This window comes from Malus sylvestris, chromosome 1 (genome assembly GCF_916048215.2).
Source record: "Malus sylvestris chromosome 1, drMalSylv7.2, whole genome shotgun sequence".
In the NCBI taxonomy this organism is placed as follows: domain Eukaryota; kingdom Viridiplantae; phylum Streptophyta; class Magnoliopsida; order Rosales; family Rosaceae; genus Malus; species Malus sylvestris.
Genome location: NC_062260.1, coordinates 18,654,816 through 18,793,148, shown reverse-complemented (window position 1 = coordinate 18,793,148; position 138,333 = coordinate 18,654,816). Strand labels below are relative to the sequence as shown.

General features: G+C 38.5%; 6 protein-coding genes, 1 long non-coding RNA gene and 2 pseudogenes across 11 annotated transcripts; 5 read left to right on the top strand and 4 right to left on the bottom strand.

Moving 5' to 3' along the window:
- Window positions 1-52,524: 52,524 nt before the first annotated feature.
- LOC126622595 (receptor kinase-like protein Xa21) lies at window positions 52,525-81,400 on the bottom strand. Its single transcript, XM_050291371.1, has 4 exons — window positions 80,577-81,400; window positions 53,902-54,164; window positions 53,175-53,781; window positions 52,525-53,077 (listed from the first exon to the last, which is right to left on the bottom strand). The coding sequence occupies exons 1-4, from the start codon at window positions 81,097-81,099 to the stop codon at window positions 52,677-52,679; spliced, it is 1,794 nt and encodes a 597-aa protein (XP_050147328.1). The 5' UTR covers window positions 81,100-81,400; the 3' UTR covers window positions 52,525-52,676.
- On the bottom strand, window positions 62,989-97,219 carry LOC126622562 (pentatricopeptide repeat-containing protein At4g01570-like). Of its 4 annotated transcripts, none has more exons than XM_050291350.1 (2): window positions 82,877-85,357; window positions 62,989-63,109 (listed from the first exon to the last, which is right to left on the bottom strand). In XM_050291350.1, exon 1 carries the CDS (start codon window positions 85,296-85,298, stop codon window positions 82,920-82,922), a length of 2,379 nt encoding a protein of 792 aa, XP_050147307.1. In that variant the 5' UTR covers window positions 85,299-85,357; the 3' UTR covers window positions 62,989-63,109; window positions 82,877-82,919. The 4 variants fall into 4 exon arrangements, with proteins under 4 accessions (XP_050147307.1, XP_050147311.1, XP_050147318.1 ...); XM_050291354.1 differs by lacking the exon at window positions 62,989-63,109 and adding an exon at window positions 97,082-97,219 and having other exon boundaries at window positions 82,512-85,178; XM_050291361.1 differs by lacking the exon at window positions 62,989-63,109 and having other exon boundaries at window positions 82,512-84,265; window positions 84,899-85,356.
- LOC126622644 (WAT1-related protein At3g30340-like) lies at window positions 89,422-93,937 on the top strand. Its single transcript, XM_050291405.1, has 6 exons — window positions 89,422-89,627; window positions 89,795-89,857; window positions 90,269-90,385; window positions 91,771-92,197; window positions 93,435-93,586; window positions 93,695-93,937. The coding sequence occupies exons 1-6, from the start codon at window positions 89,446-89,448 to the stop codon at window positions 93,852-93,854; spliced, it is 1,101 nt and encodes a 366-aa protein (XP_050147362.1). The 5' UTR covers window positions 89,422-89,445; the 3' UTR covers window positions 93,855-93,937.
- A 569-nt stretch (window positions 97,220-97,788) lies between the features above and the next one.
- On the top strand, window positions 97,789-109,859 carry LOC126614236 (WAT1-related protein At3g30340-like; annotated as a pseudogene).
- A 1,455-nt stretch (window positions 109,860-111,314) lies between these two features.
- On the top strand, window positions 111,315-114,392 carry LOC126622655 (uncharacterized). Its single transcript, XM_050291411.1, has 11 exons — window positions 111,315-111,673; window positions 111,785-111,865; window positions 111,998-112,093; window positions 112,209-112,292; window positions 112,395-112,464; window positions 112,644-112,726; window positions 112,987-113,066; window positions 113,294-113,392; window positions 113,503-113,611; window positions 113,928-114,017; window positions 114,154-114,392. Exons 1-11 carry the CDS (start codon window positions 111,452-111,454, stop codon window positions 114,190-114,192), a joined length of 1,053 nt encoding a protein of 350 aa, XP_050147368.1. The 5' UTR covers window positions 111,315-111,451; the 3' UTR covers window positions 114,193-114,392.
- Window positions 114,378-114,966, bottom strand: LOC126614228 (uncharacterized; annotated as a pseudogene).
- A 7,022-nt stretch (window positions 114,967-121,988) lies between these two features.
- Window positions 121,989-125,290, bottom strand: LOC126624301 (uncharacterized). Of its 2 annotated transcripts, XR_007624059.1 has the most exons (4): window positions 125,107-125,285; window positions 124,286-124,863; window positions 122,334-122,441; window positions 121,989-122,172 (listed from the first exon to the last, which is right to left on the bottom strand). It is a non-coding gene; the product is annotated as an uncharacterized LOC126624301 (long non-coding RNA). The 2 variants fall into 2 exon arrangements; XR_007624048.1 differs by lacking the exons at window positions 121,989-122,172; window positions 122,334-122,441 and having other exon boundaries at window positions 124,132-124,863; window positions 125,107-125,290.
- Window positions 125,291-125,705: 415 nt separating this feature from the next.
- Window positions 125,706-129,692, top strand: LOC126618132 (uncharacterized calcium-binding protein At1g02270-like). Its single transcript, XM_050286228.1, has 11 exons — window positions 125,706-126,032; window positions 126,172-126,366; window positions 126,622-126,726; window positions 126,922-127,027; window positions 127,536-127,756; window positions 127,868-127,944; window positions 128,187-128,295; window positions 128,416-128,541; window positions 128,751-128,861; window positions 128,937-129,044; window positions 129,172-129,692. Exons 1-11 carry the CDS (start codon window positions 126,030-126,032, stop codon window positions 129,397-129,399), a joined length of 1,389 nt encoding a protein of 462 aa, XP_050142185.1. The 5' UTR covers window positions 125,706-126,029; the 3' UTR covers window positions 129,400-129,692.
- A 2,565-nt stretch (window positions 129,693-132,257) lies between these two features.
- Window positions 132,258-135,940, top strand: LOC126618047 (protein NTM1-like 9). The gene is made up of 6 exons (XM_050286133.1): window positions 132,258-132,712; window positions 133,322-133,590; window positions 134,102-134,245; window positions 134,344-134,721; window positions 134,891-135,319; window positions 135,415-135,940. Exons 1-6 carry the CDS (start codon window positions 132,517-132,519, stop codon window positions 135,706-135,708), a joined length of 1,710 nt encoding a protein of 569 aa, XP_050142090.1. The 5' UTR covers window positions 132,258-132,516; the 3' UTR covers window positions 135,709-135,940.
- Window positions 135,941-138,333: the final 2,393 nt, after the last annotated feature.

The following is a 138,333-nucleotide window of genomic DNA, read 5'->3' as shown; positions in this document are numbered from 1 at the left end:
GACTCACAAGACTCAAAGCAAACTTAAAATACTCAAAACAGCTTAAAACAACTAAATAAACTTAAACTAAACACTAGGAATGACTTTGGACGAAAATTGACCTTTACTTGAATCAAAACATTTAAAAACACAAATTAAAACAGATTCTAGCTAATTAGACACTCTAAAGTAAAGGGGGATTAAGTTTTGGACGAAGTTGAAACAAACAAACAAACAAGTATGAAAAACTAGACAAATTGTAAAACAAATTTGAGAAATAAGATGATGGATGGGATAGCTAGAGGTTTTTTCTCCACACATGACATGTATGCAAATAACTTAATTTCCAGTTACTACTTCATTGAATTATCAATGACAATGCTCCAAATTAACCGTGACATCACTAATTAACTCTCAGATTTTCCTTGTTTTATTGGATTAGATGACATCATTCGACAACCCAAAACATTCTTCAAAAGTTCCCTACATGACATCATAATAGAGATACAATCAAAGATCATTACGTTTAATGAAAATCATAAGCATTGACAAAGCACTTGCAACTATGACATCATGTCACTCATGCTAGGAATTGAACTTAACGCGATCGTTTATAAGCGACCTTCACTACATGTGAATATAAGTTTGTAACGATTATGTGAAACTTCCTTATATTCTAGCAACGGATTTCTGCATGCCAATTAAGTGTCGACCCTTAATTAACAAATACAAATAAGTTATCAATCAAATAGTTAAGCCAATTGCATTCACGATTCAAGAGTTCATAACTGGAATTTATCAAATTATATTGCACACATAATCATGGCTTTGAAATCACCCCTAGCCAAGAGGGGTTTAGCCACTCATATTTACAACAAAACGAAAGGAAATGAATTTAAACATTAGAAACAAAAGAAAGAAAACACCTAAACGCTCCAACGATCCAAGTTGGACAGCAAGCACGTCCAAGCACTTTCCTTCCCTTCCTTTGCTACGACACAAGGTGTTGGTGAGTGTTTGAAGGTTTGTTTGTATGGAGGAATGGATGTAAAGATGAATGGATGTGTTTGGATGAAGGTTGTGTTGAAATGGGAATGAATGATCTAACAAAGTATGAACTCTATTTATGTTACACACACTTCCTTTTATAGAGGAAGTGCAAGGCAAAGCATGGGTAAAATGGAGTGGTGTGTAAATGATTGAAAGGTGAAAGTGAAGTAATGATGCAAAGCATGGGTAAAATGGAATGGTGTTGAAATGATTGAAAGGTGAAAGTGAAGTACCTAATGGAATGGTGTTGAAATGATTGAAAGGTGAAAGTGAAGTAATGATGCAAAGCATGGGTAAAATGGAGTGGTGTTGAAATGATTCAAAGGTGAAAGTGAAGTAATGATGCAAAGCTTGGGAAAATGGAGTGGTGTTGAAATGATTGAAAGGTGAAAGTGAAGTAATGATGCAAAGCATGGGTAAAATGGAATGGTGTTGAAATGATTCAAAGGTGAAAGTGTATTGATGATTGATGCAAGAATTAAACATGGATGGAGTGCATGGCAAAGGTTTGTTATGGTACAATGTGAAACCTTCAATGTTGCTGGAACTTAGGGACATTTAGGATTTAGGAAAGATCAAACCAAAATAGGAAACCTTGGCTTAATTTTCCTACTTCAAGTAGGAATCCTCATCTTTAGGTCTTCAATTTCGTCCATTCCTTTAGTTCCAAGCATGTGATATTTATTCCAAGCCCAAAATTGCTCCAAAAGGCTCCAAAATGCACATTTTTGCATACTTTGTCCTTAGAACCTGAAATTGCACAAAAATGACTTTAAACACTAAAACAACTAAGGAATAACAACATAAATGCATGAGAACAAGCTAACTCAGTCGCATAAATATGCTCCTATCAGTCACTAGTGTGGATAAGTATGTAAATGGATAGAGACAGGGAAGTAAACACAAGATGTACGTGGTTCACCCAGATTGGCTACGTCCACGGAGTAGAGGAGTTCACATTAATTGTGAAGGGTTTACATAAGTATATAGGTTCAAGCTCTCCTTTTGTGAGTACTAGTGAATGATTTAGTACAAATGACATTCGGAAATATTGTGAGAGAATGATCTCTATTTATAGAAGAGAGTTTCTAGTTTCATTCTGACATTGACATGTGTCGTGTTGTGATTGGCTTCTGATGTGGACACGTGTCACGCTATAATTGGCTTCTGATGTTGACACGTGTCATGCTGTGATTGGCCTCCTGGTTGGAGGGAAACTCTTCTGGGTCCTTGACGGTATAACGTTGACCGGTGCTCAGTAGCTTCAGGATTGGTCAAGTATGGTACAAACAGTGCTCCCCTAAGTTCCCGAGTGAGGGAAGCTCATCGGTTAGGGACTTGCAAGATCCAAGCCATTGAGTAATCACGAAACTTCTAAGTACCGAAGTGTGGTATGATTTTCAGTTACCTTATCTGTCTCATATGTAGATATGACATCTTCTCTGGAAGTACTTTTCCTCTATCCAGAGGTGGTATCTTTAACCGATGAAGATGCACAAGGTAATGTATCAATTTCACTTGAAGCTTACTTGTAGTTTCGGGCTTGGTCAAGTGCGATACAAAACCCTATAGTAGGAGTCCCCCAAGTTGCCAAGCTAGGAGATTTGCCGAAATAGGTAACAGACAAGGTAAGCAATCAGACTTCCAAGCAAGCAACCTGGATCGGAGGTTCGACTTCGGCTTCCGGTTGATTGTTTTCCTTCTCCTTATGTCGTAAACAACAACAAGGATAAGGAGAAGCAAATGGAGAAGAGATGATATGAGATACTTTTGCTTTTTGAAGAATTAACTTTCCACAGGTTTATTCTTGAACTGGGTTGGAAGGTTTTCTGGCTTCCTCCAGAGAATAAGGCCGACTCAAGAATTTGAGGGTTAAAACAATTCCATCAAATCAAGAGTGCGTTCGACCTTGATGATATGGGATACTTTTGCTGTTGACGAAGTAATAGATGAATCAGCACGTGTTCTGTTGCGCTTGTCTCCACATGCTTCCTTATATCCTTCTCACTTGCCCTATCTTCTCCTCAGGCAGATGTGGTATCTTTTCTGGAAGCATAAGATGTTAAAGATGAGTACTCGAGAGCAATGTCAGGTAAGTAATCAGGCAAAGGGTTCCAGGCAGTCAATTCCTGATTGGAAGCTTGATTCCAAGTGCTTACTGATTGCTTTATTTCTCCTTGTCTTATAGGTAAGAACAAGGGTAAATGAAAAGACAGGGAAAAAACATGATATGAGATACTCTTGCTTTTGACCCTGATGATATAAGATACTCTTGCTCTGGTGTGGTTGGTTTGCATAGGTATTATTGGGGGGGGGCGGAAGAAAGTTGAGTATTTCGAGAGACTTCGTTAGAAGTGTTCTCTCAGATATGAGGAAGGGTTGAACATTTTTGCAGGCCTGCCTATCCGTGGAGGATGGAGGTCGACATATATAGAAGTCTCCCTGACAATAAGTAGTAATGCTATTCCTTTACCCTTCTTGGTCGTAGTACTGTAGTGGGAGCTGCAAGTTTCACGTGTTTTAACTTTGTCAGAGCACTTAGAAAAAGTGGTATGTGGTATCTGGAAAGCTGATGTTGCGTGTGAAGATTGCAGACAAGCTTTATCCAAGGAAATCTGGCTGTCAAAGTTCGGAGAGCGATGCTTCTTCGGTTTTCGAACAAGCAATCCTGTCGGGGATCTGGCTCTCGAGATTCGGAGAACGATTCCTCTTCAAGTTTTGAAAAAGTAATCCTATTGGGAGTCTGGCTCTTAAGATTCGGAGAGCGGTGCCTCTTCGATTTTTAAGAAAGTAATCCTGTTGGGAGTCTGGCTCTCGAGATTCGATGGGTGGTGCCTTTTTTATTTTTGAGCCAGTAATCCTGTTGGGAGTCTGGCTTTTGAGATTCGAAGAGCGGTGCCTCTTTGATTTTTGAGCAAGCAATCTTGTTGAGAGTGTTTTCTCGAATGTGAGTAAAGGTTGGACATTTTTGCCAGTCTACCTTGCCACGGAGCATGGAGGTTGACACACATAGGGACTTTTCAGTTATCAAGTAGTGGTGTTGTTCCTTTACCCTTGTGGGTAATAGTAGGGTAGCTGAATCTTCAAAATTTATGTGTCTAAATTTTGTCAGAAATCTTTGGCAAAGTTATCTGTGGTACCCGAGGAGTTTATGTTACGTGTGGAGAGCGGTGCCTCTTCAAAATCCGAAGAGTGGTGCCTCTTTGATTTTTGAACCAACGGCCCTATTACCCTTTCTTTTATAAGGGCACCAATTGTGTGCAAGAAGTACATTCAGAGAGTTATTGCTTGTAGGAATTTCCCCCTTATTTTTGTACTTAAGAGATTTATTGCACCTCATTTCTCCTTCATCATTTCTGAGAGTGTTTGGCCCATCTGATCGTCGTTTTGACTTGAACTTGAAGAGGCAGCCATGTCTTCTCAAGACAACATATGGCGCCCATCATTCTTATCCTCTACTAGTCCTCTTACCATTTGGGACTCTGTGATGAAGAATGTTATGACCACTGCAGTGGTGGCCAGGAACATTCTCATTCCTAAAGATAACAGACTACTTTCCAAATGGTTTGATAAGTTGGCTGTTAAGGATTTTCTGGCTCTCAGTGTTCAGTGTGCAGGTTCTGTGTCTAATATGACCCAACGCCTATTTGCTCGAACCCGCAAAGTTGAATCATTGGCGGCTGAAGTGATAAGTCTCAAACATGAGATTAGAGGGCTCAAGCATGAGAATAAACAGTTGCACAGGCTCGCACATGACTATGCTACAAACATGAAGAGAAAGCTTGACCAGGTGCAGGAATCTGATGGTCAGATTTTACTTGATCATCAGAGGTTTGTGGGTTTGTTCCAAAGGCATTTATTGGCTTCGTCTTCTGGGGCTGTACCGCGTAATAAAGCTCCAAATGGCCAACCTTTCGTGCCTCCTTCTTCTGGGGTTCTACCCAGTACTGAGGCTCCGAATGATTACCCTCCGGTACCTACTCTTTGTAGGGCTCTGCCGACTGTTGAGACTTCTCATGAGCAACCTTTGTGAAGGCTCCCTCTTGTTTGTTTATTTTGATTCATGTATATGTACATATTTGTAATTTATCAGAGATATCAATAAACAATCTTTGCTTCATTTCAACGTATTATGTTAAATATACCAAGGCCTTCTTCACTAAGTTCTTTGAATTTTTTTCTTTTGTTGAAGCTTGTATGTTGAAGCTTTGAGAGTGAAGCATGTATGTTGAGGTAGTGCTCCCTTAATTTCCCAAGTGAGGAAAACTTCTCGGTTGGAGACTTGAAAAATCCAAGTCACTGAGTGGTCGTGAGACTTCTGAGTATCAAGGTGCAGTAGCATATGGTAGGAGTCCCCTAAGTCTCCGGTCGAGGGAGTTGACGAATGAGGCATTTCCTTTCTAAGTGGTAGCCCAAAACTCCTTCTTCATATATATTTGTTATGAAAGTTGTTAGGCCCAAAGAAGAGGAGGCCTAAGCAATTTTGTTTTCGAATTTTTTTTTTCTTTCGAATTTTTGAATTTACGAATTTCTGAAAAATATATATATATATATTTTAAAGCTTTGTAGGTGAAGCTTTGGTGTTGAAGCTTTGTAGGTGAAGCTTTAAGGTTGAAGCTTTGTTGGGTACCATGAATTGATTTTGCTTCACACTATCTTGATCAAGATAGTGTGAAGCTTTTGTAGGTGAAGCTTTTGTGTTGAAGCTTTGTGGGTGAAGCTTTTGTGGGTGAAGCTTTTGTGGTGGGTGAAGCTTTTGTTGGTGAAGCTTTTATGGGTGAAGCTTTTATAGGTGAAACTTTTGTGGGTGAAGCTTTTGTGGTGGGGGAAGCTTTTATGGGTGAAGCTTTTGTAGTGGGTGAAGCTTTTGTAGTGGGGGAAGCTTTTGTGGGTGATGCTTTTGTTGGTGAAGCTTTTATGGGTGAAGCTTTTATAGGTGAAGCTTTTGTGGGTGAAGCTTTTGTTGGTGAAGCTTTTATGGGTGAAGCTTTTGTAGGTGAAGCTATTGTGGGTGAAACTTTTGTGGGTGAAGCTTTGGAGTTAAAGCTTTCTAGGTAAAGCTTTGGAGTTGAAGCTTTTGCTGGGTACCATAAATTGATTTTGCTTCACACTATCTTAATCAAGATAGTGTGAAGCTTTTGAGAATTTGTAGTTGTCCTCCATTGATGAAGCTTTTGTAAGTGAAGCTTTGAAGTTGAAGCTTTTGTTGGGTACCATGAATTAATTTTGCTTCACACTATCTTGATCAAGATAGTGTGAAGCTTTTGAGAATTTGTAGTTGTCTTCCACTGATGAAGCTTTTGTTGGTGAAGTTTTTGTGGTGAAGCTTTGTTGGGTACCATGAATTGATTTTGCTTCACACTATCTTGATCAAAATAATGTGAAGCTTTTGAGAATTTGTAGTTGTCCTCCATTGATGAAGCTTTGTTAAATTTCCCTTTTCTTTTTTTTGGGAAACTAGAAATTTGAAAATGTGGGAGAGACAACATATACAAATTTTGCTTCCACACTGTTGAGCAAGAGATTGTGATGCAAGCCACACCTTATAGTAGTCGAAGGTTTGGATGAACCATATAAATTGAATTTACTTCGAACAGTTTTGAATTTGCTTCGAAGGTTTGAGAATTGTAGTTGCCCTCCATTAATGAAGCTTTTGTTGGCACCATAAATTGGTTTTGCTTCACATTGTCTTGATCAAGAATGTGTAAAGTTTTTTAGAATTGTGGTTGCCCTCCATTGATGAAGCTTTTGTTGGCACCATAAATTGGTTTTGCTTCACATTGTCTTGATCAAGAGTGTGTGAAGTTTTTGAGAATTGTGGTTGCCTTCCATTGATGAAGCTCTTGTTGGCACTAGGGATGGGCAACGGTTATGGCGGGCGGATAAATACGGTTATTTACCCATAACCGTTTATGCTCAAACCCGCATAACCGTTTACCCGTTGGGTAATTGCCTAAACGGTTATACCCATATTCATAACCGTTTATAAACGATTAACCATACCCATAACCGCATACCCATTTAACCGTAACCGTTTAATACCCGTTTACCCATTTACCCTTTTTAACCCATTTATCCTTTTTTTTTTTTTACCATAATCCCTTTTTCACCCATCTACATGTTTTTTAACAACTTGAAAATTAAAAAAAAAAATTGTCATAGTATTAATCCCTGCAAGGATTTTCTAGCTTCTGCTTGTTGTTTGCCTTGTGTTGGCTTTCTGTTTGGTTGGCTTCTTAGCCTAGGTTCTGTTGTTCCAGTTTTCCAAAAAAAAAAAAAAAAAAAAAATAGAAAGATGCAGTATTCAAATTGAAGAGAGGTGATTGTTGGGTTAATAACCCAACTTCCCATCCCCTGTCAAACAGCCCCGTATGTGTTTGTGTGTGTGTATACATACATATATATATATATATATATATATATATATATATATATTCCCATCCCCTGTCAAACAGCCCGTATGTGTGTGTCTATATATATATATATATATATTTTTTTTTTTTTTAAATATTCAACATTACATATATAAAATAAACGGGTAAACGGTTACCCGTTTATAACCGCAGTTAATACCCATAACCACCCATTCAAATTTCACGGGTAAACGGTTATACCCATAATCGTTTAATTATCTAAACAGTTACCCATAACCGTAATCGTGAAGTTTAAATGGACGGGTAACCGCGGTTATCCATAACCGTGGGTATTTTCCCCATCCTTAGTTGGCACCATAAATTGGTTTTGCTTCACATTGTCTTGATCAAGAATGTGTGAAGCTTTTGAAAATTGTGGTTGCCCTCCATTGATGAAGCTCTTGTTGGCACCATAAATTGGTTTTGCTTCACACTGTCTTGATCAAGAGTGTGTGAAGCTTTTGAGAATTGTGGTTGCCCTCCATTGATGAGCCTCTTGTTGGCACCATAAATTGGTTTTGCTTCACACTGTCTTGACCAAGAGTGTGTGAAGCTTTTGAGAATTGTGGTTGCCCTCCTTTGATGAAGCTTTTGTTGGCACCATAAATTGGTTTTGCTTCACACTGTCTTGATCAAGAGTGTGTGAAGCTTTTGAGAATTGTGGTTGCCCTCCATTGATGAAGTTCTTGTTGGCACCATAAATTGGTTTTGCTTCACACTGTCTTGATCAAGAGTGTGTTAAGCTTTTGAGAATTATGGTTGCCCTCCATTGATGAAACTTTTGTTGGCACCATAAATTGGTTTTGCTTCACACTGTCTTGAACAAGAGTGTGTGAAGCTTTTGAGAATTGTGGTTGCCTCCATTGATGAAGCTCTTGTTGGCACCATAAATTGGTTTTGCTTCACACTGTCTTGATCAAGAATGTGAAGCTTTCTACCAGTTGTAGTGTTTGCATTGTTACAGAGGGGAAATGTCTGAAGCAGATGCAAGAGGGTTGAATAGCTTGATCTTCGTATGCCATGCATTGAAGTTGTTGTTGGCTTGCAATAAGACTTTGTTGGTGACTATAATTCTTGTTGGGCATAAGTGCTCCCCTAGTTAAGTTGTTAAGCTTGAGGGTTTTTTATTATTTGTGAATGCTAGGAGTTCACATGTACAAGTTGTACCACTCGTCTTCTGGTAGGTGGAATGAATGGTGAGTTGCTTTCATCACTTGGTTAGTGGTACGAAGGTGAGTTCCTTCATCACCTGGTTTGTGACATGAGTGGCAAGTTGCCAAATGATATTAGAGTACGAATTGTACATTTCATCACCTCGTTGGTGGAATGAAGGAGAGTACGAGTTATACATTTCATCACCTGGTTGGTGGCACGAAGATGAGTTCCTTCTTCACCTGGTTTGTGGCATGAGTGGCAAGTTGCCAAATGATATTAGAATACGGGTTGTATAGTTCATCACCTGGTTGGTGGCATGTAGAAGAGTACGGGTTGTACATTTTATCACCTGGTTGGTGGCATGAAGATGAGTTCCTTCTTCACCTGGTTGGTGGCATGAGTGGCAAGTTGCCAAATGATATTAGAGTACGGGTTGTACATTTAATCACCTGGTTGGTGGCATGAAAGAGAGTATGGGTTGTACATTTCATCACTTGGTTGGTGGCATGAAGATGAGTTTCTTCTTAGCATTTCATCACCTGGTTGGTGAGAATAAGAGCAAGGTGTCGAGGCATATTATAGCAAGTGTCGAAGACACAAAGTATGTTGAACCATTTCGAAGCACAATTGGCTTATGTATGGATGTGTTGGAATGCATGATGTTTATGTATGAATGTATTGGAATGTATAATGTTTATGTATGAATGTGTTGGAATGTATAATGTTTATATTGATTGATATCAGTGATGTTTATGAATGTTTTGCTATGCATGAAGGGATCCATGCTTTTGATATGTGAACCATGTTGGTTGTAACACTTAGTATCACATACTTTGTGTCAAAGTACGCATGTTGAAGCTCTGAGTGGGAGTATAAGAGTAGGTCAGCGTAGACCAAATGTTTCAATGCTAGGAATGCAAAAGACTCATAAGAAGTTGTTTGAATTCTCTCTTCTTTAAATATTTACTGAATGGCTTGTGTGACAAAAGATCTCAGGCGGTTGAGAGTCGAAACATTTGTAATGTGTATGCCTTCTTATAATAGCATTTCCTGTAGTACCTAGTCCTCCACTTTGAAAGAGTGAGGCTTGGCCCCATAGTCATAATAGTCGACGATATGTTCACCCTTGGTTGTTTTGATACGAACTTTTATCCCTCTTGTTATGATGGGCTTGCTGAGAGTAAAAATCCTTCCCCTTACCAAAAGACAGATACGTTTGGTGACTTAGCGAGTAGCTAAATAAGGAAGAAGATGATGCAATGGGTGTCTGAATGGCCAATATCTTCTCACTTGGTAGAACTTGACTTCCACTTCCCATTTGTTGATAGGGGTTAACCATATGGGGGTTCCCTTGGTATATCCTTACTTCAGCGGAGGCGTGGTTGAAAGCCTGTGCCATTACCTTAGAGTAAGTCTTCCAAGTGTTGGCTTTGATCATGTACTTGAAGAAACAATCACGTAGGCCTATCGTGAAGGCCTTGAGGGCGGTATTGTCATCTACTTTCGTGCAACGAGAATACTTATGGCTGAAGCGACCGGCATACTCTCGTAGTGACTTGTTCGGCTTCTGGCGAATAGTGTACAAGTCATCTGCAGAATGCAAGTGATCGGTATGAAAGATGTGTTGAGAGACAAACAGTTTCCTCAATTCCTCAAATGAGTCTACTATCTCAAGTGGAAGACGGCAATACCAGTTTAGAGCTCCGCCAGAGAAGGTGGAGGGGAAGAGAAGACATCGCTCTTCGTCGGTGTGCATCCAATATGCCATGGTGGACTCAAAGAGGTTAAGGTGTTCAATTGGGTCCTCCCTTCCAGTATAGAGTTGTAAACCAAGCTTTTGTTTTATCTTTGCTTAAAGGGGGTGTCGAGGATCCTTCTTGTGAGAGGGCCAGGCCTGGGTTGGTTCCAGTCAGGTATCTCGGCCTGACGCTCGGCCTTCAACTTGTTTACTTATTCAAAGAGCTGTAGGACAAGGGGGTTATGAGTGGAGTCATATACAACTGGAATTTTCTTTCGTAAGTCTCTATCGCCTCTTGGAAGTATGAAAGTTTAAGCAAGGGCGTGCGGTTTTTTCTTGGACTCGCCGTACTGATTTCTAGGGCAAATCTGTCGGAATACCTCAAAGTCCCCCGTACCTTCATGTTCCTATAGGACCTGTCGTTCCTTCCCTAGATTGACAGCTGGCCTGGGTTGTGGGAGGGGACCGAGTCTTTCAGAAACCCTTGGGTCATTGATCTTCGAGCATATGTGGAGGGGATTCTCTCGACGTTACTTTAAGAAGTCTCGGCAGTCACGATAAACAACTTTCGATCCTTCCAACCCTTCTGCTAGGAGGTGTATTCATCCACTTCTTCTACTTCGGGTCGAAGCATCTGGGTTGAGAGAAGTCTCATGTTGATCAATGTTTTGATGATTAGCTCGCTCCACATCAGGGATACCCATGTCTAAGGGAGGTGACCCTCCGTGTTGGGGGGCACCCAGATGATGGTTGATGTTCACAGGGGCAACGAGCTCGCATGTTTAAGTACACCTAGTTTCGTGGAGCGTCTCAAAGAGCTTCTCATACTGCTCCTGGAGGACCTCATTCTTCATTGCTATCTTGTTGTTCTGACCTTCTAGCTCATCGACTTTAGCTTGAAGAACAACCCTCATTCCTTCATTCTTTTGTTGCTTCGCGCTAGGTGCAGGAGGGGTGCCATTTTGTATGCTGTGGCTTCCTTCGCTTCCCATGTTGGAGAGGATGCCTGGTCAAAAGAGAATGTACGAATGGTGGAAACCAGCTTGGCAAAGCTGAAGAGAGTGGGAATAAGTGTCGTTCCCACATACGACGCCAAATGTTGATGCACAAAATCAGTGAGGACTTTGGTACAACAGAAAGTGTTAAGTTTGTGACCTTCACTAGATTGCTCTGGTCATTAGTGTGGATAAGTATGTAAATGGATAGAGACAGGGAAGCAAACACAAGATGTACGTGGTTCACCCAGATTGGCTACGTCCACGGAGTAGAGGAGTTCTCATTAATTATGAAGGTTTTACACAAGTACACAGGTTCAAGCTCTCCTTTTGTGAGTACTAGTGAATGATTTAGTACAAATGACATTCGGAAATATTGTGAGAGAATGATCTCTATTTATGGAAGAGAGTTTCTAGTTTTATTCTGACATTGACACGTGTCGTGTTATGATGGGCTTTTGATGTTGACACGTGTCGCGCTATGATTGGCTTCTGATGTCGACACGTGTCACGCTGTGATTGGCCTCTTGGTTGGAGGGAAACTCTTCTGGGTCCTTGAAGGTATAACGTTGACCAGTGCTCAGTAGCTTTGTGATTGGTCAAGTATGGTACAAACATTATACATACTTTGAATTATTAATCACTCTCTTTAAACTGTCTTTATATCTTAATACTTAGCTACCATTAGAATGTTTAGATAAGTAATCGGATTCAATTCAGTAGAAATGCCACTGGAGGATTGAATATTGCTTCTTGTGATTGATAGTTGCAAGTTCACAAAGGGCGAATGCCACGTCTTAGGGGTTGCATGATTTTTCAAAGGGTTTTCACAAAACGTAATGAGTTATGCATGTTTATATTTGATTTGAATTCCACAGACGAATTGCATGTTTGATATACGTTTAGCTTGAATGCCACAAGTAGAATATGCATAAGGAAAACCTAACTTTCAAAGTTGCATGTGTAATTCATAAGTAATTGGTAAAACTACCTAAGATTGTTAAGGTGATGGCGGAACTCTAATGTCCTTTTATCATTATTTTCTAAGATTGTTCTCTTTCAAATTGGTTTCTTTAATGGTTTTAATTTAAAATTCGTTTATAATATTCTAGATCATATAATGAACATTTTCGAAACTTTGTTTTAAATAGTTAATTAAGAATTAGTTTAAATACAAATTATTCAATCAATTCCTATGAAAACGACCTTGCTTGAGCAGCTATACTATGATAACTTTGTACTTTTGCAAGTATTTTTAAAGATTTTTATCCTTATTTTTACAGATAGTAAAAATCCTATCAAGTAAACAAATCAAACAAAAACAATATACATAATTAAACAAACAGGAATGTGTGAGGTTAAAGAAATTGCAAAATATATAGAGACTACTGATAACGAGAGCATTAATGTAATTCCTAGACTAAGAAAGTTGACTAGCGTAGACCTAGGATGGATCCCAACGTCTACCATAATCCTGAAAGTTTTCTTCGCCCTCCTTCTCACGGCAAAATTTGCATACCAGTGGGGCATGGATTTGTCGGGAAATCGTCTTTATTTTGATAGTATGATGTGTTATATTGTTACGTACGATGTCAAATTAGACCAATGATGGTATGCATTCTTTCTTTGATATGTGGTCCAAATTGATAGTATAGAAAAGTAAACATTTTCTCTGCATTGACTTAGTATGACGTGTTATATTGTCATATACGTTATCAAACTAGACCAATGATTTTATGCACTCTTTCTATGATATGTGGTCCAAATTGATAATATAGAAAAGTAATCATTTTCTCTGCATTGACTTGACCTATGATACTATTGGTTGAAGGATTATTAGTTTTTATTTATGTTGTGCTTTTGACTAAGTTGAATCGAGATTCAGTTTACAATCTCATCAGAACACAAACAACAATTAAATAGAATAAAATAAACAAAAAATAAAAATAACGACAAATTTACGAGGTTAAAAGGTTAGGATGTACATGAATGGTCGAGATTAAAAGGTTAGGTAAGATTAGGAGAAGAGCCGAATCTGCTGGAAAATAGTATCAAAAGAAGTTTGCAGTTTTTTTTTTTTTTTTTTTAATGAAAGGTAGAATCGAAAGAAAGAATGAGGCAAGAACTATATTTTAAGGATTCATAGCTATAATTCATTTTATTGAGAGATTTGTAGTTATTTGGATAGTTTACGACCAGGCTATAGACCAGAAGCATTGTAATTGTACTTGGGTTGGGTTAGAAAACTGGGAAGATAAACAAAGCGAGAATCCAAGACAGGATGCATTAACATAAAAGAAGAAAACTAATATGCAGTAGTAACATTATCATTCAAATGAAAATAATATACATGATTAAAGACTATTGTGAGGTATATTGTAAATATAGGGAGATGATTCACTCTTTATTTCCAGCTGATGAGTCAATTTCATATTATATATTTGATCCTATTCTTAGTATATTTTGATTAATATTTTGGAAGAATTTTGATACTTTGAATTGTATTTTTCAACATAGGACTTTCGATTTCCTCTGGAGCAAAACAGGACCAAATGGACGAATTTTGGAGTAATTTTAGTTGGAGGACGTTCGTGAGTCATTTAGCTTGATTGTATCAAAATTTGGGATTTTTCCACCAAGTGGTTATTTTCTGGCAATAAAATAAAGGAGTGATGCGCATTGCTGAAATAGTGACGTTTTGGGCTTGAATTGCATTTTTGGAGCCCAAGATGACCTTGAATGGTTTCGTGGCTTTCTAGAGATGTGTTCGGAACGTCCTGATCTTTAAAACAAGCTATTTTGGGCCGGATTTGGAGGAGATTTGTGGCTAAAACGTGGCTGTACAGTTTCTGTGCAGATTCTCCTTAGCTAGGACTCTATTTTCTAAGTTATTTTATTTTATTATTTAGTTGTCTAATTGGAGAAAAAAAAAAGACTAAGGTTTGTACGATGGCTAGAGGGGTTTAAAAAGGTTTGGCCGTTCCTAGTTTTGTTTTTACGCTTTCTTTTATGCAACTTTGGAGACAGAGAGAATTGTTAGGTTCTTAGAGATTTTCTACTTTAAGGTGTTTTCAATCATTTTCTTAATAATATTTTCTATGATTTCAATTATGAATATGCGTAATTAATTCCTTTTGCTAGGGCGAAGCCTTGAGCCTTAGCATGAATATGTGATTTTTATTTAATTGTTTATGATTGATTGCATGCATACTTTGAATTATTAATCACCGAGATTAAAACTATCTAATTGTCTTAATGCCTGATCACCATTAGGATATTTAGAAAAGTAATTTGATGCAATTTTGGTTGGAAGGTTCCCTGAAATTGACGCTGGTTTCTTATGATTAATAATTGTAATTTCACTTAGGATGAACACCAATTCTTAAGGGTTGCATAGTTTTTCAAAGGGTTTTCATAAAACATAATGAGTCTTTCATGTTCAGACTTAATCCGAACTTCCGAACGAGTTGCATGTTAGATATACGTTTTATGTTGGAGGTTCCAAGTAGAATATGAATTAGGAAAATCTAACCTTCAAAGTGACATGTGTAGATCATAGGTAATTGATACAAGTTCATAGGATTGCTAGGTGATGGTGGATCCTTAGTGCTTTCTTAATTTGATTTCTCCAAAACTATTTCCTTTTCTTTCAGTTTTAATATTGCAGATTAGTTTATTTTTATTAATTAAATTCGTTTTTAATTTAAATAGGTTATAAAATCAATCATCTCAATTTCTACTTTACAATAATTAATTGGAATTTGATTTGTTTCGAATTATTTAATAATCTTTGTAGAGAACGACCTTGCGAGATCCGTTTATATTACAATAACCTTGCCATTCTTGCAAGTATTATAGGAGTTTTTAGTCCGTTGTGTGTAGTAAAATCCCTATCACTAGCCATTAAATTGAATAAATCAAACAAAAACAATATACATAATTAAACAAACAGGAATGTATGAGGTTAAAGAAATTGCAAAATATATAGACTACTGACAACGAAAGCATTAATGTAATTCCTAGACTAAGAGAGTTGACTCGCGTAGACCTAAGATGGATCCCAACGTCTACCATAATCCTAAAAGTTTTCTTCACCCTCTTTCTCACGGCAGAATTTGCCTACCGGTGGGGCATGGTTTTGTCTGAAATCGTCTTCATTTAGATAGCATAGTATGATGTGTTATATTATCACGTGCGTAGTCAAACTAGACCAATGATAGCATGCACTCTTTCTTGGTCCAAATTGATAGTATAGAAAAGTAATCATTTTCTCTGCATTGACTTGACCTATGATACTATTGGTTGAAGGATTATTAGTTTTTATCCAAGATTCAGTTTACAACCTCATCAGAACATAAACCACAGTTAAACAGAATAAAATAAACAAAAAGTAAAGACAACAACAAATTAACAAGGTTTGGGAAAATCCTGTCTGCATCCCCGGAGATAATGCTCTTTACTATGAGAGTAATAACAAGTGCAAGATAGTAATAACAAGTGCAAGATACACCTGAGTTAAATCAACATAACCCAAAACCGAAACCTTTGTACACCTGCAGTATTTCCCTAGAGGTCACCCTACCCTAAGAGATACCACTCTTTTCTCTCTGATTTTCTCTCCTTTGTGGTCACCTCCGGAAGTTTACCAAATGCACAAATATTGCATCTAGTTGCATGCATACACCAGCAACCAATTAACCTGACGCCAACAACTAAGGCCAATTGATCTTTAGTTCACACACCAAATTCAAACCCTTTGATGTACCTAGCCTACAACATGCAACCCTTTTCTTCATTTTCCATTTAACGCATAGAAGATAAAGCATCCACAATTGCATGCAACCCAAAGTCAAGACCTGCTACCAACTTTGCTTGTGGCAGTTATGTCTTCTCTTGAATGAAGACTTCCACGCCACAACCGAAAGCAAATACACGGTCTTCAATTGTTGTCAACACCTGACCCATAAGTAATCACAACAATTAAGTCTATAGAAATGAATTTGTTTTGGCATAAAAACTCTCCTTCAGCTTTCACTGTCCTATTTGGGATAAAATCTACGATACACACACTATTAGTTTTGTATCTATTCTAGTTTTGTATCTATTCAAGTTTTCCTTTTGAAGAAGAAATTGATAAGATACAAATTATGAAATCTTGACATGCAAATCGGATACTCGTTCCAGATTTTGATAACACATGCAGCAAGTACAATCATAAATTCACCTTACGCCAAATGCATCTAAGTATAACTCAACTGTACCACGTAATAAAGTGGATTGAAGTCAGTCAGACATGTTATCAACTATACTGTTTTTATGATCACCCAAATCTTTAGAACTTCGACTTCCACAAAAGGAAACAAGATAATTACGTACATGCTAATATTTAACAGTATACTTATTCTAATCCAATATTTTATCTGCTCGAAGCTTGTTTCTGCTCCGACACATCTCAGCCATAACATCAACGATGTCCGACCTTTAACGATTGGATTTGTAAGACAGTTTAACAATTTTTTTAGAAACTTACTATTCTTGCTAGATGCTCAAATATTATGTTTTGGCAAAATAGCCAAAATGGTCTCTGAGATTTGCATAACACATCACTTTGGTCCTTGAGATTTCAAATCAATAGAAGTGGTCCCTGAGATTGTCCACCATCCATCATTTTGGTCCTTCCGTTAAAAACTCCGTTCAGTGTCATGGAGCTCTTGGCCGGAAGTTTGGGCAATTTTCAAAGCTTCGTAACTCAATCATTTCTTAACCAAATTCGACCCATAATATATCAAAATGAAGATAGGAAAGTGTAGAATAAGATTATACCTATTTGGAAGACCAATGGTTGCTGGAGATGGCCGGAAAATAGCCTCAAAGTTGATTGGCTCGAGTGAAAACTCGAAAACTCGCCGGAAACTGGGTAAACTTTAAACGTTCATAACTTCTTCAATACTCAACGAAATCAAGTGATTCAAAAACGAAAATCATACTTAACGACAAGAGGAAGAGAATGGTACCTTTTTTGATGGCTAACTCATAGTGGTTTGGCCAGAAAATGGCTTGAAAGTGGTTGTCTTGGTCTCGAGTTAGCCACTTTCGAGCCGTTTTCAGGCCAAACCACGGCGATTTAGCCATAAAAAAAAAAAAGGTACCATTCTCTTCTTCGCGTCGAGAAGTATGATTTTAATTTTTTAATCACTTGATTTGGTTAGGTATTGAAGAAGTTATGAACGTTTAAAGTTTCCCCAGTTTCCGGCTTGTTTTCGAGTTTTCCCTCAGACCTGTCAACTTTGAGGCTATTTTCCGGCCATCTCCGGCAACCATTGGGCTTGCAAATAGGTATAATCTTATTCTACACTTCCTATCTTCATTTTGATATATTATGGGTCGAATTTGGTTAAGAAAAGCTTTGAAAATTGACCAAACTTCCGGCCAAGAGCTCTAGGACACTTAACGGAGTTTTTAACGGAATGACCAAAATGATGGATGGTGGACAATATCAGGGACCACTTCTATTGATTTGAAATCTCAGGGACTAAAGTGATGTGTTATGCAAATCTCAGGGACCATTTTGGCGATTTAGCCTTATGTCTTCTACTTTTCTACTTTCCCTTTTTCTGTGTTTTTCCTTCATGTAGTGGGCTGATTACTTGAAACTATGATATTGATGATACAGTACGGTCTACAAATGTATGTTTCTTAGAGCAACTCCAGCGTTGCAAAGGCCCCCTAGGGCAAGTCACTATTGAATAGCCTCCAGTGAACAGTAACTGCCTTTGATGAACAGTAATTGCCTTTTGTATCTTTACCCTTAAATTGAATAGCCATGGCAATAGGCAATAAAATATTAGTATTTTTTATTTTATAAAATAATAAAAAAATTATTTGTAATTTCGGATATGATTTTTAATCGATTTCGTTGTACCACGTGTCATTAAATAAGAATTTACATCCCAAAGTATTTGAGAAAATATAAAATTATGGTGTAAGTTGGATGATAATGATAACATATTTATAGAAAAATTAAATCAGTTTTTTTTTTTAATTTTTAATTTTTTAAATTTTTAATTAATTTTTTTTACATTTTTTTTAATTTTTTTAATTTTTATTAATTTTATATTATGGCTGATGTCACCTTGACATCAACCATTCATTACTTGGGCCTCAGGCTTTCGAGCGATGGATTCCCACCTGGCCTGTCCACTGGGCCTCCTTTCTGGGGCAATTGGGTGATTGGAATCGCTAGTCCATCGGGCTAAAGAGCACACTGGACTTGCTCTTATAGCTGTCCATATATTGCAAGCAAAGTTTGACTTCATTCGTTCTCATTCGTTCTTAGGTATTACAACGTCTTTTTAATTGCTTTGTGTCGAAACTATTCATGCATGTTGAGACTAATACATTCAACGCCCGTAGCAAAGCACGGGTACATTTTCTAATAAGAACTATTGTGAGGTAAATCATAAATATAGGGACATGATTTACTCTCTATTTTTAGTCATTAGATTAAATAAATCAAACGAAAACAACATACATGATAAAACAAACAGTGGGGCAAAGAAATAAAGGTAAATCGCAAAGCTAAGATGGATCCCGACATCTATCATAATCCTTAAAGTTTTCTTCACCCTATTTCTCATGGCAGAATTTGCATACCAGTAGGGCATGGATTTGTCGGGAAATAGTCTTTATTTAGATAAATTGATGTATTATATTGTAACGACTCGTCCTAAAAAATTACGGTTTTTATAATTTTAAAACATGAAATTACAAAAATGCCTTTCGAGGCAAATGCATTGACTTTGGTTGACCACCTTGTCATGTCACGTAAGATTCGTTTTCTTGGTGTATCCTCATAGTACTCGTCGCTACGAATGCGTGGGCGCAAACGGAAAATTTGGAGTTATAACTAAGGAGTTATTAATGAACGAAGTCGAGAACAAAATGGTCAATTGATCATTTTTTGAAAGGCTCGAGATTATTAGAGCAAAATCTGGGAAGCCACATGTGTGGCCAAGATTGAAGGAAATGAGAGAAATGGACGGTAGAGATGGAAAAGAAATGAGAGAAAAGGAAGGAACAGGACCAATGAGAAGGAGAGAAGTGAAGAATGAACCAATGGGGGAGGAGAGAAATGAGAGGAAATGAGAGAGAGGGGATGCACCAGATCACCCTTGAACTGGTTAACCCCTAGCCAACTTGCGCGACCTAGTTTTGACTCAAAGCTATATCCGACGATTTTCCGGTGATTTTCACCAATTCACCACCTGGAAACTTGACACCGGCCCTCCCTCTTCAATTTCCACCCATGATTGGCGGGTTTTTGGCCTTAGTTTCTTGAATAACCCGCACAGTGGCGCCAAGGGTGTCATGGTGGCGATCCATCATTCCTAAAGCAAACTCCATCGACCACCACCATGGGTCGACTCCTCTTGAACCCAAGAACAAATCCCAAGCCTTGGTTGGTGCAGCGGAGCACCGGAGAAGTTGAATCAAAGGCCACTCTTTTTAGGGGTTTCGGTGGAACAAATTGGAGCTTTTTAGGCCAAATTGGCCTTAGTCACATGTATGAAAGTTGTTCCTTTCATTGAGATCTTCATTCCTATAAAATTTGGGAATTTTTGGAATTGTTCGATTTTTCGGCGAATCGGGGCTGCCGGCCACCACATGTGGCAGCGCGTAGAGGAAAACCTAATGTCCCTCCTTAGGTTTCTCGACGTGCGGAATCCGAATCCACCATCTGTTTTCCCAAGTTCTAATGTTTTAGTAGAGTTTTACTAAAAGGTCTGTAATTGTGTTTAGGCGAGTTGGCAGGAAGCGACGTCATCCTCCCTAGATCGAGCGGCTCTCGGGCAGTAAAATATGTTAGAGGACCCCTTCTTAACTAGATATTTTTATAGATTATTTACCTAGCATGCATTTCATATTTCATGCATTGAATATGCTTTATATTATGTTTTTCGGATTTCTATAATTATGATTTATCGAAATTATGTGTTACTAAGGAGTATGAATTATTGGATTTGCATATATTGATTTCTATGGTTTTCGAATATAATTTAAATTACCGATTTACAAATATGGTGGATATACTGATATGGATTTATTATAATTATGATGATGGTTTGAAGTATAAAGTTATATGATTTTATGAAATGATGCTTTGAGCATTTGAACTCTAAGATTTAATATGAGTTTTTGAGACATATTTTTGGTACTTACCTAGTGGGTTACCATACGGCACATCCGCATACCACGGGTATAAATGTCTATAGCCATAGGACACAAATGATGGAGGAGTGAGTTAAGATATATTATACCCCCAGCTTCACAGTCGAAAGCGGTGTTGGACAGCTTCACTAGCCACGACTAGTGTCGGTGTGGATGTTATGCTATTGGATTCAACTTCACCTACGGGTGATGGACAAGTTATTCATCTTCACCTTCTGGTGATGCATAGGTACTGCCTTCGGGCGACTATGATACCCCTAGTTGAGTACTTCACTAATGAGATTTACGGATTTGCCTTCGGGCGACGTTTTCAGCATTATTGAGCATGGTTTTACTCGAACATGTTTTATGAAGGTTTTGAGTGGCATGCCAGGGTTTTTTTATTTATTTATTTTTATTTTTATAAAACCTATATGTAGTATTACATATGTTTTCAAAACAGGGGGTTAGTATGTTCAGAAAGAAAATGGTTTTCCCATTACTAGTATTATTATTATAAACTTTGGTCCACTCACATTTTCTATTTTTGTGCCCCCTCGGGAGGTAGGATCAAGGCACAAGATCTTGGCATCAGGACATTTCAACATAGGTATCCTTGAGTCTTCTCAGTACATGTATCATTCCCTTGTTCGTATCTTTTATTAGTAATTCTTTCATATTATTCTTAGTTAGTTGTATGCTCTGAACACGATCATGCTTTTGCTTAATCTTGCTAATTACATATCTTTTATTGGTAAACATGTTCAAAATGGCTTCGTCACCCTTGAATGTTGGCCAGCACGTGCCTACCCTAACATATGGGAATATCGGGGTTGGGGCGTGTCAGTTTGGTATTAGAGCATGGTTTGTTCAGAGCATACTTAGGATCTTCTCCTATTCTATTAGTGTGTTGGCCTTGATATCATTTAGATGTCACGGCTTTTGTTTATTAATGTCTTTTGGCATAGTTGAGCAATCTTCATTTTTCCTAAATAGTCACATCCAATTTGAAATATAAGAAATCTGTGTCGGGATTGTGCCAAGTTAGACGTAATTGATTGAAGAATGACTTTCATCATCGGACCGCTACTCTACGACATGCGTTTCGTTGGAATGGCAGGCAAAGGCATACCCGTTGGGAGATCATTTCTGACAACCGCATTTCGTATAGGAGGAAAATTAAGGAAACACCGTTTGTTAGCAATGTTAGCAGGTATCCGTGGGGCAGACTGAACTAGTTTCCTAAAACTTGTTTGTTTCCGCTGAGGGAATTTGTGTGCACCCAGGAAAATCTTCTTGGTGTTTGTCTTATTCATAACATCCTTGTTTACTCCGACCACGAGATTAGTTATTAGACAGCTACAACCAGCTTTATACAAATTCCTCAAATGTCAACCTTGCTTGGACTTCGTACCTTTCTTATGAGGCGTGAGCATAACATAAGTTATTCTTACCAAATCCAAGGTTGCAACAGTTGGAAATCGATGATTCTCTTGAGTGTCATGAAACTCGAAATACCATTGGTTTTGTTGACTTTTATCGACAGTTGTCATCAATTCTTTGACCATAGCCCAAACCCTCATCTTCGGTTAGGAAACAAATCAATTTTGTTCGAGATGTTGCCTCATTACCATTGTTCTTATACTCTTTGTTGCCATCACCAAGTTTTGAATCTTATGGTGATGTCTTGCTGAATGGATAGTGGTGCACTAATACAACATAATCGGGTGACGCTTTCACTTTCGATGGTTAGGACCTCATGATATGAACTGTCTTATTTGCGACCTTGGGTCACCTGCTACCACCCTAGCTTGAAAATCCAATGACACCTCTCTATGGAGAAATGTGTCAAATCACTGTTAACCTCACACACTTCTTAGTTTTTGTCATTTGAAAGGAACTAAATCACTGACAACAACGATGGTTAAGATATGTCAATGTCTATGATTGCACTATCGTGTACCATTCCGATTAGGTCATTGTGGTTACTAAAGATCGCAAGAGAAAAAAACATTGGTGCGAATGCTCTTTAATCAGTTATATTTTCACTTTATCTGGAACCCTCGAGTACTTGTGTTGACGTTATTTCTTGATTATCAAGAAACCTTGTCTGCTCATTCTCAAATTCGACCTTTCTACCTTTGGCATGAGATGACAAAGGAATTGGTTAGTCATTTGACATAATCCTTCATTTTTGAAATTGTTAGATTCTTTGATGTTTTGGTTGCATCGGCTCTATTCGTAACCTTAGTTTCAGCTCTTGGCATTAAAAGATATCTTAGTTCGTCTTGAGTCACTCTTGTATTCTTCTTATCATTTATGAAGAATACAAACCGTCCAGGAGGACCACTCAGATGTTGAAGTTTTTAGTTGAGATCATCAATCCTTGAATCACCCAATCAGCATCCTATCAAGCAAATCTTCACCATTGGTGATTTATTATTCCTTGGCTACCGTGGTGACGAATCATTGTAAATTTTTTATCGAGGGAAAAATCTATGTCTCCATTCATCAGTTTTCTTTAGACTATTGTTCAAGCAGTTGTAGCGTTTGATCATGTCAATTACTCTTACATAATCAAGTAAAGCAGTTATACGTGTTCAAGCTTCGAAAGTGTATATTCAATGCAGATATCTTGTACTAGTTTTGATGAACTTGTTTTGACTCTTAAATTCTTGAGTGTTCTTTTAGCCCTCTCAACATGGTTTTTTGCTCAATCAGTGAGGAATTCACGATAGATCGACTCGGCGGATGCATGCGCCAATTTCATATCGATGCTAGCAGGAACCATTGGAATGTAATCTTCTCTTGAGTTTACCATAATTACCAAGAAGAATTCCAAGCGACTTTGAGGATTGAATAATATTTCAGCATGGTATTGGTGAAGGTATGAATGTAGGTTTTGAGCTTGACGATTGTGGCGTAAATTTCTATATAGGGCTCAAGACTGCAACTATCATTCGATGGATGTCGTCAGAGATATGGTTTCTCTAATTCAAACTTTCAGATTTTGTACCCCTTGATTTGGAACGCAACCTTAGTGGATGGTCATGAAGGAAATGCTTTACGATATATGTTCGTCTCTATGCATCTTTCTGCTACTTTACTCCAGGATCTTATTGTTGTGGGAACGTGGACGTCGAAACACTTCTAACAACTGGATTGGTGCGCTCTGGGATAGTACAACATTGCGATCGAGGCATAAATCGGACAACGTAGGCATATTTGCACATGAGGAGCAAAACGATATTTTGGCATCCTCGGGAACTTCTCACTAGCTTATTGAGACAACAATGAGTTATTGGCATTACTAGTTGCAGACTGTAATATTGACGGCTTATTTGTTGGGTTCGCTAAGCAAGTGAGCAAGTCAGTTCATCCACAATAGTAGTTGTTAATTAATGATGGTTTGGACTCGACTCGTGACACACATGCTCATTCTCGAAGTTCATGACACAACAAATGCTTGGCAAGGTCCATTTTCATTTTGGGTTTGACTTTTGGTGCAAATTATTTTCCTACTACATTATTTTAATTAAATAGATATTTTTGCCATTACAAATTTTGGAAGAGTTATTTCCACTTTTCATTTTAAACTTAGTATCAGTATTTGAATCGTACATTTTGATATATCTATTTTTGTCATCATCTTACACTTACATATTTTTGATTTTATGTTATTACATAATTATATGTATTCTCAAATTTTTATTTTTATACAAGCATATTACTATACTTTATTATCAAGGAAGGAAGAATGTATGAGCTTGGAGGCATGAAAGAGGAATAATTGTAATCCGATCGTAACAGAATGACATTCCCTTTTATACATATGCTCTAACTCGATTTCTTCCTTGTATATGTATTTATATACATATTTTCTCCCTATTTTTGAGTATTTTGCATTTAATAAATTATTTTAAAATTTCAAGGACGAAATTTTCTTAAGGGGGGATAGACTGTAACGACCCGTCCCAAAAAATTACGGTTTTTATAATTTTAAAACATGAAATTACGAAAATGCCTTTCGAGGCAAATGATTTGACTTTTGTTGACCGCCTTGTTGTGTCACGTTCCGTTTTCTTGGCGTATCTTCATATTACTCGTGGTTACGAATACGTGGACACAAACAAAATAATGAAGGAGTTATTAACAAACGAAGTCGAGGACAAAATGGTCAATTAATCATTTTCTGGAAGGCTCCAGATTGTTGGAGCAAAATCTGGAAAGCCACGTGTGTGGTCAAGATTGAAGGAAATTAGAGAAATGGATGGTGGAGATGGAAAAGAAAGGAGAGAAAAGGGAGGAACCAGACCAATGAGAATGAGAGAAAGAGGAATGAACCAATGGGGGAGGAGAGAAATTAGGGGAAATGAGAGAGGGGATGCACCGAATCACCCTTGAACCAGTTACCCTCCAGCCAACCCGGACAACCCGAAGCTATATCAGGTAATTTTCCATAGTTTTTCCAGTGGTTTTTTGTTGTTTTTCCAGTGATTTTCACCGATTCACCACTTGGAAACTTGACACCGGTCTTCCCTCTTCAATTTCCACCCATGATTGACGGGGTTTTGGCACTAGTTTCGTGAAGAACCCGCACGATGGCGCCAATGGTGTCATGGCAGTGATCAGCCATTCCTGAAGCAAACTCCGTCGACCACCACCATGGGTTGATTCCTCTTGAACCCAAGAACAAATCCCAAGCCTTAGTTGGTGCGGCGGAGCACCGGAGAAGTCAAATCGAAGGCCACCATTTTTAGGGATTCTGGCGGGTTCTAGACGAATTGGAGCTTTTCTTGGCCAAATTAGCCTTAGTCACAGGTATGAAAGTTGTTCCTCTCATTGAGGTCTTCATTCCTGTAAAATTTGGAAATTTTTGGAGTTGTTCAAATTTTCAACGAGTAGAGGCAGCCAGCCAGCACATGCGACGGCGCGTAGGAGAAAACCCAAGGTCCCTCCTTAGGTTTCTCGACGTGCCGAATCCGAATCCACCATCTGTTTTCCCAAATTCTAATGTTTTAGTAGAGTTTTACTAAAAGGTCCATAATTGTGTTTAGGCACTTTGGTGGGAAGCAACGTCATCCTCACTAGATCGAGCGGTTCTTGGGCAATAAAATATGTGAGTGGACCCTTTCTTAACTATATATTTCTATAGATTGTTAACCTAGCATGCATTTCATATTTCATGCATTGAATATGCTTTATATTATGTTTTCCAGATTTCTATAATTATAATTTATCGAAATTACGTTTTAATAAAGAGTATGAATTATTGGATTTGCATATATTGATTTCTATGGTTTTCGAATATAATTTATATTACAGATTTACAAATATGGTGGATTTACAGATATGGATTTATTATGATTATGATGATGGTTTGAACTAGAAAAATATATGATTTTATGAGATGATGCTTTGAGCATTTGAACTTCGAGATTTAATGAGTTTTTGAGACATGTTTTTGGTACTTACCTAGTGGGTTATCATATGGCACATCCACACACCACGGGTATACAGTCGAAAAAGGTGTCGGATAGCTTCACTAGCCAAGGCTAGTGTCAATGTGGATGTTATTGTAGACATCGAAATTTCGGTAAAATAAATGTTGATCAATAATTAAAATTTCAATGTTTATGTGTCACATAAATTTTACACATAGCATGTGACTAAAGGAAAAATCAAAATAAATCGGAAAAGTCATCAAACAGGACACGTGTCAACACCTGGCAGAAATGATTTATTTCATCTAATTATTTAAATCCAAAAAAATCAAGTCTTGGAATTCTATAAATAGGAGGCCAAGGCATTCATTTTGGGACACCAATTCATAACCAATTCACCTCATACCACAACCTTGAAGCTTTGAAACTCAAAAGCTCCCAAGCAAATCTTGAAGGATCAAGAGAGCTCTCTTCGTTCTTCGTCAAATCCTCATTCAAAATCAAGCCCCAACGGCCCTTGAAGAACTTCCGCTGATTCAAGATCAAGCCCCGACGGCCCTTGAAGAAAATGTCCATCGTTCATCATTTGTTCATCCCTAGATCAAGCCCTGACGACCCTTTGGATCCACGACGTCAACAAATCTGCACAACTGTTTATCCCAAGATCAAGCCCCGACGGCCCTTTGGACCAACAACATCAAATCCACCCATTTCAAAGATAGAATCAGAGGCTAAATTTGTAGAAGAGATTGTAACCCCTAAATCATCAATACAAATATTATTTTGTACACGTGTTTCTTGTCTCGTTCATCGCAGGAATTTCCGTGTTTACAAATTTGGCATGCCCAGTGGGACCATCTCTACCTCTCATCTCTATCTTTGAATCCGCAAAAAGCACAAATGGCATCAAAGAAGGCTCAAGTTGTTCTCGCAGCCAATGCAAGGAACAAGAGCGTCATCACCGCATGCGGTGTCACTTCGGGTATCATAACTCGAAACAAAGCAAGAGCTCTTTCTGCCGCATCTTCCACCCATGCATCAACTCCGCCGAATGAACAAGAGCACCTGAGGCACGAACCCGTGATCACCCTAGCCTCGCTAAGGGCGCCAAGGAAGGAAAGCCCAATGAAGTACTCTGGTTGCATGCTTTCTGATGCCGACTCAAGCGGTAACTCAGCCATGCAAGTCATGACTACTGGAGCGACTTCAATCGATGAACAGCTGGCTCATATGAATGAAGCGATCGCAAGGCTAACACTGATTGTGGAAGAAACGGACCAGCAAATCGCCGCACTAGTAAACCAACTAGACGTAAAGCTCGACGTGAAAATCGGGCAAAGGGATGATTCAGTAAAGAAGGAAAACGACGAGGATAAAGAGACTCCGGTGGAGAAAATCGATGTGAAGCCGGAGCCAGGCCAAGCAGCGGCACTCATGGGATATCTTTCTATCCAACAGCTGCAAGAGATGATCGCCAACACCATCAAGGCGCAGTACGAAGGGAGCTCACATACCTCATCGTTCTACTCAAAGCCTTACTCCAAGAAGATTGATGCCCTAAAGATGCCAAGGGGTTATCAACCACCAAAGTTCATACAGTTTGATGGAAAAGGAAACCCGAAGCAACATGTCGCACATTTCGTCGAAACCTGCAACAATGCAGGGACGGAAGGAGATTACCTCGCCAAGCAGTTTGTGCGCTCGTTAAAAGGAAACGCCTTTGAGTGGTACACAGACCTGGAGCCCGAATCCATCAACAGCTGGGAACAGTTGGAAAGGGAATTCCTCAACAGCTTCTACAGCACCCGTCGCACCGTGAGCATGCTAGAGCTGACAAGCATGAAGCAATGGAGGGATGAGCCAGTCGTGGACTACATCAACCGATGGTGCAATCTGAGCCTCGACTGCAAGGACAGGCTCTTGGAGTTCTCTTCGATTGAGATGTGCATCCAAGGCATGCAATGGGGGTTACACTATATCCTTCAAGGCATCAAACCACGGACATTTGAAGAGTTAGCCACCCATGCCCACGACATGGAGCTAAGTATTGCCCATCACGGGAAGAAAAAGCCGATCACCGACTTCAAGAAGGATAAGGTGTTCTCCCCAAATGTAGACAAGACTGGGAAGAAATCCCCTAAGGAAGTGTTCACCGTCAGCACTGCGCCCTTAAGACCGCATCCACGCCTATCAAGATCTCATCCAAAACCAAAACAAAGGAGATAAAGAAAAGTGAGCCTCCTCGCACCCAAGAAAGGTACAAAAGCACCTTGAGGGAATTGGAGCATAAGGTATACCCTTTTCCTGACTCAGACATGGATGCAATGTTAGACGACTTGCTAGAAAAGAAGGTAATCGAGCTACCCGAATGCAAGCGGCCTGAAGAAATGAATCGCATAAACGATCCTAAATACTGCAAGTACCATCGAATCGTGAGCCATCCTGTGGGTAAATGTTTCGTCCTTAAAGAGCTCATCATGAAGCTAGCACAACAAGGGCGAATCGAGCTCAACCTCGAAGACATGGCCGCGACACATACTACTACAATTGCATTTGGATCTTTCGATCCCGTGCCTCTCCAAGCAGCACCTGACCATTCCTATCAATGCTCAAGTTACAGTATACCTTATGCGCAACCATCACCGGGGGCAAACGAACAAGATGCACATGCCGATGATGAAGAAGGATGAACATTGGTGACCTACAAAAAAACAAGGAAACCAAAACCACAAGCCATAAGACAAAAGGTGGAACATGTGAGAAAGCACCGTCGCTGCAACAGTCGGAAGCCCAAAAGAAACGTAAAAGTTGATAAGCCAATGTATGCTGGGGAACCTATGAAGCAAGAGCCACGCATTCCTATCTCATTGCATGAGTACTTCCCGAATGACTTCTTCCAACAGTGCACTATCGCTGCATGCCACATGGTCGAAGTAGAAATAGAAGAACCTTCAAAAGGCAAAGATATCACCACTGAGGGAGAAAAAATTCTCACGTTCGAAGAAGGTCTGCCAACACACTTTAGCATTGAGGAAGCGTTACGATTACCAAAGAAGATGCGAATAGCATTAGCAGCGGTCTTGGAAAGTCCCAATGACCACGAAATGCAAGAAAGCAAGAATGAAGGCTTCAAGCTTCGGCCACATGAATATGCCACATGCTGTGCCATCGAGGACACAATCCATTTCACCGACGAAGACTTGCTGTTAGGATCCAAGCCTCACAACCGTCCTCTCTTCGTCTCTGGGTACGTAAGGGAGCACAAAGTCAACCGCATGCTTGTGAATGGTGGATCAACTATAAACATCATGCCAAAGTCAACAATGACTACAATCGGCATCAAGGCGGATGAACTGTCCTTAAGTCGTCTACTAATCCAAGGTTTTAATGAAGGAGGACAAAAGGCGATGGGCATGATCCGAGTGGAGATGACTATTGGTGAGCTCAAGTCAAGCACGATATTCCACGTGATTGATGCAAGAACTTCTTACGGTTTGCTCTTAGGAAGGCTTTGGATCCATGCAAATGGAATAGTACCGTCCACCCTTCACCAATGCTTGAAATTCTACCGAGAATGAGTGAAGGTGATTTATAGCGACACCAAACCATTCATCGAAGCCGAATCACATTTCACAGACGCCAAGTTCTACATGGATGAAGACATGGTGCTCGAAGCTCTTCCAAAAGAGATCAAATCCACGGGTAAAGCAACACCTAAAAAGCAGGAGTGGCAAGCCATGCCCAAGAAGCAAGAAGAAGAAGCCATGTCATCTTCAAGCAAGAACGATGATGAGCTTGCTAAACCTGCAACAACCAAAGGGAGTAGGACGCCTTCAAATGTACTAAACACACCCGTTTTCCGATACATCCCGATGTCAAGAAGAAAGAATGGTCAATCCCCATTCGAAACCGAAGCAAGCAAAGTCGATGCACAACGGTACATGGATAATGTAAAGTTGCTCAAAACGAATGCAGTGTTACCTCTGACATAGCTAAGCAACGCTAAGGTTGCAAGATTACCATAAGGCTTCGTAAAAGCTCTACCAAAAGGGGTGGAACCAAGCTTTCTCCCAACCAAGAGGACCGAAGAAGGTTTTGATCCAAACGCCTACAAACTCATGTCAAAAGCTGGGTACGACTTCGCTTCTTCTTCGAATCTTGGAAAAAAGGTTTCAAACACCGTCAACAATAAAGAACATGACCTCACTGAGACTTAAAAGAAGTTGAAGAAGCATGGTTACGGAATTAACAACAATAAAGCTGGACTTGGCTTCACACCAAATGCACCCGTGAAGATTTCAAGCAAAGCGAAAAATGCTAGCACTCAACACATTAGTGTGAGCATTGAACAAGATCAAGATGAGCCTAAATCCGCCCCTCAAACGCCAATCTTCGATAGGATGAAACGTTCAAGACCTAGAACGTCAGCCCTTGATCACATTGGTGGTCAAAACCGAACCTCCGTCTTCAAGAGGCTTAACAGGCCAACATCCCGAAGCTCTATTTTTGAAAGGTTGTCAAAACCTAATAAGCAAAGCAACACGGCTAGCTCTCCTCCTCGTCAGTCAGCTTTGGAAAGACTTGAAGACAACATGAAGCTTTCTGGAAATAGGGAAACAACGTCAAAGGAAGAAAAGCTCGACATGCTAGCAGAAAAAGGGGATATTAGAAGCTCAATTCCTTCAAGGATGAAGCGTCAAGCAATCTTGGAGGTTGACGCAAATGGACCACTGATAGTAAGAAGGCGCACCATCATCCATACTGGACAATCTGCATACCAACAAACCTAAGAGGACGACACTAAAGAGGAAGTCCAAGATGTCTTCCACATCACGATCCAAGAAGGCAAAAAAGACGAGACCCCTGAAAAAGATGTCACTGTTGCACCACCACAACTTGAGGATGGGGGGCAAGCCACGGTTGATGATCTCAAGGAGCTCAACTTGGGCACAAAAGATGAGCAAAAACCTATCTTTGTAAGTGCACTGCTAAGAGCAGACGAGATAGAGGAGTACTACCGACTGCTATCAGAGTACAAAGACGTCTTTGCCTGGACTTACAAAGAAATGCTCGGCCTTGACCCTGTCATTGCTGTGCATCATCTTACAGTCAAGCCTGGAACACGACCAATAAAGCAAACTCAAATGCGCTATCGATTCGAGCTCATTCCACAAATCGAGGCAGAGATTGACAAGCTAATCGAAGCAGGATTCATTCGAAAGGTGCAATACCCCAAGTGGATCTCCAACATCGTCATCGTCTTTAAGAAATCTGGACAAATACGTGTTTGCGTAGACTTCCGAGACCTCAACGATGCTTGTCCGAAGGACGACTTCCCCTTGCCAATCATCGAAATCATGGTAGACGCAACCACTGGCCACGAGGCACTATCATTCATGGATGGCTCTTCTGGATACAATCAAATTCGTATGGCTCTCGAAGACGAGGAACTAACAGCATTCCGCACTCCAAAAGGTATCTACTGTTACAAGGTGATGCCCTTTGGTCTAAAGAACGCTGGAGCTACATATCAACGAGCAATGCAGAAAATCTTCAATGACATGCTACACAAGAACGTAGAATGTTATGTGGACGATGTGGTGGTCAAAACAAAGAAAAGATCAGATCACTTGAAGGATTTGCGAGTAGTGTTCGAAAGGCTGCGAAAATACAACCTCAAGATGAACCCGTTAAAATGTACGTTTGGCGTCACCTCAGGAAAGTTCCTCGGCTTCATTGTCAAGCACCGTGGTATTGAAGTGGACCAATCAAAAATCAAGGCCATTCAAAGCATGCCTAAGCCAAGAAACCTGCAAGAGCTGAAAAGTCTACAAGGACGGCTTGCCTTCATCAGACGCTTCATCTCTAACCTTGCAGGGCGTTGTCAACCGTTCAGCCAACTCATGAAGAAGGATGTTCCGTTTGTATGGGACGAAGCATGCCACAATGCTTTTGAAAGCATAAAAAAGTATTTGTCAAGTCCACCTGTCTTGGGGGCGCCTGTGCCCGGGAAACCACTCATATTGTACATCCCCGCTCAGCAAAGTTCAGTTGGAGCACTCTTGTCGCAAGAGAATGAATCCCAGAAAGAATGAGCGCTTTACTACCTCAGCCAAACCCTCACCGGCGTCGAGTTGAACTACTCCCCAATAGAAAAGATGTGCCTTGCCTTGGTGTTCGCCATCCAGAAACTCAGGCATTACATGCATGCTTACACCATCCACTTGGTTGCAAAAGCTGACCCGGTCAAATACGTCATGTCCAAACCCGTCTTGACAGGGCGACTCGCTAAATGGGCGCTGCTTCTTAACCAATATGAGATCATCTACATCCCAGCTAAAGACGTAAAGGGACAAGCGCTGGCAGACTTTCTTGCCGATCACCCAATCCCAGCTGATTGGAAAATCTCAGACGACTTGCCTGACAAGGAAGTGTTCTACATCGACATCTTCCCGACATGGACGATGTTCTTCGACGGATCTGCACGAGCAGACGGAGCAGGGGCAGAAGTAGTATTCATGTCACCGCAAAGGCATATATTACCTTATTCCTTTCAACTAAGCAAATTATGCTCCAACAATGTCGCTGAGTACCAAGCACTAATCATCGGACTCCAAATGGCGATCAATATGGGAATCATAGCCCTTGAGATATTTGGCGACTCCAAGCTCATAATCAATCAACTCTTAACTGAATATGAGGTGAGGAAAGATGATCTCATCCCATACTTTCGGCTGGCAACTCAACTGTTACAAGAGTTTGAGACTGAGAGCATGTGCCAAGAAAAGAAAATCAAATGGCAGACGCTCTTGCCAACCTAGCCTTAAGCATGACATTAGGAGAAGATGAAGCTGCAGACGTGCCAGTCTGCCAAAGATGGGTGATCCCCTTCGTCACTGAAATGCTACTAGATGATACAAATGCCATCTTAGTACTTCCAGTCGATGTTGAAGAGTGGAGACAACCGCTGATCTATTATTTAGAGCATGGAAAACTTCCAGATGATCCTAAACACCACTCCGAAATACGTCGACGAGCACCTCGCTTCCTCTATTACAAAGAAACACTCTACCGACGCTCTTTCGAATGAGTACTTCTGAGATGCCTAGGTGAGGAAGAAGTTAATCAAGCCATGGAAGAAGCACACTCAGACGTATGCGGAGCGCATCAATCTGGACCAAAGCTACATTTCCAGCTCAAAAGAAGGGGTTACTACTGGCCAAGCATGGTGAATGACTGCCTGGAACATGCCAAAAGGTGCCAAGCCTGCCAATTCCACGCCAACTTCATACACCAACCACCTGAGCCATTACACCCTACAGTTGCTTCATGGCCATTCGATGCATGGGGATTGGACGTCGTAGGACCAATTACTCCGAAATCATCCGTAGGAGAAGCTTACATCCTAGCTGCAACATATTACTTCTCCAAATGGGCTGAAGCCATACCCCTAAGGGAAGTAAAGAAGGAAACTGTCATCCGTTTCATCAAAGAGCACATCATCCACCGATATGGGGTGCCTCGCTACATCATCACTGACAACAGAAAGTAATTCTCCAACCGACTCGTGGATGAGCTATGTGAGAAATACAAGTTCAAGCAGCACAAGTCTTCCATGTATCATGCCTCGGCCAACGGTCTTGCAGAAGCATTCAACAAAACATTATGCAATCTCTTAAAGAAGGTAATCGGTCGAACAAAGAGAGACTGGCATGAAAGAATAAGTGAAGCACTTTGGGCATATCGGACGACACATAGGACTCCTACCCAAGCTACGCCTTATTCTCTTGTATATGGCGTGGAAGCTGTTCTACCGCTCGAAAGTCAAATCCCCTCACTGAGAATGGCTATACAAGAAGGCTTGACTGAGAAGGAGAATGCAAAGTTGCGCCTTCAAGAGTTGGAAGCACTCGATGAAAGAAGGCTCGAAACTCAACAACACTTGGAATGCTACCAAGCACGGCTATCCAAGGCATTCAACAAGAAGGTCCGCCCAAGGTCTTTCCAAACTGGAGATCTCGTCCTCGCATTGCGTAGGCCTATCATCACAACTCATAAGACGAAAAGCAATTTCACATCAAAGTGGGATGGACCATACGTAATACAAGAGGTTTACACCAACGGCGCCTACTTAATCATGGCAGAAGACAGCTTGAAGATTGGCCCTATCAATGGAAGATTCTTGAAGCGCTACTACCCCTAAAAGGCGACAACCAAAGCTCCTAGCCCGCAAGAGCATAAACTGTGTACGGTAAAATCATCAGAAAAAAAAATGCATTTGAACTACGTTATGACTTGATCTCTCCTCAACAGAGGGTACGTAGGCAACTTGAAACGTCAAAACTTCAAGTACAGTCACACCATCTAAAAAAAAAAACACTTTAAAGAATGAAGAGCAAATTCAAGAATGTAAATACTTTATTTCTTTGAAAGAATGAGTCGGCTTCAAAAGCCATATTACAAAAAAAAAAAAAAGATACTACTTGAAAACTACGTCCCCAAAACTACGAAGACGATCTTCAAGCAAGCTTTCCAAAGTCTACAAAGTCTCTGCCTCAGTGGGAGACAAGATGGGCAACTCCATAGTCATGCATTTCTCTCGTTCTAGGCGTGAAATCTCCTCCTGGTATTGAGAAAGTGTAGTTCCTTGCTCCGCGAGAACACTTTCAAGTTGCGATGCTTTGATTACCAACTGCTCTCTCTCTCTCGCCAACGTATCTAGACGCACCTGGACATAAGATAAAGAAGTCTCTGTAACTTGATAATCTCCCGAAGCAGCTTGCTGAGAAGACTGGACTTGAGCCAGTGATGAGTTTATCATTGCTAGCTGATGAGCTCTAACATCTGGACTCAACTTCTCCAAGGAAATGGCACGCAAGGAAGAATACTCAGTCGAGGCGGCCATAAGCTCGGCAATCTTGATCTTCAAGGATGAAGAGTCAATGTTAAGGTTGTCAATAACAGAAACAAGCTTCGACAAATCCTCATTAAGCAACATAAGGTCTTCTAACGGGCACTTAGAAATCCTATCCTCTATATGGCTCTTGACATCCATTGCCGCACTAAGACTGATGCGATGGATGACTTGCTCAGTACCGCTAAGGTTCGGCCCTTTGATAGGAGCATATTTATGTGACTTAATTAGCTTGTTTCCTTGCATTTACGTAGCTGGTACTTAGTAATTTTAGTTTTTTTAAGCTATTTTCGTGCAATTTCAGGTTTTAAGGACAAAGTATGCATACATGTGCATTTTAGAGCCTTTTGGAGCAGTTTTGGGCATGGAATGGATAGTTTATGCTTGGAGCAAGGTGGATGGACGAAATTGAAGATCAAAGGAGGCTAGGAATGAATATTGAAATAAAGAAATGAAAATGAAGAACAAAGAGTTCATAATTGGAAACCAAAGTTTCTATTCTTGGAGGTTTCCATTCTTGAAAGTTTCTATTCTTGGCTTGGAAGTTTCCTAATCCTTCCTCACCTATGTTCCAGCCACAAAAGGGTTTCAAAGCATGTTAGGTTGCCTAATTACATGTTTCTAGAAGTCCTAGAACTTACCCTAGATATTGCCGCATCATCCCTTTAATTTTTAGTTCTTTGTTGCACAAGACACAACCTTTCTTTCCTATTTTCTACACCTAAACCACATTCCTGTTTTGTTCCATCCCTTGCTGCACAAGGGAGAGATTCTCCTTCCTATTTTATGTCCTAAAACGTATTTCCTTTTCCCTAAAACCCTATGCCGCACCCTACATCTATTCTTACCTATTTTGTGCCTCAAAACACATTCCTAAATCTGTCCTACAAATTCTGCCGAATTTCCCTTTCCTTTTCTCTTTAATTCCTGCACCTTTCTTGCCTATTTTCTGACCCAAAATCACATTCCTTTTCCTACATAAATCCTTCCCTAAAACCACTTCAAATTCGTAGCCCTTCCTTCCCCTATAAATAAAGGCCCTTGCGGACCATTCTAAGCACTCCACCCTTAACCATAACTAACCTGTATCCATCCACCACCACAAATCACCACAAAAACCTTCACCCATCCCTTGTGCCGCAACAAAGAAGGAAGGAGACCCTTGGACGTGCTTGCCATTCAAGACGTTGGATTGTTGGAGCGTTTCTAGGTGTTTTCATTCTTTGTTTTCAATGTCTAAATTTATGTATCTTTGTTTTGCGTTTATGAGGAACTAAGCCCTTTTTGGCTAGGGGGTTATTCGATACCATGATTATGCTTGCAAGATGAATTGATTACGTCTAATTGTTATTTCATGAATTGTGAATGCAATTTGCTTAACCGTTTGATTGATGACTTATTTTTGTGTGTTAATTAAGGTGGCCAACTTAGTTTTCATGCAGGAATTTGAAGCTAAAACATAAGGAAGTTTCACCTAATAGTTACAACTTTATGTTTGCAAGTAGTGGAGGTCGCTTATAAACGATCGTGTTAAGTGAATTCTTGGCAAACGTTTCATGCTTTTCATAGTAACAATTGCCTCGTCAATGCTTATAGTTTTCATGAAGCTTAATGATCTTTGATTGTATCTTTATTGTGCTTTTCACGTAAGGAACTTTTAGAGAATGTTTTGAGTTGTTGCATGTGCATTCCCATCCAATTCAGTAACGTAAGGAAGACTTGAAGGTTAAAAAAGTGCTATCACAGTTAACCTAGGGCATTGAGATTCATAGTTTATTGAAAGAAGCAATTGGAAATCAATTTGAATGCAAGTGTTTCATGTGTGGAGAAGATCCCCCTAGTTACCCCATATCCCATCAATTTACTTAACTTTGTCTAAAAATCTGTTTACTTTGTTCTTGTTTTGTTTTATTTATTTTCGTCCAAAATCAACACCATCTTATTTCTTTGAGTCATATTAACTAGAACTTGTCTTAGAATATGTTTTTAGGTGTTTTAGGTCATTAGAAAACCAAAATTCGTCCAAGTTGTGTTAGAGTCGCAAAACTGGCCAGAAAATGGTTTTTAGGCAGTTTTGAGTGTTTGTTTGCTGTTTTGAGTCTTTTGGTTTGTTTTAATGTTTTAGAGTTTAGTTTTGCATTCTTTGAGTCTAGCTTAGTATTTTAAACTTTGTTTTACAGATTTGAGTCAGTTTAGAGTGTTTTAGCAATCCCTCCTAATCCCCGGTTTAAGAACGATCCCTACTTATCCATACTACAATTGTCAACAAGAGGGTTAATTTTTGTGTTTAGTTATTTTACGCATCAAATTTTGGCGCCGTTGCCGGGGATTAGCAACTTTGCTAATCCCTTGGTTCTTTTCTTTTTGTTTAGTTTGTTTCTGTTTTAGTTTCTGACTTAGTTTTGTTTTCCTTGTTTTGTGTTACTTTTGATATTTGATTTAGTTCTCTTTCTTTGATTTTAGGTACTAGAGAAGTAAGACATGGATTTTTCCTAGCATTCAAGCTCAATTAGCAAATCTTACTTCTCAATTGTCACAGATTGCCGAAATGACCACAATGCAAAGTGTCCCTACATTTGGTGCGTTTTATAGGCAAGGATATCAAGCCAATCAATGTCCACAAAGAGATTGGAGTGATCATTCAACTTCTATGTGGTGGAAATCTCAACGAGCTCAAAACGAAGGATATTGGCAGCCATACGAGGAGTTCTATTCAAGACCTATGCAATATGCTCAATCAAACTCTGGTTCGTCAATAGATTATAATCAAATTCTTAATGAATTAAATTCTTTGGTGCAAGGCTCACAAAATCAAGCCAAGGAGGCTCAACAAGATGCATATTGGCAGCCATATGAGGAGTTCTACACCACACCTATGCAGCCACCACAACCTCCCCCACAACAATTCCAGTCAAGTTCAAGTATGTCCATGGATAATGATCAAATTTTTCAATTACTAACCTCTTTGGTGCAGGACCAACAAAATCAAGACAAAAGAGTGGATAACTTGAAGAATCAAATGGGAGAGATTATGGAGTTCATGGCGCAAATTCAAGAGCAAAGTGAACTCTCCAACTCAACCATTGAAAATTCGAAGGATAATTTTGAAATCCATGATGCTATCACTTTGGAAAGTGGCATGGAGGTTGGAACAAGCCCAAAAACGTCCAAACAAATCCAAGGGGAGGATGAACAGCTGCTGTTCGAAGAAGAAGAGGATGACAAGGCCACGGCAAGGGAAGAACCACCTTTGCCGCAGCCTCCCAATGCTCCACCACTGTCCAATACAGGTAAGTTGGGTCCAATTTTCGTTAATTCTAACCCTATTCCACCCAATGTCCCTTTTCCTCGCAGGTTTTTTATTCCCAAGCAAGAAGAGAGTGAAAAAGACATTGTGGAAGCTCTTCCCAAGGTGCAAAATGATATTCCAATTCTTGGTGCAACAAAGCAAGTTCTAGATTGTGTTGAATTGTTCAAAGGACTTTGTACACCAAGAAGAATGATTCAAGAGAAAGTAGTGGTTGGAGAATATCAAGAATTCATCAAAGATGACGTATTTGAAACAACAAAGCCCAAAGAATTTGAGTTTGATGACACGGGACAAATCACAACCATCGTAGTAAATCTGGCCAAATTCAAAGTCCTTGAAACTTTAAAAGAAGTGGTGTTCGTCATTGAGTTCTTTACGGAGAGAAAAAGTAAGTCATCTACTCCAATTTCCATTACATTTTATACTTACATGTTGTTAATGATTCAGGCATCCACTCTCAAATTTAAACCATTGCCGGATCATTTCAAGTATCACCTTCCATTCAAGGATCAATTCCATGCCGTGGCACCTAGGGAAGCTTAAAGAGCAGTATCGTCAACTTAGGAACGATGAAACTTTCACTCCACTTCCAGATTTGCGTTCCTAAACCCTTCTCTTTGTTGTTGTTTCTAATCTGCCCTGTTTAGTTATTTAAGTTGCTGTTTGTTGGTTTCTTTGTGTTTTGTGTAACTTTATGCTTGAAACATTGAGGACAATGTTTGATTTAAGTGTGGGGGGGGGGGGTAACTAAGTGTTTTTGATGCAAATTCGTGGGATTTTATCACCCATTACTTATAGACTTGTTCCTTGCTGTTTTTAAGTGTTTTTAAGCAGTTTTGGTGTGTTTTAGTGTGTTTTGACTTACAAATCCGAAAATCACAAAAACAATTTGAAAAATTGTTTTAAAAAACCCAAAAAGAGTTGTTTTCAAGTTGTTTTTATGTGTGTGTTTGTGTCTTAGGGTATCTTCCAACACAATGATGAGGATTTGGTTTGTAATTACATGGCTGTTAAAGAGAGTTATAAAAATGGATGAAAGTTTGATTTACTCTTTGTTCATGCTTGGTTGTGGTTATAACTTATGAATTCACATGCAATCTTAAAGAAAAAAAATTAGTTTTTGTAACATGCTTGAAGGAAGGAACTCGAATTAACGCTACAACCTTGTGAGACTTGAGCCTAAACGTTTATTTGGAGAGTTATAATCTGTGCATTATTGTTTTCTAAGTCGTTGCATGATCTCATTATTCCTTGCTTGGTTGCTACTTAGAAGGCGTTTCATCACTTAGTTCCAAATGCTAGAACTCATGCCCATTTCATTCAAAGCATGTTATTGATTTGCATAACACATATTCAAGATAAAGTTGTGTAGTGACCACCACCATAACCAAAAAGCCGTGAATCCCCTATGTCATTATGTTTTGTAGGTTTTAACCCCATTGAGCCTTGTTTAGCCTTTTCTTTGTTAACCCACATTACCCTCACCTAGCCTAGATTAGGACCATCCTTACCCTTGTTCTTAAAGCATAGTAAAGCATGATTTAAATTGAATTCCTTTTGATTAATGTTTGGCAGAAAATAAGTGTGGGGGAAGTGTTTATTTTTATGTGGATTTGTGTGCCATAGGCACGGGTAGAAAAAAAAAAATTCGTGGAAAATATAAAGAAAAAAAGAAAAGTTGTGAAAAGAGTAAAAAGAGTTGAAAGATGTGAAAAAGAGTTCTAAAGTAGTGTTTGTTGAAGAAAGGGTCCAAAAAGTTGTATTTGACCCTAAGTGTTGCTTAAATCTTCCCTTTGTGTTCAAAGTTAATTTCTGCATTCTAAAGTGAATTCTAAGTCTCAATTTCATTACTTTGCTTGCTAATGCTTTAAAAATGTTTGTTTTCCCTATCTTTTCTTTGTTAACCAATACCCCAAGCCCCGTTACAACCCTTAACTTCTATCTTGAGTGTTATGTGTTTCAATTTGTGGAGTTTGAATTTGGTATGAGCATATGGTGTCACTGGTTCTCGCATCTAAATAGTAGCATTCCATTCATGAGATCATATCTAAACATGCTTATTAACTCCAGAAATTGCGTTCTTTGTTATACATATATGTGAGCATTCGTTTTCATATCTACATCAATCTTCTCACATATAACTAGTATAGGGTGTGTAGTTAGAAAATCTGAGTGAAAATTGAGTGCATACCCTGTAAGGAATTGAGCGAATTCTCTAAGGCATGTTACTACATTCAAAACATCGTTTTGATTGGTTAATTGTGAACTAATAAGTGGTGACTATGATTAAGCATGTGCTCAAGTGTAAAGATGACTCAAATCTATGGGGATGATGATCTTTAACATGTCATATGCATTGGAAATCCCTAAGACAATTGTTGGAAGGTCTAGGTTGTGTTTTGTTTTGTTTTGTTTTATTCGAGGACTAGCAAAAGCTAAGTGTGGGGGAATTTGATAGGAGCATATTTATGCGACTTAATTAGCTTGTTTCCTTGCATTTACGTTGCTAGTACTTAGTAATTTTAGTTTTTTTTAAGCTATTTTCGTGCAATTTCAGGTTTTAAGGACAAAGTATGCATACATGTGCATTTTGGAGCCTTTTGGAGCAGTTTTGGGCATGGAATGGATAGCTTATGCTTGGAGCAAGGTGGATGGACGAAATTGAAGATCAAAGGAGGCTAGGAATGAATAATGAAATGAAGAAATGAAAATGAAGAACAAAGAGTTCATAATTGGAAACCAAAGTTTCTATTCTTGGAGGTTTCCATTCTTGAAAGTTTCTATTCTTGGCTTGGAAGTTTCCTAATCCTTCCTCACCTATGTTCCAGCCACAAAAGGGTTTCAAAGCATGTTAGGTTGCCTAATTACATGTTTCTAGAAGTCCTAGAACTTACCCTAGATATTGCCGCACCATCCCTTTAATTTCTAGTTCTTTGTTGCACAAGACACAACCTTTCTTTCCTATTTTCTACACCTAAACCACATTCCTGTTTTGTTCCATCCCTTGCTGCACAAGGGAGAGATTCTCCTTCCTATTTTATGTCCTAAAACATATTTCCTTTTCCCTAAAACCCTATGCCGCACCCTACATCTATTCTTACCTATTTTGTGCCTCAAAACACATTCCTAAATCTGTCCTACAAATTCTGCCGAATTTCCCTTTCCTTTTCTCTTTAATTCCTGCACCTTTCTTGCCTATTTTTTGACCCAAAATCACATTCCTTTTCCTACATAAATCCTTCCCTAAAACCACTTCAAATTCGTAGCCATTCCTTCCCCTATAAATAAAGGCCCTTGCTGACCATTCTAAGCACTCCACCCTTCACCATAACCAACCTATAACCATCCACCACCACAAATCACCACAAAAACCTTCACCCATCCCTTGTGCCGCAACAAAGAAGGAAGGAGACCCTTGGACGTGCTTGCCATTCAAGACGTTGGATTGTTGGAGCGTTTCTAGGTGTTTTCATTCTTTGTTTTCAATGTCTAAATTTATGTATCTTTGTTTTGCGTTTATGAGGAACTAAGCCCTTTTTGGCTAGGGGGTTATTCGATACCATGATTATGCTTGCAAGATGAATTGATTACGTCTAATTATTATTTCATGAATTGTGAATGCAATTTGCTTAACCGTTTGATTGATGACTTATTTTTGTGTGTTAATTAAGGTGGCCAACTTAGTTTTCATGCAGGAATTTGAAGCTAAAACATAAGGAAGTTTCACCTAATAGTTACAACTTTATGTTTGCAAGTAGTGGAGGTCGCTTATAAACGATCGTGTTAAGTGAATTCTTGGCAAACGTTTCATGCTTTTCATAGTAACAATTGCCTCGTCAATGCTTATAGTTTTCATGAAGCTTAATGATCTTTGATTGTATCTTTATTGTGCTTTTCACGTAAGGAACTTTTAGAGAATGTTTTGAGTTGTTGCATGTGCATTCCCATCCAATTCAATAACGTAAGGAAGACTTGAAGGTTAAAAAAGTGCTATCACAGTTAACCTAGGGCATTGAGATTCATAGTTTATTGAAAGAAGCAATTGGAAATCAATTTGAATGCAAGTGTTTCATGTGTGGAGAAGATCCCCCTAGTTACCCCATATCCCATCAATTTACTTAACTTTGTCTAAAAATCTGTTTACTTTGTTCTTGTTTTGTTTTATTTATTTTCGTCCAAAATCAACACCATCTTATTTCTTTGAGTCATATTAACTAGAACTTGTCTTAGAATATGTTTTTAGGTGTTTTAGGTCATTAGAAAACCAAAATTCGTCCAAGTTGTGTTAGAGTCCCAAAACTGGCCAGAAAGTGGTTTTTAGGCAGTTTTGAGTGTTTGTTTGCTGTTTTGAGTCTTTTGGTTTGTTTTAATGTTTTAGAGTTTAGTTTTGCATTCTTTGAGTCTAGCTTAGTATTTTAAACTTTGTTTTACAGATTTGAGTCAGTTTAGAGTGTTTTAGCAATCCCTCCTAATCCCCGGTTTAAGAACGATCCCTACTTATCCATACTACAATTGTCAACAAGAGGGTTAATTTTTGTGTTTAGTTATTTTACACATCACCCTCTCAAAGAGATTTCAGAGCTAGCTGGCAAAGGTGTTGGACGCATGACGGGTTCTTGCATACCTTCACCTACACATGGCAAACTTGGGAAGTTCGGCGGATTTGAAACAAGCTCTGCACCAGGCGGATCCCCGATCTCCCTGTCTGTAGGTAGTTTGCCCGTAAATAGCATCTCCGTATAGGAATAAACATCTGTAGTTGCCAAATCAAAAGAACAAGAAGGCCCAACCTAAAGAAGACAAAGAAAGATGTTAGAAACGAAAGCAAAATAATGAAAGCATAAGAAATCACGAGAGGGAATGAAGTACATACATCTCTCTCAAATGGCACACAGTCATCGAGTAGAGGAGGTCTAAACACTTCTTTCTTCTTATGACGAAAATTGACATCGCTGTCAACCTTAGCATCCTTAAGAGGTCGCTTGTTTGAAACTTGTTGACATTGTTGCAAAATAAATCCATCTTCGTGTGAGTCAACTTCATCTCCCGCCTCTTCAGAAGCATCCGGATGTCGATGAGACAAGCATGGGCGTTGAGGAGCTAAAGTTACAGGTCTATCTTGTAAGGGAGCCGCACTGGTGCAATCAAGAGCTACCGCTTGCATAGGAACCACATGACAGCCCTCTCTCGACATATCATTGCCCGAGTAAGAAGAATTGGTACCACTTGCCATCCCCAAGTTCTTATAATATACCTTTGACCACCAACGAGCATAAACACGGGTCACTGGATTGCTCTTGAACTCGTCCTTGGCTGGCAGCGTGATAACAGCATTTGTACGTGCACGGGTACAAGACTCCCAATGCATATACACGGCTTGCAAAGATGTTGATTGGTTCTTTTCCTTCAGCTTGCCTGGCAAGTTTTGGACAAAACCAAATTGCCTGCTGAAACGGTGAGGACTATATGGCCGAACAATGCACCGGTCTTCTTGCGGTAAAGAAACAAACCCCGAACGAAGACTTATAAGATAAGACAAGTCTGACGAGTGAAGATGTGAATTGTCTACGATGCCTCGCCGCGCCGAGCCAACTCTCGCTAAGGGGTCCATCCTCAAACCTTCACAACTTTCAAATAGCGCTCGTGCCTGCAAATCATCAAGGCTTTTCGCGGAGAGAACACCAGAATACTTCGTCATCAAATGCCCCATCTTGGCTGCAGTCGATGAAGAATGCCTTCACTTGTCTAGAGTCGTCAAAGAAAAGTGAGTGCCAAAATATTCACCCAACCAACCATACACATAGTGGTAAGGAAGCACCGCAGCACGATCTTCAGTGCTTGCCGAGTTCGAAACAATGCTCAAACCATTGTAAATGTTGGCTAAAACCGGAATAGCAAGGCTAAAAGACTCACCTGCAGCCATCTTGCTAGCAATTTTGAAAACTCCAGGACGAACTAAGTTGACGTCGCCTGTCGGGAAAACAAACTTACAAAGCCAACAAGCTAAAAAAACAGCTAGGTAAGACTCATCCACATGCTCTGATACTATGCCAAGATCCTCAAACGCTCTCAACTCATCAGAAGAACGACGCCTGGTTGAGCCAATAACACCGGACGGGTCTGAGTCTCTATTTGGCCTAGTGGTCTTGTTACAACAACTTTTCTTCGAAGACCTCTTATACCTCATGGCCTCCCAGTATCAAAATCGGATCCATGAGGAAATCCTCACGCCTGATTTACCTTGAGCATCCTGGAAAAGCTTGTGATACGCCCAAAACAAATAGCGGCAACTCGCAGGTAATCCTCGTTATTGCAAAGAGAAAGTTCCTCCGCGCTGGGAATGACCTCGTCATAAAACTTACCATGGATCGGCAAGCCTCCTATCCTGTGAAGATCCCACAGTGAAATTGACATCTCCCCTTGCGCCGTGTGAAGTGTGTTGGCCCCTGGACACCAATGCTCAAAGAACGCTCGAAGGACGGAAGGATGACAATCATAACTAAACAAAAATGCGTACACAGCATGGTAAAGGCCCACTTTAGTAAGCACATCTTTAGATCGGCTTAAGACATCTTCAAGCCATTCCCAATAAAGCTCATCAAAGATGGCTTCTCCAGTAGTCGACATGGTACCATTCCAAGCCATGGCTCCGCTGCGAATGTGATCACCAAGAAGCTTAAACAAGGTCGGGTGATGGTCACGAGCATGGTGCGAATTATTCAAAATAAGAACCCTCAATGTGCACGCCTTTTTCTTCGTAATTGGTTGAACAGTGTCTACCACCTCCCAAGATACTTCAGAAGACCATGACTTAATATGCATGGAATTGTCTTTCCCGGGAAAAGCAAGCGCCTTAGGACCAGTTAGAGGCGGGTAAAGCTTCAACGTTGTTCCCTCATCTTGTGAATCGCCTTCCTTTGCAAGAATGGTGATGGTGTTGTTCCTAAAACATTTGAAAAATACCATGACCACAAATCAGCCACAAAACTTGAGCAGCACGACAAAGATGGTAGTTACAGGATGGTCCTTCAAGGCACGTTACAGTGGCAAAAGAAACAAAAATGCTACACAATCGCACTACGCAAACTCGCAGCGATTACGCAAGCAGTATCTCGCACCACACGACAGCGCGCCACCGAGGGAAAACTGTGGTTAAAAGGCACTACACAGCGAAACCTCGTTGCAGTCTTTTACACAAACACACCCACGACCTGCTACCACGGCTCTAAAAGCTTTGCGAAGATCCTGGCGTCAAGCTCTGCCTTCTCAAGATTAAAAAAAATAAAAAAAAAATTCCTGACATTACCAACAAAGAAATCCATCAATGGGGACACACACATTGTACGTTATATATATATAGACATATGTGTGCATGGTTTGGTGATGGGACAAGTGCACAAAATGGAGATGGTGACAAGACGATCAACCTCCACATATATATATAAGGACGCAAATGGTGATGGTGATGGGACAAATATATATATACATATATGCATGGCTCAAAAGATGGAAATGGTATGCACGGCTCAAAAGACATATATATATATATATATATATATATATATACACACACACATGTGACTCACCAAGTAAAAGGAGCATGAAGGAATTGCAAAGGGCAAAGCACATTATATTACATGTATATATGTATGCACGGTGATAAAGCAAACTGCAACGGTGATAAAGCAAACTGCAACAACGATAAAGCAAACTACAACAGCAGCCTTCCATATATATATATATATATATATATATACACACACACATATATATACTCAAGTGACTCACCAAGTAAAAGCAGCAGCGCAGGATTGCTGGACAATGGTGCAGTGGTGATGCAAGGCAACAAGCAACGCAGTGGCTGAAGCTGTGTAATGAGTGTACAAGCAAATGAGCAATCCCACATATATATATATATATATATATATATAAAGGTCCCAGCAGAAGCAAATGAAATGCGGTGGCTATTCAAAACGCAGGTCCATGACTGTGCAAACTGTGCAAATGACCACCCGTGCCTGGAAAAGAAAAACCAAAATGAGAGGTGATATGATGGTGCATTGGGAAAATATGATTGTGTACAAAAAAGAAAGTGCCAAGTGCATTGGGAAAATATGATCGTGTGGGAAAATATGATTGTGTACAAAAAAGAAAGTGCCAAGTGCATTGGGAAAATATGATTGTGTACAAAAAAGAAAGTGCCAAGTGCATTGGGAAAATATGATCGTGTGGGAAAATATGATTGTGTACAAAAAAGAAAGTGCCAAGTGCATTGGGAAAATATGATTGTGTACAAAAAAGAAAGTGCCAAGTGCATTGGGGAAATATGATTGGGAAATATGATTGTGTACAAAAAAGAAAGTGCCAAGTGCATTGGGGAAATATGATTGTGTACAAAAAAAGAAAGTGCCAAGCGCATTGGGAAAATACGATTGTGTACAAAAAAGAAAGTGCCAAAAAAAAAATGCAAAGTGCCAGCTACCCTAAATGGTTCATTGGGAAAATATGATTATGTATAAAAAGAAAGTGCCAACTAAAAAGAGTGACAGCTACTGTTAAGTTAAAAAAAAAAAAAAAAGAAGGAAGTAACGCATTTTAGTCAGATATAAATTTTATTTGTATTTAGCACAACATACTAAATAAAATAAAGCATGTCCATTGATATCTCTAAAAAAATTACAAGTGCGTAAAAAAAAAAAAAGTCAAATCAAATTTACAGGAAGGGATTTTCAAGGATGATCAGGTGGCGCCTCATCACTCGGCGGAGCTCCAGAAAGACGAAGCACCAGAGATTGATTATCCGGAGCTTCAACACTTGGTGAAGCGCCAGAGGATGAAGGCAGAAGTTGCCGCTGGAGTAACGCCACAAACCTCTGATGATCACTCTGAATTCGAACTTCGGACTCCTGCAGCTGGTCAAGCTTCCTCTTCATGCTTGTTGAGTAATTAGTTGCTAGCATGTGCAACTCTTTATTCTCGTGCCTAAGCACCCTGACCTCTTGCCGAAGACTGGCCACCTCAGCCATCAACGACTCAACCTGACGAGATCGAGCAAGAAGGCGTTGGCCTATGTTTGAAACTGAACCTGCACATCAGACGCTGTACGCTAGAGAGTCCTGAACAGCCAGCTCGTCGGACCGCCTGGAAAGTATCCTAGTGTCTCTAGGAGTGAGAAGATTTCTGGCCACCACCGAAGCGGTTGTATCGTTCATCATCATAGAATCCCCAACTGTAAGAGGACCATTGGGAGATACGAAGGACGGCTGCCAAATGTTGTTTGAAGAAGATATGTCATTATCTTCCCCGACATTCAAGTTAAGACGACGGTCAGAAGGGCAAGACATTCTCGAAGGTGTGAAGAAAAAGAAGAGGTCGGACAAATCAAGTTCTTAGAAGTGCAAGTAGGGAGCTTCTACAGGTGGAAAATTCAAGTGTGCTTTGGAATGTGATGCGTGCCTCTCTTTTAAAATCAGCACTCGACGAAGCTTCAGAAATCGAAGAGGCAAGCTCAGAGATCGAAGAGACGTCTGCTTTCTCAAAAGCTGGGCTGCTCAGAAACCACGGGCCGATCTCAGATATCGAAGAAGTGCCAGTCTTTTTCAGCCTCGTCAGCACCTATCACATGCACACTCAGCTTTGCGAAAGTCACGGATAATTTGTCAAAGCGCCGATCTCAGATATCGAAGAGGCGCCAGTCTTTTTCAGCCTCGTTAGCACCTGTCACATGCACACTTAGCTTTGCGGAAATTACGGGCAATTTGTCGAAGATTTCTGATGAAGAAGAAAGCGCGTGGAGCCATACTGATCAATCACTCAATGGTTGCCAACACGAGTGAAAGAATAGTACCTTTACAGGTATTAAAAAACTTCCTATAACTGTCCACATTCACCGTCCATAACAAGGCAGACTTGCAAAAATGCCCAACCCTTCCTCATTTCCGAGAGTACACTCTCAGCAGAGCCTCTCGAAATACCCAATTTTCTTCCTCTCCTGGAGTACCTCTGCAAACAAATGACACTAAAGCAAAAGTATCTCACATCACCAGGGTAGAAAGCAAGAGTATCTCATATCATGCTTTCTCCCTGTCCTTTCCTTTGTCCTTGTTCTTACCTGCAAAGACAAGGATAAAGAAAGCAATATGTCGGAACCTCCACTCAAACTCCGGGCAAGGAACCGACTACCGGGAACCTTTGCCTGGTTGCTTACCTGGCTTTGCTCTTAAGTACTCGTCTTTAGTTGCTGATGTACTTCCGAAAAAGATGCCATATTTGCCCGGAGAACAGATAAGGCAAGTGAAAATGATACCTTGAAGCATGTGGAAACAACGTGCTGATTTCCTTCAAGATCAAGTCTCCCCTTCCTTGCACAATCAACCAACCCAGCAGAATGAGTCTAAGTTGAATCCAAGAGCTCAAGAAGTTTCAACAAACATATTGGCGGCACCATCGTCGAAGAACAAAGCTTCGATGTGCAACGCTGTCAAATAGCCACCACTTCTTCGAAAGCAAGAGTATTTCATATCATGCTTTCTCCCTATTCTTTTCTTTGTCCTTGTTTTTACCTGCGGGACAAAGAGAAAGAAAGCAATCAGACAGCACTTGGTATCAAATTTCCGATCTGGAACCAACTGCTTGGAACCCTTCCCTGATTGCTTACCTAGCACTGCTCTCGAAGTACCCATTGTTTCAACATCTTATGCTTCTAGAGAAAATACCACATCTGCCTGAAGAACAGATAAGGCAAGGGAAAATGATACATTGAAGCATGTAGAGACAAGCATAACAAAACACGAGTCGATTCATCCGTTACTTTTTCAAAATCAAAAGTATCTCATATCATTAGGGTTGCAATCACTCTAGGTTTGGTGGACCTGTTTCGACCCTCAAATTCTTGGGTCGACCCGCTAGACGTTGTGAGCTACACGTGCCGATTTACCACCCTTGAATCAAATCCTTAAAGATTAAGTCACCAACTGGAAGAAGCGCCCATCACTCTTGAAGATCATACCGTTGACCAAACTGCTCAGGGTTCATATGAAAATGCTGCGAACTTCCTTGATCTTTCAAAGCAGGCATGTCCTGAAACTGCTCGTGGTCATGTTTAAGTTCGAGATCAAGCCTTGACAGCCTTTAAAGAAATTACAAGTCCGATTCAAGATCAAGTGTCCATCACCCTTGAATCAAATCCAGCTCAAGATTAAGTCTGTGGAAAGTCCCTTGGAGGAAACCAGAAAACCCTCCAACCCAGTTCAAGAATAAGCTGTGGAAAGTCAACAATTGGAGGAAACCAGAAAATCCTCCAACCCAATTCAAGAATAAGCCTGTGGAAAGTCAACAATTGGAGGAAACTAGAAAATCCTCCGAACCAGTTCAAGATCAAAGCTGTGGAAAGTCAATAAGCGCAACAAAATACGTGTCGATTCACCCATTACCAAAGCAAAAGATCATCTACCACATGAAGCTCCTTGTGGTCCAATTTCAACCTTCAAGATCAAGCCTCAACGGCCTTTGAAGAAATTTCAAATAAAGTTCAAGATCAAGCCCTAACGGCCCTTGAAGAAATCACCAACCCAGTTCAAGATCAAGTCTCAACGGCCCTTGGATCAACATCTGCAGTCAGGGACTTCAAAACGCATCTTCTACACGTGACAAGCACATGTATACGACGCTCCTTGAAGTGGGGGCATTTGTAGACATCGAAATTTCGGTAAAATAAATGTTGATCAATAATTAAAATTTCAATGTTTATGTGTCACATAAATTTTACACATAGCATGTGACTAAACGAAAAATCAAAATAAATAGGAAAAGTCATCAAACAGGACACGTGTCAACACCTGGCAAAAATGATTTATTTCATCTAATTATTTAAATCCAAAAAATCAAGTTTTGGAATTCTATAAATAGGAGGCCAAGGCATTCATTTTGGGACACCAATTTATAACCAATTCACCTCATACCACAACCTTGAAACTTTGAAACTCAAAAGCTCCCAAGCAAATCCCGAAGGATCAAGAGAGCTCTCTTCGTTCTTCGTCAAATCCTCATTCAAAATCAAGCCCCAACGGCCCTAGAAGAACTTCCGCTGATTCAAGATCAAGCCCCGACGGCCCTTGAAGAAAGTGTCCATCGTTCATCATTCGTTCATCCCAAGATCAAGCCCCGACGGCCTTTTTGATCCACGACGTCAACAAATCTGCACAACTATTTATCCCAAGATCAAGCCCTGACGGCCCTTTGGACCAACAACATCAAATCCACCCATTGCAAAGATAGAATCAGAGGCTAAATTTGTAGAAGAGATTGTAACCCCTAAATCATCAATACAAATATTATTTTGTACACGTGTTTCTTGTCTCGTTCATCGCAGGAATTTCCGTGTTTACAGTTATGCTATTTGATTCAGCTTCATCTACGGGTGATGGACAGGTTATTCAGCTTCACCATCGGGTGATGGACAAGTACTGCCTTCAGACGACTATAATACCCCTAGTTGAGTACCTCATTGATGAGATTTACGAATTTGCCTTCGAGCAACATTTTCAATATTATTGAGCATGGTTTTACACGAACATGTTTTACGAAGGTTTTGCATGGCATGCTAGGGTTTTTTCTTATTATAAAACCTATATGTAGTATTATATGTGTTTTCAAAATAGGGGGTTAGTATGTTCATAAAGAAGATGGTTTTCTCATTACTAGTATTATTATTATAAACTTTGGTCCACTCACCTTTTCTGTTTTTACGCCCCCTCAGTATTTAGGATCGAGGCACATGATCCCAGCGTCAGGACATTTCGACATAGGTATCCTCGAGTCTTCTCAGTTCAGGTCTCATTCCATTGTTCGTATCTTTTATTAGTAATTCTTTTATATTATTCTTAGTTAGTTGTATGCTCTGAACACGATCCTGCTTTGGCTTTATCTTGCTAATTACATATCTTTTATTGGTAAGCATGTTTAGAACGGCTTCGTCATCCTTGGGTTTCGGCCAGTATGTGCCTACCTTGGTATGTGGGAATATCGCGGTTGGGGCGTGTCATATATTGTCATGTACATTGTCAACTAAGACCAATGATAGTGTGCACTCTTTCTTTAATATGTGGGTCCAAATCATAGTATAGAAATGTATTCATTTTCTCTACATTGACTTGACCTATGATAGTATCGGTTGAAGGATTATTAGTTTTTATCATGTTGTGTGTTTGTCTATGCTGAACCGAGATTCAAATTACAACCTCACCAAAATACAAACCATAGTTGAACATAATAAAATAAACAAGAAATAAAGACACCGAAAAAATTTACAAGTTTCGATAAAATCTTGCCTACGTCCCTAGGTAGATATTGCTCTTCACTATGAGAATAATAACAAGTACAAGATATACTTGAGTTAAATCAACATAAATCAAAACCGAAACCCTTGTACACCATCTCACAGTATTTCCCAAGAGCTCACCCAACCCCAAGATGCCACTCGTTTCTCTTTGATTTTCTCTCTTTGTGTTCACCTTCAGATGCTTACCAAATGCACAAATATTGCATCTAGTTACATGCATACACCAGTAACCCATTAAACTGACACCAACAACTAAGACCAATTGGTCTTTAGTTCACACGCCAAATTCAAACCCTTTGTTGTACCTAGCCTATAGCGTGCAATCCTTTTTTATATTTTCCATTTAATGCATAGAAGATAAAGCATCCACAATTGCATGCAACCCAACGGCAAGACCTGCTTCCAACTTTGCTTGTGGCAGTCATCATGTCTTTCTCTTGAATGAAGACTTCCACGCCACAACCGAAAACAAACACATGGTCTTCAATTGTTGCAAACACATGACCCATAATTAATCACAACAACTAAGTCTATACAAATGAATTTGTTTTGGCATAAAAACTCTCTTCCAGCTTTCACTGTCCTGTTCGGGATAAAATCTACAAAATGCACACTATTAGTTTTGTATCTAGTTCTAATTTCAAATGCGGAAGTAATAAACTACAAGGCAAAGGAACATAGAAAAGACCTTATGGGAGTCAAGACCGAATGGGTTTGCTCTAGAACAAAATACCCTTATGGGTTTCCCTTTGAATCTAATCCTAATGCTCTGATATTTCATGGATAAAAAAGACCTTGCGGGAGTCAAGACCGAATGGGTTTGCTCTAGAACATACAAGTTTTCCATTTAAAAAAAGAAATCGATAAGATACAAGTTACGAAATCTTGACATGCGAATCTAATACTCGTTCCAGATTCTGATAATATATACTACAAGAAGTATGAGCTTGAATTCACCCTACGCCAAATGCATTTAAGTATAACTCAATGGTACGAAATAGTAAATGGACTGAAGTCTGTCAGACAAGTTATCAACTATACTGTTTTTATTGAAGCAAATCTAAGAACTTCGACTTCCACATAAGGAAACAAGATTATTACGTACATGCTAATACTTAACAGTATGCTTATTCTAATCCAACATTTTATCTGCTCGAAGTTTGTTTCTGATCCGACACATCTCAGCCATAGCATCAGTGATGTCCAACCTTTCCCCAGGCATGTCTGCAGAGCATGCAACACCAACTCCTAAGATTGAAACCAAGCTCTCTTCAACTTTCATGCGAATCCTTGTGCTAGCCTCAGTTAGATGCTGGTTTCCACTCATCTCCCCTTCCCCTTTTTCTTGAATAAGAACCGGATCCACAATATCTAACACCTGCTCAGGCAGAGCTGCCTTGACAAAGTTGTAAAGATTTGAAGATCCTCCGAACATGTCACCGGTTGGCCTTTTTCCTGTAAACATTTCCAGCAGGAGAATGCCGTAACTATACACGTCACCTTGTGGCCACACTTCATGCCCCATACCATACTCTACATTTGTGCAAATGTTTTTATTTTAATACATAAAAAAAATCTGAATGATAGATGAATACTGAAAAAAAGGGAAAAGAAAGTGAGTACGTTTTACCTGGAGGAGTATAACCGATTGTTCCTTTAACTCCGATGGAGCTTGACTGATTACCAAAACCATCTTCAAGAGTTCTTGGAAGGAATCTCGCCAACCCAAAGTCACCTACATGTCCAATCATATCATTGTCGAGAAGAACATTGCTGGGTTTGAGGTCACAATGAACTATTGGCACATGACACTGATGATGGAGATAATCCAATGCCATTGCAACATCTATCGCAATGTTCAACCTCTGCGAAAAAGTTAAGCTCCTTGGCCTCTGATTCGTATCAATACTTGTCTGAGCTGGATGCAACCATTCTTCTAAGCTCCCATTCACCATGAACTCGTAAATTAAGGCCTTGAAATCAGAACCACGATAGTCAAATCCGGAGCATGCAGAAAGTACCTTCACAAGGTTACGGTGTCTAATATTTTTCAAAGCCTCACACTCAGCAATGAAACTTTTGGCAGCTCCGTGTCGATCGAGGTTGAGTACCTTGATAGCAATTGTTGTTTCACATTGATCAAGTAATCCTTTATAAACTGACCCAAAACTTCCCATACCAATCAAATTGGCAGAAGAGAATCCATCAGTAGCTTTAAGAAGATTTTGGTAAGACACCTTAGGAAATTTTTCAGAATCACTCGAAGGATCCTCCTTTTTTTTCCTCCGGAAGCAACAAAGGTACAAAACGGCAAATGAAAAAAAGGCTCCAGAAAGCCCACAAAGGAGAGAGATTACCAGTTTCAAGGTTAGGCTCAACCCCCTTTTGCTGGAATGTCGAAATTCGCATTTTGGCAATTGAAACTCTGGTATGCCCCCACAAAGCTTTGTATTCCCTTGGACTGATGTGGCAGTTGCATTCCGAAAAATACCTTCCATTGGTACCATGCCCTCTAAATTGTTATAAGACAGATTCAAAGATTGCAGAAATGGAAAATTCTCCAAGAATTTTGGAATTGTCCCTGACAAGTTATTGCGAGCGAGAGATAAGGTTTCAATACCTCTTAGTGAACTCAACTCTGATGGAATTGTCCCTTGGAAGAAGTTTTCTTGCAAGTAAAGAAACTGTATGGTTTTACAACTTCCAAGACTTGCAGGAATTTCACCAGACAACAGGTTTCCAGAAACATCAAAATGCTCTAGATTTATCAGTTGTCCGACTTCCATGGGAAGAAAGCCAGTCAAATGGTTTCGAGAAAAATCCAAATGAACATATGAAGACTGACGAATTAATTTTGGGGGTATGATACCAATGAAATTGTTACCACCAAGAGTTAAGTTCAACAAATTGGGACACTGAGATAAAGTTGAAGGGATGGTGCCCTGAAGGTTGTTATCCTCGAGATGCAGATCAGCTAATCGACTTAAATTTCCAAAAGATGATGGAACATTCCCAGAGAGCAAGTTGTTTTGCATATATACTTCGTATAATTTGGGAAGCCTTCCTATTTCAGGGGGGATGAGACCTGAAAACTGGTTGCCAGACAGCGATAAGCCTTCCAGGTTATGCAGATTTTCCATCGCATTCGGGATACTACCAAACAAACTATTATAGTCTGCAGTGAAAATTACAAGTGAAGAAGACAGGTTGGATAAGCATTGAGGCAACGTGCCCCCAAAGTTGTTTGAATCAATTTGCAAGTATTGTAAACCAGTGGCATTAGTCAAATCACAAAGAAAGCTCAAATCATCACCAATTCCCCCACTTCGGAGATGGTTCGAAACAATATCAAACCACCCAAGCTTGTGTAAATTTTTCAAAGAGGGGACTCCTCCATGCAGTTGGTTTCCGCCTATTTGTAGCGTAGACAGATTTGAGGCATTAGATATTGAAACAGGTATAGTTCCACTAAATTGGTTATGATCGATGGCAAAAATTTGGAGTCTTGGACAGGAATTGCCCAAGTTTGAAGGAAAAGTGCCTCGGAGGTTGTAATTAGATCCCACAGCAAAGGTTTCAAGAGAAGAGACATTGAAAATTGAGGGAGGGATCATACCAGACAAGTAATTTACATCCAATCCAAGAAAATAAAAATTGGTCAGTCGACCAAAGATATCTGGAATACTGCCACTTAAACTATTAGAAACTGCACCAAATGCTTCAAGAGATGATATGTTGCTAAAAGAGTAAGGGATACTTCCTGTATGGTGGTTGTGTTCAATAATGAATTCTATTAGCTTTGACAAGGTGCCAAGCTCTTTAGGGATACTACCTTCTAACAAATTGTTGTCAAGATATATGTAGTTGAGTTCAGAGCAACCTGATAAATTAGCGGGAATTTCTCCACTCAGTGAGTTATTATACAATGCCAAAAGTTGCAGCCTGCGCAGACGGCCAATTTCTGGAGGGATTTCATGGCTGAAGCTGTTGTTTGAGAGAGTAAACACTCTGAGGAAACTCAAATTTCCAACATGTGGCGGTATGGAGCCTCCAAGCTTCAAGGACCTCAGCCTCAATATTGTGATCCTCTTGTGGCGGTGACCACAGGTAACACCGTGCCATTGGCAAAAATGGATTGTTTCGTTCCACGAACTCATGACTCCAAAAGGGTCTGTAGTTATCCTAGCCTTGAATTCAAGCAAGGCTAGTTTATCTGTCTCGTTTGATCCGGCGAGGGCCAAACTAAGACATGAGTTAAGAACAATCGCATGCATGCACAAATATGGGAAGAAGAGAAGTGGTGAAATGAACTTGTAATTCCCCATGGTATCAGTTTTGTGTGAAACTTGGTTTGGGTTAGCTGCGGTAGTCTAGCAGCTTGAGCAGAACCCAATTTATAAGAATTCTTGAGACCTAAATATAGGGAGGCGATTCACCCTTTACTTATAGCCATTATATTGAATAAATCAAACGAAAACAGTATATATGATTAAACATGATGCGTATGATGCTAAAAAGAGTGCCTAAATATATATAGACTACTGGCTAAGAAAGCATTAATCGAATTCCTAGACTAAAAGAGTTGACTAGTGTAGAGCTAAGATGGATCTCAAATCTATCATTATCCCAACATTTTTCTTCGCCCACTTTCTCACGGCAGAATATTGCATATTAGTGGGGCATAGTTTCATAGGAAAGTCGTCTTTATTTAGATGGTCTGACATTTTATGTCACGTATGCTCTCTTTCATTGATAGTAGTTCAATAAAACAGTACTTGTCTATTCATTCTTTTCAAATGAATTTGTCTTGGCATAAGAACTCTCTTTCAGCTTTCGTCGTGGTGAAAAACGAATCTGGTTTCTCTCCATATCTACTCTATCCTAATCTTTACCTATTCTTATACTAAGATCAAGCCAACTAAGGAACATACAAGTTTTCCTTTCTAAAAAGAAATCAATAAGAGACAAAATTATCGAAATCTTACATGAGAATCTGATATGCGTTCCAGATTCTGATAACATATACTGCAGGAAGTACAAGCTTGAATTCACCCTGTGCCAAATTCGTTTTGCTTTTGGATTCCAATTACTACAATTTTTCCATGTTCCGAGCGTAAGCAAAAACAGAATGAAGCGGGATTGAAGAAACCTAACTATCGTATGGAGAACCTAATAGCAACATCGCTTAAGAGTTCCAATGGCTGCACTATGCCCGGTTTTTACCTCTTTTCCCTTCTTAATTTCAGAGTTTGTCAGCCCAAATATTTGCTTTTAAGAGTAAAAAAATTTATAAACTACTATGAAGTAACCACAGGATGTACATAAATGGTTGAGATTAAAAGGTTAGGTAAGATTAGGAGAAAAGCCGAATCTGCTGGAAAATAGTATCAAAACAAGTTTGCAGTTTTTGTGTACGCATTTAAGTTTCCAGTCTGCTACATAGTTCTGCTATTACACGGAAAGTTCTCACAATTTCAGTTCAAAATATTTCTGCTTTTACTTCATGTTTAATTTTTTTTTTTTTTAATAAAAGGTAGAATCGAAAGAGAGAATGAGGCAAGAAACATCTGTTAGGGATTCTTAGCTATAATTCATTTTATTGAGAGACTTCTAGTTATCTAGATAGTTTATGACGAAGCATTGTAGTTTTAATTGGGTTGGGTTAGAAAACTGATAAGGAAACGAAGCTAGAATCCAAGGCACGTTCTTCTTAATGGAAATAGTGAAAGCAGGATGCATTAACATAAAAGAAGAAAACTAATACGCAGTAGTAACATTATCATTCAAATTTTTGCATAAATCACTACCAGAATCAAATAATCTACCTTCTAGCTTAACAAAGCTCAATTATATTTCTGAGTTTTGGAAGAAAAACAAATATTGAGTTACGTTACATTCTAACCGTTTAGTAGGTACTGACCTGGAGTTTCACCTCTAGAAATGACCTAAGCTGAGCATGACATGATTATAGGTCGAAAAGGCACCTCAACACACGACTACACTTTTGGCCTTCAAATTTTCATTTAGCATTTATGAGCCAAAAGTCATAGCAGGTTGAACTACAGTTGAATTGAAGTGTACAATTCTTATCAAGGTCAGTCATCCTTATTGCGCACCATGGATGCCTTCTGGTACCTCATTTTCTCAATCTCCTTGCCCAGAAAATCTAAAGTCGTGTCAATAACATGGTTCGGGGTGCAGCCTGATTTGAGCATCATTATCAAAAACATATATTAGTGTTTGATTTTCTGGTAGATTCAATGGAACAGTAAAATGCACACACACACAGAGAGCAGAGCTTTCTTCAAGATTTCAGTGTATTCAACTTGTTCTTAAGCAAAGAGCTCAACAAGCATGATTTAACGTTGGAGGAGTAAGAAACAACTTTACTCTCTCACAACATTACAAGTCCATCACAACCATTCATTTCTAAGTCATCATGTAAGATGCTTGCACATGTCATGAGCTATGACTCATTCTAATCTAATCTAATCTAAATACCAATTGGAATATGATCCAAAGGTTTACATTAGATCCTACACTTTGTTATAATGAAACTACCACAGCAAATACATTTATACTCCAATACTCCCTTCTAAATGTTTTGCTGATTTCACACCAAGAGCAGTTCTCAAGTATTCGAATCGATCCTTAGGAAGAGCCTTGGTAAAGATGTCTGCCAATTGCTCCTCTGTGCTGCAATAATGCAGTTCAATTGTCCCGTCTTGAATGGCATCTCTTATGAAATGATACCTCCGATTAATATGCCTGGTTTTATGATGAAACACTGGATTCTTAGACATGGCTATGGCAGAAGTGTTGTCACACAACAGAGGTGTAGCCTCCACTTGCTCTTCTCCAAAATCAGATAAAACAAACCTCAACCACATTGCTTGTGTTGTAGCTTCTGCAGCACTTACATACTCGGCCTCTGCAGTAGATAAAGCCACACTGCATTGTTTAACAGAAGCCCAAGAAAACACTCCTGAACCTAAACTAAATGCATAGCCTGAGGTGCTCTTCATGTCATCCAAGCTTCCTGCCCAATCACTATCACAGTAGCCTATCAACACAGCAGTTTTTCCTTTCACATATTCGATTCCAAAATCCAATGTGCCTTGCACATATCTCAAGACTCTTTTAGCTGTCCCCATGTGTTTCCTAGTGGGTTTGTGCATGAACCTTGCCAGCAAACATGATGCATACATTAGATCAGGTCTAGTAGCTGTCAGGTATAACAGACTACCAACCACTGTCCTGTACAAACTTTCATCAGCATCCTCACTTCCATCTTCCTTAGATAACTTGTCATCAACTACAAGTGGTGTTTTTACTGCTTTACATTCTTTCAATCCAAATTTCTCAAGTAGTGACTTGGCATATTTCTTCTGATGAATAAATATACTCTTATCTGTTTGAATTATGCCCAGACCAAGGAAGTGATGTAACAATCCCAGATCTGACATCTCATATTGCTTCATCATATCCTTCTTAAATTCTTGAATCATTTCATCAGAATTCCCTGTGTAGATAATGTCATCTACATACAGAGATACAATAAGCACACCTGCATCACTGAACTTTGTATACAAAGTAGCTTCACTTTGACTTTTCTCAAAACCAGATCGATTGAAATAATTGTCTATCTCATCATACTAAGCTATGGGAGCTTGTTTCAGACCGTATAAAGCCTTTTTCAACTTGTAGACCTTATCTTCTTGTCCTTGAACTTCAAATCCCTGTGGTTGATCCACATATACTTCCTCATGCAGTGTACCATTTAGGAATGCAGACTTAACATCCAATTGAAACAACTTCCATTCCTTTTGAGCTGCTAATGCAATTAGAGTTCTAATGGTGTCAAGCCTTGCCACAGGTGCAAAGGTCTCGTTGAAGTCCACTCCGGGCTTTTGAGAATAACCCTTAGCCACTAGCCGTGCCTTGTTCTTCTGCACTGAACCATCCAGATTAAGTTTTGTTTTGTAAACCCATTTTACACCAATTACAGGTTTATCAAATGGCCTTTTGACCAACTCCCATGTGTCATTCTTTTCGATCATCTCAATCTCTGTGGACATAGCTTTTCTCCAAGCCTCATCTCCTGATGCTTCTTCAAAACATTCAGGTTCTATCACACAGAAATTGCACCTTTCATAAACTTCATTTAAGCTTCTGAACCTTAATGGAGTATGATCATACATTTGTGAACTGGTATGATCCATTTTCTCTTCTTGTCTTGAAGAAGAAGCAATAACTTGCTCATGTTGTTCCTGTAGTAATTCTGTGCATTCAAATACTGCATCATCTTCAACAGTTTCAGCCTCATTCTCTTTGCTTCCATCAACATCACTTGGAACTGAGATGGACATAGTCTTCTTATTACCAGATTTCCAATCCCAACAAGAGTTCTCATCAAAGATTACATCTCTAGAAATAACAACCTTGTTAGTTTTAGGATTGAACAACCTGTAACCCTTTTCACACGTTCCATAGCCAAGGAATATGCACATTACACTTGTTGCATCCAGTTTCTGCCTTATCTGTGATGGAACCTGTGCATAACATAAGGATCCAAACACTTTTAAGTGTTTTACTCCAGGCTTTCTTCCACTGTAAGCTTCAAATGGAGTCTTCTTATGCAACACCTTGGTAGGACATCTATTGAGAATGTAGACTGCAGTGTTAACTGCTTCTGCCCAAAATTCAAATGGAATCCCTTTCTCCAACATCATGCATTTAGCCATTTCTACAATGGTCCTATTTCTTCTCTCAGCAACACCATTCTGTTGAGGAGAATAGGCCACTGTGAGTTGTCTTTCTAGGCCAAGATCCTCACAATACTGAGAGAATTCCAGAGAAGTATACTCCCATCCCCTGTCACTCCTTAATTTCTTCACTTTGAATCCACTTTGTAATTCAACAGTTGCCTTGAACCTTTTAAATATGCCAAATGCTTCAGACTTGTTTCTCAGAAAATAGACCCATCCCATTCTGGTACAATCGTCTGTGAAAGTGATGAAATACTTGTTTCCAGCTTTGGTAAGTGTTTGCATTGGTCCACATATATCAGTATGTATTAACTCCAATGGTAGTGCAGCTCTCCAATTTGTTTCTTTAGGAAAAGCATCTCTAGAATGCTTTCCAATAGCACATCCCTCACATACTGTGAAATTCATTCTGAGCTCAGGTAAACCAGTCACCATGTCCTGCTCTTGAAGTTGCATGAGAGCTTTCATATTTAGATGCCCGAGTCTTCTATGCCATATCTCAGCTGCTTGTTTAACACCTGCCCTCATAGCCATTTGTATTCCTGGTTGCAACTTCAAAGGAAAGCTTCGATTTCCCTTCATAGGAATTTTAACAACCAGATTAGAGCATGTAAAGTCTTCATAAATTCTGACTTCAATTCCCCCAAACACAAGATAATATCCATGCTCCATCATTTGTCCCACGCTCAATAGATTCTCCTTTAAACCAGGTACTAACATGATCTCCTTGATGTACCGTTTGCCTTGATTAGTTGCAACCATTAACTCTCCTTTTCCAACTACATTAACCAACTCCCCTGTGCCCATCTCAACTTTGGCAATAACACTTCTATCAATGTTCTCCAGTAAATCTTCTCTTCCTGTCATGTGATTACTGCAGCCACTATCAACATACCAAACATCTTCTCCCTTCTTCACTGCAGCAGCCATACACACATAGAACATGGTTGGATTGTTCTCCACTTGTTTGACATAATTGGCCTGTTGAGTAACCTTCTTTGACCTGCAATCCTTAACAAAATGCCCTGGCTTATCACAGTTATGGCACCTTGGTTTTCCCTTAAACCAACACTCTCCAAAATGAAGTTTATCACAGTACTTACAAGCATTCTTGACATTATCAGAAGGTCCAGTAAATTTTCCTTGATGATGCACAGATTTGTTATCCCATTTCTTACTCTTTGTCTGCCAGTTCTTTGTGGGTTTAAAACTTTGATTGCCATTGTAATTGTTCTTCCTGGGAGCTATACTTAAACTAGCAAAGGCTTTTTCAGTACTATTTTCAGAGTGTCTCTCAATTCTTTGCTCAAACCCTTTTAGAGTGGCAACTACATCCTGCACATCAACTGTCTCCAAATCCCGTGTATTCTCAATCACAGCTACAATACTATCATAGGATCTAGGAAGACTAATCAATAATTTCTGCACTATTCTTTGATTTCCAATACTCTCACCATAACTTTTCATTTGCGTAATGAGATCAAACAAACGCACAAGATACACAGAAAATAATTCATGTTCACCCATTCGTGTATATTCAAAATCACGTCTTAAGCTTTGAAGTTTCACAGATCTCACCTGTTTATCTCCAATAAACTCTTGCTTCAGTATATCCCAGGCCTCTTTTGCTGTTTCCAGAATAGCGATTCGTGGGAAAATTTCATCGGACACAGAACCTTGAATAATCCCGAGAGCCTTAGCATCCTTGATCATGTTCTCCTTCAGCCGCTTTAGCTCAGCAGCAGTGAGTTCTTCGTCTTCTTTCTTCACTGGAGGATTATACCCCATTTCAACCATATCCCACAGATCGTGAGATCTGAAAATAGTCTTCATCTTTATCTGCCAGAAATCAAAGTTTTCCCCATTGAAAATCGGTGCTCGAAGATCAGCACCACTCGATCCAGCCATATTAGACTTGTTATCGAGTTACCCAGTGATTTTCAGATTGTTCTTCAATCGCAGCAAACTCGATTCTCTGTCGAGTTCCTTAGCTGCAACCCTTGTCACAGATTCACGCCCAAATTGAGATCCAACCTGGCTCTGAGGCCATATTAGTGTTTGATTTTCTGGTAGATTCAATGGAACAGTAAAATGCACACACACACAGAGAGCAGAGCTTTCTTCAAGATTTCAGTGTATTCAACTTGTTCTTAAGCAAAGAGCTCAACAAGCATGATTTAACGTTGGAGGAGTAAGAAACAACTTTACTCTCTCACAACATTACAAGTCCATCACAACCATTCATTTCTAAGTCATCATGTAAGATGCTTGCACATGTCATGAGCTATGACTCATTCTAATCTAATCTAATCTAAATACCAATTGGAATATGATCCAAAGGTTTACATTAGATCCTACACTTTGTTATAATGAAACTACCACAGCAAATACATTTATACTCCAATACTTTGCTATGAACTTCAATAAGTGTATTAAAAGTGACAACATCAGCATTTATTCCACTACTCTTCATCTGCTCAAAGAGCTTGTTTACTTCATCAATCCTGCTAGCCTTCCCTAGTGCATTAATCAAATTTGCATAAATCACTACCAGAATCAAATAATCTACCTTCTAGCTTAACAAAGCTCAATTATATTTCTGAGTTTTGGAAGAAAAACAAATATTGAGTTACGTTACATTCTAACCGTTTAGTAGGTACTGACCTGGAGTTTCACCTCTAGAAATGACCTAAGCTGAGCATGACATGATTATAGGTCGAAAAGGCACCTCAACACACGACTACACTTTTGGCCTTCAAATTTTCATTTAACATTTATGAGCCAAAAGTCATAGCAGGTTGAACTACAGTTGAATTGAAGTGTACAATTCTTATCAAGGTCAGTCATCCTTATTGCGCACCATGGATGCCTTCTGGTACCTCATTTTCTCAATCTCCTTGCCCAGAAAATCTAAAGTCGTGTCAATAACATGGTTCGGGGTGCAGCCTGATTTGAGCATCATTATCAAAAGCATATATGCATCTTTTAGCCGACCTGCTTTGCTATGAACTTCAATAAGTGTATTAAAAGTGACAACATCAGCATTTATTCCACTACTCTTCATCTGCTCAAAGAGCTTGTTTACTTCATCAATCCTGCTAGCCTTCCCTAGTGCATTAATCAAGGTGTTGTACATAACCACTTCAAGATAACCACCCTGCTTACTTTCCTGGATCTCCCATGTATCTGGAAACGATACTGATTGCTTGAGCTATGTCGGGACCTTTACATACCATTGCATACATAAGGCAGCCCACGACATTAGCATAAGGCACCTTCTCTATTACTTGTTGCTTTTCCTCGGACTTAGGACACTGTTGCCCACTTAACCTGAAGTGAGTCGCCAAAAGAGTTGAAACTACCTTTGCTTCTTACATGTTGAACTTCTCAAGAACCTTATGAATATACTTGGCTTGTGATATCCAGATCCTTCCAGCGATCCTATCTTTCTGAATTTCCATGCCAAGGATCTTTTGCGTAGCACCTAGATCCTTCATGTCAAACTCCTCGCTCAACATCTTATTCAAATCTTGAATTCTAGACTTGTCTTAACAAGTAATTAGCATGTCATCCACATATAGCAATAGCAATATGATCATCCCATCTTGGAACACATGATAGTAAATGCAACAGTCATATAAACATCTTCTAAAATTGATTTTCAGCATGAAGGAATCAAACCTCTTGTACCACTGCCTTGGAAACTGTTTCAGGCCATACAAGGACTTCCTTAACTGACATACTAGGTTATCTTTCCCAAATTCAACAAACCCTTCTGGTTGAGCCATGAAAATCGTCTCCTCTAGTTCCCCATGAAGAAACGTTGTCTTCACATCCATTTGCTCAATCTTCATGTCATGTTGAGCTGTCATTGCTAAAAGCAATTTGATAGAAGTATGCTTGACTGCAGGTGAAAAGATCTCATCATAATCCACCCCTTCCTTTTGTGAGTACCCACTTAGCCACGAGCCTTGCTTTGAATCTCACGTCATCTTGTTCATGCAGTCCTTCATTTTTCCTAAATACCCATTTGCATCCAACTAGCTTTCTGTCTTTGGGCTTAGGAACCAATTCCCAAACAAAGTTCTTGTAAAGAGACTCCATTTCTTATGTCATAGCACTTATCCAACTATCTTGCTCATCACTTGCTATAGCTTCTCGATAAGTTGTCGGATCTCCTTGACTAATGTTAAGAGCATAATTAACTTTGTCTTGGTCAAACCCAAACCTGTCCAGTTTCTTCTTGTTTCGATTAGGTTTGTCTAGTGCTATGCATCTCTAGAATGCAAGTGGATTGTTGGTTGGAGTTCGAACCTTTTGGGATGTCTGGCGGATTAGAGTGCCTTCAATATGCCATGTTTCTTACTCCACCTGATTCCTAACTGGTGAACAATGCTGATGCTCTTTTTCTTCCTCAAAACCATCAGATTCGGCCTCTTGCTCGATTTGCTCCACCTGAGCTTCTTCTTCATTTGAACTGATTAACAGAATCTTTGTTGCTTCAATTTCAGCATCATCATTCTTCTCCCTACTACTCTCGACTTTATTAAGAGGCATGGTTGTCTCATCAAAGACAACATCGGCAGACAACCTTTTTCCTGTTGTTGATATCCCAAAGCCTAAAACCCTTAACTTCTTTCTTAAAACCTAAGAATATGCAATGTGTAGACTTCAGTTTGAGCTTGGACCATTCATCACTTGGAATATGTGCATAAGCACTACAGCCGAACACCCTGAGCTTGGAATAGTCCACTAGCTTCTCAGACCATACCTCTTATGCACTCTTAAAACCGAGAATTGTAGATGGTGATATGTTAATCAAATAACTTGCATGATTAACAACCTCTGCCCAAAAACTATCAGGCAATCCTGCATGAAATCGCATGCTCCTCTCTCCCACTTTGACGAGCCAAAAAACCTAACAGATTTTTCATTTTTTAAATCAACTAAAAAGAGCAAAAATTAAAATGAAATTAAAAAAAGTGAACCTGGTAGTCGTCGCCGCCACCGCCGATGAGGAGATTGAGGGGATTGATTTTAGTTTATCAGTTGAAAAGCTGGCTTTCTTCTTTCTTCTTCCCATTCAAGTTCTATTATGTGTCTTCTTGTTCCTTCAAAACACTACCAATAGTTCCAACCACTTGCCATTAGATCATAATCCAAATAATAACATAAAAGTCATAGGGAGCTGGAAAAAAACAAAAAAAATTCTATCACATCAAGTTCAAGTCTTCACTTACCACAAACTATTGTGTGCAAACTGGGCATTCATGTGGCTTCCCTTTCTCCAGCCAAAACCAAGCAACATCATGCTTATCCTTTGCTATTAAAATACAACAACAAAAAAACATCAAAATGATAGGAAATTAAAAAAGTGCAGTTAAAAACATGTAAAAGCATTATTACAAAAAAGATGTGTTTAGTCAAACACCTGGTCATGATCATATCCAGTTTTCCCTCTAGTAGATAAGTTCGGTCAAAATTTGAAAACGTCCAGTTTTCCTGTATCTTATCCCCATTGATGGAAACACCCGGTAACAAAACACCCAAATATTACCTCCCACCTACCATGCAATGCATAATACAATCAGTATCCTATAAATACCAAAAAAATGCCTACGAATAACCATATCGGCATTCAAATTCCAGCAAGAAACACAATCGAAAAACAGAAATTTTTCAGAGACCAAGTCTTCCACCTAACATGCAAATTACATAGAAAGAAATTTGATTTCAGAAAAAGTGAAAAGGCTTACACAAATAGAAAAACGTATTTGAGAGGTGGTCATGGCGCCTGCATTCAACCAAAGACAGTTCAAACAGGAATTAAACAGCCAAATTATGGGTATATTCAAGACTCTTTAAAGTACTACAAATATTTTCAAGATACATTTAACTTGTACCAATTTTAAAAGATAGGTACTCATTGGCACAATATCTTGCCAATATGGCAAAATATATCATGCAACAATTGGTATGCAATCAAAACCCAACTTTGAACTTCAAAACCCAAAATATCTCACTATAATCCACTCCAACTCTCTCAAATTTCACTATAAATCCATTACCACTCTCACCCGATTCTTACAAACAAATTACACTCAATTTTGATACAGAACCAGACAAAGAAAACCAAGCACAAATCTTGAGGCGAAATGGGACACAGATCGTTTACAGAGCAGGAGGTTATGAGAACACATAATCAAAGCTTAAAGTTGTTTTTCAAAGCTAGTTATAGAATACTGTAGTGTAATCAACTCCTCTGTATATGGCATCAAAAAAGGATTTTTCCTGCATACTGTCATTTAAATAATAAAAGTGGCAACTTTCTGCTTCCCAAGTAATTTCTTTTTCGGTACAAAGGAATTAACATCCTAAGACATGGATGATTGTGCTTGGTTAAAAACTCTCATCCTTTGCTTCTTTAAAGCTCAAAACTTTCACATCCAATCGATCAAATAAGCCTTGTATTTAATACCCTTTTGGAGTTTGATCTTTAAGTCGTTAAATTTTTATTTATTTTTGGTCTGATTTGAATTTGTGGGTTTTGTCTCCCAATCTCTAAAGTATTTATAATTTTGTTCAGAAATCTCATAAATAAAAACCAAATGCTCGCATAATTCCTAGTCTCTCACAAAACCCCCAAAATCATGTACAGATAGACATACCGGGTATTGAGCAGCGTTTCACCTCTTTTTGACAGAACTCTTTCAATCAAACAATTTCACAACAAAAAACAACCCATAATTTTGGCACGCCCAGTGGGATATAGTTTGTAGTATTGTATACGAAGACGAACAAAGGATTGAACATTCAGGTGGAATGAAGAATTTGGGCAACCTCTTTGCCCGCCAAAAGTAGACATGATCACCCATAAGACTTTCCTTCACCACACGACCCTGGGATCATAGAAAGCCTAACCTTTTCTGAGAAGTCGGGTGAAAAGGTCACTAATGAAGATTTGCAAGCCACCATGATGCAAGTATTGAAAAGTTTGGAGAAGATTTCTCTAGAAACCAGACGAAAGGTTAGCAGGTTGTGTTCTTTAACAAGAATGCTACAAAGAAAGTTGGAGTTAGAATACTCCACGACAAAGATGGCTAAGCCAATGAAGGAGTCGTGGAGACGAGCCTAGAAAAAGAGCTAGCAGTTCCTTAGTTTCCCTTACTTGAAGAATTAAAGAACAAAGGAAAAAAGAAGGAAGGGGCTTAAACCAATCATCAAGAAGACCCTAATGTGGAGTTTCAAGAGATAGGCTTGCCTGATTTTCTCCCACCACCACCAAATGTTAAGAGGCAAATCGAGCAAGAAATACCAAAGATCGGTGCATCTAACTCGGTTGGAGAAAAAAGTGGGAAATGTTTATCCACTGCTGGGGGAAAACTTCATCATTACAGGCCACCACCATTAGCTAATAAAGGAGAATGAGAAGTTAGATGAAGGCAGCCTAACATACAGAGAGAAGCTTTCTTGGGCATTGACCATGGCCCGAAGTGGGGGACTTCTTATCCCCCACATAATAATATGGCCAATCAACAACTCAGGAATGATTTGGCAGAGTTAAGACGGATGGTGGTACATAATGCTCAACCTCAAGCCCGCCCGATGTTTAGAATAACATATCAGAAGCCTTATCCTGAGTATGTTGATGAGCAAAATATTTTCCTTCTCAATTTCAAAATGCCCACGTTCCCAACTTTCAGCAAAGAAGACTGTAATGTATCTTCCAGATATCACATTTTCAAATTTTTAAATCACTGTGTGGCGTTCGAGGACAACCCCAACTACAAAATGAGATTGTTTGGGAACTCGCTAGTGGGATTGGCTTCCCAATGGTGCTCTCTATTACCCCTTAATTCCATTGCTAACTGGGGACAAATGGAGATGTCTTTTCATGAGCAATTCTATAGGGTGGAACCTGAGATGACCATTAATGATTTGGTGGAAGTGAAGCAATATGAACATAAGTCCACAGAGGATTTTATGATGAGGTTTAGGAAGACCGAGATGAGATGCCAGTTCCCCATTAACCATGCTCAACTCATAGCCATTGCCCAGAAGGCTCTGAGACTACCTCTGAAGAACAAGGTTCAATGTCATCGCTCAACATGATCTCAGTAGCTACTGTATATGCTAATGCATTGTTGATGATCATCTCATTTCTACACCAAACATCATCCAAGCTAGCATAATGGACCGAAATCTCACGATTCTCGGGGGGTAGATTCGTCTCTTCAAGGACGCTTTCGTAATCTAGAATTTCGTTATGAGTTAAACAAAATAAGTAGGCAACAGTCGGATTCACGAAAGGCTCTTCAGGGGCCAGTTCCTTGGGTTTCCTCTTCTGGGGGTGTGAATCATTTGAACCAAGTGATATACCATGCTTGTGTGTAAGAGCAGATGATTAGCTAGCTACTAATGTACGTGGATCGGCCAAAGTGGCGTCCTAGGCCTCCACGAGGTAAGTTCGTTGTACATTTGGTACATCCATATTTGCAGGCACATTCGCAGCTGGAATTTGTGATATTGTCACTCGCACTATATCGGTGAAAGCATCTATCATGCTTTGAGCTATACCCTAAAGATCTAATATACGCTACATTTCAGTATCAAACTGAGCATTGCAAGAATCTAAATGAGACAAAGTGGGAGTCGTCCATGATAATTCACGTCATTCTTCATGAACGTTGACGTTCTTATCTCTCCCTAACGACAAGAATACTGTCTTTTAGAAATGATAATCCCCGAAACAAGCGTTAAACAGATCGTCTGTCAAAGGTTCTACGTAATGAATGATTGAAGGAGAATCATATTCGAAACAGATTCCCATTCTTCGTTGAGGCTCTATATCTGTACGTAAGAGCGGTGAAATCGGCACATAGACCATACAACAAAAAAACGCGTAGATGCAATATGTCGGGTTCGTATCTAGTAACCAACTAAAGGGTGCTATATGGTTGGGTTGCAACAGGCCTCAGGAGAACAATATGGCTGCGTACAATATTGCATGGCCCATTCAGCGATCGGGAGCTTGGTACATAGGACCAACGATCGAGCAATCATTTATAAGCGTTTAATGAATGCCTCTACCAGGCCATTCTGGGTGTGCACATGGGGTATTAGATGTTCAACTTCAACCCCAATCGACAGGCAATAGTCATCAAAAGTTTTAAATGTGAATTCTCTGGCATTGTCCAATCGAATAGATTTGATCGGATAATCAAGGTGAGCCCTGATCTTGATAACCTGAGCCAACAGCTTGAAGAATGCAACATTCTTTATGGACAACAAGCACACGTGTGATCAACTTGTGGAAGTGTCAACCAAAAAAAAAAAATATCTAAATGGTCAGCATGGAGGGTCAATCGGTCCACAAATGTCCCCTTGAATTCTTTATAGAAAAATAGGAGGATTCGAACGAATTTGTCATAAGAAGGCTTAATAATGAGATTTCCCATGGAGCAGGTTTGACATGTGATTCCTTGAATTACCTAAACTTCAGGTTAGTGGATGCCCGTGTGATGATTTGAGGATACGGCGCATCACTGTTCGTCCAGGGTGTCCCAAACGATCATGCCAAAGTGTAATTTCATGCCCGGTCCCAGAGGTATAGCCGGCCACATAGTGGCTTTCTATAGGATACATGGTTGTAGCATACAAACCACTCGGGATACGTTCCATCTTCTCCAGAATATGCTTCTAGCCATATTCGTAGAAAGTGATACGCATAGTTTCAACTTCATTTTCTACGTAGGTTTTAGTGTGGTAATTATTATCTCTAATGTCCTTGAAACTCAAAAATGTTCTTCCGAAACGTGGAGAATAGAGTGCCTCATCAATTATCAAAATTGTACCATTGGACAACATTATACGTGCCTTACCGTCTCCTTCAATCAGGTTGGATAGGCCTAAGAGGGTTGTTAGAGGTGCATTCTTAGGTATGAAGTTAGTGAAATAGATTTGTTCACGCAAAATGGTGTGTGTGGTTGCACTGTATGCCAGACAATTAACTTTCCCACTAATCATACATAAAAATAAAATTAATTTGAATCAGTCACATGTGTAAGACCCCGTATTTTAAAAGTAAATATTTGATATTATTATTATATACCATGTGCCTAGCTCCTATCAGTACTAGTCTTAATTATATTGGGAGAGAGAAATGCGTGATTAGTAAGCACTCTAGTGTGCTGATTTTACAAGGCTATTTACCTGGATGTGTCATCCTTTGCACACATGCAATTGACACCTTGCATAACTAGTGACTAAGATATTGATACTACAATAGGTGTTGCAAGAAAATTATTACCTTCATACACACATAGGAGTTTACGGATAGGACTTCATATATTTTATTGTATATTTTCCTTGGACCTCAAGTCTTGGAGCCGTTCTATTTCACTATAAATATGAGCTTTGCTCCATTGGTTTTGGAGCATAAAAAGAAGGAAACATGCAGAGCATGCATTACGTAGAGATTGGTGTGTGTGTGTGTGTGTGTATATATATGTGTGTGTGTGTTGTGCGTATATATTTATATATACGTTGGAGTGATAGCTTAGAAAGAAAAGAAAAAGGGAAAGCTAGTTTGAGGTGTGCGGAGATGTTAGTTGGGTTGTCTTGCCAAAGCTTGGATTATCGAGTTGAGTGGTTTATGTAATGTGTTTCAAAATATTCTTATTTTCTGATAAATGAAAACCACAAACTATCATGAGTTTTATCTATTTATAAATCTCTATCTATTTTAAGTCAAGCATGTTGGATTTGTTGAAGTACCTTTGGAATCATTAATATGGTGATATGTGGATTATTTGGATATGTTCATGAAGCACGAGAACTTTAGTGTTGCATTAATCCGAGGGATAAATGTAAACTGCACACGGGGACATTAGGGTTGAAAGGCCAGTAGGGGTCGCGTGGTGAGTTACAATTTATGAAGGATGTAATGAACACGTAAAGGGATGATTTGATATGAAATTACGTGGTTAAAGCTTTGATATTATTATTGTATTTTCTAGTGTGTGTAAAAAGGCATTGCTTGACTGACATATTACATATTCTACTCACTGAGCGACGGTGGTTGTTGCTCACCCCTCACCTATTATTTTACAGATGTTATTTGGCAAGACAGGTGTTAGAAGAGTTGAGGTTGTGATTGAGGAGAAGTTTAAGGATTTTAAGTTATTATTTTTGTACACCCTGTAAGGATTTTGGAGTTATTTTAATACGAAGAGTTTATTTTTCCAACCCATGTCAATTTCCTTTTATTTATTTCTACTTTTAACTCGCGTTTAAGATTCGGATTCGAGTTTTTATTACCGACTTCGGGTCCGGACGTGACAACATGCATAAAGGTTCTTAAAACAAATATCCATTCAAAATAATTCAAGTATTCAAGGATGATAATGAATAAAACTTAATATCCAAAAATAAATCACCAATAAATAATCCAAACATAAAGGAAAATTGTTCAAAATTAAACCAAAAACAAGGGGGGGGTTCGGCCACTAGGTGGAATTTGGCCCCATTATTCTAAAATTTAACTAGAAATCATTCATGTCTAAGATTTTAATCTTCCATAGGGGTGGTATCCTCCTGAAAGTCAGAAACCTCCATCTTGGTACTTTCCAGTTCATCCACTTGCACAAAGTTTGATTCAAACTTTTTACGACGAGAATGATATTCAGCTACAACCTTCTGGGGAGCTTGGCAAACACGGAACCAATGGTCATTTGAACCATAGTGATAGCACATGCTCGCATCTGTGGTTTCAGGTGTTTTGCCCTTATTCTTGAAGTTTGGAGCCTTGGGAGCGAGGTTAGGGCGCTTATGGGCTTGATTTCTTCCCTTAGATGGGCTTTGGCTCTGTTGACCTTGACGGGCTAGCTTCTGGCCACCTCTACCATTGGTGTTGGTTTGTGTTATAATGTGTTTCAGGCATAACAGTGGCCCCAGTAGGTCGAGCTTGATGATTTTTCATTAACAACTTATTCTGCTTTTCAGCGAAAAGTAAAACAGAGATCAAATCCGAAAACTTAGTGAACTTCTTAGCCCTATATTGTTGCTGCAGGACAATATTAGTAGCAGAGAAGGTCGAATAGGTCTTATCCAAGAGATATTCTTTGGTCAAGGTTTCGTTACAGAACTTGAGAAGTGATCAGATTCTACAAACTTCATAATTATATTCATTCACCGACTTAAAGTCTTGGAAGCGCAAGTGCTACCAGTTATGTCATGCTTTAGGCAAGAAGATGTCCTTTTGGTGATGAAAACGATTAGCCAAAGTGACCTAGAGTGCTTGTGGATCCTCCTCAGCAAGGTACTCAGTTTACAGTGCATCATGAATGTGTCTTTGAATCAAGATCATGGCAGTGGCTTTCTCAGCTTCGCCAATCGGGTTGTCCGTCTTGTCTTCAATGGTTGGATGCAAATTCTTTGCAGTGAGGTTAAGCTTCACATCTTGGACCCACTTGAGGTAGCTTCTTACATAGACCTCCAAAGCGGTGAAGTCGAATTCATTCAAATTCGACATATTCCTATCACAAAATAAATGGATAAGATGTCGTTAGTGTAATGGAGAAAAAAATCAATCCATTCACATAAGAGTAAAACATTCAGGTTTTAATAGACATGTATTGGTTTAAATTCGCATGAAAAAAAAAACTTCTGGTTTTCATGGGTGATGTTTTTAAGAAAAACTTCAGGTTTTCAAACAAGGCATGTTTCTAGAAACTTCATGTTTCAAAATAATTATGAACTTCAAGTTCATATGTCCCTGTAGACAAACACAAATATATATACAGAAATATGCAACAAGAAAATATGCAAATAGAACTTCACATCTATAATTATAATTAAATTAATTATTTGGACTTCGGGCCAAATTTAAGGTGTGGGTAAAAAAAATTATGAAATCCAAAGGCCTAAAAAAATAGGCATTTAAACTCAAGGCCTAAAATAATAGGCCAGAACCCACAGGTAGGCTGAGCAAATTGAGAACTGTGAGGTCCAGGCCCAAAAAACTGGGCTGGGGTTAGCCACAGGCAAATTAGTACCCAAAATAAATTTGGGCTGCAGGCCCAAGGCAGAAAAAAAGGGGTTGCAAGAAGGCCGGGCCCAAAGAATAGGCCCAAATAGAGCGCTGATCAAGTACGATGGAGAGCACGGATACCCCAACAAAGCTGGGATTCGGTGCGGCACAAACACACATACACTAGCAGAGGTTGTGATTCTGTGTGACGCAGCGCATAGGAAAGACAGCAAGAGCCCAGAAGAGCTCAACTGGTTTTCGGGCCGGGTTATCATCAAAGCCCAAAGGGTTAGTGATGTGGATCAAGGAGATAGGCACAAGCAAGCCCAACAAAAAGGTGTTGTGCGAGATGGACCAAAGGAATCTGAGGCTTGTTAGGGCTTAAGTTTGGATCTGCATGCCACGCCAGCAGCACTAGGTGTGGGGATTCATCGGAGATGGTCAACGGCCTCGCTTTAGGCAGAGTTCCATGGTCGATGCAAGACATGGTTCATTGGAAAACCAAAATTTGACAACGAAGGTTGAACCTCAACTTCAGGGGTAATGAGAACCGAAGGGATTCGAGTGAATCCTATGAAAAACTCACAAAATTCTTCTTGAAGTTCAAAGATCGTTGGTGAAAACGATGAGTTTTGTCCAAATCACACGATTGCCAGTCGTGTTTTCGTCCAAAAAATCTACATATGGGACCTGGGCTTCAGGCTGAGGGTTTCAGATGGGGGTGATGGTGCCTAAAATGCACCATTTGGTTCTGGGCTTACTGCCTTGTAATCCATGGCTAGGCTGGGCTTGCCAAGCCGATGAAGGCTACTAGCCTAGTGCTGGCGACTTGCACGACGGCGCTGCATGCAGCCGGCGATGTTAGGACTTTACAAATCTTTTTTTTTTCAGATTAATTCAACATATAATTTAATGCATGAGCATATATATGATGCAATTCATGGCAATATCAATTCACATAATTTGATAATTATGGATATAATGCATACACAATTTATGTAGAATCTAAAATTCGATAAAGTTGGGTCATGCATTATGGTGAATGTTCATGCTATCAGGAATGCAAAAATATCGAGATAAAAACCATTGTTTTGAAAGAACCTGATTGCGTGATGATATTGGTGAACTAGTTTGATGTAGAAAACTTCCACGTCAGATTCCTAAGCACAGCAGTAGGAACGTATTGATAACATGTTGTGACCTATATTTCACTGACAAGGAGAGGAGGCCGGCAACACAGAGAAAATACAGAGAGAGATGTGTTTGTAGGGTTGTGTAGAGGATGTGTTATTTCCCCTATACAGTGCCTTTATTTATAGTAAGAAGAGAGAGAATAAATCCTTCTCCTCCAAGGAATATAAGTCCTAATAGGAAAGAATAACAAAAATCAAATCTAATCTAGGATTTACACAATCACACTTAAATAAGAAGATTAAAACATGTTTATCATTTTTGTAAACAAATATAAAAAACAGACTAGGAATGCATTATGGAATACCTTGACTAAGAGGGTTGACTAGTGTAGAGCTAAGATGGACATCAACATCTATCATAATCCCAGTAGTTTTCTTCGCACTCTTTTCTCATAGCTCCAGTGACAGCCAAGCCTTTCACCGTTCTTACATGTGCTAACGCAAGCTATTTATAGAAAATGAGTTTAGAGCGTTTTATTTTCATAAACACTCATGAAAACAAAGGATCAATTTTTTAAGTAAATCATTTTTTTCTTAGATAGTCTAGCATGTTATGTTGTCACGTTGTCAAACTAAAACAGTGATTGTGCGTACTTAAATATTTGATCCAGTATGCCAAACCTACAAAACATTACTTTAATTTTGTACATTGCAAAATAGTAACTTTGATACTTTAATTTTCTAAATTGTTTTGTATCTAGCTAATTCCAACTTTCATTAGTGGAAGAAAAAATAAACCCCAATAATTCTCTTAGTGTTTGAAAATTTCTTGCACGGGTTGCTTCTTAAGTCAACCATTAACGAGCTAGTGCTTTTGGAAAATATTTTAGGGAACTTTAACGAAAAGCACCCGGTACTGTTTACTTTAACGAAAAACCACATTTTTACACTAAAAAGTCAATCCTGGTACTATTCACTTTACCCTTTATTTTGTCCTTATCATTAAAACTCAAAGTTTTCAAGCCCTTTTCATTAGTTTTCCTAATATTTTATGCGCCAGTCTTCGCCAATTACTTCGGCTAGCCCTCCCTTTCCCATTAATCATGGGTCCCTGTGTTTATAAGAATTTGGGTTATTCTCTATGTTGCTAATTGATTTTATGATGGAATCTCAACTTGCTTCAATAACCACTCGGCCCAGATTGTTATTTGGGCCTCTCCACCCATTTCACCCAATATAATCCAAGGGATGTTTATTTACACACCTTTTTAATTTATTTCGTTGTTAGTTATTTATTCATGTATTTGAAAAACGAAGCTAAAAGTAATAGTCCAAACAAACTTACTCGATAAAAAATTTAGACTAGGACATCCCAAGTCGATCCTCACAGATGAAACTAACTAAACAAGAAGGAGGAGTATCAAAATAGAAATTACCTAAATATAAATCAAGAGTATAAGTCGTTAAATTGTTTGCCACAAAGTTCTTTTCTCTATAGACATGTCGAAGTTCGCATTGCCAAGGTCCTAAAAGCAATTATTGGCAAGCCAAAACAAGGGAACCAAAAGGATGATTATTGTCAGCAGCTGTAACACCAAATGAACCGTAACTGCAGAGTCTCACATGTGCCCAAGTAAGCCCAAGTAAAGACCCCATGTTATCTCTTCTTTCTCTTCCTTATTTCCAACTTTCTCGATTCATAACCTTCTCTATTCTAAACAAATAAACTTTCATTCTTACTTTTAAACCTTATTGGATGGTTGCGTTAACTTTGTACTCAATAAGAGTTCGGATCATTAGGGGAAAGGAACATAAAGTAAGCCTTCTGTATCATGGTTTTCCCCTCTCCTTTGAATCTAATCCTAATACTTTGATATTTCATAGATAAGACCTTGCAGGAGTCAAGACCAAATGGGTCTGCTCTAGAACATACAAGTTTTCCTTTCAAAAAAGAAATAAATAAGAGACAAAATTAACGAAATCTTACATGAGAATCTAATATGCCTTCCAGATTCTGATAACATATAAGTACGATCTTGAATTCACCCTACGCCAAATTCGTATTGCTTTTGAATTCCAAATAGCACATTTTTTCTGTGTTCTGAGGTTAAACAAGAAGAATGAATCGGCATTGAAGAAACCTAACTATCGTCTGGAGAACCTAATAGCATCATCGTTTAGAGTTCCAATGGCTGCACTATGGCCGATTTTACCTCTTTTCCTTTATTAATTTCAGAATTTCACCCCAAATAATTGCTTTTAAGAGAAAAAAAAATTATAAACTACAATGAAAAAAAAATTATAAACTACTATGAAGTAACCATAGGATGTACATGAATGGTTGAGATTAAAAGGTTGGTAAGATTAGGAGAAAAGCCGAATATGCTGGAAAATAGTATCAAAAGCAGTTTGCAGTTTTCTAAAGTCCCACGATATCTGTTTCGTGTCAAACTTTAGTTTGGGTAAGCTGTGGTTGTCTAGCATCTTGAAAATAACCCAATTTGTAAGCATGCATCTTGACTTCAATGTAGGTGGGTGATTTCCACACTCTTTATTTCTAGCCATCAGACTACATATATAAAACAAAAATAATAAACATAATTAAATATTAGTGTGTGAGAGGCTAAAAATGGTGTGTATTTATCATTTTTCTAAACAAAAATAAAAAACTGACAAGGAAAGCATTAGTGGAATTCCTTGACTAAGAGGATTGGCTAGTGTGGAGATAAGATGGATATCAACATCTATCATAATCCCACTAGTTTTCTTCACACTCTTTTCTCAGCAAATTCTTGCATGTGTCATAACTCTGGTGACAGCCAAGTCTTTCTCTATTCTTACATGTGCTAACGCAAGTTTTATATAGAAAAAGAGTTTGAAGCGTTTTATTTTCTTAAACACTCAAGAAAAAAAAAATATCGGTTTTGTAAGTAAATCATTTTTTTTAGATAATCTAGCATATTTATGTTGTAACGTTGTCAACTAAAACATTGTGCACACTTAAATGTTTGATCCAGCATGCCAAGCCTACAAAACTATTACTTTAATTTTGTACATTGCAAAATAGTAACTTTGATATTATCTTTCTAAATAGTTTTGTATCTAATTCCAACTTTCATTAGTGGAAGAAAAAATAAACCCCAATAATTCTCCTAGTGTTGGAAAATTTCCTGCACGGGTTGCTTTTTAAGTCAGCCATTAACGAGCTAGTGCTTTTGGAAAATATTTTCTGCGCCACTCTTTGTCAATTAATCTAGCCTGCCTTCCCTGTCGCATTAATCAAGGGTGCATGTGCTTATAAGAATTTGGGCTATTCTCTATGTTGCAAATTGATTTTATGATGAAATCTCAACTTGCTTCAATAACCACCTAGCTTCATAAACACCCAAGAAAAGAAAAAAAAAAGATCAATTTTGTAAGTAAATTATCTGGTTTTTAGATAGTCTAGAATGATATGTTGTCACGTTGTCAAACTAAAACATTGATTGTTCGCACTTAAATGTTTGATCCAGTATGCCAAGCCTACAAAACATTACTTTAATTTTGTACATTGCAAAATAGTAACTTTGATATTATCTTTCTAAATAGTTTTGTATCTAATTCCAACTTTCATTAGTGGAAGAAAAAATAAACCCCAATAATTCTCCTAGTGTTGGAAAATTTCCTGCACGGGTTGCTTTTTAAGTCAGCCATTAATGAGCTAGTGCTTTTGGAAAATATTTTCTGCGCCACTCTTTGTCAATTAATCCGACCAGCCTTCCTTGTCGCATTAATCAAGGGTGCATGTGCTTAAAAGAATTTGGGCTATTTTCTTTGTTGTTAATTGATTTTATGATGAGATCTCAATTTGCTTCAATAACCACCCGGCTTCATAAACACCCAAGAAGAAAAAAAAGGGATCGATTTTGTAAGTAAATCATCTGTTTTTTAGATAGTCTAGTATGTTATATTGTCAAGTTGTCAAACTAAAACAGTGATTGTGCGCACTTAAATGTTTGATCCAGTATGCCAAGCCTACAAAACATTACTTTAATTTTGTACATTGCAAAATAGTAACTTTGATATTGTCTTTCTAAATAGTTTTGTATCTAATTCCAATTTTCATTGGTGGAAGAAAAAATAAACCCCAATAGTTCTCTTAGTGTTGGAAAATTTCTTGTACGGGTTGCTTTTTAAGTCAACCATTAACGAGGTAGTGCTTTTGGAAAGCATTTTCTGCGCCACTCTTCTTCAATTAATCCGGCTAGCTTTCCCTGTCACATTGATCAAGTGTGCATGTGCTAATAAGAATTTGGGCAATTCTCAACGATGCTAATTGATTTTATGATGAAATCTCAACTTGCTTCAATAATCACCCGGCTTTATTAGCAACTTCATTAGCCTACTCGGGACAGAACTCTCTAAATCTGCTCTTCCTATCTTCCCCAAACTGAGTTATCACAATGTATGTAGCTATGTCTGTGGAGAAGACCTCATTGAAGTAGAGCCCTCCATGCAAAAAAAATCTCATCATGGAAATGCATATAAGTATAACTCAACGGTACGAAGTAGTAAATGGATTGAAGTCCGTCAGAAAGGTCATCAACTATACAGGTTTTATTTATCAAGCAAATATGAGAACTTCGACTTCCACATAAGGAAACAAGATTATTACGTACATGCTAATACTTAACAGTGCGCTTATTCTAATCCAACATTTTATCTGCTCGAAGTCTGTTTCTGATCCGACACATCTCAGCCATAGCATTAACGATGCCCAATCTTTCCCCAGGCATGTCTGCGGAGCATGCAACACCAACTCCTAAGACTGAAATCAAGCTCTCTTCAATTTTCCTGCGAATTGTTGTGCTAGCCTCAATTAGATACTGGTTTGCACTCAGCTCCCCTTCCCCTTTTTCTTGAATAAGAACCGGATCTACAATATCTAACACCACCTCAGGCAGAGCTGCCTTGACATAGTTGTGAAGATTTGAAGATCCTTGAAACATGTCACCAGTTGGCCTTTTTCCCGTAAACATTTCCAGCAGGAGGATGCAGTAACTATACACGTCACCTTATGGCCACACTTCATGCCCCATGCCATACTCTTACATTTGTGCAAATGTTTTTATTTTAATACATAAAAAAAATCTAAATTATAAATGAATACTGAAAAAAGTGAAAAGAAAGTGAGTACGTTTTACCTGGAGAAGTATAACCAATTGTTCCTTTAACTCCGATGGAGCTTGATTGATTACCAAAACCATCTTCAAGAGTTCTTGGAAGGAATCTCGCCAACCTAAAGTCACCTACATGTCCAATCATATCATTGTCAAGAAGAACATTGTTGGGTTTGAGGTTACAATGAACTATTGGCATGTGACACTGATGATGGAGATAATCCAATGCCATTGCAACTTCTATCGCAATGTTCAACCTCTGCGAAAAAGTTAAGCTTCTTGGCATCTGATTTGTATCAATACTTGTCTGAGCTGGATGCAACCATTCATCTAAGCTCCCATTCACCATGAACTCGTAAATTAAGGCCTTGAAATCAGAACCACGATAGTAGAATCCGAAGCATGCCGAAACTACCTTCACAAGGTTACGGTGTCTAATATTTTTCAGAGCCTCACACTCAGCAATGAAACTTTTGGAAGCTCCGTGTCGATCAAGGTTGAGTACCTTGATAGCAATTGTTGTTTCACCTTTATCAAGTAATCCTTTATAAACTGACCCAAAACTTCCCATACCAATCAAATTGGCAGAAGAGAATCCATCAGTCGCTTTAAGAAGACTTTGGTACAAAACGGCAAATGAAAAAAAGGCTCCAGAAAGCCCACAAAGCAGAGAAACTACTAGTTTAAAGGTTAGGCTCAACCCCCTTTTGCTGGAATGTTGAAATTCGCATTTTGGCAATTGAAACTCTGGTATGCCCCCACAGAGCTTTGTATTCCCTTGGACTGATGTGGTAGTTGCATTCCGAAAAACTCCTTCGATAGGTACTGCTCCCTCTAAATTGTTATAAGACAGATTCAAGGATTGCAGAAATGTAAAATTCTCCAAGAATTTCGGAATTGTCCCTGACAAGTTGTTGTGAGCGAGAGATAAGGTTTCAATACCTCTTAGTGAGCTCAAATCTGATGGAATTGTCCCTTGGAAGAAGTTTTCTTGCAAGTCAAGATAGTGTATGGTTTTACAACTTCCAAGACTTGGAGGAATTTCACCAGACAACAGGTTTCCAGAAACGTCAAAATGCTCTAGATTTATCAATTGTCCGACTTCCATGGGAAGAAAGCCAATCAAATGATTTCGAGATAAATCCAAATAAACATATGAAGAAGACAGATGAATTAATTCTTGGGATATGATACCAGTGAGATTGTTACCACCAAGAGTTAAGTTCACCAAATTGGGACACTGAGACAAAGTTGAAGGGATGTTGCCCTGAAGGTTGTTATCCTCGAGATGCAGATTAGTTAGTCGACTTAAATTTCCAACAGATGATGGAACATTCCCAGTGAGAGAGTTGGTTTCCATATATACTTCATATAATTTGGGAAGCCTGCCTATTTCAGGGGGGATGAGACCTGAAAAATGGTTGCCAGACAGCCATATGATTTCCAGGTTAGGAAAATTTTCCATCACATTCGGGATATTACCAAATATACTATTATAGGCTACGTAGAAGGATACAAGGGAAGAAGACAGGTTGGCTAAGCATTGAGGCAACGTACCCCCAAAGTTGTTTGAATCAAATTCCAAGTATTGTAAACCGGTGGCATTAGTCAAATCGCAAAGAAAGCTCAAATCATCACCAGTTCCCCCACTTCCAAGATGGTTCAAACTAATAACAAACCGCCCAAGCTTGTGTAAATTTTTCAAAGAGGGGACTTCTCCATGCAGTTGGTTACCGTTTATTCCTAGCTCAAACAGATTTGATGCGTTATATTATATAACTTATATATTGCAACAGGTATCGTTACCCTAAATTTGTTATAACTGATGGCAAAAGTTCGGAGACTTGGACAGGAATTGCCTAAGTTTGAAGGCACAGTGCCTTGGAGGTTGTAATTAAGTCCCACAGCAAAGGTTTCAAGAGAAGAGTGATTGAAAACTGAGGGAGGGATCGTACCGGACAAAGATATCTGGAATAATGCCACCTAAATTATTAAAACTTGCACCAAACGCTTCAAGAGATGATATGTTGCTAAAAGTGTAAGGGATACTTCCAGTATGGTGGTTTACGGCAATATTGAATTTTTTTAGCTTTGACAAGCTGCCAAGCTCCTTAGGGATACTACCTTCTAACAAATTGCCGCTAACATATATGTAGTTTGAGTTCAGAGCAACCTGATAAATTAGCGGGAATTTCCCCACTCAGTGAATTATTCTGCAATGCCAAAACTTGCAGCCTACGCAGACGGCCAATTTCTGGAGGGATTTCTTGGCTAAAGCTGTTGTTTAAGAGATTAAACTCTCTGAGGAAACTCAAATTTCCAACATGTGGCGATATAGAGCCTCCAAGCTTCAAGGACCTCAGCGTCAACATTGTGATCCTCTCGTGGCGGTGACCACAGGTAACACCGTGCCATTGGCAAAAGTGGATTGTTTCGTTCCACGAACTCATGACTCCAAAAGGGTCTGTAGTTATCCTAGCCTTGAATTCAAGCAACGCCAGTTTATCTGTCCCGTTTGATCTGGCGAGGGCCAAACTAAGACATGAGTTAAGAACAAAGGCATGCATGCACAAATATGAGAAGAAGAAAAGTGGTGAAATGAACTTGTAATTCCCCATGGTATCAGTTTTGTGTGAAACTTTGGTTTGGGTAAGCTGCGGTAGTCTAGCAGCTTGAGCAGAACCCAATTTATAGGAATTCTTGTGACATAAATATAGGGAGGTGATTCACCCTTTATTTATAGTCATAAGATTGAAGAAATCAAACGAAAACAATATACATGATTACGACAAGGCTATAGATAAGAAGCACTGTAGTTTTACTTGGGTTGGGTTAGAAAACAGAGAAGGAAACAAAGTGAGAATCCAAGGCACGCTCTTCTTAATGGAAATAGTGAAAGCAGGATGCATTAACATAAGGGAAGAAAACTAATACACAGTAGTAACATTATCATTCAAATTTTTGCATAAATCACTACCAGAATCAAATAATCTACCTTCTTGCTTAACAAAGCTCAATTATATTTCTGAGTTTTGGAAGAAAAACAAATATTCTTGTTACGTTACATTCTAACCGTTTAGTAGGTACTGACCTGGAGTTTCACCTCTAGCAATTTGAATTACCCTGAGAAATGACCGAAGCTGAGCATGACATGATTATAGGTCAAAAAGGCACCTCAACACACAACTACACTTTTGGCCTTCAATTTTTCATTTACATTTATGAGCCGAAAGTCATAGAAGGTTGAACTACAGTTGAATTGAAGTGTACAAATTCTTATCAAGGTCAGTCATCCTTATTGCGCACCATGGATGCCTTCTGGTACCTCATTTTCTCAATCTCCTTGCCCAGAAAATCTAAAGTCGTGTCAGTAACATGGTTCGGGGTGCAGCCTGCATCGAGCATCATTTTCAAAAACTTATATGCATCTTTTAGCCGACCTGCTTTGCTATGAACTTCAATAAGTGTATTAAAAGTGACAACATCAGGATTTATTCCACTACTCTTCATCTGCTCAAAGAGCTTGTTTACTTCATCAATCCTGCTAGCCTTCCCTAGTGCATTAATCAAGGTGTTGTACATAACCACGTCAAGATAACCACCCTGCTCAATTAGCTTATCCAGGACAGAACTCGCTAGATCCGCTCTACCCATCTTCCCCAAGCCTTGGATTATCACATTGTATGTAGCTATGTCTGTGGGGCAGACCCTTTCTCCCATTTCATTGAGTACACCCCATGCCTCATTGAAGTAGCCCTTCTTGACGAACGAACTCATCATGGAATTATAAGTATAACTCACAGGATTTTCACCAAGATCACTGAAAATCTCAAACAATTTGCATGCTATGCTCAGCTTTCCCTTGGCCAAGAATAACGACAAAAAGGTATTAACCATGTCAATATCAAAAGTGTTTTCCCCTTTTGCTTGAACTCTTTGCCCCCTGGACAATGAAAACAGCTGCGAGGAGTGGTCGGTGGACTTAAGTTGATTAGCCAATTGATCCATATGTGGAGATGATGACCACTGACCAGTATCGGTGGACAAATTCTTATCATCTTCTTTAACCCTGGCAGCCTCTGAATCTAGGTCTGCATCCATTGTTGATTCAGCAGACTTTATTAAACTCACAATCTCGCTCAAGTCGCCTTTACTTGGGAACAAAGGTGTATAATCCTTTCTATTTCTCTGCGGATTTTTCAGCGAAGCCTCCATATCAACCTTCCATTTAAGAACACTCGGCACTAGGTTACCATCTCTAATGTGCTTCATGAGCTTGTCCGTCCAATCCCACCGTCCTTCTTTATACAGCCCAATCACAAGTGACGAAATAGTAACTAAATCAACAGTAAAGCCTCTCCTTTCCATTTCTTCCACCAATCCTAGTGCTTCCTCAAGCAGGCCCTCCTTACAAAGTTGCAAAACCACAATGCTATATGTTACACCATCGACAAACTGACCCTTCTTCTTTAAGTCACAAAATAGTGTATATGCAGCCTCTGCCCTTCCATTCCTGAACAAGCCATCAATGAGAATATTATACGTCCATGTTGAGGCTCTCACCCCATTCTGAACCATTTTCTCAAATAACTGGCAGCCATCATTAACCTTCCTGGCCTTGAATAACCCATCTAGTAAAGAATTATAAACAATGGTATCAGGGATATATCCATTGAGCTGCATTTCACTAAAAATCTTAGTGGCATCGTCTATTCGATAACACCTACAACACCCCTGAATAAGAATTCTATAGGTAATTGCATCCGGCTCATGGCCGGAGCCCTTCAATTCCTCCCATACAATAAGTGCATCATTCATTTTCCCCACCAAGCAGAGCACATGAATGAGGCTATTATATGTAGACAGATCCGGCCCGACGTTATCCAAGTTAGAGTCTTTCATCTCTCTGAACAGACTCAGACTAGTACCCAAATCACCCCAACACCCAAATGCATGAATGCAAATATTATAACCCCAAGTATCCATCTCAAACCCCTCACTCTCTCTAAGCTTATTAAAAACTTGCTTAAACCCAACCCTCATGTCAGATTTTCTAAGAGCAACCAGCAACTCGTTGCAGGCAATCGAATTCGGCACCTGGGTCGAATCCCCTGCCTCCAGAAGCTTAAACAAAATGGCCATGGCCAAACCCACCTGGTTTTTCCTAACCAGAGCAACAAGAACCAAGTTATACATATCGGTGTTCAACCCAGCACCAACATCTTCCATAATATCCAAAATTTCAAGCGCGTAATCGAACTTACCGGACCGGATAAACGCGTCGAGCAGGGCTTTGAAGGTCTGGGAATCGACCACGACGCCGTCCTCCTTCATGGAGTGAAGCAATTGAGGGACCTCGTGAAGGAATCCCGCGCGGGAGGCGGTGCGGAGGATGTGGGAGTAGGTGCGCGCCGAGTGTTTGATGTTATGCGTGAGAGAGCACCATTTGAAGAAGTCGAGTTTTTTGGAGGGGTGGAGGGACTGGGCGCGGAGGATTTGGAAGAGGAGGGGCTCGGAGAGCGGAAGGGTGTGGGGGTCCGGAAGGTTGCGGGTGCCGGAGATTGAGAGGGTCTTGGTGATGGCGGCCACCAGGAGTATGTCTCCCAGCTGGGAGGCGCCGTGGTGGTGGTGGTCTTTGACCAGGAAAGGCCTTCCATGGCGCATTGCATATCCAAAAACACACAGATTCTGAGATTTTAAGTTCACAACTGAGAAGCAGATGCAGAAACAAGATTAACTGTTTGAGAGGTTTCACTTGGAGTTGGGCTTGCACTTGGTTGGACACACCTTTTCTCCTTGTTAGCCAGGCCCAGATTGTTGTTTGGGCCTCTCCTCCCATTTCACCCAATATAATCCGAGTGCGGATTAATTCATCCCGCTATCTTATTTTCCCACCCGCCTTTAATAAAAAGTTAAGTACTAATTTTATCCTCATGTAAAATGACGTATAAAAACCAATGGAAAAAAATGACTTGTATCAATTTTACTCACCGTCTTATTTCTGCATCCTCTCTCACATCAAATTTGTATTGTTATGAATTATTTCTGATTTTATTTTGGTAATCGATTTTTAATTATTAGTCACAGTGGATCTTATATCAATGTCACTGTTTTGTAATAAAAAGTTGCAAATTTTCACATTCAACCAACAAAACCTTTGGGGTAGGTTTTAATTTTTGGTTTGGTACAGTGCATTTGATTATGGTGTGGGATTTTTTTGAGTGGTGTAGATGCAGATGAAGGAGTGGGTATTTTGGGTCTGTCAAAATGAAATTGCGTTTGGTGTTTGTTGTCGTAAGAACGAATTGTGCGGCTGCGTATTCGTTGTAGGTTTAGGTGTCATCATGTGGGGGAGACTGGATTTCTATGTGCATACATGGGTGATTTATTAATAATTTGATTTAGCTATTTAGGTTGTTTGGGTTTGATTTCGTGAGCTTCTTGAGGTTGTTGCTTTTGTGTGTGTGTGTGTGTGTATTTTGTGTTCTTTGACATGGAGGTGGTCAAAGAGCAGACAAGGGAGACTGACAGAGAAGAGGAGAAGGAGGGGTGGTTGTGGGTAGGGATCAGTGTAGGTTCTGGAGTAAGACGCAAACGGAGGGTGAAGGAAAGGAGTTCAATAGAGAATGAGTTTGTTTATCCCTCATTTCAATCATATTTTTGGAATTTTGATCAGAATAAAAATCGGAAAGAAAGATCTTGACGGTTAGTAAAGGCTTAGCTGGGTTTATGATTACTCTAATATTTATTCTTCTAAAGAAATTAAATATATATTAGAGGTTATTTTTTTTTAAAATAGTGAGTGAAAAAATAACATTTTGTTGTGACATATGTTCTTATCGATATGTGATTGTGTAAATCCTAAGTAGAGATATAATAGGAATCCTTTGTGATCTAGAAGATCTTTCCTAATAGACTTTGTATTACTTGAATAGCAAGTTTCTCTCCTCCTTATTACTATGAATAAAGGCACAAAAACTGGGGAATTAACATAATTCCTCAAGCCTATTCTCCAATCTATTTCTCATCCCCTTGCCTCACCTCTCTATTAAATATAGGCCACAACACATTTTAAGTTTTAACTTTTTTGTGGTGGGTGAGATTATAATGTCGGTGGGGAGATAAAATAATGGGGTGGGCCTAGTAGCACTGTATAATCCAAGGGATGTTTATTTACACACCTTTTCATTTATTTCTTTGTTAGTTATTTATTTATTATTTTTTGGGTGTGCTATTCACACATCTTATTTTACTTCTCACACACCCATTGATAATTTATGTCCATTGATCTTCTTCAATTCATCTGATCTGACGACCAAAAATTAAAAAGGTGTGTGAGAAGTAAAATTCCACACACCCCTTATTTTATTTTATTTTTTGTTTGACAAAACGAGGCTAAAAGTAAGAGTCTAAACAAACCTACTCAATAATAAATTTAGACCGGGGAGATCTCAAGTCGATCCTTACGGATGAAACTAACGGACAAGAAGGAGGAGTATCAAAATAGAAATTACCTAAATCTAAATCAAGACTATATATCGTTAAACTGTCTGCCACAAAGTTCTTTTCTCTATAGACATGTCGAAATTCACATTGCCAAGGTTTTGAAAGCAATTCTCGGCAGGCCAAAATAAGGAAACCTAAGAGATGATTATTGTCAGCAGCTGTAACACCAAATGAAAGTCTCACATGTGCCCAAGTAAGCCTAAGTAGTTATCTCTTTTGTCTCTTTCTTATTTCCGACTTTCTCAATTCATAACTTTCTCTATTCTAAACAAGTAACTTTCATTCTTACTTTTAAACCTTATTGGGTGGTTGCGTTAACTTTGTATTCGATAAGAGTTCAAATCATTAGGGTTAACTATGAAAAACACAAAAACGACACACTTTCACATGGTGGGTAGTTTGAGTGTGCAATCTGCGTATGATCAAAATTTGATGTAACGAAAGGCCTCTGCGTGCATTGCTTTCTATACTGTCACACACATATAAGATGGATTCTGGAATATTACTAACCATACATACATATATATATATATATATATATATATATGTATATTACCATTTTAGGCATGCGTTTGGCATATCGGCAGCATTGTTTTATGAGTTAAATAACAAGATAAACGGCCTGTCAACTGACCTAGCCAGCAATAACCATTAGCCTTCTTCGACCAAAAAAAGAAACCATTAGCCTTCTATATATAGTGGTTTATATAATTTTTTTCTAAGATGTGACATGTTGTTCTTCAAAACAATGCAATAGTAATATTGCATTCTTACGTGGAAGTATTGGATACTACTTTGAATAAATGGTAGCTAATGTGCCATCATATCAGCCACCAGTGCTTTTCGGAAAGATGCTCATTGATGCAGTATTGTTTCGACCACATTAATCTCCCATAAATTATTCAAAAGAAAAGATAAAGGTAAAGTGGCAAGGACCAAGAAGAATAGTCAATGTTTTGTTTCTTATATGTAAAAAGCTGTACTTTTTTTAACGATAACGTTACATTACAAAATCGTATAAACGTGAAGAAAATCTTATCATAGATATGTTCGTTAATATGAACTTGTATTCTCCAATTTTAATATAGAATGACTCTCCTCTGCCGATTGCTTGTGCAGGTTTGCTTTCAAACTATATTAGCTTGCCTGGCTACTACTTTTCCAATTAATATTCATCTCGGCATTTAAGCTTATCTCACTTTTTTTTCCTACCTAACTTTATGGTATTGTTCAACTTGTTTTGCAGGTTTGAACCATTAGGTTTGGTTTTAGAGGTTTCATGTATATCCCCCCTCTTTGTAGCATTCTTGTTTTTGTTTCTAAAAGATTAAGGTTTATTTTCCTCCTAACTAGGTGTAACTTTATTTTCATTATCATAAAATTTCCCTCGTACCAAGGTTTCTCCCAAAAAAAAATTGTAATATTATCATAATAAAGTGTCAATTTGTTTGATTCTTACACTGTGTTTGGATGATGAAAATAAACTTGGAATTTGAATTAAAATCAGAATTTATAATTGACATGCACAAATTCCCTTGTTTGGATTCATAAACATAGAAATTTAGAATTTCCGCGTGGAAAAACAACTTGGAATTTGGGACCTCCAATTCCCAAGTTTAAATTCCATCTAAATATGTGTCATTTCCCAATTTCTATGATTGAGAGTTTAAAAATAACAAATTCCGAATTTAATTCCATTGTTCTTTTAGGTTAACCAAACAAGAAAATTCATAAATTCTAGAAAATAAAATCTCGTCATTTCAATTTCTGTCATTTTAAAATTTTATAGTAATCTTAAGTTGCTTCATCCAAACATAGTTTTATGGATTACTAAATGACTTTCAAATCAAATGAATATTTTTATAAATGATGATAAAGAGAATGAGCGCTTCTCATTATAATATTTGTTATTAAATAATGTCACAAATTAAAAAAGTGTTCAAGAAGAATACTTTTAGTTGTAAAAGAAATATAAATAAAATGAAATGTGGAATTGATATATATCTGACGTCATAGATAGTGATGCAATAATTGGAGAATAAGCTTGTTAATTGATTCTTTGCTTAACTTTTATGACAAAGTTGTGGAAAAAGGACATCTAAAAGGGATGAAAATATCGTAAAAATTTGCATGTTGATTGCATCAACCTGTGGAAATGATGCCAAGAATTTTAATCATTCATATCCACCCCATATATGTGGGAAGGAAGCTGGTCGGTTCACCTATAAATATATATAGAAGCACAGAGAGAGTCTAATAACTTACTGCATTATGCTTTGAATCAAAATACTTCTATATAATTACGATGGATTGCTGGGGAAAATGGAAGTTTATTATTGTCATGCTGGTCATTAACCTTGCATTGGCTATAGTAAATATCCTGCTTAAGAAGACTCTTGACGGTGGATTGGGTGGTCTGATTATTGTTACTTATCGACAGTCGATTTCTGCTGTTTTCTTAACACCAATTGCTTTCTTTTTGGAAAGGTAAAACCTATATATACTTACGATTCGTTTCTATATGTATCATATTAATTTGCTAGCCGGTCTCAACTCTATGAAAAATATGTCAGTAAATGTGGTATCAGCGACTACTACTAAGCGTATAGTTAGTTTAGTTTTTTAATTTTTTTTTTATTTTTTATTTTTTGCAGAAAAAGTAGAACAGAGCTTACATCTCGAATCTTATGCCACCTTTTCATCAGTGCTCTAATTGGGTTAGTAGTAGTACTTTAGGGTGCGTTTGGTACGTGGGACGGGACGGGACGGAACGGGACGAGGCGTTCCGTCCCGCGTTTGGTGCGCCAAAAATGGATGGAACGGGCTGTTCCACGGGACAGATTTTGGGTGTTTTTGCGTTCCACCTCCCCCCCCTGGAACGGGTTTGTTCCACGTCTGTGGAACACAATGTTTTACCATTTTAAGACAAATATACCCCATGTCTTTTTCAAAAATTACACCTTCGTTCCGTCCTGTCCCGTCCCGTCCCGTCCCGTCCCGTCCCGTCCCGTCCCGTCCCGTCTGCGTACCAAACGCACCCTTAAGGTTTCTCTGATTTAGTTTTGTACGTTGTTTCATTTAATGTTATCTTTTATGTGATTTTTTCGGCAAATACTTGTGTCTTTCAGGATAACTTTCACACATTACTTATTTCTTCTTGGACTTCAGTACACCTCTGCAACATATTCCTGTGCATTCATCAACATGGTGCCTGTCAACACTTTCCTCTTGGCTCTACCATTTGGGTAAAGTACAAAGAATAAGTTATTGGTCTGATTAGTTATCTGAAATAGGCATTGGAATAATTCGGACTTCTTATCTTCTCTACGTTTTATAAGGCCATCTCTAACCGAGGGCTGGCCAGAGGGCTCGTTTTAGCCCTCTGGCCCTCCAAGATTCTCCAAGATATTAATATTTTAATGAACAGTACAGGGTCATATTTGCCTCCGTTTCCAAGCGAGGGCCAGAGGGCCAGAGGGCTCGTTTTAGCCCTATCACAAAAAACCATCTCCAACCGAGGGCCAAAGGGCCATAGGGCCAAACATAATTTATTATTTAAAAACTACAACTAAAATGTTGTTTAAGTTTCATGTTGTATAATTTTTATGTTGGTTAATTTTATTTAATGTTGTTTCATATTGTTTAATGTTGTTTCATGTTACTTAATTTAATTTAGTTTCATGTTACTTAATTTAATTTAATGTTGTATAATGGCTTAGGAAGTTATAGGAAAAAAATAGAATTAAAAAAAAATATGAAACAAATTTTGTCAAATAGAAGTTATAGAAAAAAAATGGAATTTAAAAAAAAAATATGAAACAAATTTTGTGAAATAGAAGTTATAGGAAAAAAATGGAATTTAAAAAACAATATGAAGTAAATTTTGTGAAATAGAAGTTATAGGAAAAAAAATATATTAAACAAATTTTGTGAAATAGAAGTTGTGAAACAGAAGTTATAGGAAAAAAATGGAATTTAAAAAAAACCAAATTTTGTGAAATAGAAGTTATAGGAAAAAATAGAAGTTATATGAAAAATTTTGTATATAAAAAAAAAATAATAATGTAAAAAAAAAAATCAAATCAAATGCAACGGCTAGTAGCCGTTTCATTTGATTTTTTTTTAAAACAATCCTGTCGGTTATAACCGACAGGAGTACACCATTATTTAGTATATTAAATAATAGCATGTATTCCTGTCGGTTATAACCGACAGGAATAACAAAACATTAAAAAAAAAAATAGCCAGCCCGGGGCTGGCTGGCTGGCCGAAAGCAGCCAGCCCTCCAGCCCTCTCTGATCCCGTGGGGCCCTCCCAGATTCCAGAGCCCTCTGGCCTAGCCCTCGGTTGGAGACGGTTTTAGGGCTATTTTCGGCCCTCTGACCCTCTGGACCCTTCGGTTAAAGATGGCCTAATATATGTAACCGAAAGGTATGTGAGTTTCACATTCCAGTTAGTAAACCGATACCTGAAACACTTTAAACTAGATTTATTAGGGACTATAGTGATCCCATACTCATTCATTTTCTCTCTAAAGTGCTGCGTTCCCCCATTCACAACTTCTCACATTCTAAGTCGGTAAACGACGTCGTTATTGGAATTAACTTCATTTTTGGATTTGATTTTCCAGACTAGAGAAAGTGAACATAAAGAACAAGGGTATTGGGATCGCTAAAGTTCTCGGTGCCCTAATATGTATTGGTGGAGCTGTGTCATTGATCTTGTACAAAGGAATGCCACTAACCAACCAACATTCAGAATCCACACTTCAAATGCAAAACCATGCCAATACAATGGCGTTGTCATCAGCCAAGAAGAATGATAGGTGGGCTGTTGGTTCAGTATTTTTGGCATCAGGCTGCCTCTTGTGGTCTTCATGGTTCCTCATCCAAGCAAAGATCGGCCAGAGCTACCCTTTTCAGTACTCTAGCACCGCGATTTTGTCCTTCTTTGGCGCCATTCAATCTGCCATCTTGTGCTTCATCACGCAGAGGCACATTGTCATGTCAATGTGGATTCTCAAGGGAAAGTTGGAGATCTTAAGTGTCGTATATGCTGTGAGTATTTTCTTCTGCATCCACTATAATCCTCACCGTTCAAATATTTCTTAGCCAATGTAAGCTTGAACTTGTTAGGGTTTAATGGTATCTCCTTAGGTTTAGTGGTTTAGACATATACTCTAACAATTTAAGTTTATAGGGTTTAATGGTTGGTCTAACATGGTGTAATGGTTGCACCTATATGTTTGTCTCTCTCTTAGTCCGCCCCTCCATGTAAATGTTGAACATATGCATGAGGAGGGTGTAACCTAGGTTGCACGGACACTCCGAAACCCCGAAGTGTCGAGTGTCGACATGGCAATAGGTCTCGGACATGCCCTGGACATGGTTTTGACATAATCAAGTGGCAGGGGAACCTTTTGTAAATTTCAAAAACAGCTTGGGGCAATTTTGAAAATATAGAATCTAGAACCTAAAGGCTCCCTGACCTCAACCTTACTTCAGCCCTCTCTTTCTCTCTAATCTGGCCCCTCCCTCTTCAGTTCTCTTCCTCTCTTTAGAAGCGACCACGCCCCCTCTCCTCTCTTCAGTTCCTTAACTTCCTTTAGTCACTTTGTTCCGCATCCTATATGGACTTGCGCAACATCTAGCAACTAGTAGGCAACTAGTTGATTGGGCATTGTAGCAGTGCAGCAACACAGGAGCAACAGCGCAGGATGGGATCTCGCAGTACACATCTGAATTCCTATGTGCAGGACATAAACCCTTATGGACTCCAAAATTAAGCTTTGCATATTTTGATTGGATAAATTTTTGATTGACTATTGTCTATTGCAAAGATAATAGACGTTGATTAATTTGATTGGGTGTGCATAATTTGAATTAGATGTTGCTTAATTTTGTTTACGGAAAATGAGTAGTGCTAATGAGGATTCATTTTTTCAAGCTCAATCCTATAACATTTTAATATATATAATATTTATTTATATTTTAACTTGTTGTGTTCTAGCTGTGTTAGTGTCCAAATTTTTTGAAATTTGACGTATCGTCGTGTCAACCTATCGCAGTATTCGTATACATGTCTTTACAACCTAGGGTGTGACTTTCATATATAATATTGTTAGCTCATTTCCCGACAAGATTAAGTTTTTAAGTCAAGTGGTTGTTTAACAGTTAGTACATGCGTTGGATTATTTCCATCGATCTCATCAAGCATCCATTATCCATGCAAATGCTACGATCTAGAATATTATTTCAAGAACTAATTAGGGTTTCAGGTGTATCGACATTGCAGGGAGTAATAGGATCAGGGTTGTGCTACGTAGGGATGTCATGGTGTGTGAAACAAAAGGGTGCACTCTTCACAGCAGCGTTTACCCCCGCCACCCAGATATTTGCGTTTATGTTGGACTTCTCTTTCTTGCATGAACAAATTTACCTCGGAAGGTAATTATTCACTCATTTATGTTTAATTTTGTATGTTTACATATAATTAATTTGATCATCTTCATATTCCAGTTGCTAATTAATGTTTGGCCTTATTTAATTTACCAGCGTGGTGGGATCTGTTATTGTCATAACTGGCATGTACATTTTACTGTGGGGTAAAAGCAAGGATCAAAAGGAAATGGTGATCAAGCAGACACAAGCAGCTGATCAAGATCAAGAATGTGGTCCAATGCCACAAGGCATGCCCCTTGATGTAAATAAATAACGCTTCTAAAATGTTTAGATTTCAACCTTTTACCGCACTGGTCAGATCAAATATTGTAAGCACGGCTAATTACCAATTGAATAAGAAGCAGAACTTTGCAACTTCCAAGAGTTCGTTTGGAATTGCTTTTTAAATGGTTGAAAGAGTGTTTGGAGTAAATTTGTTTAGAACCAATCCTTAGTAAAAAATGACAACGAATCCTAGAAAAGCCCTTGAAATGCTTCATGCAAGAAGCACATAACATTTTTAAAAACATTTTGGGGCAGTTTTGAAAATATAAAAACTAAAACCTAAAAGCTCCTTGACAGCAACCTAACTTCACTCTCCCTGAATTAAAATGGCTAAAAGTGTTTTTGGTGTAAATGTTTTTGAAACCAATCCTCGGTAGAAATGCAAGTGGATCTTGAAAAAACCCTTAACTTCAATTCCTTGACTTCTTTTTTTTTTTTTTTTTTTTTCTTTTGAACGACTTCCTTGACTTCTTTTAGCCACTTGGTTTCACATCATATGTAGACTTGCGCATCATCTACCAACTAGTTGATTGGGCATTGCAGGAGTGCATCAACGCAGAAGTAGCAGCGCAGGACAGGATCTAGTACACATCCTAATTCTTATGCGCATGACATAAATCCTCATAGACTCCAAAATTAGGCATTTGCATATTTTGATTGGGCATTGCGTATTTTGATTGGATTTTGTGTATTTTGAATTTATGATTGATTATTGTTTATTGCAAAGATAATAGATGTGTTAGATTATTTAATATGGAGCTTTAATGAAAAGGGTTTGGGTCAACAAATATTTAATAAAAAATATCCCAAAATGTTATTTAACCAAAAGGGCTCAAATTTTAATAAAACATCATCCAAAACTATTGTCCACAAGTCAAACTTACAAGCCCAACCCGCTACAAATCTACACTTCCGCGAATACCCCTAAATGATTCAATATTGTCATGACTCTTTATCAACCTTAACCCAGCCCGAAACCGCCATAATAACTCTCTATCTTCCTATCAAATCGAATTCCCCCATTTCAAAAACAGTCAAATCAAAGTTCAAATCAAAATTGAAAAAGGAAGCATTTATCGAAACAAAGCCGCCGAAACAAGTTCAAAGAAGTTTAATGGCGGAAACCAACAAAAAAATGTCTGAAAAAAAAAAAAGAACCAAACATAAAAGTGTTTCTGGAGAACCCAAAACATAACACTGTTTATGAAAAAAAAAATCAGATACAATGTTTGTTTTGTCTGTGCACAAACAAACACTGTATCTAGAAAGAAATGAACCAAAATTCAGAAACAGTGACTTAAATTCTAGAAACAATAACTTAAATTTCATAAACAGTGACTTAGATAGCAGAGACAATGGCTTTGATTCCAGAAACAGTCTATGCTTTAACCTTTGACTGTTTCTTTTCTTTCATGCATCAGTTGATTATATTTAAGAAACAAGGTGCTTATTTTGCTTTGTATCCAAATACAGTGAATTTCACTATTTCTTTTCTAGCTTACATTTAAGACACAGTGTGTCTATGTCATTTAGATCCAGAAACAGTTTATTTTTACAGTCCAGAAACAGTGACCCGTCATTATTATTGAATAGCATGTAGATTTCAAATTTATTTTCTAGAGAAACCAGCAATGAACTCCACTGACGAAGAAAAATTGAAAAACAGTACCTCGAATACACTATGAATAATAATGACGATCACATTTCAACGAAATAATACAAAATATAAATTAAATAGCATGATGATCTATATTTTTGTTTCAAAGAAAAAGAAGGTTTGCAAAACAATGATGAACTCCATTAACGACAAAAATCTGGAACTCAACCTAAAAAAGTTAGGGGTAAAATTGACAAATCATAATTTATTATAGTTGGGCCATTTTTAGTTAGACTACTTTAATATGAGTCTTGTACTAATCATTAAACAAAACTTATAACATGGTTTTTTTATTAAAACTAAAACTTTTCAAGCTATTTTCATTAGTTTTCCTTGTTTAATATAAATCAACCTTTAAGTAGTCCACTACATGTAATAGGAATGTAATATTGGAGAATAATGTAGATTGTGATTTGATCTCTTAAGATATCAATCTTATATTAAGTGTCTTATAATATAAGTAGGATTGTTGGAGTCCTTAATTACTTGTGATTATGATACTTCTCTTGGTAGCTAAGAAAGTAGGATCATGTTTCCTTTATGGACGGAAATCCTAGCCTTTAGCTTGTATAAATACTAAGGTCCCTGCAAACCCCAGATACACAAAACATAATACTTTCCATAAAGTAGTTGTATCCGACTAGGTGTTTGTAGAAGATTTTGGTGCTATTGTAGCCTTCATCTTCCTTGTTCGACTTCCATGGTTACTATGGGAATTAGGTTTGCCATTCCTTCTATTGTGTTTTAATTATATAACTATATAAGGATAACAAGATGTTGATTAATTTGACTGGGTGTGCATAATTTGAAAAGATGTTGCTTAATTTTGTTTACGGAAAATGAGTAGAGCTAATGAAGGTTCATCTTCTCAAGCTCAACCCCATAACATTTTAATATATGTAATATTTATTATATTTTAATTGTCGTGTCCTAACTTTGTCCGTGTCCTTATTTTTTAAAATTTGTGGTATTGTCGTGTCGATGTGTCGATGTGTCCCAGTATTCGTGTCTGTGTCTGTGGAACATAAGGTGTAACTTTGATATATAATATTGTTAGCTCATTTCCAGACAAGATAAGCTTTTAAGTCGAGTGGTTGTTTAACAATTATGTTTAATTTTGTATGTTTACATATAATTAATTTTGATCATCTTCATATTAACCAGCTGCAAATTAATTTTTGGCCTTATTTAATTTACCAGCGTGGTGAGATCTGTTATTGTCATAACTGGCATGTACATTTTACTGTGGGGTAAAAGCAAGGATTAAAAGGAAATGGTGATCAAGCAGACACAAGTTGCTGATCAAGATCAAGGATGTGGTACATGCCACAAGGCATGCCCCTTGATGTAAATAAACAACCCTTCTGAAATGTTTTGATTTTAACTTTTTACCAAACTGGTCAGGTCAAATGCTGTAAGCACGGCTAACCGAGTGTTTGATGTTATGAGTAAGAGAGCACCATTTGGAGAAGTCGAGTTTTTTTTTAGGGGTGGAGGGACTGGGCGCGGAGGATTTGGAAGAGGGGGTCGGAGAGCGGGAGGGTGTGGGGGTCCGGGAGGTTGCGGGTGCCTGAGGTTGAGAGGGTCTTGGTGATTGCGGCCACCAGGAGTATGTCTCCCAGCTGGGAAGCACTGTGGTGGTGGTGGTCTTTGACCAGGAAAGGCCTTCCATGGCGCATTGCATTTCCGAAAGCATACAGATTTTGAAATTTTCAGTTCACAACCGAGAACAAAATGCAGAAACTATATTAAAACTTGGAGTTGGGCTTGCACGTGGTTGGACGTTGCTTTTCTTGTTGTTAGCCAGACCCAGATTTTGGAATGATTGTTTTTGGTCCTCAGGCCTCTCCTCCCATTTCACCCAAAATAATCCAAAAGATGTTTATTTGATATAAGAATGACAACGAAGATAAAAGAACGAATGGGCATAAGAATGAATGAAGATAAAAAGTAATGGATTGATATTTATCTGAGGTCATAGATAGTGATGCACTAATAGGAGTAGCAGCTTGGTAATTGATTCTTTGCTTAACTTTTATGTCAAAGTTGTAGAGAAAAGACATCTAAAAGGGATGAAAATATCATAAAAAAACTGCATGTTGGCTACGTCAAACTGTTGAAATGGTGCCAAGAAATTTTACCATTTATATCCCCATGTGTGGGAAGGAAGCTGGTTGGTTCACCTATAAATATATACACAATAAGCATATAACGAGTCTATTAACTTACTGCATTATGCTTTGAATCACAATACTTCTGCATAATTACGGTGAATTGCTTGGGGAAATGGAAGTTTATTATTCTCATGCTGGTCAATAACCTTGCACTTGCTATAGTAAATCTTCTGCATAAGAAGACTCTTGATGGTGGATTGGGCGGTCTGATTATTGTTACTTATCGACAATCGATTTCTGTTGTTTTCTTGACACTCATTGCTTTCTTTTGGGAAAGGTAAAATCTATAGGGTGTGTTTGTTGCATTGGACTGTCTCGGACTGGACTAACTGCAGGGACTAAGCTGAACTGGCTTAGACTAGACTAAGCTGGACTAACTTAGTGAAACGTTTAGTGTAGTGTCGGACTAATAACCAAAATAATAAAAAATAATTCTCTTTTTTCTTTTTTTTTTCTTTTTCTTTCTCTTTTTTCTAGTCAACTGCATTCCTTCTCCCGAAAACAAATGAACTCTGTGTTGGAAAATATTAGTATTTTGGTTTTCTGGGCTTAGCCTATTAGAATTAGGTTTTGTTAGAGATTAGGGTTAGTTTATTATAAATAGGGTGTTTTGTTATTCATTAGAGAACAAGCTAGTCACAATGTAGCCTCCTAAGGTTTTGTAGCCGTTCCGGCATTCTCTTTTGTTTAATAATATTTCTATTAGTTTATAGTCTCGTTCGTTGCTCATTCTGATATTCAACTTGGTATCAGAGCAGGTTTGATCCTTCGGGATTTAATCTGCCATTGATTTGTATTAGTTTGTTTGTCCATCTTGTTCATTGTTTAGTATTGTCGTTGGTTCAATTTGAAGAAAAAAAAACAAAGAGGGCCACTGAAACTTTGTTGCACATCTGCCGCTATGCCCACCAGCCTTCGTACCGTACCGTACCTGATCTGCAAAACCATCACAGTCCCATTGCTGCTCGACATCCACCCCGCCGACCAAGCCCACCTGATCAGTTCCGTCCACAACCTGCACCTCCGCATCCTCGCCCTTTGAACCGCATCCTTCGCCGCTGCTGCACTATAATCGACCCACCAAGCATACTTGTCGTGCCTTCTGCAACCTGCCACTGCTGTTGACTGAAGAAACGTACCCATCTCGCACTATACCACCAGCCATCCTCGTACTCGTCATCTGCACTTCGAACCGCCGCCTGCTTGAATATGTCACAACCCTATGAAGTCCCCTTCTGCAGGTTGACTTTGCACTATAAGTTTTTGAAGCTTGCTGCAATCGGTTTCGCAAGATTTGATTGCTGCAATCGGTTTCGCAAGATTTGTTTGCTGCAATCGGTTTCGCCCAGAAGAAAAGAGAAGAAGGAAAAAAAAAAGGAAAAAGAAAAAATTGTTTGGAGTTTTTTAGGCCCACACGGGCAAAAGAAAAAATATGGTTTAAGTTTGTTTTAGACCCGCAGGAATTGTTGGTTGCCGTGTTTGGAATTGCTTTGTGATCGTCATTCGAGTGTTGAATTGTGACCACTCGAGTGATAGTATTTGTGTTTGTTTATTCGTTGCTAGAACTGAGATATGAAAATCTCGTTCGTTTAATGACGGGTTCTTTTTATACTCTCAACACTAGCCAGTCAAGAATCAAAAACCAGTTTGCCAGTTTGCAATCAAGAATCAAGTCAAGTCAAGTTAAGAATCAAGTCAAGTCAAATCAAATTTGCATGTCTGTCTGTCTGTTCGCATTGCAGAGCCTGCCTGTTTGTCTGTCCGCGTTGCGAAGCCTGCCTGTCTGTCTGTCCGCCTAACGGAGTCAGTCTGCATCTGCTTGTTTGCAAACTCATGTCGTATACGCCATGAGTTTGACAGGGGGTGTTGGAAAATATTAGTATTTTGGTTTTCTGGGCTTAGCCCATTAGAATTAGGTTTTGTTAGAGATTAGAGTTAGTTTATTATAAATAGGCTGTTTTGTTATTCATTAGAGAACAAGCTAGTCACAATGTAGCCTCCTAAGGTTTTGTAGCCGTTCCGGCATTCTCGTTTGTTTAATAATATTTCTATTAGTTTATAGTCTCGTTCGTTGCGCATTCTGATATTCAACTCTCTGTACATATATAATTGTGCACCAAATGGATCCAAAAAAAAAAAGAAAAAGAAATTGTGCCCCAATTTCCCTATCTAGAATCTCCATCTCTCTCTCGAAAGTTGCAGAAGGAATTTGGTATGCAGAGCACCCTTGGGTTTTGGTTATTTCCTTTTGGATTTGAGGCCACAAAATTTTCCTATCAAATCTGGGTTTTGCAAAGATTCAAACGAACTTGGTCTTGCAATTCGAATATGGGTTTGCAATTCGAATCTGGGATTTGCAATTCGTGTCTGGGTTTTGCGATTCAAATATGGGTTTTGCAATCTTAGCGAATCTGGGTTGTGTGATTAGAGCGGATTTGCGAAGATGTGCAGATGTGTGCAAAGAGAGGATGCTATGGTTGAATCTTCCTTATGCTCTGGTATATCATGAAATTTTTCTTAGTTTTCTATCTTTATTATACTTTTTTCTAAGTTGTCCTGCCTATGTAACAATTGGACTTTGTTGCAGGGTCCTTTGGTACAAAAGAGTTTCAACACCTGGACAGTTACAACGATCGTGGAGTACTTTCATCTACTTCCTTATGCTGCAATTTTGTGAGACTGATATCCCAGGTGTGTATTTTATCTTCATATTCTTGACATTTTTATTTAGTTTTGATAAATAATCAACTAGAAACACAATTCAGTTGGACGAATTCTACATTGTGACATACATGACAATCGGTTATGCTCTGTTTGTGATTAAGGATGTTTGTTATGTTTTCCCCTATTTACATTAATACTGTGAAACATCGAGTAAAAATCAATTTAGCGGAACTATATACTGGTAAAGATGTGCATATTAATCCTGCCTAAAGTAAAATTTAGAAATCTGGCATAGTGAAAACCAATAGAGAAAATGAAAAACCCAACTTAATTTTGTGAATTTGATTTGGTGCCTACAAATGAAATCTGGCATATTGAAATTTTGTACAGTTAGATTATGACAAATTTTCATTCATCTTTAGATTTTCATTCAATTCAATTCATATGCAACTTAGTGTGATTCAATTCATAAGTGATCCAATTCTGTTTTTAATTTCCTTCTCTTAATTTTTACCTCTACGTTGTCGTAGAAAACGAAGGAGACATCATTAACGAAGTTACAAATTTGGGTGTCTTTAGTGAAACAAAACTAGATTGTTTAACTTTGTAAAATTGTATGCGTAAAACAATCTCTGGGGTAGAGCCATAACTTTTGAAAAACAATCCTTAAGAATGGCATACCCATACTTCCAATTTTTGTCATGTAATATATGAATGTAAATAGATCTTCCTTAACACATGGACATGGATGTAATATATGTATATAAACACCACTCATTGGCACATATATTTTTTAGACTTCTCCATATTCAATTATGTTTTCAAACACAGCAACAACGCGCGGGTACACTTGCTAGTATATACTAAAAACCAAAAACCCACTCATTGGTATGTCGACGGGTCGTAACCCCCGAGTTGCCCTTGGATACGCTCGTCCTCGGGATAAGTCTCACCTATATGCGAATTAACTATAAAAACGTTATTTTAAAGCACATAGACAAAACTAGCTAATAACTTCTCATATATAGCTCAAATTGGGTATATGAATATACCACAATGACCTACACAACCTCAGGATCATCCCCAAATTTTTAGATTAATTTTTTAGTGCCATGTGCCTGACACGTGTAACGGAACAGCAACGGCGTTAAGAATATTCCTTGCAATATTCCGTTAAAACCCAACGGTAACTGTCCAAACTAACTGACGGCGTTAGCATATTCTGTCAAAACTGACGGAATATTCCCTTTTCTTCTTCGGTGAGTCGCCGGTTTCTGGGTAAAACTTCTAATCGTCTATTCTCACTCATTTTTCAACCGTTTTCTTCGAAATTTGAACCAAATGAAAGCTTAGAGTGAGAAGAATGGCGTTATACTTATTTGAAGCTTCAAATCTCACGAAATCACGTTAGAGCAAGCTCGAAAATCTGATGACCCTTGCAACTCTTCGTATCTAGGCTTCCCGACGTCCAAATTCTTCAAACGAACTACCACGAGCCTCTTTGGGACCTCCTAAAGCTTCTTACAAGCTTGAAATCCCCTAAAAATTGAAGAATAAAAGTTGCATGAACAGTGCATGGAAATCGGGCTTTGTGGTTCTACGTGAAATCAAAGGTAATCTTACCTATATTTGGTACCCTTGAACTCGCAAGGACCTTAAGAACACAATGGTACCATTTCCTTCGTCGATCTGTGAAGTTTGAGAGGTCCTTGATGTTTGTCCGTACAAGAAGAAAGAGAGAGAGATAGAGAGTTCGAGTGTAAGAGGGCACGGGAGAGAAGAGAGAAAAAAAGGGTATGTGTGTGTGGCCCTTACAAAGTCAACCAAATCACTTATACACTAACCTTTAATACAAGTTCCAAATTCCCAAATTTAAGCTAAGGTTAGTTCTTACTATAACCCTAGCATTCAAATTTGAACCAAAACACACAACACCACGAAACGTTCAAAGGTAAAACTGTCATTTCACATCATCAAAAATTAAATATTCGGGACAGGTTGTGACATTAATTAGTTGAATAAAAATCCAAAAACAAAAATTTGAAATTTAAAAAAAAAAATTATTTTTACTTTTCTATAAATACCTTCTCATTATCATCCATCATCAATAATTGTCTTTTTGGATTTTATGACACATAGCGCAACGAGAACGATTAAAAATCTTATCTAAAATTACAAATAAAATTATTTTGTATTATTTTATACATAAAAAAAATACTAATATTTTATTACCTATTGCTAGGGCTATTGAAGTGCAACAATAGAGATACAAAAGAAGGTTACTGTTCATTAATGGCAGTTAATGTTCACTGGATGAATAACATAGTGTATTGCCTGGTGGGGTTCCCACGCTAGAACTGCTATTATAGATGGGTGTCAGAAGATAGTGTGAGGGAGAGTTCTCAAACAAGTGAAGGTGTTTGGACCTGTGTGTCCGAAAAATACTTAGAGTTCTACGAATGCACCACTCCACTAAATGTCTGAAACCACGAGAGTTGTTCTTCAAGATGGAAGAAACATATTCACCCTCAAGTTTGAACAAATGACATCATACACTGTTAGCAGCCGCAAATAGACATGAAAGCGGCGCTAACTACTACGACAAAGTAAGTGTTTTCACAATTTATTTTAAATATGTAATTATATTACATTTAATTTCATGAATTACTTTCCTTTAATTTTTGTAAATACATTTAATTTCATAAATTAATTTCCTTTAATTTATGTAATTATATTTTCTAAGTACGCCTAGCGGAGGAATTGTATATGGAGGGCAACTCGAAACCCTTTCAGTTTCACAGTTGTTGGGAAATTTGTAAAGGGTGGATGTTATTTGAAGATTCACCTCAACATAGAGTAGGTCCTACGCAAGTGTTCAGAACTGCATCCTCAGCTGCATATATGGATGAAGATGGATCTCCTACCATTCAACAAATAATGGTAGAAAAAAGCTTAGGCCATCTCGAACCGAAAACTGGTTAGATGGCTCGTTTTAGCCCTCTGACCCTCCAAGAAATTAATATTTTAAAGAACAATAGATGGCCATATTTGCCTTCATCTCCAACCGAAGGCCATAGGGCTCGTTTTAGCCCATCACAAAAAACCATCTTCAACCATGGGCCAAAGGGCCATAGGCCAAACATAATTTATTATTTAAAAACTACGACTTAAATTCAAATTCAACGGCTAAGTGATGTCAGCTAGCTGTTGGATGTGAATTTTTTTTTTTGCTATAAATAGGGGGATATTGGGTTATAATTCACATAAATTTGAATTCAATCTATTTCAGTTCAATCTCTTTCAATTCAACTTTGTAATGAATTCCAACTTTGGATCCTCTTCGGATTCCAATTGGGGGTCCTCATCCAATTCCAAATTGGATGAAAAATGGGCGCAAATGAGACAAGAAGATGAGGAGTCTGATGAAGAAGTTGAAGTAAGTCGTAACAAACAAAAAAGAGCAACAACCATGGCTGCGACCATGGTGTCTCAGCCAACTGAGGAACAACCTCAATGGGGTGGCTCTATTGCTGGTTGCTCTTACAAACCACGAAACAGAGCGATGACACATGTCAATATGATGAATAACTACTTTAACCCCAACTCGATGTACACAGAAGAGGATTTTAGATATGGCTTCCGGATGAGGCATCATGTCTTCGAGCGTTTACTTTGTGATGTCCAGCAAGCCAATCCATACTTTCGACAGAAGCGGGACAAAACAGGCTGCTCTGGTTTCTCACCTCATCAGAAGGTTACTGTTGCACTTCGAATGATGGCATATAGCTCCCCAGCTGATTCAATGGATGAAACCCATGGTATGTCTGAATCTACATGCCTTGATACTCTTGAACAATTCTGTGACACAATTGTTTAGGTTTACAAAGACGATTACCTCAGCGAGCCAAATCAAGAAGATCTGAATCGGCTCATTCGCAAAGCTGAAGACCGTGGGTTTCCAGGCATGATAGGGTCATTAGACTGCATGCATTGGGATTGGAAGAATTGTCCCACATGATGGCAATGAGGCTTTAGCGAAAAGTTGAGAAAGTCATCTGTTGTGTTAGAGGCGGTTGCCTCATATGACACATTGATCTGACATGCTTTCTTTGGAGTCCCTAGATCCCAAAATGACATTACAATTCTTGGGCATTCATCCATTTTCAATCGCCTAACAAAAGGTAAAGCACTTCAACTTGAATACTACATCAACGACCATCAATACAATATGGGGTATTACTTGGCAGATGACATCTACCCAAAGTGGGCGACACTTGTCCAAGCAATTCCAAACCCTAGGAATGACATGGAAAAGTTGTTTACCTTAAACCAAGAGACATACTGGAAAGATGTTGAGAGAGCTTTCGGTATTCTACAAGCACGGTGAAAAATCATCAGTGAACCGGCAATAGGGTGGAGTCGAGAAAATTTAGACTCCATCATGATGTCTTGCATCATATTACTCAATATGATAGTGAAGGATGAGCGAGATGGGTATATTGATAGAGAGTTCGATAACGACCAAGAAGATCCAAATAGGTCAAGAAAGGCTCGTGGAAAAATATATGATGGGCCTAATTTGCCTTTCAATTCAAGGCGGGTAGTATCTCTATAAATGAGTACATGAGGCGCTATAGAATGATATGTTCTCGTGCCACAAATAAGTGCCTCTAACAAGATCTTGTTGCACATCTTTGGGCCAAAAGAAGCATGGTGTAGGCGTTTAAGTTTTATGTTGTTAAATGTTTTTAAAAATGTTGTTAAGTTTCATGTTGTTAAATGTTTTTTTTTATGTTGTATAATTTTTATGTTGGTTAATGTTATTTAATGTTGTTTAATGTTGTTTAATGTTGTTTCATGTTACTTAATTTAATTTAATGTTGTATAATGGCTTAGAAAGTTATAGGAAAAAAAATAGAATTTAAAAAAAATATGAAACAAATTTTGTAAAATAGAAGTTACAGGAAAAAAATGGAATTTAAAAAAAAATATGAAACAAATTCTGTAAAATAAAATGTCACATCCCGACCCGGGCCCTCACCACATCCTAGGTTCGACTCCACTGTAGCACGATATTGTCCGCTTTGGGCCCCAACAATGCACTCACGCTTTTGTTTCTGGAAACTCACACGAGAACTTCCCAGTAGGTTACCCATCATGGGATTGCTTTCGCGCGATCTCGCTTAACTTTGGAGTTCCGATGGAACCCAAAGCTAGTGAGCTATCAAAAGGCCTAATGCTAGGAAAAGATGGACATGTACATATAAGGCTTACATGATCCACTCTCATGGGCAATGTGGGATGTTACAATCCGCCCCCTTAGGGGCCCAATGTCCTCGTCGGCACATTTCCGGCCACAGTTTGGTTCTGATACCAAATTGTCACATCCCAGCCCATGCCCCTACCATATCCCGGGCTCGACTCCACCGTAGCAAGATATTATCCGCTTTGGGCCCCGACCACACCCTCACGGTTTTGTTTCTGGGAACTCACATGAGAACTTCCCAGTGAATCACCCATCATGGGATTGCTCTCGGGCGATCTCGCTTAACTTCGGAGTTCCGATGGAACCCGAAGCCAGTGAGCACCCAAAAGACTTCATGCTAGGAAGAAATGGGCATGTACATATAAGGTTTACAAGATCCACTCCCCTGAGCGATGTGAGATGTTACATAAAAGTTATAGAAAAAAATAAATAGAAGTTATAGGAAAAAAAATTGTAAATAAATAAAATAATAAAACCGTAAAAAAAAATTCAAAAATAATGGCTAGCTGACATCAGCTAGCCATTGGATTCAAAAATTTGTTTAAGAATTCCTGTTGTATATAACCGACAGGATTAATAACAATGTTGTCGGTTATATCTGACAGCAAATCTTAAATTTCTAGCCAGCCCGGGGCTGGCTGGCTGACTGGATTGGGCCATTTGGCCCTTTTAGATTCTGTAGGGGCCATGAGCCCACCGGCCTAGCCCTCGGTTGGAGACGGTTTTCGGGCCATTTTCTGCTCTTTGGCCTCTGGACTAGGGTTGGGCAAATGGGCCTAGGACCCGCGGGGTGGGCCGGGTCCAGTCAGTTTGGGGCGGGTACAAATTTTCTTAACTCAAAACGGGGTGAGGCAGGGTGAGTCCATGTAATTGGTGCGGCGGGCCGGTTTCAGATTTCTGAAAGAAAAAAAGACCCCCGGCCCGGACCGTAGGTGCCGTCCATTATATGGAGATCAAATCTCCACCTTTGATTTAAAACAAATCTTACTCTCAGTTGTCAGTCTCTCTCCCCTCTATCGATATTTCCTAAGTGGACTTTCCTCTCTCGATCTCGAATCCCTAACTCAAGCATCAATCTAAAGGTCTCTCTCCGGACTCCGACTACCACCATTCGTCGTCATGACTTCGGCTTCTTTGTCGTTCGCTGCAAGGATGCCAGCAAGGCTCTAGCAAAGATGATCAAGAAGGATGAAGACAACACCGCCTCCCTCGACGGCCTCACGGAGAATGAGATCAGCGTCCTCGCCGACTGGGAGAAAAAAGGTTCAAAGCTTACCAAGTTATTGAGGTATTCCATTGGTGCTATCTCTCTGGTTTGTTTCTTGATTTCAAGCTATTTGTGGGGCACCCAAAAACCAACACAAACACCCTTCTCTCTCTTGTCCCCAAGTGCTTGACTTTGAGAGAAATCAAGAAAATCCATGCCTTTTCCATCAAAACCCATCTCCAATATGACATCTCTGTCCTCACCAAGCTCATCAATTTCTGCACCTCAAACCCAACAAGTACCTCCATGGACTATGCCCACCACCTGTTCAACCACATTCCCCACCCGGACATCGTCGTCTTCAACACCATGGCTCGCGGCTAAGTAAAAAAAGGGATCCAGAGAAGGAATTTGTTATTTTTTCTAATGCATGCAATCACTGCTTTGGAGCTAAACTGTGGTGTATTGTTAAATTTTGGATTTTGATCAACGGGGTTACATTGTAATGCAATCTTAGGAAATTAGTCATCTGGGTGGGTTGTCTAAAATTCAATTTTTTATTAAAGTTTGTTGCTTTGAAGGTTTTTCTTGAGGAGATCAACTGGGATATATTGAATTTTGAGATTTTCGTTGAATTGGTTGTACTGGGAAACCGACATCTTCTGGAACGATCGAGATTCGAGAGAGCAGAAGAAGAAGAGAAAAAAAAAGAAAAAAGGAGAGGACCCGTGGACCCAGCCCGGCTCGGCCTGTTTGAAACAGGCCTGGTTAGGTTCGGTTCTTGGATTAGAATTTGTTGGACCCGCCCCAACTCGACCCGTTTCTTTTAAATCCAGATCCGGTTCGGTCTCTTCAAAATTGGACCCGGCCTGGCCCGTGCCCACCCCTACTCTAGACCCTTTCCGTTAGAGATGGCCTTACATCTCAAATATTATGCCACCTTTTCATCATTGCTCTAATTGGGTTAGTAATGGTACTTACAATGCATTTGATTAAGGTTTTTCCGATTTATTTTTGTATGTTGTTTCATTTGAGTTTTTTTTTTTTTTTTTTGTGAATTTTTATTGGCAAACACTTGTGTCTTTCAGGACTTTCACACAATACTTAATTTTTCTTGGACTTCAACACACTTTTGCAACATATTCCTGTTCATTCATCAGCATGGTGCCTGTCAACACTTTCCTCTTGGCTCTACCATTTGGGTAAAGTAGAAAGAATAAGTTTATTAGTCTGATTAGTTATCTGAAATGGGTATTGGAATAATTCGGACTATAATATACATGTAATAAAAAAGGTATGTGAGTTTCACATTGCAATTTCATAAACCGATACCTGAAACAACTTTAAACTAGATTTATTAGGGACTATAGTTGATCTCATACTCATTCATTTTCTCTCATGTTTTGTGTTCCCCCATTCACAACTTCTCGCATTCTAAGTTGGTAACATGTCGTTATTGGAATTAGATTCATTTATGGACTTGATTTCAGACTAGAGAAAGTGAACATAAAGAACAAGGGTGGGATCGCTAAAATCCTTGGTGCTATAATATGTATTGGTGGAGCTGTATCATTGTTCTTGTACAAAGGAATGCCACTAACCAACCAACATTCAGAATCCACACTTCAAATGCAAAACCATGCCAATACACTGGCTTCTTCATCAGCCAAGAAGAATGAGAGGTGGGTTGTTGGTTCAGCATTTTTGGCATCAGGCTGCCTCTTGTGGCCTTCATGGTTCCTCGTCCAAGAAAAGATCGGCAAGAGCTACCCTTTTCAATACTCTAGCACCGGATTATGTCCTTTTTCAGCGCCATTCAATCAGCCATCTTGTGCTTCATCACGCGAAGGCACATCGTCATGTCAATGTGAATTCTCAAGGGAAAGTTGGAGATCTTAACTGTTGTATATTCTGTGAGTATTTTCTTCTGCATCTACTATACTTTCTTCATTGTTCAAATCTTTCTTAGCCTGCAATGTAAGCTTGAGCTGTTAGGGTTTAATGGTTTTCTAACATGATAACTTCTTCTAACATGGCTCGTATAGAAGTGCTTTTGAAATGACTAAAGCGCTTTTAGGGAAACTATTTTTGAAACTAATCCTTAGTAAAAATTCAAGTGGATCATGAAAAAGCACTTGAAGTGCATCTTACGAGAAGTACATATTTGGTGTTTCTTCCAAAAAGTACTTAAAGTGTTTTTAGAACTCAAACCCAACTCCATCAAAAGCGTTTTTAGTCATTTTGAAAACACTTCCAAACGAGCTTTTAAGTTTAGGGATTTAGACAAATTCCCTAACAACCTAAGTTTTTAGTTTTTAATAGTTGTTTAACATGGTATCATGGTTACACCTATATGTTTGTCTTTTTCTTTGTCCGTCCCTCCATGTACATGATGAACATGCATGTGAGGAGGGTTTAACTTTGATATACAATATTGTTAGCTCATTTCCCGACAGCATAAACTTATAAGTCAAGTGGTTGTTTAAATGCTAGTACATGTGTTTGATTATTTCGATTTCATTAAGTAATCCATGCAAATGCTACAATCTAGAATTCGTCACCAACTAATTAGGGTTTCATGTGTATTTATGTTGCACGGAGTTGTAGGATCAGGGTTGTGCTACGTAGGGATGTCATGGTGTGTGAAACAAAAGGGTGCACTCTTCACGGTAGCATTTACCCCCGCCACCCAGATATTTGTGGCTATGTTGGACTTCTCTTTCTTGCATGAAAAAATTTACCTCGGAAGGTAATTAGTCACTCAATTATGTTCAAATTTGTGTGTTTACATGTAATTAATTTTGATTATCTTCATAGTAACGAGTTGCTAATTGATTTTTGGCCTTATTTAATCTACCAGCGTGGTGGGATCTGTTATTGTCATAACTGGCATGTACATTTAATTGTGGGGTAAAAGCAAGGATCAAAAGGAGATGGTGATCAAGCAGACACAAGCAGTTGATCAAGATCAAGAATGTGGTCAAATGCCACAAGGCATGCCCCTTAATGTAAATAAACCGTTCTGAAATGTTTAGATTTAACTTTTTACTGCAGTGGTCAGATCAAAATGTTGTCAGCAGAAATAACGAATTGAAATAAAGAGGCAGGATTTTGCAACCTCATTTGGAAGTGCTTTTATAATGACTGAAAGTGTTTTTAGTGTAAAATGCAAGTGATTTCTGGAAAAACTCTTGAAATGCTTCATGCAAGAAGCACATAACATTTTCTTTTAAAATGTTTTTCAATCATTTTAAAAGTACTTTTAAACAAGTCATAATTAAACTCTCTTTCTGGCTTTACCATTTGGGCAATCCACAAGTTTGGGTAGTTATGTGAAGTAGATGCATCAAAATAGACAATTACAAATGGAACTTGTACCACCTTGCCAATTTTGTTTTTACCTTTTTGATTGGCACAATAGTAGAATAGAGCAAATACATAATATTGTATTACCGAATTAATATGTGAAAGAAATTGTGAAACCTATGTCACAATTGAAAAAATCATGATGAACAGATTTGGAGGGAGGAACACAAGAATCATCGCCCCTGAAATTGAAAGTCATCTCATATTTTTGACACAATGTTCTATAATGTTAGCACGGGAACTATAATAAGAAGATGAGGTGTCGAAAGTCTCATTTTTAAAGAGTCTCTTTAGCAATTCTCAATCCTACAATTAAGGGATTAATTCAACTCTAATTAATCTTATAAATAAGGGATTATGTGTTCTTACCACAATTTATAAGCCTAAGGGGTAAATTTGGTGCAAAACAAAACTAAGCTAACGTGAAGTCTCAGTCATTAGATGTATTTCTATAATAACACAAAATTGGACTAACCTTAATGACTTTAGAAAAGTATACTGATATCAAACTATGCCTACATTAATTTAGTTATGTGTTTGCCACGTGATCCCAACTTTTTGTCGTATTAGTATAACGACTTATCTGGTGGCTATAAAAATACGTTGCTACCCTTAAGTGGCTCACATGTTATTCACACAATAAATCTGAACAGAAAAATAGATGAAATTAGTTATTTATAAAAATTTAGGAGTATAGATTGGCTAAAATAAAAGTGCAAGGTAGAAATTGATATTGACTCTAAGTTCAATGGCAAATTGAACAATAAAATAGCAAATCATTGGTTTTAAAAAAAATTGCCTAATTGGATTATTATTAGTATGTAAGCCACACATATGAAATTAAAACGAAACTCTTCGTTAATTGTTAGCAGATAAGGCTCATATATGAGGTTAGAAGATAAAGTTAACCTCACATGTAAGTCTTATGTGCTAACAATTAACGAAGAGTAGACGAAATTTTTAATTTTAAACCTAATTTCTAACTAATTTCACCAAATAGACTAAAGTCCTAATTTTTTCACCACAAGAGTTATTTTCCGATTGCCAGTGACCATGAGACTGTTAATCCAATTAAGCCATGGAAAAAAAAAAGTTAAAAACACGGGCGAAATACGGTGCGGGGAGGAGCAGGCAGTAACTAGATAAACCCTAGTGGCTACTACTCTGGCCGTGCAAAAACCCTAACGCGAGATTGAAGAAGGTGATTTGAGCCATCAGCTAGCTGCGGTATCTCGATAAAGCAATTGTGAAAATGGGAGGCGATAGTAACAAGAGGAAGCGAAGCGAAAGCGACGGAGGAGGAGAAGAACAACCGCCGGAGAGGAAGATGGAGATTCTGCCGTCGATGATAAAGAACAAGGAGAAGAGGTGGGCGGTCCACGCCAAGCTCAAGCAGCAGAAGAAGCTTGAGAAGCGCAAGAAGGCCAAGGCCCGTGACGCTGCTGAGAAGCGCGCTCTCGAGCTCGGCGAGGAGGTAATTATGCCAATTGTGAATTTATGAACTGATAAATTGGTATTTGAATTGTTAATTGATGTTTAATTTTGGTTGGATTAGCTAATTAGTGTTGTTAATTGCGCTCTCTAGCCCCCGGCAAAGAAGATCCCGAAGACGATTGAGAACACCAGGGAAGTCGATGAGACTGTTTGTAAGCCCGACGATGAAGAGGTTCGTTTTTGCCCCTTTCGATTGTGTTTTATTGGCTTACAATGTAGCAAATATAGAAAGATTTGTTTGTTGTGCGTGGAAAATAATGATGGTTTGGTTAATTTCGGCTTTGTGTTGTGTGTTGAATTGCAGCTGTTTGCTGGAAATGATGCCGATGAATTCAGTTCGATTTTAAAGCGCGAATCGAATCCAAAGATATTAATCACCACTTGCCGTTTCAAATCTTCTGTATGTACATTCCATTTCCCCTGATTTTTTACAGCATTCCGAATTTGATGTGGTAAGGAAATTTCTTTGTTTAGGTTATATTTGGTTTACGGTTTTTTGTCTTTCGGGTCTGCAGAGGGGGCCTGAGTTTATAAAGGAACTACTCTCCGTGATCCCAAATGCGACCTACTATAAAAGAGGAACATATGACTTGAAAAAGGTGATTTCTTTCGGAATTCCCTCCCTTCCCCGCCTCTTTTCAATATGTGGATCGTTAAATTCGAACAATTTATATATGTATGTTTTCTGGCTTTGGTTGCAGATTGTAGAGTACGCAAATAAGAAAGACTTCACTTCTCTAATTGTTGTGCACACCAATCGCAGGGAACCAGGTTGGTTCTGTCTCGTTTTGAAGGGTCCTATAGTATTGTTGTGTTGCTAGTGCTCCCTCAAGCTTTGTTTCTGATGACAAAAACTTTTAGATTGTTAGTAAAGTCTCTGAAGTGTTGTCTTCCGCCTTGTGTCCTTTTGTTAATATGTCTAACCGTCAGCTATTGTAATAATTTTGTAGATGCTCTCCTAATAATTGGCTTACCTGCTGGGCCTACTGCCCATTTCAAGCTCTCCAAGCTTGTTTTACGCAAGGATATCAAGGTTGGTCACATTCTGTTTTTCATATCTCAACACTAACGTTTGATGCTAGCCACTTTGGTTTACACAAAGTTTTCAGCTTCTTCAGATTAAAAAAAAGAGGATACATATAAACTCAGAAACTTATATACACTACAACAATAAATCCTACATTTTATAGTCTCGCTATTAGATTGTGATTTATAGTCTCTGCGTGTGTGTGTACACGTGTACACATGTATATTTATTTTGTTTCCTTATTTTTTTATTCGATGTACCTGCAGAATCATGGAAATCCAACCAGTCATGAGCCCGAGCTTGTATTAAACAACTTTACAACACGCCTTGGTCATCGTATTGGAAGGTTGTGTTCTTTATCTTGTGTAAATGTTCCCAAATTATATGTGATGTATATGTACTTTTAGATTTGAACACACCTTGTTGTACAGTCTTAATTGAAATGACTGCATCTAGTTTTGTATTCTTCTGCCTGTACAGTTTGCTTTAGTAGCCTTTTGATATCTTTACAAGTTTGATATGAATCAACCTTTTGCTTTCTAATGGTCTTCATTATTGACCTGCGTTTTTCAGATTAATACAGTCACTTTTCCCACAAGAACCAAACTTCCGTGGTCGGCGAGTTGTAACTTTTCACAACCAGAGAGATTTTATATTCTTCCGGCATCATCGGTGTGCTTCTTTGACATTTATAAGTTGTTGCGATATGAACCTCTTTTACTTATTTTTTTCTTGTACAGCTTCCGTTTACTAATGATTACATTTCACTCCCATGTTTTCAGGTATATCTTTGAAGAAAAAGAGACTAAACAGATAGAGTCCAAAGGTAAAAAGACCAAGGATGCAAATGCTGAGAGCGGACCTAATGGGAAAGTAATTGCCCGCCTACAGGTTGGTGTCTCTCAGTTCAACTTTTCTTCTTTCGTATTTCTTTTTATACATTTTGATTTGTTTGGGTCAGGCCTTACTACACTACTTGGAAGTATTTTTCGTGCTTTGTTGTGGTCCTTTACTGTGACCAGTGTGGTTCACAAAATGGAAATAAAAAAGAATTAGTGACACATGGCCTCCATACCATGCAGTCCATTAGGATAAAATGATGGGGTTTAATAAGGTCCATCATTATATACTTAGAAGCAATTGAATAAGTATCTTGTCGAGAGCATTTATAGTTAATCATAACACTGTTTCCATCTTAAACTCACAGGAGTGTGGCCCTCGTTTCACCCTTAAACTAATTAGTCTGCAGCATGGGACCTTCGATACTAAAGGCGGGGAATATGAGTGGGTTCACAAGGTACTCGGTTTGACATTTACCAATCAATTCATTTCGTATATTGGCGTCATTTCTTTTTGTTCTTGATAAAATTTTCCCCTCATATTTCGTACTCACTGTTTGCTGCATTTTTTCTTCCTACCCATTTGTTTTATAGCCGGAAATGGACACTAGCAGAAGGAGATTTTTCTTGTGATTTGCTTTGGAAAATTGCTCAAGTTTATCATTGCTGGAGACACAGGCGTTACAGTTTAAGAGTCGCTACTGCAAGGCAAGAAGTACATCAGCCCGGACCATTGTTTTAGTTTCAATATCAATTTTGTGCTGTTCAATTCCAATGACTTGTGGTGAATTCTGTATTAAATTTTGGAAAGAAGATTCTCATGCTTCCCACCATTGTCTCATTTCTACTTTGCTTGCGTTGCAAACAACTGCTGTCCTACTTTGCTTCTCTATTTACACGAAGGCAAACCACAACGAAGATGCCTCCGAAACCAGCGACTCGTACCTCCAATCTCTCCGGCGGGAAGTTTGTGGTTAGATCGACACAATCTGCGATTATCAAGTTCCAACTCAAACACTAGCAACGACCTAATCCATATGGACTTTCCAGTTCTCGCTCCTGCAACCCGGCTTATTGTCCTCCGAAAAAGTGGTCAGCGACCATCCCCGGTAGGATATCAACGTTCTTCCAACAATCGAAACCTCTTTACAACACAAACAGGATGCATGCACACCGGAGAAAGGTTGACGACACTAGAGCATCAACACCGGTATAGTATGGTAAGATGAGTGAATCCAAGTACACGCTCGCATGCAAAATCCGGAGATTGTCGATGTCTCAAAAAACATAGTTGAAGTCTGACTCGACTCCATCCTCGAAGGTCAGCGCAGATATCAGAACGAGGAGAAATGCCGGGCCGGTATCTTGACGGAGGTATCTACATACATGTAATTGAGCTGTAGTCATGTGTGGTAAAAACGGTGGTGGTAGCGGTTGTAGTGGTGGTCAGGTTGTGGTGATGACCATGGTAAGGTGGGATTTTTGTATACGACACATATTTGGGAGGAATTTTAAATTTGGACTTTGTGATTCCTAAGTTTCAAGTTTCATTTTTCATGTAAATAATTATATATTTTTTCATGTTCGTTAAAACAATAGAAATAACATATATCACTTCAAATATTTTGTGTTTCGTACATATTTTATGTTTATTTTTGTTAATCCAAACGCACCGATACCCTCAGACAAGATCAAGTCATTCGTAGTTCATCATTCATTAAACTTCGATGTTTATCACAGTATGTTCTAACAGAAAAGCATAGCATTCCTCAATCAATTATTAGAACTTGACAAGCATGAAATTACTAGATTAAGGGCTACATAGCAAACCCACAAGACATTCAAGATTTCCATTTCATCTATCATATAAATCACTATGTTTCAACATAATACCGCAATCCATAGCATGTAACATATCAAAGAACCAACAAAGCACAATATTATTCTCTAGCCACATTGATCAACTAATCTGATCGTAATAATAACAATTATATCAAACATTATTCCACAATCACTCTCCAATTAATCAATTCAATGAATCAAACATGCACGATATTAACATTTAACTACGTTAATCAATCAACAAGATCACATATCAATTCACGAAATTTAATCAAGGAATTCTACATAATTCCCTACCTAGATTCCAAGTAATAACATGATAAATCTAATTTATAAACACAATGTCTTTTGTGAGTAATTCTCATTCACTCGAATCTAGGGTTCAAGACTAACTTTATGGAAATGAACAAGAGTGGGGATTCCGGACCACTCAACAGAATCCAACTAAAATATGGTAGCCTATCGAAATGTACCAAGTACAAATAATCCTCATAAATCTAGGTAGGCAATGATCACCCATCGCAGATATACCAAGCATGATCACCCCTAGAATGCGTACGGTCCCCCATTGCGGATATACCAAGTAGAACCATAAGCATAATCTAAGCGTGCAGGCCATGATCACCCATCGCGGATATACCAAGTGTGATCACCCCTGAAATACATATGGTCCCCATCGCGAATATAATAAGCAGGACCACATCCTAACTTTAAGTAGTGATCACTCATCGTGGATATACCAAGCATGATCGCTCCTAGAATACGTATGGTCCCCCATTGTGAATAAACCAAGCAAAACCATATGCATAGTCTAATAATGTAGGCAGCGATCACCCATCGCGAATATACCAAGCATGATCACCCATAGAATGCGTATGGTCCCCCATTGCGGATATACCAAGCAGAACCATAGGCATAATCTAAGCATGCAGGCGGTGATCACCTATCGCGAATATACCAAGCATGATCACCCCTGAAATACGTATGGTCCCATATCGCGAATATACCAAGCAGTATCATCCATCTACCACTGCTACATGGTGCAATTAGATCAACCCACAACCTACACCTACCTCAGCACCTATGATTTACAAAGTGAGCACATACACTATCAATTTCTGCATTTCCCATATCTAGGTTCCAAAGCATTGTTTCGAGTTATTAAAACAAGAAACCACCACCTCGATCAACTCTTATTCACAAGTGTACGCAATTACTAAATGCATCACCTTCGAGTCTAGTCTTAATTAGATTACTTGAGACTACTAATTCACACCCTCAAATCCAAGTATTATTTTGATTAACTTGAAATAACATGATCAAAATAAATGAAACATTTGAATGAAAACATTTTTGGACAATAAGTGAAGATGTTGTTTACAAATATAGATGTACCTGTACATACAAGCTATGGCGATTGGTACGTACGTATTTCAAGAGATATAAGTAAGTTCATTGGAATATACATACATAGATATATGTACACAATTACTAAACAAGGAAACAATTCCATTCCTTTCAGATTTTATATGCATATATAAGTATTCGTTCAACTTCAAACATATGCAAAAGTTCTGATAATGTTAAACAATGATACCTTAATTAGATATTCAATACATATAACAATTACCATATCTTCTTACAACATTTATATCCATAAGCAACAAGGCCATTACCAACAAAAATGTCTAAATCCAACAACAACAATCTAAAAAAAAAAAAAAAAACCATACATGCATACAGAAACCGTACATAAATGTCACACCATCACAGAACATGCACTCCAGATCAAAGAAGGCAACAGACACTTAGCACAATTATTACAACTAGCACATGATATGATTTTGTAAAAATACAACCATAATATTATGAGAGTGACAGTTAAAAGAAAGTCATGCATCCCTTAATAAGGAGCCTCCCATATAAATGTTGAGTGCAACCAAATATATCTCTGTCTCTATTTCTCTCATTGAATACCCGATTACACAGTATAGTCTCTCTAGTAGGAACATTTGCAAAATCAATACTATATATTGCCAAGTACAACAAAAGAACACACAAAAGGAGAGAAAATAGACACCATTACATATTGGAATGCTATTGGTATGATGGCTCTATGGTATTGATGAAATTGAGGTTCCACAATAAAACCAATTGACAATATGGGGAGTAGCTCAAGACCATATAAGCACATAGCAAACATTGTCCCTCACTGATGTGGGACAACTCTCAACATGCCCCCGCACGTGTGGCCGATTTTCAAGCCTACACGTAGACAACAACTGGGTGACGTAGAGCGCGTGTGGCCATTTGGCTTCACACGAGGACAACCCGTTCTGATACCATGATGAAATTGAGGTTCCAATATAAAACCAATTGGCAATATGGGGAGTAGCCCAAGATCATGTAAGCACATATCAAATTTTGTCCCTCACCGATGTGGGACAACTCTCAACAGGTATTTTTCTTAAACCCTCTATAACATCAGAAATTATAAACTTTTGGAAGGTGCTTTTAGCTTATCAAATAAGCTTATTAGAGTCATAATTCAGCTCCACTTTTCATCATAATTACCAAATTTATGATTAAGAAAAATACATTAAAAGCATAATCATATATTTCATATTTTTACTAAAAACTTGAACTTATGGTATAAATGGCAAGGTCAGGCCACCCATTGGCCTCATTCCACCAGCTTGAGGTTGAAGAATCACCATTGTGTAACCCCCATACAACTCCTTAGATTCCCAATGCTCTGATATTTTCGATTCCCCTCCCTCCTTGAGACTTGGAGTTGATGAGATAATGTGGGAGTAGAAACATAGAGAGCTCCAAAGAGTTCTTGCGAAAGAGAGTGAGGGTTTCTTCCCCCCTTCCCCCCGAGATGAGAGAGAACTCGGAACAAAAGAAGGACGTGGACACCAGTGAACCCAAATAACCAATAGATTTATCTAGAAATTGGGGTATTTTACCAAAAATGCCCTTAACTTTAAAGTCCTATAAAAACTTCATTCTATAACCAAATCTCGTTCCACTTGTGCCCACGGGTTCCTAGCTATGAGTACTAAAATATTATATTTAGTGTGATTTCGTAAGGCCTATGAATTTTGTAACGATCAATGACCAAAATTCAAACTTCGTAATTAGTTTAAGTAAAATCTAAAATTAATAAAATTAAAATATATTCTAGAAAATAATATAAAGTCCTGCTTATACATAATACGTCAATTACAATAGTGAAATTCAGGAACGAGATTTCACAAGGTTACCCGACACACCCACGTGGGCTTGCTGCCTACTTGTTGCCATGCAATCATGACCCTAACCCACTTGTTGCTAATCAAACATGAGCCTAACAGCTCTATTTTTGATCGTGCGGTCCGATTTAAATGGATCATTGGTTGATCTAATGGTCCACGTTCAAACTTTTTTTTTAGTTTTATATTTAGATATTTATTGAATCTAACGGTTGAGATCAAATATGATCAAATCTAATAGTAAAAAAATATCTAATGTCCCAAATTTAAATTCAACAGCTAAAATAATTAAAAAATATTATTTGATTCAAAATTCATCCAAAAACTCTATAAAACTCTATATATTTGTTCAAACATCCACACAAAACTCACTTTTCTCCTACAATTCTTTCAATTTTTCTTTCTACCATCTTCCAAAACCGTTTCTATTAATCATGGTCTATTAATGATCTGATTTAATGATTTTTCTATAGCGCTTCATGAGTTTCATGTGTCGATTTAGTGATTTTTCAACATTGATCGGAATTTAAATATTTTTAGGTTAAAATGTTCATAAAATTAATTTAGGATAGCCTACATAATTTTTTAAAAAGTTAATTTAAAAAAATAGCCTAAATTCATTTTTTAATAATCTGAAGTTAAAATTTTAAGTCATAAAAATTAGAGCAGAAAAGATATTTTTAGGTTAAAACTTAAATTTTATGAACTAAAAATTTTAAATTTTACTTCAAGGTTAGAAATGGTCCAATGCACAATGGGGGACATATGGCTCGGGTATGTATATAGAACATAAGTGGGTTAACCAAACCTTAATAAATATTAAATAAAAAGTCCCCTTCCAAGAAAATGAGAAAGGGTGGGGGACCGACAAATGCACAGCGTCAAACACAAAAGACAGGGTATCTTGACATCTTTTTGCGCGTTCAAACTTTTTTTTTTTTTTGTTTTTTTTTTTGGAAATACCGCGTTCGAACCTTTTAGGTGCAACTGCTACCTAATCTTTCAGCTTTCGGTACAAGATTTTTGTGGCAAATTAATGATGATTTCTCTTTTTTCTTTATCCCCATATTTGGGTTCATCTCATGCGACGATGGTAATATTACTCACCAAGGTTCAACGAAAGTTGAAATCAAATTGTGAGATTAGTGACGGATTTAAGAACATTTCATATCGAGCGTAAGATGGAAATTAAACACCACTTTATCTAACTATTCTATTTCAATTTTATTGTGATATTTTGTTGAACATCTTGTTTTTATGACGACCATGTCCAATGAGAATATCAAAAGAAACATTTAACAATTTGATGTCTAGCAATGATGGACGATGGGGCTAATTGATAGACTAAGTCTAACGTAGATCCAGTGGTGTGTCAAATGTGAGCAATGTTAGGGTTTCAAGCCACAACATTCGTTGGCCAATTCCAAAGTGAAATTTATAATATATCAGTAATTAGATTAAGGGTTAATCTCAATTTACTACCCTAAAGTTTCTTGATTTTTAACTTTTGATACATGAAGTCTTTTTCGTCTCAATCTGGTAACTAAATTCATAATTCTAGGACATTTTCATACATCCGTTAAGTTTTCCGTCAAAACATCCGTTAACTGATGACGTGACACCTACATGACAATGACTAGGCGCCACGTGTCAATATGGACCCGAGTGGATATTAAAACTTAAAAATTAAAAAAAAAAAATTCTTTCTTGGGCATCCTACCTTACCCTTCCCGACCCTGACATTCCTCCCCCTCCTTTCTCTTCCCTGCACCCACCCAACCTCTATACCGTACCCACCCCCACCCTCTTCACCTCCCCTCCATTTTCTTTCCTTTACCCTCTTCACCCAATTCCTCCCATTAGATCGTCGTTGTCACCATGGCCTCCAAGATCAAGACCGTTCAGCGGTCGAGACTGTGATCCGCTATCTCCGAAATGTCGATCCGCTACTGGCTCCGTTGATCCACGGCCACCCGTTGCCAACCTTCGATAATGCTGACCCATCTATGTGGCGGCAAGGCCTGCGTCATTCACTAAAGTCCAATTGCTATTGAATGTGGATTACACATGGAAACACAAAATTCCTGTAACAAATTAAATAAGAACACGTGTAAAAAATAAATTATTGTATTAATGTAATTTAGGGTAACAATCTCTTATTACAAAGTGTTAATCCTCTCATTCGATCTCCGGGGTTGTAGAGTGCAGAAAGCTTTCTGAGTATTCAGAGTATTTAAGAGTGTTTGGGGCTTGAGAGTTTGAGCGACTGAGTGTGGGGTTGAAATTGTCATCTTTCTTTGTCATGGAGCCTCGTACTTATAGGCTCTACCAGTGTTGCTTGAATCTTGATTTGGCATTCATTGTGAACTTAATTAATTAGCGAAAGAACCGAGACTTGATTTTGGGCTTCATTGGTGATTTGACTTTATCAAATAATCAATCACATTTTATATCAATTAATTTGTTTGATTTCAATTAAAATTAATCAAAGAATTAATAAAGAGAATTCCTTAATTAATTTCAACCAAATGTTGACACGTCTCACTCTTGATGACTCGTCCAACTTTGATAAATCACGTGCTATGTGTGCTATTTGTTACAGACGATGCATGCCACATAAGTACTGATATGTCGAAATTTATTGTGTTGGTGAACATTTACTTTATCGAAACTTCGATATTTACAACACAATCACACTTGCATCCAAAATTCTCAGAACCTGTGCCATTTAATGCCTAGTTGGAGTAGGAGTAGGACACACTCTTGCAATTGGCAAATAGTAGATTGATTATTCAAAGTGACAAAATTGAGAAAGAGATTGTATACTGTAAGGGTGCGTTTGTTGCACCGGACTGTCTTAGACTGGATTAGCTTCAGGGACTAAGCTGGACTGGCTTAGACTAGACTAAGCTGGACTAGCTTAGTGAAGCGTTTGATGCAGTGTCGGACTAAGAAGCTGGACTAACAATAAATTATTATTATTATTATTATATTTTAATTTATTTTTTAAAAATATCAAAATGAATATATGGAAAAATAAATTTTGTCTCAGTTCCTTACCGTCAATGAATTTTGCACCGTCCTTTCGGTTGTAGGATAAAATGTAGTTTCCTTCGGATTACAGGTTACGCCCTTTGAATGCTAAGAAATCCGGTGTTTCTTTCCAAAAAAAAAAAAAAAAAAAAAAAAAGAAATCCGGTGTTTTGTTGTACATTATTGTAATCTACGTGAATACACATTCCGCTTCGCTCACAAACTGCAGGTATAAATTCATTGTTTCTGCGAGCTGCTTCTCCAAAATCTTATGAAGGTAAAAGAAAATTTTGCACATAGAGCACTCATTTATAACATTAATGGAAATCGAAAACAAAATTCCTCCTGTGTAGTAGCATCAAGGATAACACGTCATGTTTACAAAAAGTATGCCTAGGAAACAATCAGCACATAGCCGTTTGTGCAATTCCACAACATCAATCGTCATCGTAACTATCTCCAGCCACCCTTACAGTGTCATCTTCCACAACGGTGTCCTGTATGCAAATTACAGCAATGTGTCACCAGAATACATAATAGCAACTAGAAGTGCATTTTGTATGCACGCACGTGTTTAAGTGAGAGCACGCGAGTGTCCTTGACAGGTGAAACAATTAACAAGATGTGATTAAAGATCCTTACCGGCATCTTATCCCAGTTTTTCAATTTGGGATTTGTGAGAATGTAATTATCTCTTAAGAGAGCCCAGACTGGCCCTTCACCATCCACTGCACCTTTAGACGTATGAGCCTGCATATTAAATCATCCTCACATATAAAACTCACAAAAAACATAATTAAGAAGATATACGTTGGCAATTTGGCACTACCAACAATATTATAAAACCAGGTGGTAGGAAGATAACTATCTTTCAGAAAAGACCTTCTACATCAGATATCGATCCTCCAAACAAATTTTGGAGCAATGGTAATATATGATTGTTCAAATCTTTGAAAATAAGAAACAAGAATGTCTACAACCATTCCTTCCACCAGTAAGGAACATCAAGATGGTAAAAATGCTGTGGGAGAATGCAAGGAACTAATAAAGGAAAGAGTAAGTAACCTTCGAAGATGTTTTGCCCAACTCTGAAAAGAATGCTTCTTTCCTCCATTTTTTTATCACTGGAAACATTTAGACAATGATATAGGGAGATTAAACACACAATCAGAACAGAGGTTTCCACATTTATGCAAAGATACCAAGTTCATAAGCCATTGACTTCACTATCTAACATGTTCCATATCCATGATTCAAGCAAATGACCTGAAAAGAGGTTGGTATACATGTTTGGTTTTACTTTCATAAATTCACACATTGACCTGCAAAACACTAGTGTTCTAATGTGAAGAACAACCCAAATAGGCAGAGCACTGAAGCATACAAGCAACGCTGCATACATTACACACATAGTATGCAACTGGTGCCTCAAAACAAAAGAGTTTAATTACGGAATCTGAACTAATATTAACCATTAATCCATCAATTGACAAACTCTAACACGTAAACCTTAACTAAATCGCATTATACCACCAATTGAACACACAACTTGCGTACATCAACACACACAGAGATTATACACACACCCAAAATCAACATACATCGATACACACACACCCCACAATTGATGAGGTCGAAATCCCCACCCAAGGTTCTTCACCAACCGGCATTTCTTTCAAACTTCACAGTCAAATCAACACAAAGAAATAAAGGAGAGAAATAAAAAAGATGGGAAAAGATGTAGGCTCTAATCATTATTTACCATCGTCACAGGGAGAAGAAGGTAGAAAGGGGAAAAAGAGGTTCTGTGTCCCACTTTATTTGGAGAACCAACATGATGACCTGCGGTGGGTCGACCTTTACAGCACACACACATAACTCGCATACATCAACACACACACACACACAACTTGCATACATCAACACACACAAAGATTACACACGCACACACAGATTATACACGCACCCAAAATCAGCATACATCGACACACACACACACCCAAAATCAGCATACCCATATGGAAGGACACACCCACACACACAGAGTACATACATACAGACACATACAATCATAGACTACATACATAAAAATTATTAGATGAAATTCAACGATGGCAGAACAAATATTAGATGAAATTCATATATATCTCAAATCCACTCCAGTAAAAGCTCTGAGAACTAGAAGATGAAATTTACATCAAATTCACTTTATGAAAAATATTAGAAATCAGGAGGTGTCAATCATATGAAGAAACAATAGTGACACAATCTCAGTTTAAGTCATAGACTCATAAGAGACACAATCTCAGTTTAAGTTGATGCAAAGAAATGCTATGTTCATTTATAATTGGAGATGGGGATGCAAGTTTAAGTCATAGACTCATAGAGACACAATCTCAGTTCAAATTCAGAGTTAAGCGACTGCAGAAAAACCACGATGGAAAAGTAAACATTTTGTATGATTTCCATAAGTTATAACTAAGTAAATAGGCAATGTCAACTCATAAACTAACAAATAAGATCATCATTTCAACACCAGATTAAAATACACAACAATCAAAATTCTCCAGATGACTCAATATTGATAGCCATACTTGCCCGGATCTATTGAATCCCACCGCAAAGCCTGTCATTCGCCTGGAGCATGTTATCCCGAATCACTCTGCTGCTTTCTTACTTCTCTTGGCCTTCTTTAGGTTTGCTTCTGTGCTCTTCAACTTTTCATCTTCACTCTTCCTCTTCTCCTTCTTTCCAACAGACTCTTTACTCTTTCTCTTCTCTTTCTTTCCAATAGACTCTTCTCCTCGAGCCGACGAATCATCTGCTTTCTTCCTTGTACCATCTTTTTTCTTCTCTTTCAAGGACAACCCATCTTTCTTATGATTGACAGTGGCACCATCTTCTTCTCCTGCCTTTGACGACCTTTTCAACTTCTTCTCACCAACAACCTTTTCCCCATTTAACTCAGCATCATCTTTCGCCTTAGCTGATTTCTTCAACCTTTTCTCACCCTTCAACTCGCCAGCAACTTTTTCTTTCTTCCTCAATTCGCCACTGCCCGGTTCATCATTCTCGCTTTGCTTACCTTCCCCAATGTCCACATCACCAACAATAACGAAATCATCATCATCAAGCACCTCGCTGACATCCCCCCAAATTTGAAGGAAATTCACTGAAATTGAACACGAAAACACGGAACGGAAGATATCACGAAAACCCAACTACAATTAGAGTTGTAAATTTCAAATCAAGCAAAATCAAAATTACACAAATTAAGATGGCAATCCAATCCACTAACCCAGCAACTAAACATTTAAGAAATCAAACATCACAGAGAAATCAAAACAAAATTAAACCATTCAAATTCAGATCAACGAAAAACACAAAAAAAAAAAAGTGAAGAAATTGAGTTGACCTCTGAAATTCCCATTTGAATCCTCATCAGCTCACCCACCGTCATAGCCCCTTTAGGCTTCCCAGGACCCAGACCCGGCTGACCCACTCTTCTTGGAGCTGGAGCCTGGTGATTTGAACCCCTACCTTCTTCATCTTGTGGGCAGCCGTGGAAACAGACGAGCGAAGTTTTAGCAATCCTGATGTTTTCGGGGGCGCTCGCTAAGACCACCTATTCCGGGTGTTAGTCGAGGCGAGTCCACCCTAGTCCCATTAAACGTAGTCCCCGTGTAAAACAAACATGGGATTACACTAGAGATTAATCCAGTCCAATCCAAGGAGACTTAGTGATGCCAAACAAACGGGCCCTAAGAGCATCCTCTCCAATAGTGTTGGGAATTAAGTAAACAAACTCATTTTGATGAGCTAGGCAAAAACTAGCTCCATTGTTATAGTTAATTAAGTTTGCAAATTTTTACCTATTTTTTCAAATCCACGATGTTGCCTATAATACTATAAGTAGATAAATGCGGCCCCTAGTAAAATACCGCAGCTTGATTTGCCTAATCCATCCAAATATTTTCTATTAACATGTCACATCATCTAGAGAGCCTTAATATTCTTGGTTAAGATAGAAGCAGAACCTTCGGTTTGATCCCACCACAAAAGGTTCCAATCCCATTCGCTCCTATGATTCTATCCTTAACGCGGACGGCAAAATTCAAGTTCCAGACTTTACTTTTCATCCCCAACATTTTGCTATAAGTAACACAGTTCATAAAAAATCCAGTCATATTGATCTTCAATCTACGCAACTTCAAAAACTTTGGAAATTATTGGAAGATTGGAAACAAACCCATCACTCGTTTCATCTTCTTGGTTAAAATCTTCTCCAAATTTAGCAACTTTTGTATCAGAAACAGTTACAGGGGCTAGGATTTTAACATGGTATCTCTCTCTCGTCTTTCTCTTCTTTCTCTTTCTAGATTCATTCTGTTTTTCTTTCATGGATTTGGTATCTGAGAAAATGGGTACTCGGGAAATCTGTTTTTGGATATTGGGTTTTGAAGATTTTGAGAATTTGCAGGGTTTAGGTGGAGGTTCTAATGTGGCAAAGATCAATCGCAGAGAAAGTGAGAGCCTTTCAAGGAGCTATAGCGGCAGCTGCACTTCGTTTCCGTCGATATCAGAGCCAAAGCCAGAGACTTTGGCAGGGCCTTGCTTAGTTTCGTGCACGACTTTCAACATTTTGGCTCCAATCTATAAACGACTCGATCAACAGGTCCTATTCTATCCCATTTGTGTTCTTCGGTGGTTTGATAATTATTTCGTTTTTAGAGCGGTTTGATAACCCACTTCATTTGATAATATTTTGGTTTTAGAGCCGTTTGATAATCACTTCATTTGATAGCTATTTTGTTTTTAGAGCCGTTTTACAACCATTTCGTTCGTAGATGTTCTCATCACGAAATGGTTATCGAACTGTTAGTTTATTTGTTTTTGTGTTCTCAATTTCTTTGTGGTGTGTGTGAAACAGAATCAAAGCCATCGAGAGAGCGACTACAGGGCGTTTTGGGTGGCCAGGAACCAGAGGATTTTGGATAGGTTGCTCTATGAATCATCTGCCATTATTTGTCTGCAGGTTATATTTGAGTACCCTTTTGCTCTTTTGTGTAATTGCTGTCTGGACTTAATCCTAATATCGAAAATATTTTTGGACCTCAAACGAAATATCCCGTGTTACACATGAGAACAAAGTGAACTTGTTTGAGGTTTTAAGGGTCATGGCCCTTTCCAGCTATATGTGCTGACACTAACCCCTTTTTTGCAAAATTAGGAGTTCTGGGTTCGAAATGAAGAATTTGTGAATATGTACCTGGACAGGCTTGGTGATGCAGGCTATACGACCTTCAAGCTTGCCCGAACTAACAACCGGGGTGACGGTATATTGCATCTTTGATGTATTCCTTAATGTCAATTTTAATACATTAGACTTATCTGGGATCATTCAAATTCAGTTAAATCTCATTATTGCTTTAGTCCATGGGTAAAATTCGCAGTTTTTTAACTTACATTTCTATGTTAATTCCAAGTTCACAACTGCAATATAAGTCAGATGCTGAACAACTTGAAAGTTCTGAGAAAAATGTGCATTATTCTGCACAAATGGTTTCATGTTTCATGCATCAGAGTCCTGTGTCCCAACACTTTGCGGTTGAATTGGCCTTTTCTTTGTTATCTTTTCCCAGTACAATTTTCCACCATCCCTTCTGTTTCGTCAGCAGTCTAAGATATAGGAGAGTTCTTCCACTGGTTCTTCATATATCAGAATGGCCTTCCAGTTTGATATCAACTCGTTTCTTGATTTGAGAGTGTTGTCATAATTGAAATGAGCTTTTTAAGTACTATTCCATGCTCTATGGCTTGACTTATTGTATTTTCTCTATACAGGTTTGCTGACTGCTGTGCGGAGGGATTGCTTTAGTGTTCTAAACTATCGAGAGTTGCATTTTAATGATTTTGGAGATCGTGTTGCTCAGCTGTTACATGTTCAGTTATCTTCCCCATTTTCACAAAACCAGAGAGGAAACGTTCAGCAAGAAATGCTAATTGTGAATACTCACTTGTTATTTCCTCATGATTCCAGTCTCTCTATAGTGCGATTGTATCAGGTATTCAAAGTTTCGTTCTAGTTATCAACTATTGGCATATCAAGGTCTACTTATTTTGAACAAGCTGCAATTGCAATCACTCTAACCATTGTGTCTTGCAATTTATAACAGGTTTACAAAATTTTGCAATTTGTGGAGTCATATCAGAATGAAAACAAGCTAAACCCGATGCCCATCGTACTCTGTGGGTGAGTCTTCTGTCTTGTCTTTCTTAGTTACTGTTTGATGACAAAATCTCATTTTAATACTCTGAAGAAAACCTTTAAAATGTACATCGTTTTGAAGGTGCCAGCTATCCTAATTGATAATTGCTTTTGAAGGCCGCCTTCACAATGGAATTTTAATAAATGGTAGGCTAACTCTGGTTGTATTCTTTTGTGTAGAATTGTCGGTCTTATATTTGTATTGTTTTATGTTATTCTCAATGCAGTGACTGGAACGGAAGTAAGCGTGGCCATGTGTACAAATTCCTTAGATCGCAGGGGTTTGAATCAACATATGATACTGCTCATCAATATACTGATGCGGATGCTCACAAGGTTGGTGTTTTCTGGATTTAAGTTCTGAAATCAGTGATTTACATTGCGGCAACAGAGCCCATATATACAATGCTCATCATGTTTAATATTAACGGAATATTTGTATTTTATATCCTACAGTGGGTTAGCCACCGTAATCATAGGGGAAACATCTGCGGTGTTGACTTCATTTGGCTTTGTAATCCCAATAAGTCACGAAAACCACTAAAGACTAGTTGGTGTGAAGCTGTTTTTGGAATATTACGGGTAAGCACATCGTTTTCCATATTCTATCTAATATCTTGCCACAGAAGGCGAGAGTCGTAATTCGTCAGATATATTGTGCACAAAAGCTCTGTTCAAAACTTCCAAAAGGATGCATTTGATCGTTTACATTATAGTGCATGCACGCCCACGCCCTAGACAGTTTCCAAATGTGATCCTAATAACTTCCTTTTTCCTTTTGGGGTTTTCAGCTCCAGCTCCGAAAAGCTTCGATGGCTGAAAATGATGCACTTGCCTTTCTAAAGGGTGATAGTCATGGTGATTTTATTACGACCACAGCTTTCTGTGAAGGACTACATCAGGTTGGTTCTATTTGCTACTAATCTATATAAAGTTCAAATGGAAAGATCAGGCTTGCTCATATAGGTCTTTTGCAGGTTAACTTAATTGGTCATCCTACGGGACTAGGTTTCCAGGAGACGAGGGATCTCTGGATCCAAGCAGATGCCAACGCAAATGGTGTCCTTGATTACGAAGAATTTAAGGTACCTTTACATCCATAAAATTTCATCTATTTTCAGTTTGAACTTGCATTACCATTGTCCTCAAGTAGTAGTCACCCAAAAGATCTATAACATTTACATCTTGTGTCTAAAACCGTTGACACTGCAGAATAGAATCTGGAGTTCGACAGCATCAGAGGAAAAGGAAAGCCTCATCGGTAGTAGAGAGGAGTCCAAACGAGGCACGCAGGGCGCCCTCGGATTCAATGTGAAGAATGCAGTTCTATATCCCCGTGAGGCGGAGAAGGGAATATGGCCCGATGATTACACTCTCTCTGACCATGCTCGACTATCGGTTGTACTTTCACCAGAAAGGATGTGGTGTTGCCAGTCGTAAACCGCACTTAACGACGCACTCGTGGGTGAACATAAGTGGAGCAGAAAGGAATATGCAGAATCTGTAGGAAATGTGTATAGCCAACGGAGGAAAGGTCCCTTCTGGGGGGGTACTTGTGTAGGTTTGATAGTTTTTTCTGGTTTATATTCTTCATTGTTTTAACTGTTTCTCACTAGCCTTGCCCAAATTATTTTTCATCCGAGAAATGCTAGGAAGAAGTAGACTTTCAATAGACTATCCGTCACCTCATATTTTTAACACAATATTTTATAATTATAATTTTGAGACAGAAATTATCGTTAAACTATAAAATGCCAAAGAATTTATAAAAAAATTTCACTTAAAAAAAAACCTCTTTAGCGTTTTCTTTTTATTTTTTGGGGAAGTGGTGGGGAAATCATGCTTGCAGCTCTCAGCTGTAATGTGGAATGCTTTTTACCAGAAACAAATGGATCTTGAAGATCCTACTTGATGATATATGATTAGTTTTTGACTTAAATGGATCTGTCTTGTTGCTCTGCAAGTCCTATCAGGTGGGCCCACAATCATGTCAAAGAGAAATGCAGGCCGTTGTTTGCTTCTGTGTTTGTTGTCCGTACAGAGAAAAAAAAAATCTAAATTTGGAAAGTAGACGCACTAAATTAGTAATTAGGTATGACTTCAGCACATCCGTATATTTTCTCGTGCATTTTTTGGGTTCAACAAACCAAAATGAGAATTAATGACGGAAATTAACCGAATGTGTAAAAAGTAAAAAATAATGTGTATATGTTACTTTCTTTTAAAATTTAGGTTTTGAAATTTACAAGCAAATCTTAACTGTCATGGAAATCATCACATCATGATTCTTTTTCCATTTCCCTACTTTTGAACACTATGGTTAACAATATTATTGCAAGTAACCACACTTGGGTGAATTACATAAGAGCAACTCTACCCATGGAGCCCTCCCCCCTGGCAATCCACTATTCAATCCACCCTATTGAACAGTAACTGCCTTAAATGAATAGTAACTACCATTAATGAACAGTAATTGCCATTTACATCTCCACCCTTGGAACCCTCCCCCTGGCAATAAGCAATTAAAATAATAGTTTTTTTGTTTGTTTAAATAATAAAAAATTACAAAAGCTCCGGTCCCCCCTCTCTCTCTCTCTCTCTCTCTCTCTCTCTCTCTCTCTCTTTCTCTCTCTCTCTCTCTCTGACACAAAAAAAATAAAAAATTGCAAAGCCCTCGGGCCACAGGCCCGTCGACTCCCCACCCCCCCCTTCGCTCGGGCTCCCACCGTCGCTCGGCCTCCACACGGCTGGACCTCTCTCCACCGGGCCTCCGGCCCCTTCTTCTCCACTGTCCCCTGAGCAACCCACATGGGTGGAGTTGCTCTACGGAGTGAGATAAATATAGATTATAATAGAATCTCCTCCTATTACGCTTAAAGAATTTTCCAAAAACGGTTTAAACTTGCAAAAAGGTTCTCTAAAGTGAGATATAATATATATTTATAAAAGGTGAAAATTCATTATTGTCCACTCACTCATCTTCATAAATATATCTTAGAATTGAAAGTACATGGAGACATATTTTGATTGAAAATAACTATATGGAAATGCTACTGACCTTTTCAATCAGATTTTCTCGATCTACCTTATTCACTCTCTTTTCCATCTTACACAATGGATCTTATTCATTTACTTTTTATTTCACGCTTTAAAATAAGTACTGAAAAATATTCAATTGCCCTCATTTAATCTGCTATGGACCAAAATGGGGTACAAAATTTCTCATATCATCTTCAAGGGAGGTAGTATTTCAGTAGCAAAATTAGATTTGTTATGTCACGTAAGAAAAACCCATCGCCAACAGAGGTAGCAACTAAATTAGCAAATTAAAGAATTAGCAACTCACATTGTATACTTCTAACATCCCACATCGCCCAAGGGAATGGATCCTGTAAGTTTTATATGTATATTCTTATCTCTACCTAGCACGAGGCATATTGGGAGCTTACTGGCTTCGGAGTTCATCAGAACTCGGAAGTTAAGCTCGTAGCGCACGAGAGCACTCCCATGATGGGTGACCCACTGGGAAGTTCTCGTGTGAGTTCTCAGAAACAAAACCGTGAGGCCATGGTAGGGGCCCAAAGTGGACAATATCGTGCTACAGCGGTGGAGTGGGCCCGGATGTGGTGGACCCTAGGTCGGGATGTGAGAATTTGGTATCAGAGTCAATCCTTAGGCGGAAGTGTGCCGATGAGGACGTCGAGCCCCTAAGGGGGTGGATTGTAACATCTCACATCGCCCAGGAGAGTGGATGATGTAAGTCTTATATGTATATTCCCATCTCTACCTAGCACGAGGCCTTTTGGGAGCTCACTGGCTTCGGAGTTCATCGGAACTCGGAAGTTAAGCAAGTAGCGCATGAGAGCACTCCCATGATGGGTGACCTACTAGGAAGTTCTCGTGTGAGTTCCCAGAAACAAAACTGTGAGGGCGTGGTCGGGGCCCAAAGCGGATAATATCGTGCTACGACGGTGGAGTGGGCCCGGGATGTGGTGGACCCCAGGTCGGGATGTGACAATACTCATAGGGTAATTGCTACTTTTTCAAGTTATAAATTGAGTCTCGCAATATATTTCTATCCAAAAGTATTTGTTTAGTAAAGAGTTTGAAAATAAAATTTAAACCCACAATTATGATAAAGTTAAGACATTTTCCAAAGAAAAAAAAAAAACTCTTATCATCTATTTGTATCATATTTTTAATTAAGATGGAACCACATCGATAATCCAAGTCCAAGAAAATTTGCTCAACTCGTTTGGAGATGCTTACGTGATCCCTCGCTTCTCAGTGAGTTGCCAAAAAGCAGACCCAGCCATACAGCAAGCGGTCCCACACGTAGGACTGCTTAGCTTCCCACCAAACGCCACGACAACAAAAATTCCACATCCCATGAAAAAGCAGAAGCAGAAGTTTAATATCTTCTTCCATTAAGCAAAAACCACCCGCTGAAAGCCGAAGACTTTGATTAAACCCCAAGTCAATGTCCGTACTGTTTCTCCTGTGTTTCTAATCCTATACAAATCCACCCAGATTCCGATTCTCCTTCATGAAAGATAGATGGCTGCCAATAGAAACCGCTTCACCAGAGCAGCAGCAGGTGACCTGTCGATGCCAGTGGGATTCCGGTTCCGCCCTACAGAAGAAGAGCTGATCGACCATTACTTGCTGATGAAGCTCGAGGGTAAGGATTACCTTGTCAGCGACGTCATCCGTGAAATCAATATCTGCAACCACGAGCCAAGGGACTTGCCTGGTAATTATTTTCCAAAGCCAGGTCTTAAATTTTCATTAGTTTTCTTAGTTCAATGAGTCTGACAATCTGTATTCTCCATTGGGTTTTTGGGTTTAATCCAAATGTAAATTAATTACCAAACCCAGTTCTTAAATTTTGTTTTTTAAATTTTGCTGAAAATTTTAGTAAAAACTTCGAATTTGCAGTTCAATGAGTCTGACACTCCGTTTATGCAATTGGGGTTAGTCCAAATGTAACTTTATTATCAAACCCAGTTCTTAAAAATTCAATCTTTTTATTTATTATTTTTATGAGAATTTTACTAAAACTTTTCAATTTGCAGTTACACCGAGTTTGAATCTCTGTTTACTGTTTAGGGGATTGGGTTTAATCCTAATGTAACTTATTACCAATCCCAGTTAACTAAACGTTATCTTTTTTGGGTGACAATTTTACGAAGGCCAGTGATTTCTGCACTCTTCTGTGAGTTCGAAAAATTATAAAATGTTTCATTTTTTAAGGTGTAAACAGCCGAAAAATGCAGTGCGAAAAACGCTACCCCGTTTCTTGAATGAGTCTGATAATCTTTATATACAATTGGGTTTGAACCAAATGTTGTGTTTTATGCAGGGTTTTCACTCTTAAAGTCGGATGATCAAGAATGGTACTTCTTCAGCACTTACAAAAAAAACAGCAGAAACCAGACCGAAAGGGCAACGAAGGAAGGCTTCTGGAAGATCACTGGTGCCCAAAAACCGGTCAAGACTCAAGACAATAGAACTATCATCGGTAAAAAAAGGATTCTAACTTTTTACCGAGGTACTGTTCGTAATTCCCAAAGGACCAACTGGGGTATGCATGAGTATTACATCCCCCAAACCAATCCTAATGCTAATCAGGTCACCATTCTCGTTCTTTTTTGGGTTTATTGTTTCCAAATAATGTTATCAATATGCTGTATAATTTGCAGCGTTGTTTAACAGTTTTTATGAGGTAAGTTCTAAACTGGAGGCTTGAGGAGTTTTTGTTGTGAAACCGAAGCCTATTTGGTTTGGTTCGATGGGGTTTTGGTTTTGAAATCATTGAATGGATCAAAAGCGAAACCCCTTTGAGCCAAATTTGTTTTAACATAAATGTGCAAAGGTTAATGACTTTTGTTTTATTTTCTTGAACGAACGATATTATCTACACTAGGGGGGTGGGGGAATGGGCTAAGCCTCACAATGGGCTAGCAATAATGTGGTTCAAATTTGCCTTTGGAGAGTAATTGAACCTAAGCCCTCTCACTTACAAGTGAAGAGGAATACCACTAGACCGTAGTACTAAGTGGCATTTTGGTTTTGAACCCTTGTTTAATTTTGTGTTGCTGCCATTGCATTACATGGTTTGTTTTGCAACCTAATTGTGCAGAGGGATTTCGTTCTCTGTTGCGTAAAGAAGAAATTGGGTGAGAATGTGGATGCTGCAAACTGGGATGTTGAATCTATTACTTACAACAATGAATCTGATTTCGAAAATCAACTGCTACGAGCACTTGGTATGGATATTGAAGAGGTGAGAATGTTGAACACGAATGCTGATTAACTTCGTATATATAAATGGTGCAAAAGAAACTGATTTAAAACCTTGCTTATTTATGGTTCACAATTTAGGAGCATACTCAGCAACAACAAAGCATGGACTATTTTGAGAGGGAAGAGGGTCGTATGCTTGCAAGTGCCCCTGGTAATAATGATTACCATGGGTTGCAATCTGCATTTGGAGCTGATGAACCGGATGATAAGTTCGCAGAGTTCTTAAATTCAATTATTGTTGATGGGGATCAGGATGAAACAACTCATGCTAACATCTTCAATGACTCCACTCATCCTGATACAACTCATGCTAACATCTTCAACGTCTCCACACATCCTGATACAACTCATGCTAACATCTTCAACGACTCCACTCTGCCACAGTCAATTATGAGCGTGTATTTTGAGCATGAAGCATTAAGCAGTGACGCAGACACAGAAGTACTCCTTGCACAGGTAACCAAAAAAAAAACCCAGGTTCCCCATAGAATAGAAGCTTCAAATCTATATTTTTTTTGTTGTGTTGGTAGTTTTCACTGGCAAACGCTATAAATTTGCTCAACTTTTTGGTGCTGGAGGATTTGGAAACACATTCATGTTTTTAGAACATTTTTTTATTTTTCAGGAAATGAGTTTACAAATGCTTAGTGAGCCACCAGTTGATTCGAGCCACTCCAGAAGACAGGAAGGTGTCATGCTTTACCAGACACAGGCTGCTTCCTCTGTCAATGTAGTACCTAAACCTCAGACTGATCATCTTCAAGTAGTCACTGATGAACATTCTGTTACACATCGTGGTCAATTAGTTAATGACGAGCATTCTGGTACACATCAAAGAACAAGCAGGCCGCAACGTGAATCAAGACACAATAATGCCTTAAACGTAAAGAATGCTTCCTCTGTGGATGTAGATGCAGAATTACGTCAGCTTAAATGTATTCGATTAGCCCCTGACGAATACTATAACAATGAAAGAACACGTGGAAGAACATATCCAACAAGTGCCCTCGAAGCACTAAGCAAACAGAAAGAATTAAAACAGCAGCAAAGCAAGGTGAGTGAGAGAACCCAAAACTGCAGCACGGAGAACGTGAATAATGATTCTTTGTAGAGGCTATTTGCACAACTTAATTTGGTTTATTTTTGCAGGCAAAAGAAGCTGCAGAGCTTCGAGCTGCTGTTGATTTTCCTCCGAAGTTGACATCTATAACAAAGTCTAACAAAGAAGCAGAGGTGGCTCAAGGTAATAATGCAGAAAAGGGTGTGAAGCAGACACAGAACACAACAACCACTTGCAATTGGAAGGGCTGTTCTTTCATTTCATGGGAGACATCCCCCCCATTAACAAGTCCCCCATCAGAATACTTTTTCAACATGGTTCTAGGCATAATAATGTTCTGCTTTTTTGCTTGGCTAGTAGTTTTATACGGGCAGTGGTGCTAGAGGGGTTCATTCACCAGAAAAATGGTTAGTTTTTGTTGTCTGTCACACAATGAGTAATGCCATACTTACTGGTTACTTATTGCTGCTCTAAAATGTGGGAGTACCAGCCACGGTTTGCAGTGATGAAGTGTTTATATTTGGTATAGCCTATAGAGTTTGACTTTTTTCTGTTTCTACGGACCAGATGTAATGATGGATGGCTAGTCCACATAATATATTGTTTTTTGCTTAATCGTTTTGGGAGCAGGAATTCGAACTTTTGGGGATATCTTCATAAAATTGTGAAATAGAAGCACTACTAGACCATGGTGTTGTTCGCGTTGTTAGAAGTTCAAATGTTTTTCGTTTTTCTATAGTTGCAAAAGAATCATTTGGGGAGCGAGGATCTAAACTAGTGGGATATCTTTTAAAATTGTGGAAGTTGAAATGTTTTTCGTTTTAATATAATTTCAAAAGAGTCAATCAGTACTAAGGTTTGGTGATATTTTTCTTCACTTGTAAGTGAGAGGTCTTAGGTTTGAATCTCGTATATTGCAAATTCGATACCAAAATAGATTACCCATTATGTGGCTAGCCAAACTCCCTCTCCCTTTAGTGTAAAATATATCGTTGTACTAAAAAATTCAAAAGAAATCATTTGGGGAGCGGGGACTTGAACCTTTGGGATCTTCTGAAATTGTGAAAGAGAAATATGTTAGACCATGATGTTGTTCGTATTGTTAGAGGTTGAAAACTTGAAAGTTAAAACTTGGGAGTTTTAATGAAAAAGGCCTAGCACTATTCATTCTTAATTAAAATGACATTTTGTGTATGAAAAGTCTATAATGGGTCAGACTCTTTTCTTTATTTACTCTTATGCCATTAAAAGCGGTCCACAATGATGTTGACATTTCTGTTTGGAAATACATTATGATGCTATTCAACTTATGCTAATTTGCTATCAACTCTTCATGTTTCCATCATGTTGTCAATGTTATGCAGCTTTTTTGCTGTCAAATTATTCCAATACTGCTCATCGCCTTCTACTAGCTCTGCCTCTTTTTCTCTATCTTCTTTCACCTTGTAATACATATCTTCTGTTTCTCCTTTGAAATTTTGAGGCTTCCAGTATGACTGGTGGCAGGCTTTTGACTTGCTGTAAATATGCATTTCTTCTACTTCTGCTACTAATATCATATCATACTTAAAATCTTCAAACTCATCTAAGGCAAACATTTGGATCCCTCGAAATTTTCAAATATTTTTGCATGAAAGAGTCCACCTGTGTGGAGATATAGGAGATAGTCTAAAGGACTCTTCATTAATAATGGCTATATGCCTAGCTTTCTCTTTATGCATATGTACATACCAATCTGGAAGACTACTAATAAAACTTATGCAAATTTCTTTCCACTTTTCTAGATAATCTTCTGCTACTTTTATAAGCTTTTCAGGAAATGATTCTAGTTGGGAAATATGGTTGATGAATATTTTATCAAGGTAACCAAACTCTAATAGTAAAGCTGAGGTAACTTCTACTACATTAAACTTTTTTTTATGCTCATAACTAAAATGCCATGGTCTAAAATCTCTCATGTTAATCTTGGCCACAACTATGCTAACTTCTAGATTACAAATACAACTCTTTGTACTATCACAAAGACATTGTGGGTACATCTTTGTAATAATATTCATCTCTGGTTTTGGATCAAAGATGGACTAATACAAAGCACATTGTAGTTGTAATTGTAACTCTTTCATAGACTGTGATGCTCTGCCCACGATCTCATTTTGCATATTTGGTGGCATTATTCTTAATTTTGCTTTTGAAATTTCTTCTAATAGGATATCATCTATTATTAACTCTAAAGCTATATTCCTAAAAAAACTTTCATATCTTTCTTGTTTTTCTTCTTTACTTAGATGCTGATGCTGCGCCATTTCAATGTTTTCTTCTAAGAGTTCAATCTTAATCTCTTATATGAGCTCATTAGTCTCTTGTTCTATGGGTTCAATAACCTCTTTTTCTTTATTCTTATGTTGATCAGTTTCCAAACCTATTTTCAATTCTCTTTTCAGAGTGTCACTTGCTTTTGCAGCATTCTAAGGGATTGAAGGTCTTGGTTCATTTTAGTAAACTTACTAAGTAATGACTCATGGTCTCTAGAAATGATTTGAATGTTGTGTTCAAGAGAATGAATATGATGCTTGCTTTGATGGATACTGAAATTAAAATTATCAAACTCTTGTTCTAATGCTCTAATTAATTTCTCATGACCTAACCTCTTGGTTGTTTGATTTGAATGTTCCAAAAATTATCTAAGAGAACCTGTTGCCTATCAAAGAGTTTTGGTACCCTTGTCCTACACCTCAGAGTTGGATTTCTGATTCCTTCAACAATATTGCCATTAAAGTTGAAAATGGGTACTGGTGGTTATGCTGGTCTGTTTATGCTATTTTGGAATCCATTGAATGGTGGAGGTCCATGGTGCATCATTATGCTATTGAAAAGTGCTCTTCTATCTTGTGGTCTTGTGCTATTTGAGGATAATGGTCCATGATATTCCATTCTTGTTCAACAAATTAATCTTGATAAGATATCAGTTAATGTATTGTCATTACCTTTTATATGTTCAAAAATTGATT

Coding starts and splice junctions, on each gene's coding strand:
- LOC126622595 (XM_050291371.1), bottom strand. CDS start 81,099: ATGGAAAATTTTCCTAACCTGGAAATCATATGGCTGTCTGGCAACCAT. Junction 54,165..80,576: donor AGATTTGAGCTCACTAAGAG/GTATTGAAACCT, acceptor GTTCACTAAGAG/GTATTGAAACCTTATCTCTC. Junction 53,078..53,174: donor AATCGGTTATACTCCTCCAG/GTAAAACGTACT, acceptor GCACAAATGTAG/AGTATGGTATGGGGCATGAA.
- LOC126622644 (XM_050291405.1), top strand. CDS start 89,446: ATGGATTGCTGGGGAAAATGGAAGTTTATTATTGTCATGCTGGTCATT. Junction 89,858..90,268: donor TTCATCAGTGCTCTAATTGG/GTTAGTAGTAGT, acceptor TGTGTCTTTCAG/GATAACTTTCACACATTACT. Junction 92,198..93,434: donor TCTTAAGTGTCGTATATGCT/GTGAGTATTTTC, acceptor TCGACATTGCAG/GGAGTAATAGGATCAGGGTT.
- LOC126622562 (XM_050291354.1), bottom strand. CDS start 97,201: ATGCGCCATGGAAGGCCTTTCCTGGTCAAAGACCACCACCACCACAGT. Junction 85,179..97,081: donor CAACCTCAGGCACCCGCAAC/CTCCCGGACCCC, acceptor GGCACCCGCAAC/CTTCCGGACCCCCACACCCT.
- LOC126622655 (XM_050291411.1), top strand. CDS start 111,452: ATGGGAGGCGATAGTAACAAGAGGAAGCGAAGCGAAAGCGACGGAGGA. Junction 112,293..112,394: donor GAACATATGACTTGAAAAAG/GTGATTTCTTTC, acceptor CTTTGGTTGCAG/ATTGTAGAGTACGCAAATAA. Junction 113,393..113,502: donor ATATTCTTCCGGCATCATCG/GTGTGCTTCTTT, acceptor CCATGTTTTCAG/GTATATCTTTGAAGAAAAAG.
- LOC126618132 (XM_050286228.1), top strand. Junction 127,757..127,867: donor CTATAGTGCGATTGTATCAG/GTATTCAAAGTT, acceptor AATTTATAACAG/GTTTACAAAATTTTGCAATT. Junction 127,945..128,186: donor ATGCCCATCGTACTCTGTGG/GTGAGTCTTCTG, acceptor TTCTCAATGCAG/TGACTGGAACGGAAGTAAGC.
- LOC126618047 (XM_050286133.1), top strand. CDS start 132,517: ATGGCTGCCAATAGAAACCGCTTCACCAGAGCAGCAGCAGGTGACCTG. Junction 132,713..133,321: donor CGAGCCAAGGGACTTGCCTG/GTAATTATTTTC, acceptor TGTTTTATGCAG/GGTTTTCACTCTTAAAGTCG. Junction 134,246..134,343: donor TTGGTATGGATATTGAAGAG/GTGAGAATGTTG, acceptor TTCACAATTTAG/GAGCATACTCAGCAACAACA.